Source organism: Brachionichthys hirsutus, chromosome 3, assembly GCF_040956055.1.
Source record: "Brachionichthys hirsutus isolate HB-005 chromosome 3, CSIRO-AGI_Bhir_v1, whole genome shotgun sequence".
NCBI lineage: Eukaryota > Metazoa > Chordata > Actinopteri > Lophiiformes > Brachionichthyidae > Brachionichthys > Brachionichthys hirsutus.
This window is the reverse complement of record NC_090899.1, coordinates 11,717,687-11,860,385: the sequence shown is the minus strand read 5'-3', so window position 1 is coordinate 11,860,385 and position 142,699 is coordinate 11,717,687. Positions and strand designations below refer to the sequence as shown.

Below are 142,699 nucleotides of genomic sequence, written 5' to 3'. Positions count from 1 at the left end.
TAAAAACCCAGGAAAAGCAGATTAGAACTTGGTACATGCAGCACCCCAAGAGGGGGCAGATCTTGATTTTACAAGTCGCTAGAGCACCTCTATGCAGATAGATAGCAAGCAGGAATCACAGGAAGGTCATTCTGTTCCGTCTCCCAGTAATTTGTTTCCTACTTCTTAAACCCCTCTTTTGTATTTGCTCCCTTTGCTGTCTCCTTTCATTTTGTGTTTTCTTTCAGAACAAGACAGATTATGGCAGAGATTGAAAGTGAGTAAACTAGCAGCTCCCCTTCTACAAACCTCTGAGCTTCCCCTTCATCACCACAACACTCCACCCAAAAAATTTGAATCCCTTGAGGGCAAACGTCTTGCAGGCCCTCCGACATCGCCGTTTGTACAGATAAATAGCTCCAGCCACGGATGAATGAAGTCAGATCCCGGCCTCGACCACGAGCCTGAACCGTCTAGCATTTTGGCTGCCAGTCCCTACAACTACTGTCCAGGGAAAAGCGCAGCACAGATGGGGAGAGGGAGGAAAAGAACCGAGAGGCAAACTTACTTCACCACTCAACCTTCTCAACTTCTTGCTGTCAAGACTGTGGTTGAACGAAACATCCGTTTTGCAAACCCAAAGTCTTGCCTCTTGCTGGTTGCCTGCTCTGTTATGGAAGTAGGATGACAAAAATATATTTGAGAGACCACAAAGCAAATCAGAGTGCTACTGAGTGTGCAAGTCATCCTTGGAGAGGCACGGACTGCTCGAGTAGGGCTGGACCTGTGAGGGAGAACAGAGCTGTGGAACTGGGTCGTACAGGATTCTCAAGCTTGGGATCATCACATCTTTTGGAGTCGGTAGAGTGCAAAGGTAATCTTAGAGGAAAGCATCACATGTTCACTTAGAAAGTTAAGGGTTACCCTACTGTACCCTCCATATGACTGTCAAAATAAAAGATGAGGAATTGATGGTTTTAAACAGCAATAAAAACAACTACTTTATTTTACAAATCTCGAGAGCTGGATTTACTTTCACTTCATTTGTGTGTGTGTGCCACAGTCATTATGTCATTTTAATTAATTTACAAGTAATTAACTCTTATTTATTATCATGGCCAAGCTCGATGCTTATTGGTCCGGTTGTATGGCCTCTTATTTCTTCTTTTTGTAAATAATTTAAATAACTTGACTTGACCAAAGTAATTGGCAGCTGACTTCTCACACCTCCCCAACTACTCACAAGTTCAAACAGCTGGAATAAAACTGAAAATGCAGACTCATTAATGAGGATACCCATGATAGGGGCTGCAAGCCTAAATTGGATTCTTCCTTTGTGAGTTTGCGCCTGTGCATTCTCAACTGCTGGCTTGTAGACTGAGTAGCATTCAGACTTTGCTTTGTGCTCTCCACACACTTCCATACTCTGTCAGATAAAACTGAAAAAGAAGCCCATAATGGAAAAACAGAAGAGAATTATCTTACTTGTATGCTGATTTGAATCCATGTCAAAACCAGAAAACATTTCACAACATTTGAAACAATAATTTGGTCATTTTCTTTGTTATGTAAAGATTTGGCTCATGACAAAGTTACATTATTTTAACTTTGCTCATGTCTTTGCAGCAACAATACGAAAACCACACTGAGCAACCTTAGAGATTATATTTCAGGCATTTGAGATTTAACTTGAGATGAAGCTGACAGACCTCTCAAGAACAACACTTCTCTGCCATTGTTTCATTTAGATTTCAACCACCTGTAGCAGCGAGTAATAAGGTTGACCGTAATGTGTTTTTCAGAGGCCTCCGTGACACTAAGGTCACCAAAGTCACAGCGCAAAGGAGGGTGATTCAGGTTCTGATTTAGGGTGGATTTCCCCTGAACCACAGCAGCGAGCAGCCAAAACAAACTCCTGCTGATGGTTTGCCTCTTGCCTCCGGTCTCTCTGGCCTGCTTCTAGACAGCAGCCAAGGGACCCTCAGCGCTCAGAGGGAGGAGCGGCAGACTCCTCGGGCCCTCCCTCTTGCTATAAGACCAGAGGCGGACTGAAAGACTCCGACAGCAGGCACACGTGGAGGAAAGAGGCAGAGAGAGGAAAACGTCAGGAGAAGTTTAGGGAGAGACAGACCAATAGAGGCAAAGTGCTGCCACAGGCTGGGAGTTGTTTGTGCTGCTGGGATTGAAAGAGACAAATTTAGAAACAAAGGATCAAAGAGGAGGTCTAGAGGAGGAAAAAGAGGGCAGCCAGTGAATTCAGCATGCCATTTTGAAGCTCATCCAAAGGATTAACTGAAAGAAGAACTGACTTTTTGGATGTGAAGTGTTTTCATATAAACCAAGAAGGACCTGAACCTGCAGTCACCTGTGACACAGCAGCTTTGAGGTCACATTGATCTTAATCACTGACTAGGAATCAGTTTTCTGATCTTCGACTTGAGTAAGCATCATAAAGCCTGCACCTGACTCACCTCAAGACGTCCTGCGAAGACAATAACGGTAAACGAACAATTCAGGAGAGGACAGCTTTGGACTGACTGGCACAATTTGTTAGGCAGCTTTGAATAGCGAACTCATAAACGCTACAGGTCAAAGAGAAGAAGAGCGTGGGATCATCACCAGGATTGACCAGTAGCTGCCAGAGCCTGAGGTCGAGGTGAAGATGACCTTCGCCATGCTGCGCTCAGCACCTCCTGCAGGCCGCTTCTTGTACGGCGACATCGCCCTCCTCTCTGAAGATGAGGATGAGAACGGCAGTGAAGGGTCAGGCTCTGAGGAGCGCAACTCTGCAGCCTTCCGTCTGTCCTCTTCATCACCATCTGCCTTTCACATCAAGGTGAACAGGAAGAGGAAGCTGTGTGGAGGTGTAGGGGGTGGAGGGGTAGATGTGGAGGCCATGGTGGAGAGGCTTGGCTCTCCGCTGTCTCCTTTCCTCCCAGACGGTCGCCAGAGGAATGCAGCCAACGCGCGGGAGAGAGATCGCACCAATTCTGTCAACACAGCGTTTACCGCACTGCGCACTCTCATCCCCACCGAGCCTGCTGACAGGTACATGCATGAGTAAAGGTGGCGCAAGGCAGTTTGTCTTAACCACAAATGCATTCCCAAAAACAGATTTTACATGCGGGAACAAAGATAAGAGCACCCGGAAGAAGCTTTAGCACTAGCGGCACTCCAATTGAAGCCGCCCTGCATTTAATCATGAGCAGCTATTTCATAGCCTCTCCAAATAAATATTCAACATTACTGCTATGATCTGTGTATTTTGCATTTTATTTTGCAGTGTGTTGTGACAATGCTTTTTTTTTATTTTTTATTGTTTTACGCCATTGTCAATTCTGTGTTTTCGATCAATACATTTCATCACTACATCTTCTGATTTAACAGGAAGCTGTCGAAGATCGAGACGCTACGCTTGGCCAGCAGCTACATCAGCCACTTGGGAAACGTCCTGCTTCTGGGCGAAGGCCTTCATGATGGACAGCCGTGCCATGCGCCGTCACCACCGTTCTTCCACGTTAACTCCTCCCCCACCCGAGGATCCGACCAATCAGGCCAGCCAAAGCACATCTGTACTTTCTGCCTCAGCAACCAGAGGAAAATGGTGAGCAGAACAAAATAAGATTGGCACTCTGTAGCATACATACTTCCGCCAAGTCCCAACAGTCTTCTTGAATTCAAAACAAATGATCTGCAACAATAACTTTCAGTATAAATAAAACCACCCGAACAAATTTTTAATCTGGTGGATTTTCATTTGGATCCACACCAAATTCTACCTCAATATGCTTAGATTTTTTTTCCATCAAGATCAATGCATTATTCCAAGAGCAATTAGGGGAAATGTGAATAACGCTGCCTCACAATGATAAAGAATGAGAGAGAGAAAGTGAAGCGTAATAAAGAGTCCACCAAACTAAATTGGGTATTTTTTGGCCAGAGATCAATCCTCCCACCACATTTAAGGATTTTTGCATAAACCTGTAGCGAAATCACCCGACAAATGGGCACGGGCAGAAATAAAAAGTGATTTTGTGCAGGTAGAAAGTGAAAAAAAAGGACAGATTAAAATAAAGTAGTGTTTGCAGTAAAATGTCAAAAAAAATTGTACTGTTTTCACATGAGATGAAAAACACGCAATGAATTATTAAAATATTAATAGTCTTTCATTCTCGTTGTGTGACCAAAGTGGTCAGAATAAATAATTTTAGAATATTTATAATACATATAACTAATTACTTATATAATCAGAGTACTAAAAACAATACACGCTGAATTAAAAAACAGTTTTAGCTAAAGGTGACGCTGACCTTACTATTGAGGGAAGCTTTCAGTGCTCTGGGTCAGTTTGGTGTTAAAAGCTGACCTGAGATCAGTGACTCTGCCTATAAAGCTGATTGGCCCCAAGGGCCATTAAAACAGAACTGTTTAAAGTCCACTTTTGAGGTAAAGGACTGTGTATTATAGTTCTGTTGGGGGTTAGTTTGAGCCGAGCAGGTGGCTTTCTGAATCTCCCTGGGCGCTGCAGTGAATGGGTCCGAGTCGGAGGGCTGAGCGGAGACGTCACACCACAAACTCAAATTCTGTGCTTTTTCTATAGATTTTTGAAAATAATAATTTTAAATTTACAAGATTATCTACACATGAAATCCATTAAAACTAAATGTATAATTTGGTGAATGTAATATTATTATTTCATGGTAGTATTGTCTGACACAAAAAAACAATAAAGCACGAAATGTGGGTTTTCTAAATTTCAGATTAGAATCTTGGCGCCATTGAGGAATGACTGACGCTTCCTCCACTGCTGCAATGCTTTATTATCTTTATAAGCTCATGTTTGATCAATTCAACATTAGAAACAGAGACAATCGAGAACAATTCTGGCACCAGAAACTCATCCGTTTGATGAGAAATGGCAGGGAATGAAAAGCTCCCGTCAGTTGACTGGACCCAAACGCTGACAGCCTGAACCGAGGATGGCAGAGCGCTGACGTCCACTCAACCTTCCCCCTCTACCAGAGCCGCTGCCCATTTAGCAGGATTTATGGGTGAGGAGCTGACATCTGGCAGACTCCCCGGTTACCCCAGCAGTGTGTGAAAGCTAATACCCTCCACAGTGTCTAAGCCCAGAGAGCCTTTAACAGGGGGATAACCTGAGTCTCAGCAGTGTTCGTCTCCCCCTCCGTCCCGCCCGCCTCCCCTCCCGGCCGTTGTGAGTGAAATGCTAGACAACCCCACAGTGTGTGGAACCCAGACATCCTCATCTGAGAGATCTCCAGCCTCTCGTTCGCTCTCCTGTCTCCTTTTCTTTGTGCTTCAACCCATCCTGCAGGAGTTCTTCACCTGCATCCCGTTCCTCCTTTACGCTCACAGACCTCTCATGCCACCGCACCTTTTTCTGCTCCTCATTCTTCCCCCCCGAGCGTCTCTGATTTCTTCAGCTCTCTCCATATCGATCAGCCCAGTGGAGGTCAGCGCTGTCAGTGGGACCTGTGTAATACTATCTGCTGCTGTCAACCCGCTGCTGCAGACACATGACTGACCTGCAAATGCATGCTGGGTAGAGAACGAATCTGAAACATTCTCATGTCAAACCCTTCAAAATGTTGACACTTTGATTAAGTCTTATTTAATGTCCGCCATATTATGCTGTTTTCCATTAGCCCAGTTCGTACTATTCTCTGTTGTGATAAGGTGAATCCAAGTGAAATGTCCTAATCAACCCAGCACTTATTTTCCCACATAAATCTACACTTATGTGTTAAAGATGAGTTAGGGAACAATTTGGAAGGTTTTTCATCCAATAAAATGACTGCCTTCTCAGTTAAAGAGAAAAATATGTCCTTTAAATTTGACTTTAATCCCCACAGCTCACAAATACTTAATTTAATTGAAGAAAAAAAAGAGTTCTTGTAAATTCTTCTCACAGCTGGATGCTGCGGCTATACCAAAGGATCAAAGTGTGAATTGTCAGGGACTATTTTCAGCGCTCTACTTAGCATTTGCCACAGAAACTCAAAGTAAACTAAAGTGTATGCTTATTTCCACAAAAGAACACGATGACCAGTGTGACTTATTGAGGTGTTTCAGCAGAGTGGGGATTATATAAGGTTTTAAACAGACTGACATGCGAATGGGATCAGTCCTTTGCTGTAGTCGGTCTTCTTGGGTGATTTGACGAAACTCTTTTTTTTTTTTTTTGGAGCATCTTCTGGGACAGAGATAGTTAACTCTGATTAGGCAGCAGAGAATGTGGTCTTCCCTGGAAAAGTGGCTATACAGTGCATATAAGTGGGCTAAAGGGCAGAGTCGGTGCTGGTGATTACAGAGAGGAAACGATTGTGGAGGTAAAATGAGAGTTTATGTCCAGAGTGCTCTCCTTGTATGTTTTTATGGTCATTGAGGTTCATCACAGCTGTCAGCTCTGCTTAGACCAGCTGCTTCAATTACACTCCTTTCCAATGTGGGAGAGGGTGAAAGTGAGAAAAGAATACTCTCATTTCCCCTTATTACGTGTGTATGCAGTATAACTGTTTCAAAACAAACACTCCTGTCCGTAATGACTACTGAGCAGCGAGGGCTCCACTGTGGCGTTTGGCTTATTCAATACTAATGTGATCTTATTATTAACTACGTGACTCGATGCGAATGATAATACAAAAACATATCAAGTGAAGTGAGGGATGATGTGTATTTAATATGAAGGATTCTTTACGTTACAAATTATAGAGAAAGATTTTTAAAATTATTTTTTGTTGCTGTCCGCTTTGATATTTAATTCTTCATTTTCACGGAGGATTTCAGAAACACTTGTGAGGTAACTAAGGAACAGCAAACATCTTCTCAGTATGTGAAATCATGGTACAAATGTAATTTTCTGCACCACTGGTAGTTGGTCTTTCCCCCCGTTAAGCTGTCTTCTATCGATCTACTCGACACACAGCGGGATGTTTCTGATTGCTATGTGCTGATCAGCAGCCAGCGTCCACATACATCCTGACAAGGTTTGACTTTTCAAAAACACCTCTGGGGTATAGCAGCAGCGGACTGACATGGACCCTACTTTGATAGAAATGGGATGCATCTGACGGCGACATCTGTAAATGAGATGTAGAAGGCTGAAGACGGAGGATGGAGGTGAGCACAGGGCTGCAAAAATCCCTACGCTGTCGACATGATTGATGCAGTTATCCCGTGTTAGGCCTCTCAGCTTCTGCTGATCAGTGATTCAGGTATCTGGACTACCGACATCATGTGATTACAGATTTTAATTGTTATAGCTCAGCTAGAGTTTAACCTCAATGAGCTTGAAATGGATCAAGGCAGCACGAGGATCATCTTGATGCTTCTTTGTAAATTCTCGAGTCCAAAAAAAGAAAATGTGATATTTTAATCGACTGTGTTGTTTTCAAGCTGCAGCACTTGAAGCATTTTTACAGCTTCCTCCTCAACCGTGGCTTATTTATTTTGGCCTGAAACAGGGACAGGGTCAATTCAATTCAATGGAAAGCACAAACAGAAATAGCATCTCGTCTGCCAGTAACAGCAATTATGCTGAACTTTTTCCTTTTAAGCAGGAGGTGACAAGAAAAAGTATTTTCCAACAATTTTAAAGAAGCCCATTTGACAAAATAAAGAGAATTTATGATTAGAAAATGAAATAAAAATGTGATAAATATATATCTACTCTGATAGTTATAATGTCATTGTTGTAAAAAAAAAAAAAGCTTCTCCTTTGACGTGGTTAGCGGAGTTTACAAGCATTTAAAGGCGTGACCCCAATTTAATGGCATTGTGAAGAAATCTCATCAAAAAAATGGAAAAGTAATGTTTGAATTGAGGAAAATGGCAAACTGAACAAAAGATGTCTAATATTATGAGCAGTTTACATCTCGGCTGTAGTAAAAGTTTTATGTGTGATCATTTTTGTGAGTGGCTGGAAAGAAAGGCATGTGGAAAGACAGTGACACTAAAACGGCACCATGAAATTTGCAAATGGATTTATCTGTGCGTGTGTGTTTTCATAGAAAGAAAGAAAGAAAGATTTTATGTCTGTTCTAACTGTGATGTATGCAGGTGACATGGAGGGACATGTACAAATACAGTACACACACACACACACACACTCTGACACACAAACTGGGTCTGGATCTGGAAGTCATTGGCCGTTCAGAGCGGAGCAACAAATGAGCTAATTGTTCTGTAAATGATTTATCCTCTGGTGAGGCCTCTATAGCCAGTGTTTAATTCAGCTGCTACTATTAGAAACACATTGACGTTGGACTTTGATGGTGATGTTAAAGAAGCCTGGAAACCGCTCTCTGTGAAACGCCCTCGCTGCCTACAGAGTCACTCACACCCACACGAATGACACACGCACACAGATGTATGCCGACCTTAGGAATACTAACACACACATGTGCAATGCAACACAATCAGAGACTTTTATCAAAAGCTTTCTCCTCTATTTTCCCCTTGTCTTTTCAGCCAGACGGTTTCAGTGAGTGTTTCTGGGCACCAAATAAGCCTCATATATGATTAGTCACTTAAGAAGGCTGGGATCACGACTGCGCTTTCAACACTTTCTAAACTAATGGTTTGCAGGACGTTGTGGAAAGAGAGATGGGGAAGGAGAGAGAGACAGAGAAACAGTCTGGGCCTCAGCACAATAATCAGCTTTGCTATTTATCTTCCAGTTTGGACAGTTGGTTTTCGACCGTGTTGAAACTACACTTTGCTTATTTATGGAGATCAAATGAAGCATTCACCTTAAGAGGGCTTAAATACAAGGATAGGACTAATGACTGTGGGTTTTTACAGTCATTTGGTTATTAGTCTGTTTCCACTGGGGGGAGGGGGGGGGGGGTGACATCATTTGCATGAAGTAGACATTTTAAGGTCATAGATGAAAACTAAATGACTCTCATTTGCTGATATATTTCGTGTTAACTTGGCATTTATTTTTTTGTGCCTGAGGAGCGAGACTATTTCCATTAGCATCTCAGTCTAAACTACGCTGATGAGGGCACTGATGCTATCTAACATGCTGCAGCCAGCTTTCAAATATATTCCTGCCCACGTTCAGTGTGTGTCTGCGAGTGTGAACCCGGCCCTGTGCATGACGTATGCCTTCATGCATGGATCCGTCTGTGTACTTTCAGCACAGATGGAAGCGGTTAAACCCCAATTTAACGCCAACCGAAGAAGCCGGATCAGATAACTAACAAAATCTATTAGCAAAACTACCATTCCGTTGTCATGTGCTCTGTGGGGAAAGTGTTGGTCACTGCGCAAATGAAAACACGGCGACAGGAAAAAAAACCAGAAAATAGAGCAAAGTGAAAAGAAATCACACACAGAATACATATGCAGGTGTCACGTGTGAAAAGGAGTCCGTAATGCAAAGACAACGCGTGTAAAGCTGTGTTCCCTGAAGATAACGGCGCATTGTGCAGCCGGTCGGTGTGAATTAGGTTATCTAAAGTAAATTATATGGTTTCAGAAGCCATTAAGATACTTGTTAACAAACCGCAGTGAAAGTGAAGTATATGTGTGAGGTACCCAAACCACATAATGGAAGATTTGGTCTGTTAGTTAGCTTCATTTAAAGGTCTGATGTGCGAGTCATTGCACGTCTTCCTTTTGTCTATAATCCTCTAATGATCTTTTTTTAGGGTAACTGTGCCTTCTAGTAGACAACGGAGGGAACTGACGCACGTGCACATATTTTAACTGGATAAAGGGATATTACCAGTTTTCATTTCATGGATGAATACCAATCTACTTATATGATTGTCGGGCCTGTAACCAAGTGGAATTATTTTTTCCAACCAGTCATTTCTGTCTTCCTGCAGCCAGAAACTAAATTAGATGTTCGCATTTGACAGAATGGCAACACAGGAAAAGAGAGGGAGAGCATGTGCATGGAAAATCCACGTTTATAGGTAAAGGAAAAGCTCGGGTTGAGTTTTGGGAAAAACAATATTGAAGCTTGAATTAGTGGATTTGATAAGACGCATGAAGCGATCGGTTTACTGGCTTCACGTTCAAGTTAAATGGGCTCCGTTCACCTTGATATGACAAGAATATTGTTCCAGAGTGATAATATCATCATATCTATAATAAACATCATCAGGTGATTAGATTAGTGTCGGACAAATCACCCCCCAAGGAGGTCAGTGGCATACCTTTATGTGTGTGTGTGTGTGTGCTCTGTTGGACTTCAGGTCTCAACAACCCCCCCCCCCCTGTTTTGACTGAACCATTCACACACCAGCTGAGCCTCCTTCACCAGATACATCTGTGCTTCCTAAAGCACTGCTGAGCTCTCTCAGAGAGATGTGAGCCATACATGGGCTACTAGTTGTTAGTTTTGCTAATAGTAAAATGAGTTACATTAATTGCTAGCTGGATAACTGAATGGAAAGTTGTCAGCATGTAGGCATTACTCATCTACACTGATATGATGCATCAAAGTGGAAACGGAGAATTCCCCCAAACCGACTGTCCAGATCTGAGTCCTGAGAAAGTGGAACCTAAGCATTAAATATTTTAATAAAGGTTAGGAAAGGATCTTGATCTGGATTAAAGCTTAAGTAAGTAAGTAGCTTTTCCAGTATTTTATCAAGACCATCCTCTCTCTGACTTCAGAGCTCTCTTAAATTACCTCTGCTGTTACAGCAGCTTATAGTTATAATGAACATTGCTAATGTTGCACTGATAACAAATAGATTGCATACATCTACGATTCACCTTTGCTGTTTCGTCCTAACGCCCCTCCAGCTGTGGCTGGACACATCTCAGCCGAGGGCCACATCATATACATCTGGCTCCCAGGAAATATCCCCAGAAATAAGAAAAACACACCAACGAGTAACTCAGCTGAGAGGTGTGTACTTGCATGGCCAACAACATAATGGTAATGGTCCATGTCTAGATGATAGCATCTTCTGGTCTGAGTCCAGCTGGAGGAAGTATGGACAATAATAACTCTTGTGTCTCCTCACACTCACTTCAAATCAGAGGGAGTCCAGATTCCTGTCCAGAACCTATGATCTCACTCTCTCATTACAGCCTGATACCCTTCCAAACACCTACCCACCTTTGTTGATGTCGTCAAATGAATTTTTTCCAAACACCTACACGTTGTGCACGGTCTGGGAGGAAATGTGTAGCAGGTGTTGGGCTGATGTGGGACATGGGGGCGGCGGACCAAGGTTTAGTTGAAACAATATGAGGAGGGGAACAAACAAGGAGAGAACAGGAGAGCAGAAACGCTGACCTTCACACCTGTACTTTTAATTTCTTGTGAAATTAAGTTTGGTCGTGGGTGCTTACTTGACATATTTGGCAAAGGCAGGAAACCATAAATTACTTTAAAACAAACTGATTTGACACCTATATGAGACGATAAAAGAAACAGACTAGAGAATATTTAATACATCTGGTAAGACAAGGATGAGACTTTGCATATCACTGATGTGTTCAGTGACATGCTGTGGGTGTGGGTTGGAAAGCAGCGGTATGGCCTGAGAAGAGAGCGGCGCAGTGAGAGGTGAGATGAGGGGGTGGGGGGGGGGGGGGGTTATTTTCCTGGCCACAACGTTTCCTCACCAGCCGGGAAATAGTGGCTTCTCTGCTCTGATACCACAGATAAAAATGAGAAGCGTATCCTCACGCAACGCTGTCATCCTTCAGCTCATGATGTCACTCTTCAGGCTGTAATGAAGTCAGTTACCACAATTAAGTCACGGTAGATATACTCCTGTGTAGAATGTCTCATGCAAACCACATTTTCAACCTCGGTGAAGAGAAACAAAAACATGAAACCAGTAAACCACATCCATTTCTTGTGCGAGTAATTGCAGTGAAATGGTATCTCCTTCAATAATGTGGAGATCCCATTACAGTGAATCGATGGGGGCCCCATTGATTCGCTGTAATGGAGGATCGGCATCAAAGACAGCAGGCGTAATTCACCTGTTCAGCATTTTTAAATATAAGAAAGGATTCTGTTGCTGTCAGTACATAATTCTCTCTTAATAGTCGTGTGTCCGGAGGGCTTGCTTAGGGGCAGTCTCACGAGGGAGGGAGCGTCGGAGGGGTTCAGGGTTAGGGGAGAGGGGTTATCGTGACAGGTTATCTACTGGATGCTTTCTTTCTCCTATATTGATTTTTACCAGTAGAAGACTGGAGAAGTGAGAAGCATCTGTATCTATTGTGTCTGATAAGCTTTATACACTCCTGATATTCCAGCCTTCTACATGCACTGATTCATACCAGCATACTCATATTCAGTGTATTGTTTTTAATTTTAATTTATTTCATCTATATCTCATTTTAATTTCCTTTTTTTTATTCTAGATTTTTCACATTGTACTCTTTACCTTAAATAATTTGAACAGCTGCACGGGTTTATTCTCTCTGGGATCAATGATAGTAGTTCTGATTGTAATGGATTTTGTTCCTGCAGAGAGTTTGATGAGAATGTTGACATGTCAATAGCATTAGCATAAATCTAGAGCCCCGTGATGCACTGAGGCTCCAGCAAAGCGAAAGCGAAAACAGTGGATGAGCATGGGTGGATGGATCTCGAGCCACCCATAAGCTTAACTTAATGTAAAGACAAGAAAAGGGAAGAAACAGCTCACCGCTCTGTCCAAAACTAACAAACTTTGTCTAACAGCCCATTTGAAGCTCAATATTCCTATCCATCAATAACAATGGACAGGCGTGGTACACCCTGTCATGTCCAGGGTGTACCCCCCCCCCCCCCCCACGCCCGTAGACAGCTGGGATAGGTTCCAATAAATCCTGTCACCCAGATCTTGGATAAGCGTCAAGAAAATGAATGAATGAATGTGTTGCTGGCAGCTACGCTGATGACTTAAGAGTTTAACATTGATGATGTGACATGTTGCCTCCTCTCTCTTGCAGAACAAAGACCGAGACAGGAAGACTGCCATCAGAAGTTAACAACGAGGACACGGACACACGGATCAGAGGCTCGCCAGTTTGACAAAGCGTCTGGGCAACTTGGAGACTCGACAGTCTCGTGATGCATTTCAAAGACTCATGAAGAACTATTTGTAGCACTTCCAGGACTTGAAGATCGTTACCAAGCATTTCTCTTTTTGTATTTAATATTTTTTATATCAATTTACGAGAACTTTTATTGTTTTGTTTTTAGGGTGTTTTCATGTGTGTAAAACACTTCTGAAAAGGTGAGTTGAGTACTTGCAGTACTATCGTTAAAGAGCTTTCGTGTGATTAACAAGACATTGAAGAACCTTTCAAAAACACCTAAGACTTGAGACTTCTTTCTATATCGTTCAAAGACTCTTCGTTCAGAGTCTGAGGACCTTATGGCTCATGATCAAAATCACACAGAATCCATGAAAGACAAATTTGTATTCAACAAAAATGTTGTGTGTTATTAATGTGTAAACTGAAATATATGTATATTTATAACATTATATAATGAAACTGCGTTATTTAACCAGCATTGACAAATAATAAAAAGGTATGGCCATGCAAAACATTGACTTTTGATGCAATTTTTTACATTACAGAAAATATGCTGGAAAGTTCTTGTTGTTTATTGTTTCAAATAATCATTTCTGAGAATGTCTACATGCTGGAAAGTAACTCAAGATGATCAATAAATTGTTTGTATATTTGGGAGTTTATTCATGTAATGGTGGTATTGTGAGCCTATTGTATTCTTATGCCCTCCAACCAATAAACATTACAAAAGATTCCAAGGTGATCCTAACTGGGCTGCCGAAGGAGTGATAATTTTGGAAATGTTTAATAATTCCTTCTTTTAAAATAAAAGTAAAAATGGAGCAATCATATGTTCCACACTCACGACACCTGCAGCACACAGCTCTCTCTCTCTCTCTCTCTACTGCTTTCTTTCTTCTCCTCCGGAGCATCATAGCATATGACAGAGAGGGTTTTAAGATGAGGTGGACAAGAGGGCTTTTGAGGAGCAAAGAGAGGGAGGAAAAAAGAGAGCAGAATCGAATCTGCAGGTATTGCTCCTTGGACATCTGCCTATGTCCCCTCACTGTCCTCTTCTTTACCTTTCCACATGCTCTTTCTCTCTTCTCCTCCTCTGCTCTTCCTCCCTTTTCCCCAGAGCGCCACTGGCCACAGTCTGGTTGGTGATGGTTTTCCAACCTGTTTAGCCATGGACTTACTCTCATCTATCTATCTATCTATCTATCTATCTATCTATCTATCTATCTATCTATCTATCTATCTATCTATCTATCTATCTATCTATCTATCTATCTATCTATCTATCTATCTATCTATCTATCTATATATCTCTCCATCTATCTATCTAGGTAACCAATCTATATTAATTCGGTTTAAATCCAGTGCCCCATCACTGTGAAACTACAAAACAGAAGTATTTCTGAAGCAATTTTCCACCATTAAATGAAACGTAAATGAGCCATCCTTTAAATGGCGTCCAACCCCTCTGCTGCAACGCTTTGGTGTTTCCAACTTAATTTTCAACCGAGTTGCCAATTATGGAATTATTTTCCTACAATGTGACAAGTGCCTGGTGAAGAAAAACAACCAATACAAATACCAACGGCACGTGTTTGTGCTGCCAAAGCAGCTCTTAGTCGAGACGGCCCTGAAAAATCAAAGCTGATTTATGGCATTTGGAATCTCACAAACACCCTGAATCTAGAAATAGGACAAAAGTCAGTGTGAGAGGTTATGTGTCTGACTTATCCTCACAGTGATGTCACGTTCAGGACACTTGCTTTAATGAACTCACACACACAAGGTGATGAGAGGGAGAAAGGTGTACCGGTAGATCTGAATTTTGGACTGATGGAGGAGGGACGAAAAATATACTTTCACTAGTGTTGATAGGGTTCCTTCTCAGGAAACTTCCATTTAACACACAGTTGGCACATTATTTTTAAAATGCCCTTTAAGCTAAAGTGCCACAGCAGGTTTTCCCTCCACAGACCCAACACAAAAGACTAAATTTCACGGCACAATTTCACCATAAGTAGTCTCTGTTGCTCGCCAGTTCCTTAGACAAAGATTTGAAGCACACCAAGTGCCTTTTTAAAAGATCTTAGTTCCATTATGACCCAATGAGACGTGGATAATCTTACTGCTGAAGGTTTTTAAAAGGCAGAAAGCGCTGTGTGTCTAGTATGTCCTAATGACTTCTGGTCCAGTTAGTCTGAGAGTCTGATCTCTCTAGCAGGCAGTCTGTCTGAGCAGCAGAGAGAGAGGGGGGGGGGGGGGAACTGGTTCCTCCCACACAGACCAGATCAGGTTCCTCCAACGCCTACACAAAGACAATTCAGCACACACACCGATGACCATTTACGCACTCATACTCCAGCGGACTTACATATGCACAAATAGATGGATGCATGCATGCACGTGCGGTCACAGGCTCATATGAGTGCACACACAGCAGGATCTGTGATATAGCTTAACTGTCTAATGATCTCTGTATTTTACATGAAAAGGGATCAGCTGAGAGGGCAGACTGCTGTGGTGACTTTAAGTGGGCGGTTTTGGATCAAGGTGAACCGGAGGTTGGAAGATCCACTGACTCTCATTATCAAAATAATGGTTTCTGACGAAGATGCTCCCATGGAAATGTAGCCTGAGATCACTGATAGCTGAGGTCATAAAAAAAACAACTTGCAGAGTTTTATGTGGCAGAGCTGTCAGAAGAATGAACTGTGATTAGTTTTTTCCAACAATAGATTTATAGCTGTCATGAGATGCAGGTCATACTTTCTTACCAACTTTACTTCATCGCCTCACAAATTTGCTCAAGACAATGCAAATGGAAAACTGAGTACCAGGATACTGCAATGACATTGGAAAGCAGCACAACAATCCTGGATGCACTATATCTGCCTGCAAGGCAAAATAAACAAACAGAGTTGACACATAGGAAGGTCAGCAGTATCTCTTTGTAGTGAAAATTCAAACAATACTTCACTTATTGGAGAAGGAGATTGCACCAGATCACTGTCCAAATTGTTTTCATCATCAAAAGAGTCTAGTTCAAACTTAAAGAAGTGTCTTGAAGGAAATGATCCAGCTAATGTTGTGTGATAACCTATTGGCTGGCTTTGCTATCCTATCCAGATGCCTGCTTACCGTACGTAGCTGACTAGCCGGCAAAACACCGACCAGTATCTCCATAGCAATTGCAAATTGTGGCATGCTATCGAGTGCTAGGTAGGACAGTCCGTGTAAATGTCAAAATGTCTACATGTCAAATGTAAAGCATGTTTGAACTCACAACTCACATCAGCTTTTGTGTTACATAGACTTTTATGTTGTGTCATAATTGCATTGCAACAAAAGCAGTTGTGTTGTGTTTCTAAACTATATATTTAGTGGATATTATTTTATTTTATATAAACACAACATGAACACATCATTACTATTTGCAAGTCTAGCAGACAGTGGTTTGAGTAATGTGTATAAATGCAGCATTGGCCACTTTGAACCCTGTTTTCTTCTGCTTCAACTTTAAAGTGAAATATAGCATGCCTTAAATTCTCCATTATGTTTGCCAAGGCCACGCTGTGTCTGTAGGCTACCGACTCGGTAGGAAGTCTTTGCCCCCAAAGTGGAGGAGTTCAAGTCTCTTGGGGTCTTGCGCACGAGTGAGGGGAGGATGTAGCATGAGATTGACAGACGGATCGATGCAGCAGCTGTAGAGATGTGGTCGTTGTGATGTGGTCGTTGTATAGGTCAGTCTATGTTCCTCCTCTAACCTATGGTCATGATCCTTTGGGTAATGGCTGAAAGGACAAGATCCCAGATACAAGCAGTCAAAATGAGTTTCCTCCACAGGCTGGCTGGCCTAACGTCATGAGACAGGGATGAGGAGCTCAGTCAGCAGCGAGGAACTCGGAGTAGAGCCGCTGCTCTACAGAATCAAATGATAATTTCTTGGATGACATTCTTAATATCCATCAATTTTCTTGTAGATAAGACAATCCTCTCATGTACAGCCGCTACAACCACTCACACACGCACATGAACGCGTACATACGGACAATTCAGTGTGATCAGTTTACCTGAATTACCTGTTTTTGGAGGTGGTAGGAAACCAGAGAAGCCGGAGAAAACCCACGTGGACATGGGGAGAATATGCAAACTCCACACAGATAAGATTCGTACCTTCTTGCTGTGAGGCGGCGCCACTCACTACGCCACTCTGCCGCCTCATCGTTAGATATGAAACTATAATTCTGTGGTGTTAAATACACAGAAAGTTTAAATGGTAGGGCTTGTTAAATGTTTGATGATGATTTAGACCCCTACTCCAAAAGATTACGGATTATTATACTGAATCTGATTTTATTTTTAGTCAAATCAATTGTGGTTCTTGTAAACATCACAGTTTTTACAAGTAGTCCACACAACCAACTCTTGACTTACTCGCACAGGCATAAACGAGCAAGTTCTACATTTTCAACTGTCAAAACATGAAAACCAGTGAAGGAGACAGGGGAGCTTCCTGTTTTTTTTCCTACCCATCCATGTGTTTGTGCTCAGATGGTACCCAGATGAATAAGGTCTATTAATTAAAGATGGATAGGTAGCAGTGCTTTTCCTGAAGCCTGACCTCCTGTTGACATTGGAGCAGAAGTTTCCTCCAGTGTCCTCTCCTGCTCTGTAGGCCTGTCGGCCAACTTCCTGCCTCCACTCCAACTGTCTCTATAAAACACAGAGAACAAAGATATAAAGGTGGAGGAAAGGGTGAAATGCACCTTTAGGAGCATTAGTCTTTCTAAGCCAACTGGGACTTGAACACCACAGACATATGCATGCACACTCACACAGACTGCACACAGACGCACAACAGTTGCACACAGCCACTCGGCGGGAGGCTCACTGCTTCGAGTGGGAGCTGTGCTGCTGAGGGCCGGATGAAAGGAAACACTAAAACTACAACGAGGGAAAGACAGGTGGCCGGTTTGGCAGCCCTGCACACTCATGCACAAACTGTGACTAACACACACATGTACACAAATGGTTTCCTCCTCAAACCCCCTGTTGTGCACACCTGTGAAAGTGCCAAATACTGGACTCTACCTTGTTCAACTCTGTCCAGCCTGCTTCCGTCTCCCCCCCCCCATGAAGAAGCTACTCTCTCTTTTTTTTCTCTTTCTCAGGGCTCCTCCATGTAATGACTCCTCTTGTAAGTTGGTAGCCTGGGTCATCTTTAAATTGGTTGTTAAAGAGTAATTTCCTGCTCATGAAGGTACCACCATGGAAGCCACTGTGATATATGTAAAGGCCTGTGAGACAAATACACACAGCGGTAAGGTTGCAGAGTCCAGATGTGCATCTGCAGCTGATCTGTAATTATTATTAGTTATACTCTCTCACTTGACCCACATAACCATAAGCGCTCTGAAGAGAAGCACCTCCTTGTATGTGACTTAAAAGGCCAGTTGTGTCCTTGTGTGCTTGAACTAATGACTTATTTTGTTTAGATCCATAACAATATTAATGGTTTCTTTAAGGGCCCCCAACACTGGACAGAAATCATGACCTCCTCGGCAGAGTAAATATTCCAGAAATGTTCCCGGGACTTTTTATTGGGTGTCAGCAGCAGTTGTACAAAGAAAAGAGCTGCCAGAGTCTGAATCTGAGTCTTACTGTGTGAAATAAGGAGTACCAGAACTGACATTTGTTTGTAATTAAGGGCAGATAAGTGTTCTAAAATAATGTGAATATAAACAATGTTCATGTAACATCCATATCTTTGACTCCTGTGTTCTCATATCAAGGCTCTGGTGTATGAAGAGATGTGATCAATGGTTCATTAGATGCAGTGACTGAACAAAATGTATGTTTTTCTTTTAGGGGCAGAGTCAAAAGTTTCCGTCTACCTTTCTGATCATTTTCCAGGCTTTATTTGAAGAACTTTATTTGTCACATATATAGGCGTTGCGGGGGAAGGGCGAATACAGAAATTGCTAAATGGCATTGGCCGATTGACCAAAATAACGTGAAACTAACTCTGACCCCCCAACTAACCATCATCCATGGGACAGCAGATGACATCGGAGGCATGCTGTTGCAAACTAGAGGCAGAGTGTGGACCCCAGGATGCAGAGAAAAATTCTAACAGTTTTAATTGAGAAATAATTAAAGTAAACATTATTTCAATGTACAAAACCACGAAACGCTCAAAGCTGTGAAGGGGAGGCATCAAATAAACAATCAACCAAACTGCACTGCCTACAACTAAAATTCACTATCACAAACAAAACTATAACAAACAAAACACATTACAAATGGAACACATGCAGCTCCAAGACTATGGACTGCGAATGTGTTCAATTTGATGCCACTTGTCACAAACTGTTCAGTAGAATCTCTCTCACGCTCAGGGAAAAAGGAAAATGAATGATGAAGCGACCCACGCTGGAATCTTTGTATATGATCCAAAAGGGAAGTCATTACAGACTCTCAAACTCCATGTGAGCATTAAACCTGCTTTCAATGGAGAAACCATTCCTCTGGCTGCAGACATGCATACGCAGGTTTTATTTCAATTGATTGCTCAACTATGGAAAGTGAATAGAATCACAATATAGCTCTCTTCTGTTATGTCTTCTCCTTTAAAGGCATAATGGGACATAAAATGCAAGTTGTACACACTGATGTCTGGGCATATTTTAGTTTTTGCTCAGTAGTCAAATGTTTAACTTGTGCTTAAGCTTCTTATTCCCAGTTTGGAATGAATAAAATAAATATCTTGTCTTAACTTTTTTGATGATTTTTTTTTGGTTAGTTTTACTTTTGATCATTTTGTGTTTCTGTTATTTCCTGTTATTCACTCCGTTTCTCTCTCGCTCAGTGGGCGTGGCGGAGGACAGATTAGCAGAGCGGAGCAGAAACACCTGTGATCCATTTCCCCATTACCCGACTGCCTGTAAAATTACTGCTCACCTTTCACCGGATTATTGCTTTGCCTCTCATGCCTTCCTGTGATGACCAGTGTTTTTTGCTCCGTGATGCCAGTCTGTGCTCTGCCTTATTTAAGTTTGTAATTTTGGATGGTAATTATTCTGACGGTGATTTTTGGTTTCTGGTTTTGCACTCCCTGTCTTGCTCAATTGGATATTTTGTTGGCTGCAAAAGTTTTTTATTTTCCTGGACCTGGTCAAATTCCATAAGCATTGGTCAATAATCAACTGAGATATTGAGGAACACATTTTAAAGCTGGCTGCTGTGATCCATAATCCAGGATCTCTTCTGGATTGTTACCAAAATGTAATCAACTGTTCCTGGTTTCCTGAAAATTTTATCAAGATCTGTCCAGAACGTTTCGATTTGTCTTGCTGACAGACAGACAGACAGACAAACCAATGCAGGCCAAAACACGGAGGAGGTAACAATGGCATTCAGTAGAACTTTTACAATGCTGAACAAATGTCTGTTCAGCTGACTTGGCCCATGTGACACCCCTCAATAACGCATCATGATCATCAGTCCAATAGGTTTTACACAATTAGAGAAAAGGATGAAAAACGAATCAGTGTTAATCAAATGGGAGAAAAAAAGTCCTGTATCTCATCTTGTCCCCTTATTTTTATGGAGTGCTTCTGATTCACATCAAGGTTTGTAAAAAATAATAATAATATGCTGAAAATTGAACCAACAAACAGACATGAGTAAAAGGATGCCTCCTCAGTGGTGCCGATTTACACACTTAAATACACAATTTCCTTAACTAAAGTATGGCAAAGAGGAAATAATATATTAAGTAAAACAAATTAATGTTTTATGTACATTGTAATATAACACAGTGATAAAGATTTTATATAACATTGACATAACAGCTCTGGGCTGTCAGGGATGGAAAACAGAGCCAGGCCTTAACCAAGTACAGGCTCAGTGACCGCTAGCTGCCAATCAAAGGAGATGAATGAAATTGTAGCAACCAAAAGAAAACAGCTCTTCTTCCATTTCTGCATTAAGATGTCAACGACGAGAAACACCGGGTGACCTATGCAGAGTTTTCTACTTGATCAGGGCCAGAGAAAGATGAATAACGAGAATTAAGGTTGAGACACGCCTTGTGGTGGCCCGGGATAATGAAGGGAGGCGCACACACACACACACACACACACACAGAGGGCTGGAAATGCTTTATGGGTTTGATAATCATAACTGTAGATTTACTGCATATATAAAAAAGAGAAAGAGAGAGAGAGAGTAGCAAGGATGAAGTTGATATGAGGATGAGGATGGGGTAAAGAGGGATGGGACAAGAAGGCGGAGCAGGTACTGGCCTTCAGTGGCCTTTTCCTCAATTATAGACTAGAGAAAGAAGCTGGTGGTAAGAAAAAGAATAGGAAGAAAAGCCAGCCTTCAGTCAGGAGCACCTTGCCAGAGTGTTGCTACTTCGTCAGGTCCCTGTGTTCTCTGCTCTGCCCTCTCCAATAAGACCCCTGTTTTAAAGCTGGAAAATTCCCTCCAAGCTGTCACTCACCTCTTTTAATAAAAACAAAGTATAACATTGCGGTCTCGATCGCTCTCCGTTCCCCCTGGAGAATTAGAATGTGAGGTTTTGTCTGCGGAACTGTGAAAATCTCCTCTGCTTTTATTAGCAAAGCTAGGGTTTGACCAAAACTCTGGAAAAATCTGGCCACTCTCCGCCCTGCATCTCCCATCTGGACTGCATTAGAGCCAACCACCTGGACCCAAACCAAATGAAATGAAACTGGGGGTATTACAGAAAATAACTCCTGGATCGGCAGACACACGCATACACACACAGATACATATCTTACTTCATTCTGTCGCAGACCCATTTATGTGTGTGTGTGTGCATCAGACATGGCTCATGCATCCTCCAGTTTCTCTCGCTTTCGATTTTGTGCTTAATCAGATTTCCTCAAAGGAAAACTCATCTTAACCAGCATGATAGAATCTGGTTTGACTGACTGGCCGCTAGGCTGTTTTCTTCCTGTGTTTGGCTAACTGGCTAGCTGATGAGCTAGTTGGGTGCTGACAAGCCGGCCAATGCGGCTGACAGAATGAAGGATTGACTGGCTGCTTGACTGAGTGGCAGTTGGCATCATGCAGTGAGATTAATGAAGTCACTGTGTTACCTGTTGAAGCACGAAAAAGCTCTTCAAATGATGTGTTGTGGTCCTGCGAGGACTTCAATTCTGTCAGCATCAATGTCTTACATACATCTGTACAATAGTGCTTATCACAGGCTTGTGAAGGTTAACGTTTCAGCAATCAATCATATATCCCTGACATCACTGGTTCCATGCTGGTGTCCAGCAGGAATCTGTGACTTATAGGACGTACAGAATAAAAGGATAAGAACTTTTATTTTTTAGAAGCAACAGAGACAACTGTGAAATTTTGCTTCAGTGAATTTAATTTATATTAGGTGAGGAAGTTTGAGAGACCAGGACATTGTCATTTCATTAAAGAGTTATTATGGGGAAGGTAAAAAAAAAAAAAAAGTAGATAGTAGTATGGTGAAAATGTAGAATTTGAATTTTCTCAATACAAATGTATTCAATCAAAATTAGCATAATAAATTGTATAATTTGCATACACAGTACATGTGGAGTAAAATGTATCTTAATCAAGATAGATATTACATTTCATTAAGATTAAATGAATTAGTTAGTTTGTGAAGAAGCAGCTTTACATGATAAATAAAAAAAACAAGCAGTTTAACAATAAAGTGAAGAAATTATAGCAAATCAGCATGAGCTCAGAAATAATCGATGAAGATGCCACACAGCAGGTTTTGAATGTTTCTTGTCTCTTTGTGACATCATAAATGTGGATTTATTATCAAAATAGGTTGTGTAATCACAGTCTTCTTTTCAAATGATGATATGTTGATGAAAGAGCACATGCTAAGATGGCAGGTGTCACCTTGTCACAAACTGCAGAACAGAGAATAGAAGTAGAACAGGAGTCGAAAAGCTGATATTGTGAAAGACACACACAGACACACACCCCTACACACGTGTACGTTCATTGCAAGTTGGTTTTATTCCAAAACCACTCTTAGCCTCTTTAAATCACAGAAGTAAAGTGTTATTAGAGGCAGAACAAAATGAAATGAAAATAAACATGGCAGAGCAACGTTTACAGCCCAGAACCCGGTATCACTCCCCTCGGTGAAAAGCACACCGTAAATTACTGCTGATCATTTTGTGGAATTTCTTTTTTGGGGGGAAATTGGCTACTCTCCAAAAATAAAAATAAAATAAAAATTGTCTGGTTGATTTATATCAGCATGAATTGTGCGTGCATGTGAGAGAGTCTGTCTGATTGGTGTGTGTGTGTGTGTGTGTGTGTAACAACGCTGCGGTTTCTGACCATCTGATACTGCATATTTCTTGCTCTGGATGGCCTCCACTGTTCATACGTGCAACAATAGGTTCCATATGAATCCCACCACTCACTATTGTCAGCGTCTGCCTCCAAATGCAAACCTGGCTGAGCAAATTTGTAAAATGTATATCTTTAAACTGGTCCTCTTCTGGAGCCAATAAAAAAAGGGATGAGACAAAATAAACAATGTCGAGGCCCCTCAGTATCTATTGTCACATTAAGGAGGAAAGCATCTTCTACAATTGAACTCTTTTCTGTCTGATTCATTTAAAAAGGTATCTGATTTAAAGTGAAATATATCTTATTGTTATTAGATTTCATGTTATCGATTCTTACTTAAACAAATGTTTACTTTCTTTTTATCAATAAGAGTCGGCTTACAATGTGCTATATGTGTTATCCTAATAGACAATAATGCAGAGTAAGGCAGTAGCGCGAACAGCTCGGCCAAATACTCTTCTCTCTGAATTTGATGAGAAAATTGGTCGAGCCTACCAATTACAGCTTTGAGTCTTTTTTGAATAATCTCCCTTTTGCACATCTGGACAAGGCAATTTCTGCACAATCTTTTCTTACTTTTCTAAATTGCACTGGTTCCATCTCACAGAATGGGAACTGAATGAGTTGAAATTGTCAAGGCCTTCTCAGTTCAACTGAGGTTTGGACTCTGCCTTATAGTTTTGAACATGTTTTCCGTGTCAGTGCTGTGATTTTAGAGATTTAGTCTTGAAATGTTACAATATTTTTTATTATTTTATTTATTTTGTTAAGTCACTCTATTTCCTAACTCTGGTTTGAATCGCTATACCTTCGATAATCATTGTAAAATACTTTGAAAATGCAGACTATATTATTTTTGGTCTTTACACACATGCGGTATGTATAAAATATCATAGAAGCAGTCAAAACAGAGTTAAAAAGTACATTTGTACCAATTCGATCTGTGGAAAGAGATGGATAGTTATTGATCAGTAACTATCTATAAAATAAGAGTAGTCATAGTTTAGACAAGGTTACCCACTCATAACCCTAATGGAAATCATAGTTAGTAAAATACATGATGTGATCCTGAAAGAGCTATTTTTTTTAAAAATCCCAGAGATCCTGCAGCAAAGCCATCATTTTCCTATCAAACAGCGAACTGCATGCTCTTTTCTAGCAGTTTATTGATGCAAATAAAAGTTACAATATTCTCAGCTATTCTGCACAGGAGTCACAGCACTTCTTCAAATAATTATGTTTGATCACCGCATTGTGCTTGCAGCTCTGCTCCACAGGTTTTTTGCCAAATGTAGATCCCAAAGGAGGTAGCACGGTGGCGCAGTGGTACGCTGTTGCCTCACGGCAAGAAGGTCGTAGGTTCAAATCCAGCTTGGGACATTTCTGTGAGGAGTTTGTATGCTCTCCCCGTGTCTTGCGTGGGTCCCCCCCTGGGTTCTCTGGCTTCCTCCCACCACCAGAAAATATGCAGCTTAGGTGATTTGGTTACGCTAAATATTCCGTAGGTGTGAGTGTGATTGCCTGTCATGGGTGGCCCTGCGATGAACTGGCGGCTTGTCCAGGGTGTACCCCGCCTCTCTCCCGTACACTGCTGGGATATACTCCAGCACGACCCGTGTCCTGGCCATGGATAAAACGGTTAACAAGATGGATGGATGGCTATATTCCGAGGTGTTGTTGAAGTAGCCCGAGCTGTAGAGGTGATTCTTTGGGTGGCCTCACAGCGTGTGAGGTAACGAAATAACCCAATCAGGGAGCCAAATAAATATTCACCAAAAAAGCTGCCCCATATTCTATAGCTCAAAGAGAGATCTGTGATCCAGTTTCTGCCAGAATTTATTTGTGCAGAACATTTTTGATTGTACACTGATAATGGAAAATGGGGCATCATAGTGTGGTTGGAAACGTTAACATACTGGATAGTTGGCACATTCTGAACAACAGAGAATTTTGCCCTCACTTTGCTGGTCATTCTGCAGGATGGACAACTGGACTCTGAGCTATGAGTCTCTTTTCCTTATTAAACCTGTTTAGTCAGAGTTTGGGATAATTGGTGATTGACCCCACGGAAAAGGTTACCCGGCCTCCACACGTTTGCTCAGTCCAGTCCAGATTCTCGTCTGCTAGTGCCTTAACTAAATTTGCCCAGGACACTGACTTAAGGGATTTTTTTTACGTTACACACCCTGCCAATAGGTAAAATACTACTACTACTAATAATAATAATTATTATTATAATAAGTTCAGGTTAGTACAACAGTGTCTAATTTCAGAGTTGGTGATGTAAAGGAAAATCTTCTGGAATGATGCTGCAACTGTGTTGACTTGGTTTGTAAAAGCACTGAAATTCTATTTCTATATCACCAGGTTACAATATTTTATAAATAAGACGTAGCGTGTCATCAGTTTTAGGAAATGTATGATTAAACTTCAACATTAAAGTCATGTGCCTTGAATCAATAGCTGTCAGACATGAATAATTATTCCATGTAAAACATGATTTAAAGAGCCGGAGGTTTCGATTTTTGCTATAGCAGCTCACAAAAGCAAAGAGGTGCAAAATTAAATGAATTCAAGGATATGAGACACCAGCAGAGAAATCCAAGAGAATCAATATAAAAAGCAACTACCAACCTGCTCTCAAGCTGTAGCTGCCAAAGACCCAGACGTGCTATTGCCCAGTCTGTTCCAGGCTCACTTAAATTATATTAGCCATCACAGAAATATGTGGAAGAAGCGTTACCAAACCAGCAGCAGTCAGCTGCAGCAGGATACTTCCTGTTGAATTTGGGTGCCACCGATTTTAAGCTACTAAGAAGAAGTTTAACCATTTTTAAAAAGTTAGTAAAAAAGTATTTTCAAGTCTTTTTGATGTTTCTCTATATAATGGAAACCTGAAATTATATTACGTAGCCCCAATGTGGCTATTGTGCTGCCGTTGGTCCTGCCGACTGATGTGTTCCTCTTGAGCTCTGAGAACAGGATAGTCTGGTTCTGATCATCTAGCATTGCTCCTGTATATTTCAGCACTGCATCCACATCAGCCTCCCACAGGATGGATGAGTTTGGCCAGACGCTAGCAGCACACTGCGTACATTTACTAGACATATGATTCAATTTATTTTACTAGGCTTTATTACTACTTTTTTTCATCCTAGTAGGCCATGAAACATTATCGTGTCATCAGTGCACAGACACACACGAAAGGACATCGAAAATAAAGCTGTGGTTTATGTCAAAAGTATTAGAGCCTTCAAAACTCTATTTCCCAGAAGGCTTAAGAAGACTCCTGCACAGTCTGATATGATAGACAGACAAGACAAGCAGGGAAACGAAGGGAGGTCAGATGGACAGAAAGCAGAGCCAGAACCACACAGACAAAATGAATGAAAGAAGCTCCCATATAAAACCTGAAGATGAATGAAGATGCCTGTCTCATTCTGGGATGTGGATTTTCTCCAGTATTTGGTGCTGTTATTGAAAGACTATGATTATGTTTGGGAACATGAGAATCCAGTGAAAACAGAATGAGTTTACGCTCTGTACAGACAAGACTGAAAGGGAATTGACTGCAGAAGTCAAATAACACAAACACATGTGGTTCTGCCACTTGTCTCTGCATGAACCCCAAAACAACCTTCCCTTCAACAGACAATGAGAACCATGTACAGGCAGAATGAGTGGAGCCTGCCAAAAGAAATAAAGGTGGAAACCGACCTTACAAATGAAAGAAAGACTTGGATTGCTTAGAATGTTCTGCTTTTTTTGTAAAAAGAAAAAAATGTTATAATTAAATGCAGGCAATTAAATACATGTTAACCTAAACATTATAAAATATTTGTAATTAAATCTGCAGCTATTCTTGCCTCAGAAAATGGTTGTCACCAACTGTGGGTCCAGGCCCAAACCTGAAGAATGAGAAGCTTCCAGCTGGAAGCTCTTTGACATAATGAGAGAAAAGACATTTTAAACTTTTTTCTGGATAGATAGGCAACACAAGGTCAGCTCAGGATAGCTGGCTGGATTATATGACTATCAATTGCTAGGTTGCTATGCCGTGTTTGCCAGGCCAAAGAAGAGAGGCCACAACAAGCTTGAAAATGGAACCAAAAATTCCAAAAGAGAAATCGAGTTTGCAGAGGTGACTGGACAGAAGAGTACGCATCAGTTCTTCATGCAAAATAAACCTGTACAAGAACGCATGGATGATATTTCTCAAAGGCCTAAAACAAATAAGCCGTGAACTGAGAGAAAATAATAATAACATTTGACTTTTGGCAACAATAAGAATAGTAAAATAATTTGCATAGGATGTATAGCCACAGCTGAATACTGCAAGTCAGAGTGCACCAATAGTAAATTAAATCATCAAAGGTCAATAATCAAGTGATCTCACTGATCTACATCTCCTCTGTGATGGAGGTTGAATTATAGTGACTGACCACTTTTGTGCCATCTGCCATCTGACGGGCATTTGTTTTGGATGTCTCCTGGACACCTCTCGCCAGGAGGAGGCCTCGGGGAAGACCCAACACACGCTGGGGAGACTATGTCTCTCGGCCGGCCTGGGAACACTTAGAAATTCCACCGGAACAGCTGGAAGAGGTGTCTCGGGAGAGGGAAGTCTGGAAATCCCTGTTTTGCCTCGGCGACCCGGCCCCAGATAAACAGTGGAAGGTGGATGGATGGAACGGCAAAAATATGAGAGTACTGTAGTATTAATCTTGTAATGCAAAAAAAAGAATACAAGTAACACTAAAATATATTATAACATAATATCAAAAGAGCATGCACATAAAACCGGGATGGATTCATCCTATTGATTGAGCATTTTTCTTGGACACTAGCGTCTCTTAGCATTGAGCCGTTGATACTCAAATTGTTGAAGAACTTTAACAAAGACTATAACCTGCTGTCAAAAATCAAATCTATGAAAGTAATTTGTGCAAAACGTTGTTGACTTCCAGCTTTATCTGCCTCAATATCACTGAGGTTTCACAATAGAGTTAAACACAACAGCAAGCTGAAGATGGAAAAAGTAGTGGAGGAAAGTTTGTAAGTGGGACTGTTGGGAACAAACTGGCTGTGAGAGGAGTTTCTGCTGAGTGTTAGACAGTTAAATATACTGCTTAGTGGCAAGTGCAGATGACTTGTCTTTATGGAAACAAAATGAGCAATGCATGACCTGCTTTTTTATCAGCACAACATGTGGTTGAGGCAGCACTTTTTCTACAACAGAAATGACACACATGACTGTGTTCAAGCTTCAGGCGGGTCAGCCATCATTCCAGGGAAACTGCTGACATTTTTTTTTTCATTTTTCAGAGCTCACTGTCACGGCTCTTTAGACTTGCCAATGGCTATACGACCACAAATAACACAAGCCTTTTTGTGACGTACATGGTGATGATGTTGCTGTTGATCTATTTATGCAATAACATTATGTCTTGTGTGCAGCTGGTGTAAAGAACCTAGAAGATGTGCTGCCCTGTGATGGGGCTGCTCTTCTTAAGGCTGTGGGACCAGTGCCATACCGCCATCAGGTTGCTGTTGCCCAGTATCTATTCTGATTATAAGAAGAGGTGCATATTGTCATTTCTGGACTGGTAAAATGCTTCTGCTAGGTTCATTTGGATAACAGTTACAATAAGAATATATTGCAGCTGTTTAAGATTAAAGCTGCTGCCATACTCAGGAAAATTCTTTGCTTTGCTTGATTGATTGTGATGATGGTTTCCACTCATTATTTTCTCTCAAAGTGCATAACTGTAGTGCTGAGGTAATGTAATTGTACTTTCTTGTCAAACCAATGACTGTATGCCTTTATTTTTTTCTTTAATATATATATAAATATATATATAAATCCAAGGGCAATAATGTTGTTTTTTCAGTTATCACATATCACATTAATCCACAAATATCCCTGCTACATTTAACTGCAATGTCTAATAGTTTAAACTAGCTTCAACAAACTCCCTTTGAGGTTGCTTTCAATCTTGAAATATGAAGTTGGAGCATTTGGTGATGGAAACCACCAGAAGTGCTAAAAATACTTCTGCCAGTCTGGTAGCCACGAGGCTCCATCACACACTCATTACCACACGACCTGAGGTTGGGAGGAGAGGAGAGAGGAGGGGATGTGGTCAAGAGAGAGAGGCATATAGAGCTCATATGTGTGTGTGTGTGTCTGTCTGTACAGAGTCAAAGATGGTTGTGGTCACATATATTAGTATTATATGATATTTCCTATGGTCTACTGGCATTTCAAAATGACGGCACATTGTGAACCCTGCAGGGCTATTATTAAAATTTTGCATAACATCATTTCCGAAGAATTTGCAGTTTGTTTGTCTGGACAATTTCTTTTTATATGATCTCCTCCACATCTCTCCTTTTTTCTCCTCTCCTCTCCTGTAGTCTGAGTGCTCCACACTTCCAGCCACCTTCTCTTTTTCCCCCTCTTTCTGTCTGATTTATTCCCCGGATTCCCTCCATCCGTCCGTCCATCCGTCTGGTGTTCTCTGTTCCAGCTGCCGGGTCCCTCCAGGACTATCAATCCGTCTCCTCAACCCATACGTGGCCCTCATTCAGCACACACAGACACACACACACACAAACACACCCACATACACGCACACACACAGACACATGCAGTGTGTATGCGTGTCCAAACACACAAAAACTCACATAAGTAACTTGAATAGATTTATATTTATGTCCTGGAGACTTATCTTAATGCTAACCCCAAGTTAAGGTCAAGGTCAGCCCGCACTCGCGCACACACACACACACACACACACACACACACACACACACACACAGGGGCAACCCGATCCTTCAGCCAGCCAACCTTAATGAATCACACAGATTGAACTTCCAGGTTTGGGTCAGAATCTGAAATCAAGACTAACAGGATGATCTGTGGCTTCGTGGATGGAGGCCGTGTTCTGGCAGCAACAGCAGCAAGCTCGGCTCACAACCACTTATTTCACTGTCTTCTCTCGCAGTGTTAGCGATAGACTGCCGATATGAAGATCATAACATTTGGGTTGGAATAAAAAAGGTAGAGACTCTAGTTTGACTCCTGTTAGGTGACATTACATTTGGAATTAATTCAATTAGAACCATGCACCAGGGTTTTGAAATCTCAAATTCACTCTCTAGTATTAATGGCAACAGGATGAATAGAATATAAAATATCACAGCATGACTATAAAGAGGAATATAATGTAAGCGTAAAATAAGAGGTTAGACACCATTATTCAGGTCTGGGGAGATGTGGTCAGATTTAACATAATATATGCACTTTGATTTAACTCTTGGTATATGCCAGGGTCCAAATGTAGAGCCCCGAAAATTACTGCCCCTCAACCACAAAATGTCAGAAGGACCAAACCATAATTTGCAGTCAGTGATACAGGTAATTTAAATTTTCCATGCTGATTAAAAAACCTCCCATTTTCATGTTTGTTATTGTGGTGGTTTAGTGGTAGAAATGTATACTAGTGGTCAAGGTCTGATTCCTGCCAGACACAGCAGGCTTGTCAACCTTCATCATACCAAGACAGATTGATTTGGTGTGTTAGATGGAGGGTGATGTGTGACTAAAAATGAACGAGAGGGAGCTGGGACCCAGGACATAGTTGACATGCTACTGTACTTTCACACGAAAATCCGTTTCTTAGTTGAACAAAGATCAAGGTGTCTCCATCTTCACTGTTTCTCAGTGGTGGGCGCAGTTTTTAATGGATTTACACTTATTTGTCGGTTGATTCAAGGGAAAAGATCTGGCCCAGCTCTCCAGCTTTAACATGCTCAGTCATGGCCCCTAAAAGTGTGAATTATTATTTGGACATTTATCGGTAATCAGCCAATGAACTAATATTTCTGACTGCACATTATCATGTCGTTTGGGTCCACAAATAAATCGGAGTGAAGAACAATGCAATGGAAACACATGACATCAGCATACAGACAGACAGGCAGCGAGAGAGAGAGAGTGAAAGAGGGCAAGAGAGAGAGCGAGACCAGTGTGGAAAGACACTGAGAGATGAAGTGTTAGGCAAGCAGTGAGGGAACCATAATAATAAATAATCCAAATTAAGTGAAAGAGAGTACGAATAATTGGAACAAGTGAAAAGAAGCAGTGAAAAATAATGAGAAAGAGATAAAAAGATAAATTCAAAATGGAGAAAGTGCATGAATGTGTTTCTTGGGTGGCCAACTGACTGATGATGTGTGCAGCGTGAGAGGGATGAGGAGTGAAACAGAGAAGAGGGGTCCCATGCACGACCGGGCGTTGATACATGAAGACGCGGTGAGGGGAGAGAGGAGGATGGCTAAAGGCGACGTGTTAACACTGCAGGTGTGATGCAGATCCTGCTATTGAAAGAAAAAGTCAGAGATATAGTGGAAGGGAGAGAGAAGAAGCAAAGTGCAGGAGGAAAGAAGACATGAGCTGCTGACTGAATAAGAACTTGAGTGAGCAGCTGTTTAAACATACTGGTGTGCTTTGTTCTCATCATTAGGAAATGTGCTGTATATCACAGTATAGTGTGTCTATCTGGAAAACACGTCCAAGGGGATGACCAGTGTGCATCTCCCTTTCATCACAGTGCCAAAAATCTCTCTCTCTCTCTCTTTCTCTCTCTCTCTATGGTTGGTAACATATCATTTGTGTTTTAAATACTTTTTATTTACTTGTTATATTCATGTTGCCATTTTCAGGACGTACAAGTGGTTTCTTGCGTGGAAAACTAAAGTAATCTGTATTTTGCGTGCCTCACCTTGTATACAATGAAGACTGGGTTAAAGGACTTGTAAATGGTATACCGGTAGTAGTGGTAATAACATGTAATTTACGTGTACATTTATTTCTTACTATTTTTGACTCCCATGATACTGTGTGGAAAAGTGATCATTAACCCAAAGAAGGAGGCAGTGAGCAAATCCATAAAAGAGGTTTTTATTTCACCTATATATTTTCCATTGTCTTTAACATTGTGGGAAGCCCAAGGTCAGCCCTTCTGGTGTCACATACTGTATATCTTCACTGCTTTGGCCTTGGTTGGCGGTAAATGCTCTCTGAGGGATTTCTAGTTTGCAAAATCTGTGTCTGCTGAATTGGTTTACTGGATGTGTATACTACTGGTTACTTTCATGCTGCAGAAACAGAGTCATTGTGTATTCTGGTAAGCGCTGTCTCAGCTCTGCCTGTTCTCTGACTCCCTGTCTCCTCTTGTCTCTGTCTACTGTGTCCCCCCCCCCCCCTCCCGAGACCCACCTGATGCCTTTGACAGAAGGTGAGCAGAAGAGAAGAGACACGTTGTACTTTCAAGAATGTTGTCCTAACCTTGCCATGCCCACACACACACACACACACCTACACACCCACACACACACACACACACACACAACATATCACCTCACGACATTAAACTACAATAGACATCAGAAAATACAGAAACACATTTTGGTCTCTGCATAAATATATACCGTAAACTGCATGATATATTTTTATTCCAGTCTAATACTGATGAATCCCCTGATTTTACCTGACTGATTAGAATCCACCTGAATATCAACAGAAAATAATAATACTAATGGAAGTCGGGAAACATAAAAGACAGGTCAAAGGTCAGCCTCTGCAATATTTCAAAGGATGGACTAAAAATACATTAAAAGATGATTTAGCATTGCTCTCAAATTGCCGTGCTCAAGACGGACGTGTCAAAATGAATGTAAATTGAGAGATATTGTCTTTTTTGCCACATGAACCGTCCTTGGCAACTTGACTTGTGGCATACATTACCCACAATGCAACTCACCTTCTGACAGTACACTCAGAGATTTGTGCAGTTTGCTCGGCTAACACGAAGGAGCTGAAGAGCTCTGGTCAGCTGTTATTTCTGTAGCTCCGCACCACCTGAGAGTTTTCATTCTCAGATCGTCACACAACTCTGAAACAGCGGCTGTCACACAAGTTTCTCCCGTGAGCAACTGTGCATCTGCGAAACCTGAGAACAGGTGTAAAATAAATGGCAGCCCCTTTCACGTTCAGCCAACAAACAGCAGCCATCTCCGCTCACCGTAACTTCAACCAGTATCTCTTTCTGACAGAACAAGAATAACCTGAGTGAACGTTGGGCTCTTGTGCTTCAAGCATTCCTACGGTGGTTGTTTTGACAGTGAAAAGTGGGGCTGCTGTTGGATACATATTCTGTACCTACAACAGGTAATCCATTGCAAGCAGACTACACACATTAGATGACTGACTGACAGCCCAGTGGGATGTAAGCGTGTTTAAATATTACAAAGCAACACATTTGTCTACACTGTAAAATTAGGCCAAAGTGAGGTAAGATCAAAAGCTGGCACGGTTTGCTCGTGTTGAGACGGACTGCGGCGTTGTTACGGGCCGCCTATCTCCAACAGTCAACAGTGTTTGTAGCAGACTGCCAATTCTAGGTTGAGCATTTCAGATCTTATTAACAGACATCCTCCTCGAGCCTCTAAGGGAAACAAAACTCTACCGTGATGAGGTGACACTTCCAGTCCCTCTGTGCGAAGCCAAAGAAAACACAGAGGAATGACAGAGGATGGAGAGGAAGTGGAGGAGATATATACAGTAGAGCGACAGGTACGTAGGAAGGAGAAGAGGAATGGAGGTGGATATTAATGGATCTGCCTCTGAGCTCTGTTGATGCTGAAATGCTGGAAGTTAAACACAAGAACTGTATGTAATTAATTTTAGTATTAATGATAATTATTTATATGTAATGTTGTACTTTATAGAGTACGTTCTCCAACAATAAGAGATACTTAATATGTTAAATTAAACAAGAGGACTTTGAGAGTGCATACGTCCAACAATGCATCAATCCTGCTGTGGTCGCGAGGCGTGTTCCTCTGCCTCTGATTGACCTTTACACCGATGGCCAATCAGCTCTGTCACTATGCTGCTGATGTTTGGCTCAAGTTACAACGACAATTCCCTTCCACTGTTTCCTGCCTGTCATTCGGGCATAGAATTATTTCTTGCACAAAAATATCTTGAAAGGGTTTCAGGACTTTTGCCAGCTACTTCATTCCGTAGGAAGACTCGAGCGAGTACTTTTACCTTCAAATGCCTTCACCATTTTCTGAGTTTTTGCCAGAAAGTTTGTAAAACTCCGGAAATACTGCAGCCCAGGCACATGCTATGAATAAGTAATGTCAAGGGTTTAAATCTGAGTAAGGATGGCTTTTCTGTTTTTCATCCCCTGTCCTCCACATCGTTTCTTTTATTTTCCACTGTATTCTTTATTAAAAGGCAAATACGCCATAAAATATAATTGTTATAATGGATGTTTTAACGTTGGCTAAAACCTGGCCCACCAGGCTCTCTATCCAGACTCTGTGGTTTACTGATTCTAAGCAACTCTTGGCATGAGTGTAACTCTGCGATTAGTGCCCTTTTAAACACTTATAATTCACGGGCTATGAAAATATTATCAGAGAGGGCCAGCTCGCTGCCTGAGGGGGTCAGGAGGTTGTTTTAATGGTACCATGGGCTCAGCGTGTTGAACTGTTCAAGCTTGCAGCATTAGAGTTGTCTTAAATCACTTCCAGCGGGTTGAGAATGTGAAGAAAAACTATACAAGATATAGCTTAATGATATGTCTATAGAGAGTAATGCAAATGTGAAAATCGGGAATAATTCTATGGCTATTAAAACACTGACATGCCTGGAACATGTGGAAAATATTTCAAAGTTTGGATTATAATGACAAATGGTTTGTTTTTTCAATCTTGTATATGCAAGAAAGACCCGAGTTCTCCTGTGTTCACGTTTGCCTCCACACGACTCTCCTCAGAGCGACATTTCCTGTTAAGTAGTGGTTGGAGATGCATATGAAAGATTTGTCATTAACTAGTGGATCATTTCAGCTGACAATTTATGTAATGAAGTTTAAATAACAATAAATACTTTCTTCTGCTACACAGGTGCTTTCCATTTCCAAGGCACCAACAGTTGTGTGAGGAAAGCAACGATGGAAATGATTTCTTATTACTTCCTGTTAATTAATATTAGAACATATGAGTAGGCATAGAAATACTTACGCTTTGAGAGGCCGGAGAGCTCAGCCAGTGGAATTAGTCTCTTATTGTAGAGAGTCAAGTTACTCTCTTATCATGAGAAATAGTAAAGATTTTCAAGTGTAATTTATCCTGATACATTATTGATTTCATGCATATATAAACACTGGTTTATTATTTATTCATTTTACTATTCGTTATTGTAATTTTTCATTAACAAACTACAGTGGATTGAAGTGACTTGAGTCATATTTATAGTATTATTTAAAGGGAAAGTTCGCCCCCTGCTGCACAAAGAAATAATGTGTGCCGGTTACAGTTTTTCTCAGTCGCTTTGGTGCTTTTCTCACATCACCATTAACATTTGCACAGCAGTTCGTGCATTCCTCAAAACAATTAGTTCTTAAAATTGGTAGTCTAATCCTCAAAAGGGAGTCTTCAAGTCAATGAAGCTGCCAGTGGCATCAAATGAGAAGTATTTACAGTTTACACCATCGTTTATGAACAAGATGTTTTCATTACGACAGTTTATTATCTTAGTGTTTTCCAATACAAAAAAAGGTCAGATCTCGGTGACACATACTACTTGTGCAGCCATTTATGTTCACCGCAATTTTACAGCATTGTGCAAAATAAAAATACACTACAGCCACTGATTTAGAACAAACATAAGAAATGCCCTTTTGGTAGAGCTGTGCACAAACTGGACGTCAGTAAATTCTTCTGGCACATCCAGACGTTACTGTCTGTCTGGCCACATGTTTTCATCCTTTTGTATGTAATGACTCAAGCAATGAAATTAAGACTGTTAGTTTTATTGGGAATTCAGCAGCCATAAGTCCAGATAATTTTGCATGACATGACATAAGCAAATGATAATGTATAAAACAGCAGAGAATTGTATGAAATCAACTGATATATGTCCAAAAGCATTTGCAATTTGCTAAGCGAAAGGAGAAATTGCTACTACGATGTGCACACATGACTAAATGTTGTATTGGTTGAACTAATAGTTAGGATAATTTCAATTCTGATCTGAGACAAGTACCAAAGCGACTGGGAAAAACTGCAGCTTTCCTGTGAAACCTTTTCACTTAAATAAAATAAAAATATGGACAGGAAATGTATCCTCAAAGGGGAGTAATATTTATTTTTATATGCCAGCCAGCTGTGGAAATGATCTGCACACGTGCCTCACTGCCTCCGGATATTTTACTCAGCCCGACCTTTACAACATTCACAAACTGTCCAACACTTCTAAAAAAACAGTCCAATTGACTGTTTTTTTTCAATAACAATAAAAATCATGTCTGCGCTTCTTCTCACTGACCAATCACGTTGCGGTGCAGCGTGGTATTTTGTACAGTAGATGACGCTATAGTTCTAACTTCTAGTCTGGTCTGGTTTATGAAAATAAGAATAAAAGCCGCTTTTTAAACATTTTATCTTGTTCTTTTTTATCTGTAAAAGGCAGATGATAGATAGATAGATAGATAGATAGATAGATAGATAGATAGATAGATAGATAGATAGATAGATAGATAGACGAGTCACTTTTCGTTTGAATATGTACACTTCAATTGTGTGGAAATCATACTGTTGCACTGCAGGGATTTCCCATCTTGCGCTACTGTTCTCACTCTCTCGCGCGTGCTGTGACTTCAGAGTGCCTTTCATCATATAGCAACGGAATAGCGTGTCTCCATTGGTAGAGACCTGCGAGGCACGTTCGCTCCACGACCTCTTACATAACATTGCTGCATGCATCCCCCCACATACAGATAATATATACATTGTGTCTAAACGCATTGAATTCATAGGAGCTCCAGCCTGCAGTCGGCACAACGGAGCCCTGGTAATAAAACATGATGTACGTTCATCCTCCCTAAAGATGCTGCAGTCTCTCCTCCTCCCATCTCAGCTGTTCATCCTCCCTAAAGATGCTGCAGTCTCTCCTCCTCCCATCTCAGCTGTTCATCCTCCCTAAAGATGCTGCAGTCTCTCCTCTTCCCTTCTCAGCTGTTCATCAGCTCCTCCTCTTCTTCGTCTTATCTTTCCTCTCTGCTGTGAGGAAGAAATGTGAAGAATGACACGTTAAACACGTTTCATGCCCCTCGTCACGATGACATTCGTTGGGAGTCCGTGACTAGTCCCTCGTTCTGAATGGATCCCTGCAGGCTGTGGACGATGCCATGACGTCACGTTTCCATGGGGACCGGCGAGGCACGTGTCTCGTATAAAAGCGGAAGGCGGGCCCGCAACGCGCACTCGGACAGAAGGAGCTTCGACTGAGAGGTAGGCCCCAGTAATGACTATTTAATGCTTTACATTCGCTCTATTTAAGCTGCCGCGGCGTCCTGGTGTATTTCATTCCCGTCTTTACGCACGATGGACATTATATCTGCTTCACGGACGACCTTGGAGCATATTTTTGTGACTTGCTGAAGCCTGGATCCCTTTGAGGTGGATTTCCTGGTGTCGGCGCTGGCTTAACTTAACTTCAATCGCTCGCGTGACGTCACGTTCTCCATTACAGGGGGACGTATGCGAGAGGTTATGAGTTAAAATGGGATTTATGTGCGTGTGTATATACAGACGTTATGGATGAAGGATGCCGCGGGGATGGGCGGGGGTGGCTGCGGCCTTGCGAGCAGGAGAGGCTGCGCGTCGTGCGTAATGCATCCTGCTCGAGTCGTTTCATCGCAGCGTGAGAATGTTCACACCGAAGTCTGCTAAAGCGAGGAAAAAGGACGGACCGGCGCCGTTTACCGGACGGGACGATCACCCGGTGACGTGTGTGAAGTGTGGCCCAGCCGGCAGGCTGCGTGACGGGGGGGGGGGGGGGGGGCATCTTGACATTGGTCGACCCGACCGCATCACTGCGGAAGCGGGTTAGCCTTCCTTATGTAACGGTGCGGAGCTGCGTTACCGCCGTTAGTGCACGGAGATCCTCGCGTGTGTTGGCGTTAAAGGCGATCACTGGGGGGGGCTACGTGCCTGACCAGGTCCTCGTGATGAAGCCTTGTGGCTGCGCAGTGTGATGTAATGTTACCGGTGGGGCGGTCATCTTGGTCTCCATGACCAGTCATGAAACGCGTAATCCTGTTTTTCAAGCGTTTTGAATGCTGATCTCTGGTTCGCTTTCATAATCTCCACTGCTACCATAGAAATGGAGTTACGGTGCAGGACGCAGCCGTCTCCCTGCGTCGCCGTCTCCCTGCAGGCAGGCAGGCAGGCCGTGTTTCTCAGTTGAAGGTCATCATGCTAGCTCAGGGAGGTCACTGCTGGCCCAGAGATGCTTTTAAAGATGCTTGAACTTCATGTTCATCTTGTATTCAAAGGTGCGGCAGTCACAATGTTGGAACAACGTTTTATTTGCGTTAGCAGGTAATAGTTTTGCAGTATTTTTAGTTCAGGCGATATCTGATTTCTATAAACCAGATATTTGTGATAGAATTAATAAAATATTGTACTAAAGTGATCCAAACATTTACAGTGGTTAAATGCCACAATCGTACGTAATGAAAGGCGAGCATTGACCATATTAATTTTTACGCAGCCCCAAATTAATTTGCCTGTTTGATGTCTCTGATTTCATCTCATTTACAAGTAGCAGTTTATTTGTATACATCATGCACGTACTCAATCACTGCTACTAAAAGCCAGTCATTGGATTAATTCGCACGTAGCCTTGAGCCATTTGCACTTCTATTAAAAGCTTTTGTCCGAATGGCAGGCCAGGAGCTAAGTATGCTGTGTTACTGACTTGGTAAACAGCCATCTTGTTCAGGATGTACCCGCGAGGGGGACAATGGCGTGACTCAGCAGTCTGCACCCGGCGGTCGTCTATTCAAATGAATGCACCGTCTGGGAGGACACAGCTGCAATATCCAGGTCCCTGCTTAAAAAGAAGAGGTCGTTTTGCTTTTCTCCTTTTTTATGTATATTTGCAGTCGTTCAAAGGTGCAGACGCACCTTTGTATGTAACTGAAGTACGTAACTGACCAGAGGAGTGGGTGAGAATGTCTTTTGTGCGTGACGTGAGTGCACACGGAGCTGTGGGCGGCGTCTGCGTGAGTCGTCGGGTGTCTTTCCTATTGAGTGTTCTGCAGTTCGATACAGCACACCGTTTATTTATTCATGATGGGTGGTGAGTGTGTGCACGGGGGTTCTAAACGCCTAATCGAAGCAGTCAACCTCTATTCTGTCGTTAGGAGATGTTGCTGCGGAGTTACACACACTTTGTGGTTTTTGCGTGCGTGTACTTGTGTCTGGCGGATGATGCAATGGCGTTGGGCAGTTAGCTGACTAGTTTCCTGCGACAAAATGACATTGGTTCCATGCATGCAGCTAAATAAAAGCTGAACTAAAACGTTGCTGGCCACACAATGTTTGATTGCATTTTACTGGTGTGTGTGTGTGTGTGTGATTAGGCCGCCTGCCAGCTGCACTGGAAGAATAGTAAGGCGAGCAGGGGTGTGGCGAATGAGCAGAAGGGTTTAGTCTGGAAAGAGGAAGGCAGGCGGTGCAGGCACAAATGTTGCTAAGTTCAGCAGACCCACCGAAATGGAACCAGTTAAGGAACACGGTCATCGAACGTAAAGGACCGTATGAAGTGTTAACGTGTCCCTGGAGCCTCCGAGCACAAGTCTTTCACATGCACGTACCTAAACAGTGACTCTGAATCTGGGCGTGTCTTGTCTGTATGAGAGCTTCAAGCTCTGTTCCTCATTATCGCTGTGAAAATGCTCTGAGCATCACAAAGAGGAATCTGTTTGTGAAGTGTTTGATGTCAGCTGTAATTTATCAGATTAGCAACTGTCTCTCTTCCGGCTGACTGATTATGCATTCCTGTCGTCGTCCCCCCCCCCCCCCCATCACTCTCACCGAAGGCAAGGGAAATGGGTCAGAGGGGCGGGTTTGGCTGTGCTAAACGGGAGTTTGGACAAAGAGTTGCAAGGAGGGGGTTGAATTTTAATCAATAGTTGAGGTGGAGGAAAAGCAAGTAAATAACATTTGTATGATGCTTATATCCGTGCACAGAGTATAGATTCAAAGACCACCGCTCCGTGTGCTGTTAGCTCCCATGAAGGAATCTTACTACAGTCGTCTGGCTACCTCTTAGCCGCCTCATTCCAGTGAGCATCAGCTACACTTGAAGCTGCTTCTTCATTCTGAACAATGAACAGTTTTGCTTTGGGCATTCCAGGACAACCGCTGTTGGGCGAGAATGTTCTTTGACAACAGAAGGGAGTAGAGATCAGAGGAAAGGAGAGTTTCGTGTGTGCATGCTGGGTAATGGTGAGAACTAGGTATGAAGGAAAGGCGTGACATGTGAGAGCACCATGGTGATGATCCATGCACCCCCCCTCCTTTCTCTCTACCACTCCTTCACCTTTGGTAAGCTTGCCTTTGAGACTAACAGCAGGAAACAAGATGACTGCTCTACCTTCAAAGACTGACCACAAATTGTAAAGTGTGTACACTACAAACAATGAAATTTGCCTGCCGGTTGAGAGGGGGGGGGGGGGGGGGGGGGGTCATGGATGGATGCAACCTTCATGCCTTTCTGAAGACGAGGCAAGTGACTGCAGCTGGGGGGAGAAAGGAACAGCATTTCATTCCTACTGCATCGGATAGGGTCACTGCCACAACAGAACGGGGCATCGATGAGTCCACGATGACCAGTGAGAGAATCTGGGTCGGCCTGTCCAAGTTGATCAACTTATGTTCACGTTGGAGTGTGTGGCGGATTCCATTTATCATCTGGTTGCTCCTTTTAGTCGGTTTAATTTGTTCCCACAATAATTCTTTGGGTCAACTTCCTGTTATAGATGCTCCTTATTGATACACAAGCGCGCGCACACACGCACACGCACACACACACCCACACCCCAGATCAGGGGATTACAGTAGATTTAGAGACAACCAATGAGTTTCAAGGACAAGTCTCTTTGCCTTTGCTTGCTTTACCTGGCGCACACACACACTAGCTACAGGTCTGACTAGCGCCCCAGGCGGTACTGAGCTCTCATAGGCGTGTTTGTGTGGGGGTGTAACGCAAACCGAAGTTTAAGTTTAATAACTCCTAAGCGTTCGGTTGATCCGGGGTTTCAGATTCAGACGTCTCTCCTGAACCAGTTGATTTGATGCAGCAGAAATTGGCTCGGCTCAACATTTTAGTGACTTGATTCACACACAATAACCGTAACCAGTTGTGTTTCTGCGCCACAAGCTGGTTCCCATGACCGTACAGATGACAACCCCTAACATCAAGGGCGTAGACGGGCAGAGGACAGCAAAGGAGAGGAAGAGGTGGAGCTAGTGACAAGCTGAAAGAGGTCGTTTGCTCGAAAAAACATGGGCAGAAGAGTGGGAGGAGAGCCGGTGGACGAGCATGAGGGAGGAGGGGGAGGGGGGAGGGGGAGGGTTGTGAAGGAGGCCGCATAGCTGAACTGAAGCCAAATGTCTGTGTTCAGCCAGCAGACGAGTCTCTGTCTGTTCCACATGCCATCGATTCCTAAACCTGCTCCTGCATGCCGACTTCTTCCACCGACGATGGAATCTCACCCTTCAGAGCTGCGACCTGCTCGTCTGGCTCCGGCCAGAGCGCACGGTTCCTCCTGTGTGTGTTTTCTTCTTCTTCTCTTCACACACGAGTGCCGATGTGTCGCCCCTCCTGCACGCTGTGCTGTGAGGCGACCTCTGCCAGTCCTTCACATTATTTTAACTTGGGACACACACATTGATGGACTGATTGAAGCGTCCTCCTGCAGACGGGGCAGCAGTTTGTCCACTCGCATGCGTTTACATTGGATTTGATGTCAAGCCAAGCGTAGTGAGTTTTAATGTACTTTAAACCAGCGGTCGGTTGTCTGTATTTCATGCTACTTTAAACTGATGCTTGTTTTCCCTCTGTCAGCAGATCTAACTTCCCCACTGCAGCAGCAACCATGTCAGAGCTCACTGTTGGAATCAATGGGTGAGTTGGACACGCACGTTGGCACTCGTTAGGATGACGAGCAGGTTTTTGCGCTGGGCTAGTAAAGTTTAGGTGAAGATGGACCATTATTTGGCACCTGGAATGGGTAAGTTGTTTCTTCCCGTATACTTGGTCGATCAGGCCATCGCTCATCCTGATCTTGCGTTCAATAGCATCTTATCCTAGTGACAGCAGGGCGTTGGTAATCCTCTCGCAACGGACAATCCGTGGCTTTCCTGCAGTTTGACATGGATTCCATATTTAAAACGTTTTGCAACTGACCAGAAATTATCTCAGCTAGCCGGCATGGCCTCAGTGGCTGCAGCGCGATCCACTCTGACTGTCGGGTTATGTTTCCTCACTAAGTCTGCTGGTCAGAAGGGCCCAAAGGATAACGGTGCGGCCATTCCAACCGCGTCAAGGCTGACGATGAGATAAGATGTAGTGGACCCATTCCAAATCTACGGAGTCCAGTTTATAGTCTAGATTCCAGAATGTTCCACCCTGATCTCCAGGTTCTGTTGAAGGGTGGTAATGAGCAGGTATTCTTTATGGACGCGTTGCAGTTTGAGACTGGGTTGAAGAATATTGTGTGGTTTGACATCCTGAGAAAGTTTACCATGTACCCTAAAAAACACTATGAATCTGTCTCCCCCTCCCTCACAGCTTTGGCCGTATTGGCCGTCTGGTCTTGAGGGCCTGCCTTCAGAAAGGCATCAAAGTCGTGGCCATTAATGACCCCTTCATTTCCTTGGACTACATGGTGAGGAAATGTTTTATTACATTTCACTGGAGCGTTTGCTGTGTGACATTTGCAAAGTAATTGTTTTCTAATATGTATATTATGAGCCTGGATAGCAAAAGAATGTAATAAGTTATGAATTATTTGGTTTAAATTACCTAGAGGATAATGATTGGCGTCGTACGATACCAGTAACTCTAAAAATCTCCCTAAATGGTGAGTCAATTGTGCTCAGTGCATAGCGGATGCAGATAATGTGTTCAAATAAAGTCTTATCATAGCAATGAAGCAAAAACCCACGTTTACTTTATACTTTTACTTTACTTTCCACCCCATCATCTTCCTACCTTTTTTAGGTCTACATGTTCAAGTATGACTCTACCCACAGTCGTCATTCTGGGGATGTCCGTAAGGAAGGTGACAAGCTTGTCATCGATGACAATTCCATCTCCGTCTTCTCGTGGTAAGTCTTACTTGTTCATGGTTGGTTCTGAGCTGATCCTAGCAAAAAAAGAAATTTGACGCTTTAAAGCAGGCAAGCTAATAATTGTAATTGCTATTAACTGTAACTATATCAGATCTGTCACCCAGAAGCATCCATCGTTGGTTTTATTTATTAGGCAGTAATCAGGGAGTGGTCTCTGCACATCCCCTCAAGAACGGCATGACAGGATTCCGTGATGAGGATGTTCTGTTGTCCCAGGCCTCATCTATGTAGCTACCGCTCTACGTGTTATGACAGCTGTTTTAGTCCGTTCAGCATTTTGAGTGTGGGGCTTTATCGGTATGTAAAGCACCAACAACAATGTGCTTGCATTCCTGTTCCTTTTGAGCTGTGCTCATTTGTGACATGCCCCATTTTTTGGGACAATCAAAGAGGCTTTACACAGAAGACGCAAGATGTCGTGTTCTCGTAAGATTGGCCCTCACTTTTCTCTTAATATCCAGGAGTGGACGTAAATCGACGACGCCCCGTGTGTATAACTTGCTTGCAGTGTGTAATTTTGCCTATGCTATGGTAATTCTTATTGGACCGATTGTGTTATTTGCCTAGCATGAAGCCGGCAGAGATCCCCTGGGGCGACGTTAATGCCAAGTATGTCGTGGAATCCACTGGAGTCTTCCTAACCATGGACAAGGCCAGCGTACGTACACGCCCACATTTGGTGCCAGTAAAACGTTCAGGTTACCCAAACCTCTACTGGTGTCCAAACAAACGGGTCTGGTTTGTGATCGGTGTCCTTCTGCTTTTTCTTTTTTTTTTGACCAATCAGGCTCACTTGAAGGCTGGAGCCAAGCGTGTGGTTGTGTCCGCGCCCTCACCCGATGCTCCAATGTTCGTCATGGGCGTTAACGAGGACAAATACTGCCCATCCTCTATGAAGATCGTCAGGTAACACGCCTTTGGTCCGGAGATGAATTGATAAAGCACAATTTGGTCTCACGATTGTGCTTCTGTATTTACATGTACCAATTACAGAGCATGCTTATGCATGTGAAGATGACTAAATCTGTTTTTTTTTTTTTTGTCCTCAGCAATGCCTCCTGCACCACCAACTGCCTGGCGCCTCTGGCCAAAGTCATTCATGAAAACTTTGGCATTGAGGAGGCTCTCATGGTGAGTTGCACTAAATCTAATCATCAGACGCCAGACGGAACACTTGAGCCTTCAGTGTCTGCTCGAGTTAATGCAACGTTTGTTCCTCCTCTCTGTAGACTACGGTCCATGCATTCACAGCCACCCAAAAGACTGTGGATGGCCCCAGTGAAAAGAGCTGGCGTGATGGCCGCGGTGCCTTCCAGAACATCATTCCAGCCTCCACCGGCGCTGCCAAGGCGGTGGGGAAAGTTATTCCGGAGCTTAACGGGTGAGTCATTCATTATTCGCCAGACATCTACTCCAGGGTTTCCCAAATAATACATTTTAAATCTTTAATGGTTAAGCATCTTCCTTGTTGCTTTTGTAGGGAGTGTGAGGCGTAGAAACGTTTGGGGACCCCTGACTGATGCACTTTTTTTTTTTTTTTAATGTGACTAAGAGGTTATAAAATCTTTACAAACCGTTCTTAATTGTGTTTTTTTTTTCCACTCTCTAGTAAGCTGACGGGCATGGCGTTCAGGGTACCCGTTGCTGATGTCTCAGTTGTGGACCTGACATGCCGTTTGGCCAAGCCTGCATCTTATGAGGAGATAAAGACGGTTGTCAAGGAGGCTGCAGAAGGGAAGATGAAGGGATTCTTGGGTTACACCGAGGACCTGGTAATGGTTGAACTGACTTCCCTTACACTGTCCAGCAAATGCACTGCTAGCCATGGTGGATCTAAATATACAAGAACATTTAAATAGTAATGTAAAAAGCTTGGGCCGGAGTATTTGCTGTTCCAGTTGTGAAGGCAATGTGATTAATTTGAGTAACTGCAGTGCTTAAGCAGTGCCTTGTTCCTCTGCACTACATCTGACGGGTGTGGTTTGTGTCCTGCAGGTGGCGTCCAGCGACTTTATCGGCGACACCCACTCCTCCATCTTTGACGCCAAGGCTGGCATCGCCCTCAACGACAAATTTGTCAAGCTCATTTCCTGGTTAGTTTTCAAGTGTCTTGTTAAAAGTGAGGAGGAAAAATAATAATTCTTCATTCTGAATCCCATCTATATATTTCTTTCTCTCTCCAGGTATGACAATGAGTTTGGGTACAGCCACCGTGTCGCTGACCTGTTGTCTTACATGCACACGAAGGAGTAGACGGTTCCTGTCTCAGAGGATGCCGGGGAAGGGACCACCCAACCGTCATCCCACGTGTTCTTTACACAAGCCTCACCCATAGCATCACAGTCCTTAGCTTTACTACTGTATACGCAGGCAGCAGCAACGGTTCCAGTGCTCTGAGTTCATCTGCTTTTCTCCTTTAATGACGAGACGTTCGGTCAGTAACAGTGTTTGTCTGTGTGCCCCCTCTCCACCTTCCACTGCCACTTTAGATGTGTTATTGCTCAGTAATGTTGAAACTACTGTATCCATCTCCTTGTTGCCGTGTTTCAAAGGTTCAGTCGAAAGTGGAAAGAGGAAGCGGAGAGGTAGGGCTGCTGATTAGTAAAGAAATAAATTGAGTCACAAGCTGTCAAGTTGTCCTTTATTGATTATCGCTGTGTTCTGTAGAATAACAAGTAAACGAATCAAAATATGACTATATATATCGGAACATAATTTGCAGAGTAACACTGAATCTTGGTGTTTGTATAAATCTTATATATAACCAGAGACCAGACCAGAGACTAGTGTATGGATGGAAAATGTCCATTGAAATATTTAAGTGGACACGCTAGAATGGGTTTGGTCCTTTAACACCTCCTGCAGGAGGAGGTGACTCAAAAGGGAAAGGTGCACAGTTCTGCTAGAAGGAGAGATGATCTGTTGGCTCCTTTGCTGTTTCTGGCCGGACACCAGCCAACTCTCAAGCAACTGCAGTGAGATTCAGACTCAAGACTACTTCCTAATAGACGTGATTCCCCTCGGCTTCCTCCTGACTTGGATGAATTTCTCTGAAACAGGTACCTACTGATTTGAGCAGCACGGAACGTCAAGGCACAAGTCAGCGAAATGACAGCACAAAATACAGTAGAAGACATCTTTTGGTAAAGCTGAAAAACGCACAGAATAAATAAATGGAATACTCTGACGGAGGGAGGCAGGGAGGTGAAACGTCCCCAACCTCTTTCAGAATCCTGCTGGAGGTCTGAGACTCCTGCTTTTAAGAAGGCTGAGGTGTACAGGTCGAATTAAGAGTCTGGTGATCTCACAAGCTGGAAGGGAGGATCATCCGGTCTGGCCAGAACACGGGTCTAGACGCCGCAAACAGCTGGAAGAACATCAACGCACATCTGTGCCAGACACAAGCAGAGAGGAAGGCGACTGCGACTCGCTGCTCAGTCACCGGCGACAAATTCACGTCACGACATGCTCAGAGACTAACAACATCAACATGATGCAGAGAATAACTCACGCTGTGGGAGATATTTATTCATCTTAAATGATCAGTACGGTGTAATGTTTTAGCTGTCTGGACTCACACGCTACGACCTTCTATACTTCCGGAAGGGTTCATCGTATGGCATGCCGTTCAGGAACTTATTATATATACATATCAAAAGTGCTGGAATATATATATGAAAAGTCTGAGAATATGGACGGAACTCTGGAATATATATACGAAAAGTCTGAGAATATGGACCAAACTATGAAAAGTCTGAGAATATGGACCGAACTCCGGAATATATATACGAAAAGTCTGAGAATATGGACCGAACTCCGGAATATATATATATGAAAAGTCTGAGAATATGGACCGAACTATGAAAAGTCTGAGAATATGGACCGAACTCTGGAATATATATTTTGATATATATATTCGGATATTTTCAAATATATATTCAGACATTTTCATATATATATTCAGACATTTTCATATATATATTCAGACTTTTTTCGGTGCACGGGAATACATACATGAAAGCCGCGGTGTAGTGGTTAGGGTTCCGCACTCACACCCCTGTTGCCCCTGTTCGGTTCCCGGTCGGGGAGCCAGATCGATCTTGTGCCATAAATGGAGTCGGCTCGAAATCTAGTGCCGGCAATCCTCAGTGAGGAGATAATGAACGCCCTGAAACAAATCCGTAGGTTTTTTTGAAACGCTCCTCTTAGACAGGATGTTTGACTGTATTTGTAATGTAATGCATGCTGTGGCTGTCCGTCTGACGCGCGACAAGTCACGTGATGGCTGGCGTGCCGACAGCTGTTCGTCACGCCCCCTCGCTGGCCAAACTGTTCTGGCTTCATACAGCACTTGACAAGTCACGTGATGGGGTCGAGGCTGCCTGCCCCGGAACATGCATAGCGCCGTTCTGGCTTTATACGGCGCTATGCATGTTCCGGGGCAGGCAGCCTGGTTTAAAATGGTTCTACTCTCGGGCTGGTTTAAAATGGTTCTACTCTTGGGCTGGTTTAAAATGGTTCTACTCTCGGGCTGGTTTAAAATGGTTCTACTCTTGGGCTGGTTTAAAATGGTTCCACTCTTGGGTTGGTTTAAAATGGTTCTGCTCTTCGGCTGGTTTAAAATGGTTCTGCTCTTGGGCTGGTTTAAAATGGTTCTGCTCTCGGGCTGGTTTAAAATGGTTCTACTCTCGGGCTGGTTTAAAATGGTTCTACTCTTGGGCTGGTTTAAAATGGTTCTGCTCTTCGGCTGGTTTAAAATGGTTCTGCTCTTGGGCTGGTTTAAAATGGTTCTACTCTCGGGCTGGTTTAAAATGGTTCTACTCTCGGGCTGGTTTAAAATGGTTCCACTCTCGGGTTGGTTTAAAATGGTTCTACTCTTGGGCTGGTTTAAAATGGTTCTACTCTTGGGCTGGTTTAAAATGGTTCCACTCTTGGGCTGGTTTAAAATGGTTCTACTCTTGGGCTGGTTTAAAATGGTTCTGCTGTGCGGCTGGTTTAAAATGGTTCTACTCTCGGGCTGGTTTAAAATGGTTCTACTCTCGGGCTGGTTTAAAATGGTTCCACTCTCGGGTTGGTTTAAAATGGTTCTATTCTCGGGCTGGTTTAAAATGGTTCCACTCTCGGGTTGGTTTAAAATGGTTCCGCTCTTGGGCTGGTTTAAAATGGTTCTGCTCTTCAGCTGGTTTAAAATGGTTCCACTCTTGGGCTGGTTTAAAATGGTTCTACTCTTGGGCTGGTTTAAAATGGTTCTACTCTCGGGCTGGTTTAAAATGGTTCTACTCTTGGGCTGGTTTAAAATGGTTCTACTCTTGGGCTGGTTTAAAATGGTTCTACTCTCGGGCTGGTTTAAAATGGTTCTACTCTTGGGCTGGTTTAAAATGGTTCTACTCTCGGGCTGGTTTAAAATGGTTCTACTCTTGGGCTGGTTTAAAATGGTTCCACTCTCGGGTTGGTTTAAAATGGTTCTACTCTCGGGCTGGTTTAAAATGGTTCTACTCTTGGGCTGGTTTAAAATGGTTCTACTCTTGGGCTGGTTTAAAATGGTTCTACTCTCGGGCTGGTTTAAAATGGTTCTACTCTCGGGCTGGTTTAAAATGGTTCTACTCTCGGGCTGGTTTAAAATGGTTCTACTCTCGGGCTGGTTTAAAATGGTTCTACTCTCGGGCTGGTTTAAAATGGTTCTACTCTTGGGCTGGTTTAAAATGGTTCCGCTCTCGGGTTGGTTTAAAATGGTTCTGCTCTCGGGCTGGTTTAAAATGGTTCTACTCTTGGGCTGGTTTAAAATGGTTCTACTCTTGGGCTGGTTTAAAATGGTTCTACTCTCGGGCTGGTTTAAAATGGTTCTACTCTCGGGCTGGTTTAAAATGGTTCTACTCTCGGGCTGGTTTAAAATGGTTCTACTCTCGGGCTGGTTTAAAATGGTTCTACTCTCGGGCTGGTTTAAAATGGTTCTACTCTCGGGCTGGTTTAAAATGGTTCCACTCTCGGGTTGGTTTAAAATGGTTCTACTCTTGGGCTGGTTTAAAATGGTTCTACTCTCGGGCTGGTTTAAAATGGTTCCACTCTCGGGTTGGTTTAAAATGGTTCTATTCTCGGGCTGGTTTAAAATGGTTCCACTCTCGGGTTGGTTTAAAATGGTTCCGCTCTTGGGCTGGTTTAAAATGGTTCTGCTCTTCAGCTGGTTTAAAATGGTTCCACTCTTGGGCTGGTTTAAAATGGTTCTACTCTTGGGCTGGTTTAAAATGGTTCTACTCTCGGGCTGGTTTAAAATGGTTCTACTCTTGGGCTGGTTTAAAATGGTTCTACTCTTGGGCTGGTTTAAAATGGTTCTACTCTCGGGCTGGTTTAAAATGGTTCTACTCTTGGGCTGGTTTAAAATGGTTCTACTCTCGGGCTGGTTTAAAATGGTTCTACTCTTGGGCTGGTTTAAAATGGTTCCACTCTCGGGTTGGTTTAAAATGGTTCTACTCTCGGGCTGGTTTAAAATGGTTCTACTCTTGGGCTGGTTTAAAATGGTTCTACTCTTGGGCTGGTTTAAAATGGTTCTACTCTCGGGCTGGTTTAAAATGGTTCTACTCTCGGGCTGGTTTAAAATGGTTCTACTCTCGGGCTGGTTTAAAATGGTTCTACTCTCGGGCTGGTTTAAAATGGTTCTACTCTCGGGCTGGTTTAAAATGGTTCTACTCTTGGGCTGGTTTAAAATGGTTCCGCTCTCGGGTTGGTTTAAAATGGTTCTGCTCTCGGGCTGGTTTAAAATGGTTCTACTCTTGGGCTGGTTTAAAATGGTTCTACTCTCGGGCTGGTTTAAAATGGTTCTACTCTCGGGCTGGTTTAAAATGGTTCTACTCTCGGGCTGGTTTAAAATGGTTCTACTCTCGGGCTGGTTTAAAATGGTTCTACTCTCGGGCTGGTTTAAAATGGTTCTACTCTCGGGCTGGTTTAAAATGGTTCTACTCTCGGGCTGGTTTAAAATGGTTCCACTCTCGGGTTGGTTTAAAATGGTTCTACTCTTGGGCTGGTTTAAAATGGTTCTACTCTCGGGCTGGTTTAAAATGGTTCCACTCTCGGGTTGGTTTAAAATGGTTCCGCTCTTGGGCTGGTTTAAAATGGTTCCACTCTCGGGTTGGTTTAAAATGGTTCTACTCTTGGGCTGGTTTAAAATGGTTCTACTCTCGGGCTGGTTTAAAATGGTTCCGCTCTTGGGCTGGTTTAAAATGGTTCTGCTCTTCAGCTGGTTTAAAATGGTTCTGCTCTTCAGCTGGTTTAAAATGGTTCTACTCTTGGGCTGGTTTAAAATGGTTCTACTCTCGGGCTGGTTTAAAATGGTTCTACTCTCGGGCTGGTTTAAAATGGTTCTACTCTCGGGCTGAACGATGATTTCTAATCAACGCTGTGTTGTTCTGTATTTGACGACATGTCTAAAGGCTCTGGATTTCTTTCACATGCTTTTAAATTCCTCTTCATCTTGTGATTATGGAGGTTTTTGTAGAGCCTCCATAAATGGAGTTCCGGAACATGAGAACTGAGCTCGGATTCCGTTCACCTCACAAATCATTACACACAGGTAGTCGTCGACTTCCAAGCCGTCTCTCAGAACCAACGACTTGAATGTGTTTCCAACGTAAAGTTTAACACAAGCAGCAGGTGGAAGTGTTGCAGCACGCGAGAAGGAGACAGCGAAACGGGACAAAGAAACCCAGACTGAGCTTTAACTCAGCTTACACGCCGTTTGCTTCCATTAGAATCAGCGAGCTTTTAGTTAATAAAGTGAGGTCGTCATCAGAACTCGCCCAGACATGATTGGAGGTCTGATTTCCTCCTTTAACCTTTTGCCTTTCGACCGTGCAGCTTTAAGGGGATTAAAGTTTGCAGGAAGGTTATTCCGGTTCCATCGTGGCAGTGGAACATCCGACGTTTCCAAGGCCAAATGACGGGCAGTGGTTTAATCCAATTGATTTTTCTAGATGAACAATTCATCCACAATGTTTCTAATTGATCTCAGCCTTTGTCCTTTTGATGAGCGTCTCTCGCCGCTTGTTTCGGCTAACAGCATTCCAGAAACTGACGCTGTCCTCGGACGTCTGTCGGCTCCCCAGGTGTTTATTTCTGTGAACTGCCTCAGCCTCAGCACAGACTTCTCCTCACAGAAGGGTGTGAAGGGGATGCCGCTGATCATCCAGATCGATACCTACAGCTACACCGGCTGCGGCGGCAAGCCCATCCACAGGGCCTACGCCCAGATCAAGGTCTTCTGCGACAAGGATGGTCGACCATGAGCGGATCCTTCAGGCCGAAACGAAATACTTTTCTTTTTAGCGTTCCGCCTTTTCTGTCCGTCCAACCGCTTCTGTGTTTTGCAGGGCGCCGAGAGGAAGCTGCGCGACGAGGAGAAGAAGCAGCTCCGGAGGAGGATGAAGGGTAAAAAACTTTTGCTGCGTTCTCGTGACGTTTATTACTTTAACTTTCTGAGCTGAGTTCAGGTTCTCTCCTGCATAGGGAAACATGTCAGCATGGGGAGGACCTCTCTTGTGAAGAAGGCAGACAACACGCTGCTCAAACCCATAATGGACCTGGACACCCAGCATGTCCTCTTCATTCCTGATGTCCACTTTGGAAACCTGCAGGAGTTTCCTGCACAAACACGTCTGAGGACCAAAGACTACAAATATTTTATTATTACATGGAACATCCGGATGGCGTCTGAAAGTTGGCTCTCTGATGGTGAAAATCAGTGCAGAGCATTTCTATTAGTACCAAGGTACCAGCATCTACAGTGTTGACTCTGTTTTTCTACGCCGAGTGGCATTATTCGTACGTCAGGAGAGAAAAGGTCTCAGTGGTGCTGCATTGAGCTTCGTAGTCCTTGCAGCACTCACCATAAACCAGGCAGTTGTGTCACACGGGCACATGAAGCTCCTGGAGAACGCGCCACGGCGTCCTTTGCAGCTTGCTGTTAATGACAAACAACATAAACTGTATCTTTAAAAATGTCATACATTTTTAACTTAATAATTCATGTATGTTTTCCAAAAAATAATTGTATAAAAGTAAGTAAGTTACACGGGTACAAAATGGTATCCTAGCAACCAAAGGTAACAAAGAGCTTAGTGCTTTAATGTTTTCCTTTGCTGTTGGGAGACATTAAAGCAAGCCCCTGCTTTATTCTAGGCTGTATAAAAGTAAATGCTTTGTGATGCAGGATTCAGTCCTTCAGCAAATGACAACAGTGAAAGATCGGATGAACAAAAAGCCTCAAATGAAGCCACGGCGTGAAACTGAGACCCAGCGGACCTCCAACTCTGACCAAAATCTCTTCAGACAACTGAGGGAGATGGCTGCAGAGAAGCAGGAGCTGGAGTTGAAGCTGAAACAGGAGAGATTGGACAACCAGGCGCTGCGTATGGCGTACCAGAAGCTCGAAGAGAAGTACATTGAACAACAGGAACAGAATTCTGACAATGTGGAATGGCTGGAGGCGTCCAGGGACGCAGACTCTCAGAGATACAGCAAAGGGATCGATAAACTCCGTGCTGCTCTCAAGTCATCGGACGATGATTGTAACCGGCTCCAGCAAGAGAGATGCGCGCTCTTAGAAGAGGCGGAGGATGCCAGAATTCAGCACGAAAATGAGAAGGTAGGTGTTACAGGACCTGACGTAATGCTGCGATGTTCTGCGTTCTGCCAATCACATGCTCTGCCTGCGCGCATGCGCATTGTTGTACGGAAGCTGCAGCGCGCTTCAAACAGCGGACCTGATAAACAAGCTTGTTAAGTATTCCCGTGTCCATCATTCCTTCATTGGTTAGCACCGACGCGAACATGGTGTCAGAAGTGGGATCTATCAGTGGTCCACGATAGTTTGTGTTGCTATACGGACGGCTGGCGATATTCATATCCGAAGCAGACGGATCGCCCGACGCCGTGACCACAGTAGCAATGGCGGCCGCCATACCTCCGCCGTCTCCGATGAGCTTTGCGGGTGACTGGGGCGCCAATTGGGATATTTTTCATGCCGAATTTGAGGATTATATTCTTGTGACCGGAATAGCGGAGAAAGATGAGAGGTCCTGTGTCCATCATTCCTTCGTTGGTTAGCACCGACACGAACAGTAGGCATTACAATACTGCCCCCCAAGGGTGGAACTGTTTGACCTGCACCTCTGGCCTCCATCAAAACAGCCCTAAAAATACACTTCAGGGGGGCAGAAACGGAGATAGTCATCACGACTCTCTCCGGATCAATCCCCCCCCCCCTTTTTGTCCACGTTGTACAAATTATGTGTCTTTTTAATTTATTGTTATTTTTCATCAATAGAGTAATTTAATATTAGTTTTATTTGTATTGTTAAATGTCAATGATTTATGTACGAAGGACTTTCAACGGAAACAAGACCGCAAGGGCTTTTTAGAAATGCTCCTTAGACAGGATGTTTGACTGTACTTGTACTGTAATACATGCTACTGTTTGACTGTATTTGTACTGCAATACATGCTACTCTGTGACTGTACTTGTACTCTAACATTCTATCTAATAAATATATTCCTTATATTTATCATCATCAGGTTAAACTGGCTCAAGAGGTGACCTCCGCCCACGCTGAATGCAAACGGCTCCAGGATCAGAGACAGGTTCTCTTGGAAGAGGCGGAGAAAGCCAGGGACGACAATGAGAAGGAGATGGTAGGCATTTTAACACCCACAGCCACAACACTAGAGGGAGCTCAAACAACAACCTGATTACTCCCTCCTATAAGACAAACATGGGTGAATCATATTTTTACAATACTGCCCCCCAAGGGTGGAACTGTTTGACTCCTGCCCTCAAAACATGCACCTCTTTGGCCTCCTTCAAAACGGCCCTAAAAATTCACCTTTCAGGGGGGCAGAAACGGAGCTAGTCATCACGACTCTCTCTGGGATCAACCCCCCCCCCCTTTTTTTTTTTGTCCACCTACGTTGTACAATATGTGTCTTTTTAATTTTAATTTATTGTTATTTTGCATCTGTGGAGTAATTTATTTTTATTTTATTGGTATTGTTAAATGTCGAGGATTTATGTACTAAGGACTTTAAACGGAAACAAGACCGGAAGGGCTTTTTCGGAATGCTTTGACTGTACTTGTGCTGTAATACATACTACTGTTTGACTGTACTTGTACTCTAACATTCTATCTAATAAATATATTCCTCATATTTATCATCATCAGGTGAAACTGGCTCAAGAGGTGACCTCCGCCAAAGCTGAATGCGACCGGCTCCAGGATGAGAGAGGCCTTCTCTTGGAAGAGGCAGAGAAGGCTAGAGCTAACAACGAGCAGGAGAAGGTGAAGCTGGAGCTCAAGGTGACTGTCGCTATGGCAGAGCTGAAGGAGCTCCAGCTTCGCCTGGAGCCACAGAAGAAGGAAGAGCTCACCACCACTGGAACCTCCAGTGAGGCTGAGGACACTTTGGGGAAGGATGAGGGTGGACAGGTCACAGAGAGCCAGATACCAAAGAAAGCCCCAAAGAAGTGGTATCAAAAACGGCTGCGGTTTAAGAAGAAAAACTCCGCAGCCAAAGAGCCCGGCCAAACAAGAAAGTGATTGCAAAAACGGGAGCCTTCCGTTTTTGCAATCACTTTCTTAATTTATTTCTTTTTAATTTAGTTTAGTTTCACTTAATCTCTAATTCAGTTAACCTCAGCCTCCCCGCAGCCGCAGGCCATGTCGTAAAAGGGTGGAGTGCACCCTCCAGGTCGGGGAGGAGATCCTGCCCCAAGTGGAGGAGTTGAGGTACCCGGGGTCTTGTTCACGAGTGAGGGAAGGATGGAGCGGGGATCGACAGACGGATCGGTGCAGGGTCTGCAGTGATGCGGACGCTGCATAGATCCGTCATGGTGAAGAGAGAGCTGAGCCGAAAGGCGAAGCTCTCGATTTACCGGTCGATCTTCGTTCTCCTACCCTCACCTATGGTCACGAGCTTTGGGTAGTGACCGAAAGAACGAGATCCCGGGTACAAGCGGCTGAAATGAGCTTCCTCCGTGGGTGGCTGGGCTCTCCCTTAGAGATAAGGTTGAGAAGCTCAGTCATCCGGGAGGAGCTCGGAGTAGAGCCGCTGCTCCTCCTCCCTGAGGGCACGTCTCCCCCCCGGGAGGAGACCCACGGGGAAGACCCAGGGAACGCCTCGAACCCTGGAGGGTGCACTAAGCAGGGCCAGGGAAGCTCAGACTTCCCTGCTTAGGCTGCTGGATAAGGGGATGATTAATTTCTTATTCTAGATGTGTTTTTGTTGTGTGTGTGTATTTGTGGTGTCCTTGAGGGCTGAGAAAGGCGCCTGTAAATAAATTTAATTGTTATTATATTGTGTGTGTTTGTTTTCTTGTTTTATTTGATAGTTTGAGGAGCAACAGCTTTGCATTAAACCTATAGCTCTGACACTGCTTATTGACAGCTCTGTGAATTCCCCTCTCCACCAATCGCACCGTCTCCATGCTGAACTGATCACTAATCAATAGCCTGTTGGTGTAAATACTTCCTGTTCAGCACAGCGACGTCCTCACAAAGGATTGATCCTGCTATTCATGGATGCTGCAGGTTCTCTTTCCAACATGGAGCCCTTGTTTATCTCTGACGTATTATATTAGTCGTCCCCGTGCATATAGAATAATTTCATGATAGCTGAAAAAGAATCAACAGACTCCAATTAATTTCTGCAAAAGACTATTGTTTAAGCGACTTTGAGAGTCTATAAAAGTGTGATATAAATCAAATGTTTTATTATTATTGTACTATATATTTTTTTACTAAGGCTATTGGTGTGTTTGCTCTAAGGCAGTGGTTATTAACCTTGTTGGAGGTACCGAACCCCTAGGGTTCGATCGAACCCAGGTTAAGTAACAAATCTGCTCTAGGACATAGTCTCTAAAAATAAATATCCATCCATCCATTTTCAGACGCTTAGTTAAAAATAAAATAAAAAATACTGCTGTGCTAGGAATTGATTTCCTCCTCTGGTAAATCATTAACAGAATTGCATTTTCTCTTTTAAATAGAGACGTAGAATCACTTACTCCGACTAATTGAACATGCTGCACTGCATACAGATTGAACAAATTTTAGACTGGATTGCCTTGATTGTGGTTCATTTTTCATTCAGTTTCAATGAAGGGACACAATCAATCATATCTTCAAGCACGTTGCCTTCATTCTTTGAGAAATAAATTCTAATGCATTTTTGCAAATGATTCATAATATATTGGATGCTCCTGGTTTATTTCCAACAACATGGCTGAAGATAAGCAATTATAAATCTATTTTCTAAATTATTTTAATCAGAAGATAATACATTTTTTACGTAAATGTATGTGAGAATAGTACCGCTACTCTCCGTACTGCGATGTTTTAAATAGATGGAGCAACCGCTACATTCCTTTTACTTCTCTTCTATGGAAGCTGGTCTAAAACATGGTAATTAACCAGGAATCTATGCACATGTCTCTGCTTATAACTAAATAGCAAAATAATTTACATTTGGTGTCACCTTTAATGAAATACGTAAATAAACGTTTCAGTTCCTACCGTGACCGTAGCCGGAAGTAGTCGGACGCCTTTCGAGGTTGAGCTAAATCTATTTCCGTTTGTCATTCAGCGCGACGGGAGTCTGCTTCGTTCGGCTTCTCGGGCCAGGTTCGTGCTGATACTGGAGGCTTCCGTCTCGGACGATGCTATTCTGTTTTATGTTGCAAGTTGGCGAGAGCCCGCTGTATGCTTAAAGCCGACAGAAACCAATGATCAGCCTGTTAAGATAAGAATAGCGTGTCTGCGCTGGCGACGGCAGAGTAGCTAAACTAGCTAATATACAGGTTAATGTACTTCATGGCTGTATACTGTAGGTACTTAAATATATTACAAATTACGCACGTTAACAACTTTAATTTGCAATGATGGACTTGATGCGTTGTAGATGTTAGCCGGTTACGTTGGTTACACTTTTAATGACTACAGCTTTTGCTGAAACAGACGCTTAAAATCTAGAAATAGTATAAATATGATTGGCCATCCAATCATTTGACGAGCAACGATTTAGATAAGTCGTTTAAGTCTTTACCATCTGATGTATTTACAGATTCTCTACGTTTGTGGCTGTTGACAGGAAAAAGTAAGTGTCAATTTGACCTCTGACTAATGGGAAGGGACATTTTTCAATATTCTGCTGATATTTGAAATGTTTTTTTTTATACAGGAAGCTGCATTTCTTTGCACCATGACGCTGTTTCACTTTGGAAACTGCATTGCCCTGGCGTATTTCCCTTACTTCATAACATACAAGTGCAGTGGTCTGTAAGTGTCTGTGAATAAATCCATAAATATATATGTTGTATAATTATGGCCGTTAAAGTTTTTCACGTTAGTAGCACAGTCTTTCTTTGTTATTCCTCTCCTGAAGCAGCATATGCTCGACACACAAGTCTGTTAATAATCAGCTTAGTATTTTAGAGACTTTGGAGGGGGGTTGGTATAATCTTAGGCAAGTGTGGTGTGCTGGGGAATTTGGCATGACTTTGTATGACATTTCTACCAATGGATTGTATTTGTGTGTTTGACACAGTTCAGAGTACAATGCTTTCTGGAGATGCGTTCAGGCTGGGGCGACCTACCTCTTTGTCCAGCTCTGTAAGGTGAGTGAGCTTCCTGCTGATTTATATAAACTATTATCGTTTAGAAAGTGTCTGAAATGAAGTAGACGGGGGTCGATGTCATTATGATGCCAGTAGCGTCCTTGTATATCAGATTGTGTAACCATAGTTTGTGTGTGTTTCGTGTTTCAGATGCTATTCTTGGCTACATTTTTCCCCACGTGGGAGGGAGGAGCTGGAATTTACGACATTGTCGGGGTATTTATTTCATTCTGAGAACTTCAGGAAAAAAAAAGATGGAGAAGCATTTTGTCAGGCTTCGACAGTTATCAATGTCAACTTGAATAGGCAGCTGTAACACGTGTGTTGTGCCCCCCCCCCCCCAAAGGAGTTTATGAAGTCAACAGTGGACCTGGCAGACCTGTTGGGCCTCCATCTTGTCATGTCTCGTAATGCCGGTAAAGGGGAGTACAAGATTATGGTGGCTGCCATGGGTTGGGCAACAGCAGAACTTGTCATGTCAAGGTAAGCAGTACTAATATTCCTGCAGAAGTAATAAGAGTTTTACTTTGTGCACTGTTTGTGTCGCTGCTGATCTTCAGGTGTCTTCCTCTGTGGGTGGGAGCCAGAGGGATTGAGTTTGACTGGAAATACATCCAGATGAGCTTTGACTCGAACATAAGTTTGGTAAGGAAGTAGCTGTCCTCTTTTGCAACCGCTCCTGAGGCCATGTCCACACGTAGCCGGGAATCTCCAAAAACGAAGATATTCTTCTACGGTTTGGATTATCATTCCCCAGGAAAACGCATATTTATGTCACTAAAACGATGGTTTTTGAAAACTCTGGTCAAAGTGAAGATATTTGAGAGCAATTCTGCCTCCTTGTCTGTTCACACAAACGAGCCTGGCGCCATGTTTCATGTTTTGTGAAAGGGATGACGAGAGACGGAGCGCTCTGATTGGATAGGGTTTGGGGAACTGCGCCGCCGTTTTGTTTGGCACGCTTATGAATGTGTTTAACAATGAATTTATGCCGTTACGTACGGATGGAGTTTAATTTTAAAAAACGGGGTCGCGTGGATGCATTTGTTTTCAGAGCAGAGGGGGAATTGATATTTATTTTAACCCGGCTACGTGTCTACATGGCCTGAATGTCCGGTTTCCACCTGTTGTGATTTAGTTAAGCCTATTTTCCAATGTCCTTTTTCCTATTTTTCACAATAGCTTTATATTTTATCCTCTTTTTCACTCACCTTAGACATAAAAATATCACAAAGTAATCTTTTTTTTTTTTTTAAATGCTTCTTTTTTAATGTCTCCTCTCTCCTCTTTGTCTGTTTATGACATTACCATTGCAACTGTAATGTGATTGTTTGTCCGATGGAATGCAGATGATGATAAAACAATCCAAAAGACCAGCAGTTATCCGTGTGCCTCCTATTCTTGTATGTTCACAGGTCCATTATATTGCCATGGCAGCAGTCGTGTGGATGTTCACACGATATGACCTTCCCAAAAGCTTCAGGCTTCCTGTTACTGTACTGTTGGCTCTCTGTGTCTACAAGGCCTTCTTAATGGAGTAAGTTGACTCGTACTGCTATGCTCGACACAATTTCATGTATATTTTTGTCCGAGTTATTCTCCCAACACCCTGTAAAAACAGCAGCAGCAGCCAGTGCATCCCTTATTTGGTTGCTCATATTCTACCTTGTCCCCTCTGTGTGTGCAGGTTATTTGTCCACGTCTTTGTTTTGGGCAGCTGGACGGTGCTGTTGGTGAAGGCTGTACTGACTGGGGCCATCTCTCTCTGCTCCCTGTTTCTCTTTGTCACACTGGTCCACAGCAACTAGTGAAAACTCGACTCCCTGGGTCAGTATCTCCGGTTCAGATGGGACCGGGGTTGCCATAAGTCGGAAGACGACTCCCAAATAGCATTTTCATCTTTCTGTCACACCAAACACAGCTGAGAAGCTCTTGGGTAGTCGGATCTGATGGACTGAGCAGGCTAATGGATGAGCTAGCATGCATTAGGATTGAATTAGCCTGTATGGAGACCATGCGGTCAGAGTGAAGCTTTGATTGTCAGTCCACATGCTAAAACTGCAGGAGGAGTTGGAGTGAATTTTGTATCCGTGTAACCGCACAAGAATTGACTTAATAAATGATTCTTTTCCGTGTTATCTGATCTTAAATGCTGAGATTATATGATTGATTGAATTTAAAACCAGTGAATTCAACGCGCTGCAACACATTTATGGATTTATTTAAAAAATAAATATAACAAATAGTTAAAACAGAATCGTAGCAGGAACTTTAGAAACTGCATAAAACATTTAATGTTCACTCAAACTGAATGAGCATTAAATGGTCAGCTCGGCAACATGACTATTACATTTTTTATTTTAAACGCCTGATTTTAATCAAACTCTTTATGCCTTCCTCTGCCTTTTCCTGGATCCTTAAAAGTTACGCAGCATTTTACGTTTGCAGGTACATTTGACGCCACTGTGTGAAATACAGTCTATGCGGAGCCTCGCTGATCATGCGTTTATAGCACAGTTACTGGCATGAAAAAGTTCACGTTATCAAATGGGTAAGAGATGATTGAATTATTGCAGCCAGTAATGATGTCTTGAAACGTGTAAAAGAACTGCTAAAGTCCAAGTTTAGAATGAAAGACCTATTGACTTTGATTAAAGTGCTGAGTATGTTAAGATGTCTCAATGTGAATATGTGCATAAAATACTGGAGCGGCTCGACATGGTAAATAAGCCTGGAGCAGAAACTCCACTACAATGACGAGGCTGAAGTGATGCTTGATGCGAGGACTTTTTCCAGTTTTCCATTGTAGCAGAGAAAACATCCGTAATCGTATCGACTCCTTCGGTGAAAGACGAGAGCCTGGCGTCGGGCGTCGGCCTCTGGGGGAGAACGTGGACAGACCTGTTGGTGGTGTTTTATACAAGTAGGAGAGGAAGCAGGCGGGGACAAGATTGGAAAATCAGACTATAGCTCTGTGTTTCTGCCTCTTCAGTCAGACAAAGCTGCCATTATTCAAATGTCACAATGGTCTCGAGTTACCCCGAAGGAACACGCACACGCACATGCACACACACGTGCACTGGTCACTGAAAAGAGTCGCTTGTGGGTTAGACTCTAACTCGGTACCATCATTCTACCCTGACCTTGTGACAGAGAACCAAAGGGGTGTGACTTCTAGGATCGGTCCACCAGCTGAGACCCACAGCAGGTAAGGTGGGGTGGACACTATTTTGGGGCTGTTCAGACCCAATCTACCGGCTGGAGCGCAGTAACTCCCACGCCTGCCTCAGAGGGAGCCTGCGTGGCGCTGCAGAGCCCTGAGCCAGACCAAAATAATCATGTCTTCCTGCCGGTACATTGAATACCGTGGCATTGATGTTCCCGAAGAGGCTCACAGCCCGGAGAGCTTGGATTTTGCCCAACATTTCCACGTGGAAGACACCGACGTCTTCGCTGTGGCTTACCCCAAGTCAGGTAAAAAGTGCATGAGCTCCATTCTGCTGCTGCTTTGTGTGTTTTTACTTTTACCCTGTTCACCGCGGTGCATCCGGACTGTGCAGGTTTCTATTGTCTTAAGAACAATAACTCTGGCGTGCAGGTCTGTTGAGGCTCACCTCTCCTCTGCTGAGGAGGATGCTTTTTTTTTTTTTTTTTTTTTACAGATGCTGGATCGATCGTTTGGTTTGAGAGTTACTCAAAACGAAGTTTACGAAACGTTTGAATGAATTTCTTGGGCGAGGCGGGGAAATGCTAAATAAATAACCCAAAAACATTTGGCCGGGGATCCACGTCATGATCGGATTAATCGCCATTGTCCGTGAAAGCATTCACAATCGATTAATGTTTCAAGCGATATTTTTTTTGCAACCGGAATAAAATAAATAAATAAAATGCTTCTTTGCATAATTACATAACGGAGCTATTTCTGCCATTTCCAACCTGAAAACGGAGAACAGAGACTCCAGAAAATGAACTTTGGCCTGAACTTTGGGGGCTTTTAAAATGTGTTTGCGTGCGTCAGCAATGGTATCGATCACGTATAGTTGAGAGTTTGCGTTCGATCCTCCATTAGGAACAGAGAAGGAAGATGTGTGCTGCCTTCACGTCGCCTCGTAAAGTTGACGGTATATTCTGTGTTTTCCTTCTTTTATGGTTGTTATAGTGCAGCCAGTTTGTTCTTCCCTGCGTAACATCAACAAAACATTTTAATAACAATCTCTTCATTGAAAAGATGCAACAAAACTGTGAAGCAGGGATTTAATGGCCAAATGTGTGCGCTGTTATAGTGGCCTGTAAAAGCGCCAAATGAGTAAATAACAATAACAATAATAACATGGATGGTTTAAGAAGATGGCATTTGGATGAAATTCGTTTTTGTTCTCGCTCTGAATAGCGCCTTCGTGTATTTTCCACGCGCTCCTGTCACAGTATTATATTGTCGCACACGGCCTGAAACGCACCAGTCTGAAGACATTTACGCACGCAATCCGGTGCCTGCAGAGAGTGCAGGTCCACGGAACCACAATGTCGACGGAAGAAATGTACCTGCAGCGACACGGTCTGCTCTTCCCCAAAGAAACCCACTCCACGGAGAGCTTGCATTTCGCGCAGGAGTTCAAGTTCAAAGACGAGGACGTCGTGGCTGTCACGTATCCGAAATCAGGTCAGGACGCACCGAGTGTTCTCGGTTCACCCGGGTCCTGGTATAAACTAATGGAGACGGTCAAATGGAGTTCACTTCGGCGCTCCTCTGTCCTGTCGTCCTGCGAACAGACTGGTTTATTACTGCTTTATTACTGCTTTATTACTGGTTTATTACAGGCTGGACGTCCGACCAGGGGTGGTCTCAGACTACATGAGGGCGGGGGCCAGTAAAAGCCAGGGGGCACCAGCTGCCTGTACTGTACACGTCTAATAAACTACTGGATTACTAAAGAAGAGTTTTTACACTTTGTTTTATTGATAGGAAATAGGCCGTTACCGTGATCGGTTTGATCATACTTTTTTTTTTACAGCCTCCATATTTGCAAACACGGCCATACGGTGGCGGAGTGGTTAGCGCTGTCACCTCACAGCAAGAGGGTACTGGGTTCGAACTTGGACTTGCTGCCTTTCTGTGTGGAGTTTGTATGTTCTCCCTGTGTCCGCGTGAGTTTCCCCCCGGGTTCTCCGGCTTCCTGCCACCTCCAAAATTATGCAAATTAGGTAACCTTAACCCTCGAAAACTGGAATAGGTTCCAGCAGAGCGGAAAAGCGGCAGTGAAATTGATGAACGTTTGCAATAACGCAGGACTACGTCTTCTTTTCGGGTGCAGAATTGTTCTTTCGCATATAAAACCAGTCAGATTTGTTTTACCTTCATATCTGAAAAAGAGTAACCCCCCCCCCCCCCCCCCACCCCTTTTTAGGATGACCTGTTTCCACTCGACTGTCCTCAAACTGTCATGTTCTTCAGAAATAACCACTGTGATAGCTCCTACTTCATTTACTGGTAGTCGTGTCCAGCAGGGGAACAACAGGAGGTTGAATGGGAGTCTCTAGCGGAGACTCAATTCAATGAATCTCTGCCACGTGATTTTTCTGCAAACCTCGAGGAGCATTCCTTGCATGTGAAAATCACTGGTGAGCAACTCTTTTGTAAAGTTGTCTGGCGGGCAGAACAAGTTGCATCCTGATTGTGTCCATGGGGTATAACGTGTTGTGATTACACCAGCACACAGTGTTGTGTAGCTCATGAATGGAATCTCAGGCTCAGCATAAAGCAAAAACCTTGCAGCCTGCTCCTCTCGGCAAACCTCCTCGACCACCAGCCCACGTCGCTGAGCTGGAGATGCCTTGCACCAGGATGGTTTACTCTCCTCTAGGCCAATGCCTCCTCTTCCCATTTGCACATGGCCGACAATATCCCGGTGCTTAAGGGCTGATTTAGCCTGGTGTATAGCTACAGTTGGAGTCCACTTCCTCCCAGTTGCAATTGCAGGAGCGGTTTGAGCTACACAGGGGTCTCGAGAATCTGTCAGCATCATCTCCAGCCTGACTTTGCTGCTCTTGTATTCCTCTGTGAGGCTACATAGAGGAAGCTCCAGGATGCCTCTACCATACAGTGCTATGTTGGTAGAGGCACTATTATGTTTAATAATATTTATACTTAATACTATTTAATATTAAATTGTATTTAAAACTGTAATGCAGACTCCAGGTCAGTGGCTTGATAATGGAATTACAGTTGATGCAGATTAACATCATTTGCAAAGAAATGGAGTAAGACCCAAAGAATAACATCATTTATATAATTATCATATTCTTTTTAACTTTTCTGAATTACCAAAGTAATCAGATTTGTCTGAAGGGGGACCTGTAAGACATTACAGATTTAGACGATATATATATATTTATATATTAGTGGTTCCTTCTTACTGAAGTTAGAAGATGGAGTCTTATTTTTATCCATTTCTTTTTTTTTGTCCGCAGGCACCGTCTGGATGCAGGAGATCCTCCCTCTGGTGCTGAATGGCGGTGATCTGACTCCAATCCAGACCATTCCTAACTGGGATCGGGTCCCCTGGCTGGAGGAGAAAAGATTGGCACTGGTTGTGGATAACTTGGCCTCTCCACGGGCGCTGGTCTCACATTTTCCTTACCATCTCATGCCACCCTCCTTCCACGCTTCCAAAGCCAAGGTAAAAAAAGGGGGGGGGCTTTGTGAGATATTCTCAAGCGAGCTCTTGTGCATGTATTCCATCAGCAGACTTGAAATGTTGAATTTTTGCATCCGACAAATGCAAATTCCTCCTTAACCCCTGAGCCTACATGTGCTGTAAAACAGAGCTTGTCGGTCCATTTTTTGGGCAACATTTGTGTTTCTATGGTGACAAAATGTGCTGTAAATGTCTGTAATTGATGCAGGTGATCTACGTCATGAGGAACCCTAAGGACGTCCTGGTGTCTTCATACTACTTTCACCAGATGGCGTCGTTCCTCCATGATCCAGGGAGCTTTGATGAGTTCATGGCCAGTTTCTTGGAGGGCAAAGGTCAGAAGTCTAATCCCTCATAAAGAAAATAATCACTGGGGAATGGTTCATTCCATGTAAACAGGTTACAGATGTTGTTGGCATGTTAACAAAGATGTCATCCTTGTCATTACTGCCAATATAGAACAGTGTTTTAAAATAAATAAATATATACACTGTGGTTCAATGTTCATTTTGTCTGCAGTGCTGTTTGGGAAATGGACGGACCATGTGAAGAGTTGGAAAAACACGGAGCTGGGAGACAGAATAATGTACATCACATACGAAGACATGGTTCAAGTAAGATGGTTGAATCTTGTTGTTCGACAAGCAAACGCTCTTGAGCAGTCCACTGTGTGCGCTACAGTTCCAAAGAGCGGGAGCCTTTCTGCTGGAATATTCTCATCAGTCTGTGTCTAAATGTGTTTTTATTTTATTTAGGAGTACATCTTCAAATCAAGCTGCCAAATACAAAACAATTTTTTTAGTTGGATGATAGGTGGAAAAAAAATACAACTTGAATGTCTCTCATGTTGTCCAGCTACCAATGGAGCCACAGCACTCCCAGGTTATGTCAATGAGACCAGTTAAACTTTAGCTCTTCATTTGAGAATCTCCAGCAGAATCACTGAGCGTGAATTTGTCCTTGTGCCTGCTGATGTAGGACCTTCCTGCGGCTCTTAGGCGCATGTCAGATTTCTTGGGTCGTAACCTGAGCGAGGAAGTCATTCAGAAGATAGCGGAGCATTGCTCCTTCAAGGCCATGCAGGACAACAACATGTCCAACTTCAAACTGGTTCCTAAGGAGCTGCTGGACAGTGACAAATCTCCATTCCTCAGGAAAGGTGAGGCTCCATTTCTCAATGACTGCATCTGCTTTTATCGGATCACCGTGGAGGACAGTGAACTGCTAATTGGGTTAATGTATAAAGCTGGTTGATGCCAGCCAGGTCAGTTTAGTACAACCCGGGATTGGATTGGATCACAGAAGTGAACATGATTAGATATTATATATTATTTTTACCCTTGCCGAAGAGGAGGCGAGGGTATTGCAATTGGGTGCGTTTGTCTGTCTGTTTTGTCTGTTTGTCTGTCCGAGCGCATAAGTCAAAAACTAGTAACCCAATCAACTTGAAAATTTTACACAAGCAAGGTTCTGTCCGTGGCTCGGTCCTCCCAGAGAATGGCGTTGATCCGGATCTGGATCCAGATTCTAGAATTATTTTTACATCTGGAATTATGCCTGTGCTGTAAACTGCCACTTTAAGAGGGAGGGACACAAATGGCATGATGGGAAAAAGAGTCCAGAAGATGGCTTGTAGTACATTCCGGAGCAGCAAGCTAGAGCAGGTTTGGCCCCTCTGATCCGGAAGCCCTGTTTACTGTCTCACAAGATCGAATAGTCTATTGGAGGCGAGGGTCTGCAATCTCTGATTGTCGTTTTCTAGTTGTATTTGTACTCAACATTTTGTTTTCCCTCACATCAGATATAAGTTGTGTTCATGTGGCTATCTTGGTGTGTGTGTGTGTGTGTGCGTGTGCGTGTGCGTGTGCGTGTGCATGTTTGTGTTATATTAGGCATTGTGGGAGACTGGAAAAACCATTTCACCTCGGAACAACTGCCGACATTCACATCCGTCCTCCGCAAAGAGATGGAGAAGGAGACTTTTTCTCTGCCTTGGAGTTTGGATTGAACAACAGCGAGAGTAAAGTTGCTGCACGAAAGGGCTGCAGGATTAAAATCAAAGCATGTCATATGATTAAAATCAAGTTTAATGATGTCATAGTTTTTTTAACTAAAATAACTAATAACAAGAATAGTTATTTTGTCACTTGCGCTATGCAGTATGTAAATTGACCGTGTATAAACAGCTTTTAGAATTTGTGTTAAACTACCAATAAAGAAATTATACTTCCACCCTTATCATTTGAGTCCCTCATAACTGAGAATAGTACACCTTTATACTCCATTAATACTCCCTTTTTGGTGATATTCTGTCTGAGTTCGTTGTCTTGGGAGTTGTGTTGTTTTTCAATTATTTGACAAGGTGGTCAGTGGAAAATGTATAATGATCATAAGTGGGTTATCAGTCAACAAAGTTTGGACAACCCCGAGTTTGAAGACTAAAAAGACACAATGGTATCAACTCGAGTATCTTTTCCAGCACAGCTCAGATAAAGTCACCATAAACACTTTGTAATAGCACCCAGAGCGGTACGAAGCTTTTACATACAATAAACCTATTCAGCCATGAACCAGCAGGTATACCTGCTTTAGGTATGTCCACAGAGACTCATATCATATTTATTCTAACTGACATTTATCTGATTTACTCTCCAATGCATGTTAGCCGACTGAGTACTGAGCTTCACTACAATGGAGTGATCCTCTAAAATGTGATTCTGTGCTTGTGTTATGAGTCCGAAGGCGGCTGTGTGAAATGTCTCAACTCTGCAGACAACAGACAGCCGGAGACACACATCCTGTCTCCCAGCTCTTACTGGCTGGATGGATGGATGGATATTCCTACAATTACATTTGGAGATTCATTGTTCTACCAGGAGTTTTTTAGTTTCACTCACCGCAACAAGTCAAACAGCTTTTGCAGCAGATGAATTGAAATTGGTTTGATTTGACCAACAGATGGCAGCAAACATCATCATAGTAGCATCATAAAAGTCTGTGTGCACTGTTCAGAGCTGCTGCTGTTTTCCATTTGCACGCTTAAATTTAAATTAAGCAGTTAAAACCTGGATTCCTATTCTAAGGATAAACATTACAGAACAATGATGGCAAAGGAGAGAGAAAGTATGTTTTTCCCAAATAAGATGTAAACCAGGTTTAGAGGTGAGGCGTTGTGGGATTACTTGATGTTTTATCATTATAACCTGATTAAAGTTATATAAAGTAATATTTCTCACTTCTCCTTAATCTTGTTTTGGTATCTAAATTAAATAGAATAGTTGAAATATGTTTGAAGTGATATACACTGTATACTGCACACACACACACACACACACACACACACACTGTAATCACCAGTAATCATGGCACTTTGACATACAGTAAATGAATCAAACTATAAATGTCTTTGATTTGATTAGGGACCATTCTGTTTTCATCTTTAATCTTCACTTATATATACTCTACATTTACATTTTCATCAATTTAACTACGACCACCATGTTTTTGAATTGTGTGCATCAATGCAAATATTATATTTGCTTCTCAACTATGATGGTTAATGCTGTAGAATAGCTCCTCCACCCTCCAATATCGCCGTCCCATGAGTTCTGACACTACACTAATTACATGGTGGCCTTGTGCCCAGGAGGGCATTTTGTGTGTGTGTGTGTGTGTGTGTGTGTGTGTGTGTGTAGGTGTGTGTGTGTGAGTGTGTTTCTGCTTTGGCAGACGGTGTGGTGCCTGCTTGAGGACACCCACATCGCTGCCGCTGTGCGCCCACTGGTCCTGCCCTGGGCTGCCCACAGGATGCTGGTCTGCTTTGATGCCCGGTTCTGATCAACACACTGCAGACGTACACTCTCACACAAGATAGTCAGAAACTACACACAAGAGCCTGTAATCTTTTTAAAGTCTACTACACTCAGTCAGCCAAGTCTTCTTAAGTGAGGGGCCTTCCTCAGCCCTGAGCAGCAGTTAGGAGAGTTTTCTCATCAATCTCAAACCCAAAGGGGATTTATTTTCAGACCAACTTTAATTAGACCACCAGTACCCACTGATTAGGGATATTGTTGTTTTTGTAAAGTTTCTTCCATTATTTGGTTCTGTTGTATGACACAAGATGAAATACATGCATGAGTGTAAGATAAAGGTTGAACGAGTGTGAACTCTGAGTGGTTCTCTGGGCATCTTTTAAGTGGCACACACTAACTACATTTCTTTTTTTTTGGTTTCCTTTAGCCACTGTTATTAGCGTGGTCTGAAAGAAATAAGAGTTGGACAACTTGGACAATATAGTTAGTCCTGGTTGAAACCTGGTTGTTTTCTGGGTGTTCACTATTATTGTCACCTGCTGCAGTGGTCGTTAATTTACAAAGGTAATTGTTACTGTATCGTAGCGAGCGTGCACGTAGCATCTGTCACACCGTTGGTGAGATCCTGCTTGGGTAACACAATTGTTTGTAGGTAAAGTATGCTAAACAATGATGCAGTATATTAGAAACGTCTTACACACACACACACCTACACACCCACCCACACATACACCCACACACACCTACACACACACACACACACACACACCTACACACCCACCCACACATACACGCACACACTCCTACACACACACACACACACATACACACACACCCACACATACATGCACACACTCCTACACACACCCACCCACACATACACACACACACACCTACACACACACACACACACACACACACACACACACACACACACCCTGCACTGAGCTATCACAGACCTCTGCTATCTTCTATCTTCTATTGCAGCTCTTTGTAAGAGAGTAAATAAAGTATCTAGCAAAATGGCAAACTAGTTTCTTCACCATCCTAAAGACTGCAGTGCTTAGATGTATTTTATTTCTTTTTTTGTTAAACTTGCTTCTCCTATGTCGTGCATATCTTTCTGTATCATTTGCTGAGCTAATGTGAATTGCCCATGATAGATGCAGCTCCGTGCAGCGGGCTGCCGTCCTCCCCAGGGTCACATCGTCTGCTGTGATTGGCAGATGAACCAGCGATAGGATGCACTGCAACACCTAAACGTCATCCCTTCCCTTTATGTATGTCACAGTGAAGTTGTTAGGAACATGCCTTGATTTGCTGTGCTTCAGCAATCTTTAAATACATTGTATTGAAGGCTGATGCACTTTCATATACCTTCTCAATGTTTAATAAATGGCTTTATCGTGCACATGTGATCATGTGGCTGCGGTCGTTTATCATTTGCAACAGACACCGTGACACAAGATTTACTTTTTCTTTACTCAACTGTTGTTTTTCCTAAATCCCAGTTTGATAAATAAATACTGCATACATCTGTGTGACTTCTATTCATATAATGATCAAACACACACACACACACACACACACACACACAGGTCTTCCCTGATTTTCTATAAGTTGAACCCAGCCTCTGTCGACCAGCTCAGAGCTGTTTACCCAGTTTGATTATGGACCTTCCCCTTTGGCTTTATGACACACATTGATAAAGAACACACTTTTCCTGCCTGCATGCCATCTTTCCCATCCATCTCCTCACTGTTTACTCACCCTGCATCCTCCCGCCCATTCACTCTTACAATTGTTATTATTGCAGCACACTCCACGACCAAAGACATGTCAACTGATAAAGTCAGCCGTGCACGATGCGACAGGCATGTCACGTTTGTCGACACGCTAATAATGTAAACATGATTAACACACACACACACACACACACAGGCATGCACTCTTCTCAGTCACGCCCCACCCAGGGTGTCTGCACACTTCCGGGCCATTGGGCAATTAGCAGTAATGGCAGGAAGCTAGTTAGTGTTATCTGCTGCCATGGCGGCCTCAATTGGCACTGACAGACCCTGGATAAGTCACGTACGGTCGCAGACACAAAGTCAGACAAGGGGGGCCGCGAAGGGGTATGAGGACGAAGACGAGGAGACAAATGGCCCGAGAGGACTTCCCTTAGTGCTTACCTGCTGGGCTTCATCTCAAGTCAGACATCAAGGAGCCCGGGAAGTGAAGTGAGTTTAATTTGCTAAATCAACAAAAATGAGGAATCAGTGAGTAGATAATCATCGGGTCAAGAGATGCCCAGGCTAAAACATTAACAAACATTTAATTAACTATTAAATGTTAAATTAAGTATGAAATATTAGTAGTGAATATTCTAAGGTCTTTCCTGGGCATGGCTCACTTCTACTGGAGCCGCTTGTTGCCGTCACAGTGTCTCTCTATTGTTTACAGGCCGTCTCTCTTCCTGCATGTCTAACATTCATGCCGAGGAGTGGGTGTGTTTTTTTTTGGGTGGTCACCACTGGTGATGGAAGGAGTAATGCTGTCGAGCTTAATGGCATGTGATCAAGCTGGCCCAGAAAAGACTAAACAAAATAAACAGCAGAAATCCCTGAATGAGGCTCCGAGATGTCAACAGTCAGGGAGGTCTGAGCGGTTCCCAGAGACAGGGAGAGACTGGTGGTGCATTCAGAGTCCCGCCGAGAGTCTCGGATTAAAACGTTTGTCTCAACATTTTGGTTAAATCAAACATGAAGCAAGGTTGTCATAGTCTTCTAAAGTTTCAGGTAAAGTATAGTTCCACAAAAGAGCCATCACACACACACACACACACACACACATTAGCGTTAGTACGTTACCAATCAACACCGGACAAATTAAATCAGGTCATCAATACCGTTGGCTTACCGTGAAGACAAAAATCATGTTGCTCGTTATAGTTTATATTTTTGTTATGGTGCCTGCTCAGCAAGGAAACAGAATAAGGACATTTTATAGACAAGGGAAACTAACACTGAGCCCAAGGATGCATTGGAAATGCTTTATTTATTAGGACATTTTTTATGAAAGAAATCTAATTTCCTCTTTTCAGGTTTTCACTTTAAATTGTGAGACTTTAAAATTTAAATGTGGCCAAATCATGAAGTATTTTTATTGTTCTTTCCTGGCTTGGTATTTGTAAGTCTGGTTTTCCTTTCTCTAGTCGACCATGTTAAATTCTAGAGCACCTGACCTGGAGTTTAATTCTTCATAATGGTGAGGTCCAGATTTGGGTCATTTCTTAATATTTTCTATGTGTGACAGAAAGTGAATAAGGTTTTGCTGCACATGGTCATAGCAAAACCTTTCCTTTTCCCATCATCAAGTCCCCAACGCAACAACTCAACAAGAGGATAAGATAAGAGCTTACTTGCTCACCAAACATCTGCCTCATTCATGAATGCTGTTGGCTCTGCACTGACTGACTCTGTGTTCTACCAGATAAACATTTATTCATAAAGACAATTTTACCCCCCCATTGTGTCTAGATTAATCCAAAGCACAGCAGCTATTTAAGACAGTCAGTTTTAATGTCTGTAAAATTAGAGAATGTTTGGAATACGGCATCCTCGACGGAAGCTTTTCTCAAATATCAGCTGCAGGCAGCAGGTCATGGCTGCTGCAGTGATTACTGTGAGTGCAGTAATTTCACAATTCACAGCAAACCCGAGGCCAGAGTGAGGAGAAGCAGACACAGTGTCTCTTTATTCGGCGTTGTATGTCTAAAATAGACAGTTGATTAGACTGCACACATGAACAGATGCTTTTTCTAGACAAGCTGACTGCAGACCAGCCAACCATCTGTCTTCCTCCTATTGTTGACGCTGATTGTATTTTGAATTTCAGTGACGTCACGCAACATTGACAGAGCCTCTGGATCGTGTAGAGTGGCTCCAGATGACAGATCAAGAATGATCTTAATGACTGATGAGTTTAGAACACTTCGTGGTGGATGTGAGTACTTTTCCAGACTTTAAATGTCGTCGCAAATTGAAAGAAGATCTGAGGATGATTACTTCATCCCTGACTTGTCTTTTATGTGCAGGGTCTCAGTGTCATTTCTCTTATGACACTTGATTAAAAACATTAGTAATAGTGCTCACTCCTCAGACATCGGTGTCGCAGGCTCCATTAGAACAATCACAGATGCTCACAGAAACTCAAGTGTCACCTGTCTGTGTTTCTAACAGTGCTGATCCACGGCGAGTTTCCTCTACGGCATGAAGAGGTCAGGAAAAGCGTAGCATGGAGCAGGAAATGATCCGGGTTACTCCTATTATCAGTCGAGGACATGCGGAGACGCAGGAGCGCCGGACAGGTCCAGGATAGACACAAAACCCTGAAAACACTCACAATGTACGCACTATGGTGAACAGGAGGGGAGCACACGGCTTTCTCTGTGTATTAGTTGTTTATGAAACAACAATGGTTGGCCTACACCGAGGTTCTGTTGACCTCAAGGCGCCTCTCTACTTTTTTTTTTCTCTTTGCATAAATATAGAAGCAGAAGAAACTTTCAGACTGATAACAATGGACCAAATAGAGGAAGAGGAGGAGATCATTTCTTTGTTCGGAGACAGCTTTGCTGCTATTTTAGCAAAGTGATGACGCTAGAGATATACAGAGACGATAATCACGGCAGTAGCTTCGTTATTCAAGAAAGAAGCCGTTTTCCGTCAATGTAATATATATATACTGTATACTGTATGTATTTTTTTATCGTATATTTCCAACAGAATACATTCAGTTCAGTGTACTTTAGCAGAATATCAAGTAAATCGTGCTTGAATGTACAGTACAGTACACATGAAACATTTGGCTTTTAATTTAAATAATACAGTATAAAGTTATGTGTTCATTAATTATTTAGGCCTATTGTGAAGAAGTATCTATATTACTTTTATCAAAGATTGCATATATTGAGAACAAATGCCCAACCCCTGTGGATACAGGATATAAAGTTTTTATTTATTTTACAAACAGATTATCATAAATTGATCTTCGACTGGACTTTGATCTTTGGATCTTGATAGGAGGATTTAGAGCTAAATGAATATAAATATAGAAATACTCCTTCCTTGGTGTGGTCACACACATTATGCCCATTATGCCATGCTATAGAATGAGGTGTAAGCAGTGCACTGAGAATGATGGTATGTCTGTATTTTGTCATTTATTTTTTGTTAGTATTTATTTTTTGTGAACTTTGATTGAGTGAAAATGTTGTAATATCAGCAGAGGAATTTGACTTACGTTATTACAAAACTTCTTTTTTGTAGTGAATACATGTTTTTGCAGGAGAGGTTGTACATTTAAGTAGTCCTGATATTTTCTTCCACGGTAAAGTTTATGAATCAGTGAATGTGTCAGTCTTTGACCTTTAAACTTCAGTCAGTCTCATTTTATTGGCTCAAGAATTGGCGACAGCAGTTGTTTTACGGTGGATGTGTGATGCAGACAGTCATCCGATTAGCAGCCGTCCGTTCTGCTCAACCAAGCCTCGATGACCTCTTTATGTGATTCGGTTCTCGTCCTTCACCACTGGTGCCACCCGGCGAGGCCTTAGGCACCGATGACCTTCTTACCACAATAACTACGTCAACAATGAAGCCTTTAAACATGGTGCAGTGGCAGCTCAGTTTCCCCAGGATGAAAATGAATTGTGACGGAGGTGGAAATTTACATCCTAACAGACAGCGGCTGTCGCCAGAAGTTCACGCTCACTAATTGGTTTACCATGCCTTCAGATCCAGTGTAACAATTAGCTTCAGACATTCTCGCTCCTTTACGGTGGGCTGCAACCATGACGATGATGCTGGACTTGCCTCTTTGATAATCATTTAGCTTGTATTGTTTGACGTCCTGTAGGAAACCTGACTGTCTGTTCTGATCCATAATGGGTTGTTCTGAAGAATGTGGATATTAGGTGATCAAAGCTCGTTCAGGGTGCTAGTTTAAAATGTGCATGAGCCGGATGTCTTCTCTGTCATTGAATAAAAATATTTCAGTAAGAAAAATTCTGCTCAGTTACATGGTCAGTCTTTCCACTGTTGATAATTCCCGGATATTACCATTTCTGAGATGTTCTGTTATTTTTTTTTTATTGAATTGTCATTGAGAAGGTATAACTGGGAAAATAATCCACATGCAGAAATCCAGAAACCTGAAAATGAAGCAGGCAAAACATTATTCATTTTATTATTTACACTTGCGTTTTTCCTGTTGTGCTATGTCAATAATGCTACAGTAAAAGCTTCATGCATACCACGGCTGACTATGACAGTGTTATCGTACAACTTACACCAGGGGTGTAACTTTCATTTAGGCCTTGATTAAAGCTTTTAATGTATTTTTATCTCACCACTACTCATTCAACCATATGCGTTTGATTAAATGCACAAGATGTAGTTAAAAAACAGTCTAATTCGGTTCCTTTTGCAATCACGGGGAAAGAGCTTCAAAGAGAAGGAAATGGCTGCTTTAGCAGAAGAACCGGTGCTGCAGAGTTCATTTGAGGTTACGCATCCGAATGGAAGAATTTGAACGGTGGAAGGGAGAATAAATATAGTCAGATTTACTCAAGTGCTGTTCTTGAGTGTAATCCTGAGATATTTGTTTGTACATTTTTAAGCATTATTTTTTGGGGGGCATTTTGCCTTTAATGGACAGAACAGCTGAAGATGTGACAGGAAATGGGAGAGTAAGTTGTGAACATGTGGCAAAGGGCTGCGAGCCAAAGAGGACTGCAGCCTCCGTACATGGGACACACTTTCACCCCTGCCCTGGTTGTATTCTTTAGGTGTTTCTTCATTTTATTTTATTTTTATCAAAACCTATACTTTTTGAGCCTCTTCATCTCAGATGCAGATATTCTCTCTTTTTCAGACAGTTACTTTTACCAAATAAAATATTTGCTCAGTGACAACCACAACCAACAAGACATTTTATTTCCCAATAGCTACTTTTACTTAATAATTTAGGTAAATTGCTTACATTTTTACAGCAGTAATTGGGAAGAAAAAGACAAACAAACAAGTGTGGACAAATGTGACTTGACAGAGATAAGGAGATGAGACATGAGAGAGGGATGATGTCCATCCCTCAACACCCGTCGTTTGTCTTCATTAATGACTTACAGTAACTCTGCTGTGGCTAAGAGAGGGATGAAAGAGTGATACTTTCTCTCTCCCTTTCCCTCCACCCCTTTCTCATTTCCTCTTATCATGAATTTGCCCCTATATAACCCCTGACACAGACAGTTATCTTAACACAGTTATGTTAGATCGAGAATAGCAGGTGTCAGAGACATCAATAGTTGACGTTTCTTTGTTTGTAGCATATTTTCACTTAATTTTGAAAGCTCGAGCAAATATTTTGCCATTCTGTTTGGCTGTGTATGAGGATTGGAAAGCCATAACTCTGAAAATAACTCCTATAGAAGTTTGATTTAAGTCAGATAGCATTGACAGTTAGCAGCCTAATGAACATGAACCAAGACACGCTCATCCTAAGAATGGCTCTGCTGCCACTGCTGCTGATGGCGGTGATGATGTGCAGGACAGGTAAGACAGCATTCAATATTAGCAAACACACAAGGTTGTTGTGTTTGGATGGATATGACCACTGAAGTACTGAAAATGTAAACAAAAGTAAGTTCTGTGTATTTTCAAGACAATAACTGACATTTTTTGTCAGAAATATTCGAATGTTTCAGTTTCCAGAGTTTTAAAGGCAAAGTAAGGATTTGAAGATAGATTATATCTCTTTAATCAATAAAAAGTTGCAAACAACATCTTTCTGCAGGTTTTTGCTGTGGAAGCTAAAGATGAGCTTAATTTTGTGGGCTATAAATGGTTATTAAGCAATTTAATAGACCATATGGAACATCTGACCCATGAAATTGTAAAAGCACCCTGTTGAATTTGTGTAATGTTGCTCCATTTATTTTTAAATAAAAGGGAATTGTATTTCTTTTTTTTGTTGTGAGGTTAAATCCAATTGGTTTTCCATCAATTTAGAGCCAGTCCACACAAATAAATATATAGTGTATATCTGTATCTGTATCTGTTAATTCACGGCAATAAATAGCTATATAACAATGTATATTGTGCAGTTTTAGATTGGAATTAGGATTAGTATAAGAATACATTTTTCTTCATAAAAATACTGATTTTCCTGGATGCATAAAAAAAAAAAAAAGCAGAGTTGGGTACTGAAACAAAAGACTTCTTCTCCTCTAGATGCAAAAATGGAGATAATTACAAGTAAACAAGACGTGATGGTGGGAGAAGAGATTTTGCTGTTGTGTAAAGGTGAGGCATTTAAAATTCATTTGATGGTTAATAAAAGTGGTCCATGTGAATTTAAACAAGGGGCTCTGAACCACAGCACCGGTCTGCATGTTTAGTTTCACGCCGTCTCGTCCTCCTTTCTCCATCCCTCCGGTCCATAGCTGGAGGAGAGGGAGACATAACGTGGCAAAAGGATGATGAAGAAATCGATGATGAAAAGGTGTCACCGGTGGATGAGACCTCCTCCAAACTGGTCATTCAGAAGGCTGCCATGAAGGATGCAGGCAGGTACATCTGTCTGTGTGAGTTCAACAACGGCCACGGCGACAACGTTGTGAAGCAGCTGTATGTTTATGGTACGTAATATTTAGCTCGTTTACTGAGACAGATCTTCCAATCTTGAACTTGTGGCCAATCAAACAAACCCCCATCTATAAATATGTTTGGTGCTTTCCTTACATGCAAAACAAGCATCTTAACTGCTTTCAGAGGGTCCGTCATTTGGACAGACCTCCACCTACCATGAGTTCCTGGAGGGCACAGACGGTGCGCTGCCTTGTGTGGTGACTGGCCAGCCAGCGGTGGACGTTCACTGGATCAGAGACAAGCAAGCGATCCCGTCTAATAGTAGGACAAGCACCTTGGGACGGTTTCAGGGCGTTGGTTCTAGCATCTGTTACTTGTCTCAGCTGGTCATCTTCACATTTCTCTCTCACGTCAGAGGGTATGCGTGTGCATCAGCTCATTGATAACACAGTCGTTATTGAAAAAGTGAAACGAGAAGATGCTGGGACCTACCGGTGCCAGGCCCAGATCAGAGGAAGACCCATCTACCAGGAACTGGCCATCTCCGTCGTTGTAAATGGTTGGTGTGTTTGTCTTAAGATAAAATAGTACTTAGTGATCCGGACGGCACAAAGATCTTTCTAGTTCTAGCAGAACCTTATTTCATATCTGAACCATTTTCTGTCACTTACCATTTGGGATGTGATTTGTTTTTTGTTACTTGGGTCCTTTACTGAATCAGCAGTCTACGGGCGAGAGGCGGGGCACACCCTGGACGAGCCGCCATTTCATTGCAGCTTCATTACATTTTTGTGCGTGAATTAAATGTAGTTTAAATACGGTTTGAAATGTGGTTTCTTCATTGCAGCTCCTCCGACTGTGCATTTGAAACAAGAGCAGAAAAAGGTGTTGGCCGGACCACAAACACACGTCACCTTTCTGTGTTTAGTGGATGGACTACCAAAACCTAACATCACCTGGATCATGTAAGTCCTGATCTGAAGAGATGGGGACATCTTTTTTTGTATCGCCATGAATTCTGTTTCGGAAGAGACATTATGCATCGGTTTGCCAATATTCTGATAAATGGAATTAATTTTGATGAAGTCTCTTGACTTTGCATTGAAGTTAATTGCGTTCCTTCATTCAGTTGATTGGGGAGTTTCTCATGAATTAAAAAAACAATTTTCCTGCTATTTTTGTTGTTGAAGTATTTATATTCTGCTCTGCCTTTTCCAGGCCGGTGATGATTGACCCGTCACATCATCTGTTTAACTCCGACCGTAGTCAGCTCACTATCAGGTCGGTTGCCAGGGCTGACTATGGAGAATACGTCTGCACCGCCATCAACAAGATCTCCGAGAGCAGTGCTACCATCATGCTTCATGTTTTTGGTTAGTTCAACTTTGTTTAGTTGTTACCAAGCACACAAAGAAATAGCATGGATATCTATGCAATGGTAAACAATTCCTCTGAGCAAAAGCTTGTGGAAGTCAGGATCATTCCTGGATCTTTAAATCTTAGTGAGGTTCTACTTGCGCTTCATTTCAGAGGCCCCCGAGGTGTTTGTGTCCGCAGAGAAGCAGAGCGTACCGCTGAGTGAGCGAGTATCTGTATCCTGTAATGTGTCTGGTCATCCTCATCCTCTGCTACACTGGCTCAACAAGCACAACGGCCAGACGCTGGTGAGAGTGCGGCTCCAGACACACACGCAGCCCCATGGAGGGTTAACACTGCAGTCGCCCGTCCAGCTACTCCATCAACCTGAAATCACGGGTCCCCATGCAGGACTCTACCTCTGGCCGCGTCCATGTCGCTGATGGTACATTGGTAATTGAGGAGATGATGCCCTCTGATGGTGGCCTGTATTCCTGCATGGCTGTCAGCGCCTCTGGAAATGCATCAAGAGACGTTGCAATATACAGTAAGAGGCCTTCTCAACAGTCGGCCTTTCCTCACGATCGACTTTTTACTATTCTTTTCCCAACTCTGCCTCCCTGACTTCGGCTTTTACTCCCGACTCACAGCTCAGCCGGGTTTGCCTCTCTACCTGTCAGTTTCACCCGGACCCACCTCGGTCATCTTCTCCCTCAAAACCCTTCCCATCAATGGCGGAACGCCAATCACAAGTTTTGTCCTGCAGTGGAGACGATGTCCTGCAGAGCAATGGGAGGAGATCACAATCCCATCATCAGGTAAAGCTGCTTGTGAACTCGTTGCAGTTGTTAGCGTGACTCGCAGTGATTCTGTCCTTTTTACTTCACGGATTCATCGTTAACTTTATTCTACGACAATAACATTCGATTGAGCAGATTAACTCCCGCTGCCTCTTTCTCTGTCTGCATTTGATTTTAGATCCTCTCGTTATTACTGGCCTCAAGCAGTACACGGCGTACACAGTGCGTTTCGCTGCCTTGAACGCAGTGGGAGTGGGACAGTTCTCGGTTACAAGCACCGTCCGCACCAAGGGGATATGTAAGCGCCATACACACACACTGACAACCTGGCAACACACCAAACACAGATAATGAGTGTGAACATATGTTTGAGTCCGTTTGGTAAATGTTGCGTGTCTAAGCAAGACTTCCCTTACTTATCTTTTTCCTCTCTTATCCTCCTATCAATCCGATGACATCGTCATCATCTCCTGCCTCATTCATGCTTCTGATGACATCATCCAACCACAGATGGTAAAGTAGACGCAAACTATGAAGGAATAAATTATATTTTATTTTACCAATCACTATGTAGCCAAGACAAGTATCGAAATCCAATAATGGCGTCTTAATTGTCGAACATGATTGTGTGGTCACGAGTTCGTGTTCCTCCCTCTCTGCCTTCTGCTGGCAGGAGAGCCAGACAGGCCGGTTCTGTCAGTTGACAAGATGAAAGTGGAGAGCAACTCCTTCTTTGTCCCTCTTAAACTGCTGGACGAAGGTGGAAGTCCTCTGCAGCACTACAACCTAAGACACAGACAGGCAGGCGATGCTGCAACCCTGTTTCTGCATGTGGATTACTCGTTGCTCCTTTGTGTCCTTCAGTGCTTCTTTATGCCCTCTCAGGATAAAGAGGGAGCTAAGTGGGAAGGGATGCAGCTCGGGTCCGAGGCCGACTCCATCTCCCTTCAAGACCTGTCTTTCAGCTTAATCTACCAATTGGAGGTCACAGCAGTCAATGCTAACGGCTCCTCTCTTCCTGCTATGCTCAATTTCACCGTCGGAGAGCAGCCCGGTACGTCCCCAATCCCCTGAAATATCACAACCACAATGAAGCATTCACATCAAACTGGATTCTCTGCTCCATTCAAAGCGAGCGGCCACAGAATGACCAAGGGCAGCGTGGTTGCTGTCGTCATAGTCATCTTCCTGTTGGTATTCTTTGCGGTCGACGCTACCTGCTGCTACAGGCATCACTGCGGCCTTCTCAGGTATATTGCCGTGAAAATGTTTGGACAGAAGGTTCCAGGCATGAAGATGCTTGAAGAAGTAGAGGGAACCAATAATGGGTGAGTTGGCATTGGGAGGTACCTTGAAAAATTTGAGTCATTTTTTTATTTTATTTTTTATCAGACTTTAACATATAATGTTTTAAATCTTTGTTTGTGTAGCGAATTGAAGTTGAAGGAGGGCATTACCGCACCGCCAGGCAGCATACGGCTGGCGGGGGTCCAGGCCAAGGAGGCCGGGCAGCTCACAGAGGTCACCTGCGACAAAGTCTCCCTCACGAAACACGAGTATGTTTATTCACTCTCACGTAGGCAGTCTTACCTACACCACTTCAAAGCATGGCGTAGGGCGAGCAGTAAACCAAATGTTATGTCACTGTGGCCACATCTGAGTCGGCGCAGTGACCCCCCCCCCCCCCGTTAAATGCAGAGCACTTGTATAAAGTCAGAGTGAAATGTGCAGAAAATGATGCAGACATATTCCCTTAAAGCAAGACAATCAAATGAGCCTTCATTATGTCCTAAAGCGCAAGCTATTTTTTAAAGTCCTATTTTGTTTCTAGTTATATGTTTTTATATTTGATTATTTCTTCTCCACAGGAAAATGCAGACAGGTAGAAATGTGCAAAACACCAATGCATGATTCCAGAAAGACGGTAAAAGAAGAAACAACAACGTTGACATGTGAATCAACACGCGGTCGATGTGTAGAGAACAAAGGAAGATATTAGATGCATCACTCACTCTTCATTGCTTCCTCGTACCTACACGTGGGATACTACTGCCATGGGAGTGGTCCAACAGATTGCATGGGGAAACACTAAAATCATTGTTGTTTGTTCAAACTGGGCTGGTTCTGTTGTTTTGTGCTGCTGGAACCCATGTTCAGCCTCCCCTGTTCTCTCCTCCGGGTGGAAATCACCCAGCTTCTGTTTGGACACGTGGACGGACCGAGGCTACTGGCTGGTCATGATGCCATACTGTCGTATTTTTGTTGCTATGGCTGCACTGAGTTTGATTATTTCAAGTTATAAGCGGCCTTTGGCCTTTTTCTGGGTAATCTTCACAGCTGCATTTCACAGGGTAAAATAATTGTTGTATATCCTTGCTATTATTTCACAACAAATGTTTACTGCATTTTGATTGCTGCACACAGACACAAGATCTTATTGTATCTTTTTGAATTCATCTTGAAAATCGTGTGTAATGCAGAATATTCTGATGACACGTAAAACAGTTTTGCCTCTGTTAATCATGCATTTCATATATATATATTTTCATTATAATTTTAATAGTGCATTGTGGGCTGCTCTTTTTTCTTACGCAATGTTGAAATCTTTTTGTGTAGTTTAAATAACACTGCATCCTGAAACCGACCAGTATTTTTGAACCATTTAGAGAGAATATTCACTTAAATGGAACCTGATAATTACCTAACTGTAATTACTAGGCACTGATATTTATTGTTTTTAAAACCACATGTTTGTGATATTCATCTTGAGAGGCTTTCAAATTGAAGCTATAAATGACTTCCTGTTTTTTTTTGTGAAAGAGGTTTTATATGATTTGCAACTAACACTCACCACATAGTCCTGCTATTACGATCCTCGGTGAAATTTAAAACATACATAAACTAACAAAACTGACCAATGTTCAGTGCTTCAGTTCTTGCAATTTACCTGATCATATTAATAAAAATGCATTAATATTGTTATACCATTTAACATTTTGGTTGTGCATAATGTTATATCTTTGTGTTTTATACAAACATTGACAATACAACTGCATTATGTGTTCTGTCCTCACCACTGTTCAATCAGGCTTGCAGCTTTCGTCTGATTTGTCCTTCCAACAATCCTTTTCTGCTCTCGCAGGCTCTAACTTATTTTATTTTTTTACTATTCAGTAAAATTCTCATCACAAAGTTTTCAAAAAGCCAACATTTTCATTCAATTTGCAACAGATTTATTGAGTCAGATCCAAGTCACAGTTTCTAAGTGTTTTTTTTTTAAATATGTATATATCTGCAGCTACTAAAAAGCCTTTTAGGTTGTGGCCTTGGAGCACCTCACCTAAAAGCAATACACAGGGTATGAGAACAAAACTGGACAAGGCATGTGTGATATCTGAGTGCAATAATGTCATCCAGTAAATTAAGGTAAAATGACATATCTTAAGGTATTCATTGCAAAATGTAAGAAGATGATAAATTACAGTGTTTACTAAAACTTGAGATTTGTTGTACAAACTGTTGATGTGTGATCAGCAGTCAAATGGATGAATCAAATGAAAGACCCCTTGAGCAGAACGCATGATTCATCGCTGGAGGCCATCTGTCTTGACTGTTGGACGGAGAGAGAGAAAGAGAGAAACATGCAATTTAGGTGAATTGTTAACTCTAAAAGTTGTAATTAAAATCCGTATTGTGTGTGTGTGTGTGTAATGAATAATAATAATAATGCATTTGTTTTTTATAAAGCGCTTTTACATAAGGTTTTGTGAATAAATTCTGACAATTTTTTTTAATGTTCTGTAAACCCTGAGCCCAATCACACTCACAGAATGAGCCTAAATTCATTTTATATCCATATATAAATGGTTTAGTTTGTGAAAGAAACTCAAGAACCGGAGCTCAAAGAGACGCTGGATAATGACCAACCGGCTCCGTGTCGCCACCTAGTGGCGGCGAGCTGCTACAGCTGTTTGACTTAAACTCAATATGGCGGTCAAGTGGGGCGTCTGCGGAGCAGGGAAAATTAGTCATGACTTCAACGTGGCACTGAAAACTCTTCCTCCCGGAGACCACCAGGTAATCATCACAGCAGATGCATAAAGGAATGAAAAAGATTACTAATTACTAATGTTTCGGGCAAGTTGGTGCAAATCGTAAATAAATCGCAGTATGATAAAACGACTTAATGTAACTTGTCAATAAATCCTGTTTTTTTCACGTTTTATTTTTTACTCGAGATAAAGCTGCGTGAGCTGTTAACTGTTTGTGCGGAAACGCCTAGTTGAAAAGCACACGATGGGTAGTTTTGCAGGGTCAACAGCGTAGCATTAAATAATTGTTTAACTCTGAGACAAATCCATCGGGGTGACGTCATCACCGTACGCACTGGCTTGGGTGACCTTCGCCCTGGTTCCAAAGAGGGCAGTCATGCAGCTCGAGATCATTTCCAGATAAGAAATGATCGACCAGGAGATTATTTATTAGATATATTTTTTTTTACGCGGGCTGAAACCTGTTTCCTGCCGTTGATGGATGTGTGAATCTGTAATTCACAGGTTGTAGCCGTGGCGGCTCGGAAGTTGGAGGATGCTCAGAGGTTTGCAAAGAAGCACAGCATCCCCCGAGCGTACGGCAGCTACGAGGAGCTGGCCAGAGACCCAGGCGTAGGTGGGTTGAAGTCGGACTCGTGTCTGCTTTCTGTTCCAGGTGCCGGACGTTGCTGCAGAACGCTGGCAGGGATCGGACCCAGACAGCTAATCCCAACCGATCTGCTGAATCGGCAGTGATTCCCAGTTCAGTGTTTCTTTTTTTGTGTATTGTGCCGATTTTCCAGGGTTGTATTGTTTGTGTGTGCAGATGTGGTGTATGTCGGGGTTGTCCATCCCTACCATATCAGCACTAGTCTGCTCTTTATGAATGCCAAGAAGAACGTGCTGTGTGAGAAACCTCTGGCCATGAACGCTAAGGAGGTTTGGGAAATGCTGGCCTGTGCCAAGAGGAACGACGTTTTCTTCATGGAGGTACCAGAAGTAAAAAAATAAATAACGTTTTTTATTGCAAAACCTTTGCGAGCAGTTATCTCGAGTAAAACTAGTAAAAGAATAAACTTACTCCACAAAAAAACGTTATGATTTTCATTTATGATGAACATATATATAGCAATATATCAAAATATAGTAATAGTGCTATGTTTCATTTGAAACCTATTGACTCTCTGAGTTAAGCTGAACTACGTAACGCAGCTTTAAGTGTTTGAAATCCCTCCTGCTCTTCGCTCCAAGGCCGTCTGGACCCGGTTCTTCCCTGCGTCCGTGGAGATCAGGCGGCTTCTGGGCCAGGGGGAGCTGGGCGAGGTGAAGATGGTGAGGTCGGAGTTGGGCCTGCCACTGCTGCATGCGCCGTCAGCGGTGGATAAGGAGCTGGGAGGAGGGGCGATGCTAGCTGTCGGCATCTACTGCATGCAGTTCATAAGTATGGTGTTGGATGGAGAGAAGCCAGAGAGCATCCAGGCCACCGGAGCCCTCCTCGAGTCAGGTCAAAAAAACCACAACACAACTCTCACTAAAATATCTGAAGCTCTGAAACGCTATTGTTACCACCATGACCTGTTCTTTTCTTTTTCATTGTTCTTCGATTGAAAACAGCCAAATAATCAGCATTTTCATGAATAATAATTCATTTTCATCTTGCTGAAATAAACCAGGTCATTATTTGCATGTTGCTCCAGGAGTGGATGAGACCGTGGTCGTCTCTCTGAAGTTCTCCAAGAACAGGTTGGCTGTGTTCACCTGCTCTTTATCGCTGGAGCTGCCAAACGATGCCGTTATTGTGGGCACAAAGGGAACCATCAGGGTGAGACATGGTGGCAGGGCCTGGCGATCATTAAAACTGTTAGGTATTGGTTTGGTGTGTACGATGAAGTATTTGTACTACATTGACCGGATACGTAGCATAAGTGTGAAAATAAATGCCACCTTGCATCGTTCCAGGTCCCTGAACACATGTGGTCTCCCACATCATTGGTGGTGAATGGGGAGGAGACCCGGTACCCGTTACCAGAACCACATTTACCTCTTAATTTCATGAACAGTACAGGGATGCGTTACGAAGCAGAGGAGGTTCGACAGTGTTTGCTCAAAGGTACTGTGGCATTCAGTGTGTTATAGTCTGTATTAACCACAGTAAGGAATTTACATGTTTTACGGCAGAACTTGAATGTACACAACTTAAGGTGAAATGGTGGTGCAGTGGGTAGCACTGTTCTCTCCGGGTTCTCCAGCTTCTGAAAACATGCAGCATCGATGAATTAAAGTTCCATGACCCGACACATGAATAACATTTACAGAAATGTAATAAATGACCAAACAAATTAATATTGTCAGCATGTTGCAGCTCGGTGGCGCAGTGGTAAGCGGTGTTGCCTCACAGCGAGAAGGTCACAGGTCTGAATCCGACTTGCGGCCTTCCTGTGAGGAGCTTGTATGTTCTCCCCGCGCCTACGTGAGTTCTCTTGGGTTCTACGTGGAATGTGAGCGGGTCTAAAGCTGGCGCCTCATCCGGGGTGTACGCCGTCTCTCACTCATACTCAGCTGGGCAAGGCTCCCGCATTAACCCGCGTCCCGTACTTCGGATGAGCGGTTGAGGACGAGACGATTACCGATGTGTTTCGTACGAGCTAAATCCTTTCCTTCCTTCTTTTTCTTATACGTATCCTTCTTACGATCGTCTCGTCTCCAAGAAGGTGAAATCAGAAGCTCCTGAAACGGATCCTGCATTCCTGCTGTCAGACTGAGCGACGCATTCTGTGTTCTTGCATGTGATCGTCCCACGCAGGGCTGAAGGAGAGTCCGGTCATGTCCCACGCCGACTCCCTGCTGTTGGCTGAGGTGGAGGATGAGGTTCGCCGGCAGGTCGGGGTCGTGTACAGCCAGGACCGCAAGTGAACATCGACCATGAAGCTGCATCATCTTCTCTTGTTGTCAAGACTTGCATATAAAGTATAATTAAAACGTTTGTCTTCCAACTCTTATTGGGCAAAAGCATCAAACATGATCCTGATATTTATCGGCTTTTGAGTTAATCAGCTTTAAGGCTCCACTTCAAAAGCTTTTGGAATGCTTCTAATATTGTATGGACATGCAGTTCATAGTTTCATACAATAAAAAGTATACGAGCCACTTTAACCAGAATAAAGATCATAACACACATATAGTTTTAATCAAGCTAAATGGACCAGAACGTCTGATGGAGTTGAACAGCAGCTTGTATGTGAGGAGCCATTAACGCGGATAATTAGACTGCAGCACGCAGTAGAATGAGCTGTCTAACCTTTGACCTTATCCTTGTCATTTAAAACACAACCGAGACGAAACAAATGGGGCATGTGCTCTGATTATGGGGTTTCAATCGGTGCAGCCCGACGCACGACTCCAGAGTAACAAACAGGGTTGCCAGATCTCGCGAGATAAATAAGCAACGAGGCCTTTGATACAAGCCCAAAAAAAGCGTCTTTAGCTACTGAGCACCTCTAGGTTCTGAGAGAAACAAATAAATCGCCTGCAATCTGTTTGGATGGATTGTAAACTGGGTACTCCAGAATGCCAATTTACATCCATGTGGACAGATCGGTAAACTGCGCGCAGTGGACCCTGAGCTTCAGGACAATGACCACAAGAGGGAGCTAAACCACCTTTTCACATTATCAAACATTAGAACACAGATGGGATATCAATCAATCAATCAAAATCTTTATTACAGACACAATGGTCCAATTAAAAAGCACACATAACATTTACAACATCTACAACGTTTACACAGTAAACACAGTAATCCTATAATAACATCAGGTACCAATGACACCAAATACCTGAGTTAAACTTCACAGCACTTAGGCTTGGCTGAGTCAGTGTTCTGATGACGTCATTCCCTGAGTCATGCAGCCGACATATAAACCTGTATGACAGGTGTCTCAGCTGAGCATTAAGGGTGTTAACCCCGACACCACAGAACATTTCACTGGCGCTGGACCATCTGGGCTTCCTGAGAAGTATCCGCATGCAGTCATTGTATGCCACCCTCAACTTCTGCATGCTGGCCTGTTTGTACTTGATCCACAAGGGGGCAGTATAGAGTGGCGTACAAAAGGCCCTGAAGAGGGTGACTTTGACCGCTTCAGAGCAAAAACTAAATTTCTTCTTCAGCATGTTGGCCTGCGCATACAGCATCCGCCGCTGTCTATACATGTCATCATCATCTCCCAGCTGGTCATTGATGATGTGGCCCAGATATTTAGTTCTGCTGCAGACAGACAGCACTTGCCCTGACAGATAAAAGTTTGGGAAGTCCAAAGCCTTATCCTCTCTGGTTCTGCAAACCATGACGGCACTCTTCACATGTAAACAGATGTACCAAGTACATTATAACACAGTAAAGCTGCACACATAAATGAAACTCTCCGACGTTTAAATGACGCGTCGAAGACAATCTCAAATCAGCAACTATACTTTAGAAAACAAGCCCAAGAAAACCGCGACGACCAGTGTTTATACGCAACGTCACAGAAAAAGGAGCCTAAAGTCGCTTTTAATAAGCGGACTTGGCAACTCTGGTAACAAATGAGGAACGCCCCTTGGCTCGTGCTGGCAGTGACCTGGCCACGCCCCTTTCCTGATACGCTTCCGGCTAACTCGAAGCACATGACTCAGGGTGTTTACAGCTGCAGCGCCAGCAGCTCTAGCGCTCAGCATGATACTGACGGGGACGTGTTCTGTTTAAGGCACGAAAACAAGCGACTTCGTCGTTCTTGTTTACCCTCGCTGAAAATTGGTGAGTTATTATTACAGCGTTTGAACTTGTTTCCCTTCAGCGTGTGATGTCAGGACGCAGGCGGCTCTTCCGTAGCAGCAGCTGCTAGGTTAGCATGCTAACGTGGTTCAGTTGCTGCTACAGCGTCACCGTTCATGCAGGTTAATTAAAGCTGCATGTTAGATCATAACATTGGTGGATAGATCCTCGACAACGTAGCTAACGCTGGGTGCTTGGGTGTTTCAACGCAACCGTTATCGTTGCGTCGTGATTTTGATAGTGAATGTACAAGTTAAGCTACTTGGAGTATTTGTTATACAGTACTGGCGGTAAGTATTCGTATCAGTGAAGCTGTCACTGTCAGCTGTAAGCCGGCGTCATTTGGCTGTCATCATTCAATGGCTCTTGTCAGTATTGTGAATGAAAGTAAAACAAATATACTTTTTTTTTTTCTGTCAATTTTGTTAGATGCATGAAGGCGCGATTTGTGAATGAGAACATGTAATTCTACAGAAACCAGAGGCTCTGTTGGTTTAGGTTTATATTTATATTTAATGTTGTGTTCTTTAGCCCCAAACAGGAGGGAAGCTACATCCTCAGCCACGCTGTGCAGGACACCGTCCCGCTAGTCCATCATGGAAGAGACGGATGTGGAGCGTGAGCGTCTTCTCTTCATGCATGTTCTGAATTTACTCTGTTATAAACATATAATCTAAATTAAATACCGTAGTGATATCATCTCTTTATACCCAGACCCGTGATCCATTTCTTCTAGTGCAGTCATGTAATCAAAGCCTCCTCGCCAGCCTCCTCCAAAGACTTGGAATAGTTTCTTTGATTTTTGCAGAAAACTCAACGCTTTCTAGTGAAGCATTAGGCCTCGAGCCGTCACTATTTGTTATGCCTCTGACAGTAGGCGTGCAGGGCTACCCTTGTCTGTGTATCTGTTCATAACAAGGAATAGTCTAGCCAAATCTATGCTGGAAATTATTCAGTGACAGTTCACAAATTATTTTTGGGGCCCTGAACGTGTGCTTCTCATACGTTACGTTTTCAGGTACTCTGTTTTACATTTATAGCAAAAATGTGCCCATTAGCATGACTATCTATGTTTTTGAACGCACATTTTTTGTTGTCTAGTTATTCGTGTTTTGTCTATTTCTCTCTTTCTGTATTTTAATTCTTCTCAATCTCTGCTCTGTTGCGAATCACCTTTTAGAGGTGACCCTGGCTCTCCTAGATGCTGCCACTGATAAAGATTCAGAGGTCCAGGGGCAGGTCAGAAAGTCAATGCTGACCCTGGGAAAGCAACAGCCTGAAAAAGTGTTAGCAATGTGTCAGGACTACCTTCTGAAACATTCAAAGGTAAATTATATACATCATTATAGGAAGCGTATCTCGGAGTTCCGGCATGAAGTTAACGTGAAAAAACATACCAAGTTAAACTTGACGCTGTTGGGAGAGGCCTCATTCCTTTATTAGGAGGAAATGCACTTTAAAACTGTTAAACGTTAAACTCTGTATGACGGAAACGTCTGTGGCTTTATTAGAGACCCGCCTTTACTCCTGTAACCCTGCGAATAGTAGTCTTATCTGTCAAACCTGCTCACAATGTACAGCCCCCCCCCCCCCCCCCCCCCCCCTTGTATGTAATTTGCTGGCCTGTTACAGACTGTACAGAAGCTAATATATTCTTGCTGACCCATGTATGGGCCTTAGTTAATTGAAATGCGGAGCTGTCCTGTCGGATAGTGTTTCAGATCTCCTGCTGTGGATTGGACCGCTCAGTTATGAAATTGCCTGCAAATGTCAGACAATCTTAAATTCTTTGTCATTATGCATGCAAATACACACAATGAAATTACATTTACAAATGGCCAATCAATGCAATTTCCCTCAAGTGGAGATTGTCTTATTTGTAAAATTTACTTCATTTATTAGTTATCAAATCAGCAAAATATCATTATTTATCAGCAAACATAATTGATTAGTAACAGATGTTCCCATGTTTTCCCCTCTGTAAACATTTTGCTGAATTTATTTTCAGAAAATTGACTTTTTTTATTGAGCGATGAAATTATTCATGTTGTTTATATTGCAGTATTGTTGCAGTATTCATACTTCTTCTTCTTCCTCTTTCGGCTTGTCCCGTCAGGGGACCTGCTCGTCTATTGCATGCTTAAATCTGGCAAAGTTTTATGCCGGACGCCGTTCCCGCCACAACCTGCTGCATTTATCCGGGCTTGGGACCGGCTCAAGGAAGATGCTACCCGTGCTACCTCATTGCAGTTTTCATACTAATAACATGATTAATCTCCACTGCTTTTTCCAGCCTGAGTTTATATAGTAAAACCATAATTTATTTTTAATTGTGTTGCTTGTGATGCTTCAAACCTTTCATTGTTTCATGTAATCTAATCTCACCCTTTGCTTCTTACATTTCCTGCTACTCTAGATAAGTAAATAAATACTCTCGCGTTAATTAATCATCCATTTGTTAATATAGTTGAAATGTTATTGTCTTCTTCTTTTCCTTTTTCCCCTTTAAGTTGATGGTGACTCATAGAGTTGTGATTCTTCAGACCATTGATCTGATTATTGAATGCAGGATAGACAAGGTCAGTTATCCCATGATAAAGAGTATCATCTCCTTGGCATCAGATGAGATGACACGATCAAAGGTAAAATATTAGTTGTTCATCTTTCATTCTATTCTTGCAGAGGGCAAATGAGAAATGATCCTTGCTATTTTTTTCAATCCCATCTTCCTGGTTTATTCAGGAGGTCGTCCGTGATTGGCAACAGGCAGCCAGTAACATCTTGGTTGCTGTTGGCAACAAGCACATCAATGACATAATGGAAGAGATACTGAGCAAGTTTCAGCCAGGGCTCCTACCTCACTTCTTCATAGTCCAGACATTGGCCAACCTTTCAAATGCCAACGGTAAAACAATACACACACCTACACACACACACACACACACACAACAAAGCAGGCATTCACAGGTTGTTGAAAAAGACAGGAACCAGTTAAACCTGTCCAAAACGTGCAGATCAAACACTTTGTATGCCACAGTGTAACTAACTCTCTGGTAACTTCCTCCTTGCTGAATTTGTTAGATCTATATAAACAACTTGTTTTCACAGGATCTGTTTAGTGTTAAAATGTCTTTATTAGCCTTGATTAAGTTAATCATTCTTTATTTGGTCAATAAATTACTTTTGTGGTTTGTCAATTCTAAATTGTTCTCATATTGACCCGAACCCTGCAGCAGTCGCATCTGCTGTATTTAAAAAATCTCAAGCCACCAAACTGATTACTTTGATTTGTATTGATAAAAATACATATGGTTATCAGGTAAAATATGTTTTGGCGACAATACCCGCTGAAGTCGGTGTTAACAGCCACATGTCATGTAGCATAAACATATTCTTTGATTCATACCATGAAAGGACCGTATTATTGATTCTGAATCTTCACTGTCGTCAGAGATGCCATAAAGCAACTTTTGCACATTCTGCCTTATTCAGAACTGATCTCGTAAAAATAAATACAATATATTATATCGTGCTATCAATGCTGTACTCGTCCTCTTTTTCTCAAGTTTACGGCATGGTACCCTTCCTGAATGCTATTCTGGGGACCATGTTGCCCATGTTGAGCATGGCCAAACAGGACAGCATGAAGTGGGTCTTCTCCTCCGGTAAAAACCTCCATGTTGTGGAATATTTACTTCTTCTAATGTAGACGTCTAACCAAACTGTTTTCTTATCTCTTGCCTCATTTTTCTCCCCTCTCTGATTTTTGTTTCCGTCCCTCCAGCGCTGTGTCATTTCACTGAGAGCATCCTGGAGTATCTCGCCAACCTCGACAAGGCTCCGGATCCCACAGTCAGGAAAGACACGTTCTCCAGTGAAATCCATTCTGCTTTTGACATCCTCTTCAATAGTTGGTTACAAAGCAGGGAGTCTAAGGTGAGCTTGTCCTTCAGTGTATATGGGACGCTGTATATTTGGGAGTACGTTGTACTTAGAAAAGGGACGCTGAGGTAACCGCGTTGCGTTTGACATTTGAGTTTTTAAAACAAAGATGATGATGGTGCAGTCCAAAAGGCGTGAGCTGTGCACTCATTTAAGGGAGAGGAACAACATGTTGACCGTTAGTTTTTGTCAGTTGGGGCATGTAAATCCTGCTTTGTAGTGTACTGAACCATCTAACCACCATGCTCTGATGCTGAATTACAGGGAACAGAGAAGCTGAATTAGAACAACACATAGTCTACCCTAACAGCAATTACAACCCCAATTCGTGCAGCAACACAGCAGCTACTTTAATCATGTGTGGCTCCCTTGTCCAGTCTCCCTGCTGAAATGTCACGCCATGGCCACAAAGTACAGTCTACGTAACTACAGATTGATGCTTTCATCATGCTTGTCTTTAGAGTGAACGCTCCACACGCCATCGGTCGTTGATATTATGAGTTGGTGAATCCATGTCCGCTAATCTGTCTAATCCATCACCCGGCGTCCTGCGTCGCTGTCTCTGTGTGTTCCAGTTGAGGCTAACAGTAGCCGAGGCAGTGTGCTCCATGTGTCATCTAATGGCCAGTGATAAACTGGAGGAGCACATCCCGAAACTCATTCCTGCCATGTTGTCTCTGTACAAGAAAAACAACGAGCACTATCTCATAAGTAAGGTCAGTACGGTTGGAGGCTCTTAACTATACATTTAATACCAGTAGTAATTTCCATTCAGAAACATGGGACTGATCCAGGATGAGTGATATGTTGTTCCTTCACACAGAGTCTGTGCCAAGTGATTGATGCTTCTATCAACATGGGCAGCAGAGTGCTGGAGACCCAACTGGACAGTGTACTCGTTGCACTGCATCAACAGGTAGCGATTAAGTATTTCTGAAGCTTTTACCTTTATCGCATGAACAAATGGAACTGGGCATCAGGTACGATCCTACAGATTGTTCTCTGCCTGTATGAATCCTTTCAAACGTGACAGTTGACCTGAGGTGTTAATATTATTTAATGCTCATTTAATTTAGGACATATAAATTGTTTGAACCTGTTAATAAACTCACAAAAAAAGCTACAACTATTATATTGTTCAGCGGTTTTCATGATAAACTGCTTGATGTGACTCACATTTAGTTATCGTTAGTATCTCACCCGGGGATTAATGGCTCTGCATTGAAAGGACACGTTTGTTATGCGGCGTCGTGATTATGTCAAATGACTGTGGTCTTTGTGGTCACATGTTTCCAAAACCTTGTGACTCAGTTGAGAGTTTGTTTAATGCCTTGGCTGTTGCAACATAACTCCACCATTTCTGTGTGTGTGTGCGTGTGCGTGTGTGTGTGCGTGTGTGTGTGTGCGCGTGTGCGTGTGCATGTGATTGCCTGGCATGCACTGGGAACATTTCATGCAAATAAAATCAGCAGGAACTAAAAACACGGTTCATGAAAATTCTTACTTCTTATTTCCAGTTCAGAAACTCGGCTCAAGTCAACAAGGAGGAGATTTAAATCTTCTAATGCGTGCTTCAAAAAGAAATGTGTGATCAGCCACACCTGATTCAGATGCATAATAGTCACAGCCACCACACCTATTGTAGTATTTTCATCTCCATTATATTATTACTACTACAGGGACAGAAATCTTAACTTAAGTGCAACATTTTCATGAAGCTGATCTATGATTGTAATAATTTTTTTATGTAAAGAATATGTTGTATAACAGTTCCTTTCCCCTCAGGTGTCTGCCCCTGTTGATTACAGTAACCTCCCCACTGCCAAGAACCACAACGAGGCTCTGCGCTGCTTCAGCTTACTGGGTATTCATCTGCTGCTTGTGTGGATGGGCGTAGAGTCAATGTGACTGCTGTTATTGCACCATTCAATACAATTGTCCACCACGAGATAATCATTTTATCTGTGGCAGTTCTCCTTCTCTCCCTCGCCTTTCCTGTTTTTGCATTTTGGCTTGTTTCAAATACGTTGATACAGGATCTGTTTTCTAATGTGCTTACGCAGCACTTCAAAACGAGGTTATAATTAATTCAAATGAGCATTTATTTAAAGAGTATTCATATCATTGTGTTACAAATAATACACACAATCATTCCACTGGTTGGAATGTTCATTTTTTTAAATTTATGATTGATCGATCAATCCATTTGTGCCGTGGTGATGTTTATATAAGGGTCTCCAGCATGCTGGGTGCTAATGTACAGTTTAAGATAATCCAGCAAGAGGACGCTTCACAGAATACTCGTATGTTTGAAATTCTATGTGCTGCTATCTGCTTCGTCAGATCTGACATATTTTTAGTTTACTGTTATCTATTCTGAATTTCTTCTTTTCTTTTCTTCTCTTTCTCTCTCTAGCAAACTCCTTCCCAGACAGGCTGGTTTTCTTTGTCCTGCAGAAGTTGGAGAACAGTAATGAACGCAGTAGGGTGGGCTCTCTGGGTGTCCTTCGTCACCTCCTCAACTCCACCAGTGAGTGGACATGCTATTTCTACTCGTCTCATACATGCCTAGCTCTTAGTCCACGTGTGTTAGCGAGGGACATTTACACGTTTTCAGTCATACAGTGTTCTTTGAATTGTATTCAAAACAATTGTTGTGCTGCAGCTTCCATCATGGAAGGTAGGAAGCTGCTGATTCTGGCCAGCATCAGACAACCGATGGCTGACCACAGCAATAAGGTAGCACACATTTAAACACGCAGTCTCTAAGCAGGAAAAATACTTTTTCTGCTTGTTCTATATTCAGCATTTTTGTGTTCCTTTGATCTCTGGACTGTTCAGGTCAAGAAGCGTGTGGTCCAGGTGATCAGTGCGATGGCTCATCACGGCTACCTGGAGTTAGAGGGAGGGGAGTTGCTGGTTCGATTCATTGTTCAACACTGCGCCTTATACGACACATATCAGGTGCATCTTCTGTTGTGCTTCGATTGGATAGAAAAGGATTTGTGCAGAAGCTAATAACACTGCTATTCACAGTCGGTGTAAATCAAATTTCGTTGTTAACTTGAGAAAAAGGAAGGTATTTCTTAGCTCATCAGTTGATCCTTTCCTCGTGTTAAACCAAGCCAGTCACAGAAAGAGGCTAGTATGTGTTCCTGTGTCTGTGCGTATCCAGAGAGCCGAGAAGCCCTCGGATCCAGAGGAGGTGACGAATGAGTCCCTGAGGAAAATGTGCGACAGCACCCTTCATCTCCTGACCACCACTGTTGGACGACTTGCTGATGTATGTTGACTAGCTGCTTGTTTACCCACCATGCTAGACTGTTGATGATTGATTTGTCTATTTGCAGGTCCATGTTTGCTTGATGAATACTTTTCTGTTTGTTCAGCAACTTGACACAAATGTTCGGTTGCTTGCAGGTGCTGTGGCCAAAGCTTCTGTACTATTTGACGCCCTTACAGTACAGCAATGCCACCACGCCTCTGTGCAAGAGTCTGATAGATCTGGGAAACAAGAAGAAAAATAATCAGGAGCCCAGCTTCAAAATAGATTTTGTACAGGAGGGTAGGAGAAATCTATGAACTGGCCACAGTTCTTTGTTCAAGTTAGCAGCATGGTGTATTCAGTGATATGTATAATTTGCAACAGCTAACATGTGTTATCTCTTTCTCCCAGGCAATCTGCCCTCTCCTCAAACACTAATGGTCAGACTGCTGGTAAGTAAATTCAACCCTTTAACACTGCTTCAAACTCTGAAGACATGGAGCAAAAATATGGAACAAAAACTCCTGTCGAATAGCTGCCAGCAACAACACATTGTAATTAGGTATTATTAATGAATAGCAAGTTGTCGGTCATGTTAAATAATCCATATCAGATGTCAAGTCTGATTGACTGAATTTAATGATTCAGTCACTTCTGTGATCTGTGAGTTTGTATTCTTTAGTGCTGATCATTCTTTATATAAGCAGCACAGATTGAAGGGTTCTACTGTTATTGCGCTCAAATATGTCTCAGGGTTTGATGTTTACGATGTGACTGGCATCTATGTGATTGTCCACATGTTTGTGACCCAGGTGAATGCAGCGTTTCCATTCAACAACAGAGATCATGGCGTTCCCTCCCTCTCTCTACTTCAAGTCCTCGGCATCAACGTCCATCCCAATGCAGAGATACTGTGGGAGAAAGAGATTCCTCCGTTGATTTCATTGTTAGAAGGTATGGAATTATCTGGACCTCATGTTTAGATATATTTATATGAACTGAGAACATTTTCTGTAGCAACACCAGAATCGACATTTATGTCTGGTTCCTCTTCCTGCCTTTCTCATTGACAGTAGTTTTGTCCTCTGATCCATGTTTCTGTTTCCAGAGACGACGGCAGAGAGCCTCAATAAGAAGCACTGGATCGAAAAGATTCTCAAGGTTTTCTTGTTTTTATTTTCAACACTATAAGTAATTATAGACAGTAAAAATGCGTTAACTGTCCGTTACATTGAGAAGTTGTCAAATAGGACTTAATTTTGCTAAAACCCTCCTCAGTTCTTATCTAAAACTCTGGCTACTCTGGATGATGACAGCTGGGTGTGTCAGTTGGCAGCAGAAGCCACAAGGTACCTCTCCACTTACAACAGCGCCTTGGAGGAGAAGGTGAGCTCTGTGGCCTCAAGAAAAAAACGTGCACATTTCTCCACCACCACATTTTTCATAATACCTTTAAAATGTGTTAGTCGATACAAGGACAACTAATTGCATATCCTTTTGTAAACTGTCCCATGTCCATGGTGCACTGTGGGATATTTAGGGAGCAGTGATGTTGCATTATATATATTTTGCAGTTGCCGAGGGGGCAAACAGTACAATAATAATATATATTTGTCCCTCTTTAGAGTTTCCTATATCGATTCATAGGCGTGACTCTCCAACAGTCATTCAATAAGGAGGTGGTTAAAAAACAGCTGCAGGAAATCCTCCTTGCAGCGCGACACAATGATGCCATTGAACGAGAGGTACCTTAAACGTAGATCTTAAATTAAAAATCAGTAAAAAAACAACAACCTGAGTACGTTTTTCAGTGACCAGTGTCATGAAGTTTAAAACTTAATCAAGCTTATGGTCTTGACTTTTGGTTTGTATTATCTCCCTCTTTCAGGGACTTGCAATGGGTGTCGGTCTGTGCGCTAACAGCCACTTGGAGGGAACTCTGGCTAAGCTGGATGAGTTTGGGAAATCGGATGCCTTCAAGAAATCACCCAGCATCTTCAACCTTCTCAAAGTACAACATTTCTGATATGACTTGGTGTCCTTCTGTCAGATTGTGTTGCTACTAACGTTCAGCTTCAGTTTCCTGATGTCTCTTTTGTTTCCCTTTCTGAGGAGCGTAATGACGTGGAGGTGGAGAAGGTGAAAAGCACGTTAATCTTGTGTTACGGTCAAGTGGCTCTAAACGCTCCTCCGGAGAAGATTCTGACCCGCATCGATCAAGACATCCTTCGCTGCATCAGTAAACACTTCAGTACGAAGGTAACATGACTTTATTATTGAAGGTTGGTGCTTTTAATACTCTGATGAAAAGGAGAAACAAGTTTTTAACGAAGGCATACAACTAATTATGAATCAAGTAGTTCACTGTAGTTTAGATGTTTGAAACCGATGCTGAAATTCAGCTCTGGAAATTTTCCCCGTCTGTTTGTGATATTTCGTGTCCGGCAGCGTGATGCGCAAAAAAGAAAGAAAGAGGCCCAAACAGGCGGGAGGTTGATTCAAATGAGATCTTGCAGCCATGCAAGAGTGCAGTGCTGTTACACGCAGACATTGAGTTAACTTGACTTTAATCACATATAAATGACACCAAAAACACACACATCATTCTGGTCCGTTATAATTTGGTATTCTAGGCTCACCTGTTATGTGACCACACCCAGGCCTTTCTACATCACAGTGCTACGTGCAATTACAAAACAGCAGAAGAGCTTTGAGATCTCATAAAGCCTGTGTTATTTTTATTTTGTTATTTTGAGCAATCAAAATTAGGCACTTAAACTAACAGTTTTGTATGCACAGTCCTGACTCTGTCGCCTTTATTTCATGCAGGTTCTGGGGATTAAAGTAGAGACAAAGGTATCTTCACAGGAATCCCGAAACCCTTCTTTTACTCTGTATTACTTTCCTTCCTTGCACTGGTGTGGTGATATCGTCTCTTAAATTGTTTTCAGCTTGATGCATCAGAGCAACTACTTTTTCTTCAAGCTTTTCCTTCATTGTATCTCGGTAATATTTCACAGGGGTGGAGCACCAGGTTAATGCCCATGTCGAGAAGGAAAACCGCAGTTCACTTCTCAAACGTAGAGTTAATACCAACGAGACCAACCTGGGTGACAATTAGGAAATTGATCAAATGAGAACACTTTTGAGAAGTAAACTCGGATAATAACTGAGCTCACTGTAATAAATTATCTCTCCTAGATCAGATCAGGGATGAGTCGTTACTCCAGTCTGGCGCAAATAATATTCTGAAGAGCCAGTTTACCCATTAGTTTACTTCTGCCACTTTGTTAAATGTCCTTAAGAGAACATGCTCAAATCAAACGAAACGGTTCCGTCCTGTTCAGATTCATTTTGGTATATTTTTATTATCCTGATGCAAAAGGTTCCATTGAGCCTCTGGATGATGAACACACCAGCATCAGTATGAGATGGAACAATTACACAACTGGAGAGGTGGCGCACACACACATGGGTGTCGCCACAAAGCCCCCTAGCTTGTTTGAAAAGGAACACACAGATGTTCTCCTGTATTTAATGATTTCATCATAAAGGCTTTATGGCCGGAATAGTTTGAGCGTCAACCACAGATCCAAACTGCACCAAGACATTTCAAACTAGGTTGTCACACTCCTCTTCTTTCTTCGTTGAGGGCTACTCTTCCATTGTTCCTCAGTGTCTCACCGTTTTAAAGAGCTCTATAATCTCTCTCTGTCCTAACAGCTCTTTGTGTCTTGCAGCTGGTTTTCTGAGGAACCAATCTGCTCTTAACAATCAACTCTGATTTCAAACATCTCTCCATCATAGAAGTGGCGGGTCAATCAGCAATAACTCTATTGGGTTGATTGAATGATGGGGTGCATTGATTGATCAATTGTCATATTTCTGGAATGATTTTTGGGTGGCGCTGGCTTAAATTCACTCTGTTGCGTTTGCTCAACGGGGTTGCAGTTTGCCTTGTTATTTGCATCCCTAACAAATTTGAAAGTCTTATTGTCCTAATTTTCTTTGACTATTGCTTATCTCTCTCTCTGCTTGATCTGAATCTTTGGATCTGTGTTTCTCGTTTGTTCTGCTGAATGCATGTGGGTATTTTATATAGTATTTCTGTGTGCCTTTCCACATTTCAGGACCTGACCATGAAGCTCAGTTTGATCCAGAGTGTCGGGATGATAGCCAAAGCCATCCGTGAGTGCGCGAAGAAGCAAGGCCACTTTTTCTCTCGTAAACAAGAGCTCATTACTGTTATGCTGGTGAGTTGTGACTCTTTGAGTTTGTTAAAACTGTCAGAAATAAAAATGGCTTAATACGATGTATATTCGACAACCATGTTTGTTGTGATCACTCTTCCGGCTGTTCTACCCTGGTCAGGATTTTATCAAGGCGGAGCCAGCGGACTCTTTGAGGACTCCAGTACGCCATCTCGTGATGACCACCTGTGCCGACCTCGTGTATCCTTCAGCTGGAGAAAGCAAGAGAAAACAAATGGACTTAAATTAATTTGCAGTTTTACAAAATGATGGCAACACATGACACTTAATGTGAATCACAGAAATGGAGCTTAAAGCTTTCCAGCGCAGCATAAATGTAATTCAAAACTGAACTAAGTTTAAAATGTGATCAAGCCGTTTACATGTCTTGGTGTTTTACCTTTGACTCCGACTCATTCAGGCCGTTAGATCCTGCCCTTTGTGAGAATGAGACCTTTGACTTACTAAAGGTGTGTGTGAACAATGTGTTCTCCCTCCCGCCCGAGACGCACACTCCAGAGAAAACAAAGGAAGAGGAGATACTGGAACCACAGCAGAGAAAGGTGAGTAACGCAGGGATGTTCACACTCCGACGATGTTTGTCTGATTCATAGCTCTTCTGTATATGTGTGTGTGTGTATAAATATGTCATAAATGTATACAGGCTCTATACAGAGACACGTTGGCTGCACTGCAGGAGCTTCTGGAAAGTGTTCTGGTCAAGGAACCCACACCCGATGGCCTGCAGATGGTCTTCAAGGTGAATTACAAAATAGGACTTTTTAAACAAACCAAAAATCAATTATTGTGATAACCTAATCAGATTAGTGTATTAATGTTGTTTTCCATTTCCTCTGTTGTACCTTAGAAGTCCTGCAGGCTATAGCTGAACACCACACTGTAAATACACTTGACTGGTTTACAGTCATCTCGTATAAACGATTAGCTTTTGCTGCTGTTCTCGTCCTCTGAAGCACATCGAGCCGTGGTTGAGTTCCGGACAGGACCACGAGAGGCAGCGATCCATCACAGCTACTGCTAACATACTGAAGTACTACATGGACAATCTGACTGTCAAGGTACGCACACACAAAGGAAGAGAGCCTGCACCTCGTGGTGCCTGGCGACATGCCTGTCACCATGGTAACAGTACATATGAGTCTCTTGGTTGTCATCATGACTTTTTGTTCCGTCTGTAACTCTCCATACCTTTTTGACGTTTTTGCTACACTGTCGTATTTTTATGAATCAATATCCTGCTTCTTCGCTCTTGTTACGGCTTTTGTCTGACTTTAATTTCCGTGCATCTTCGTAAAGAACATGGTTTCTTTCCACAACCTTGGAGCGCTGCTTGGTCGACTGTCTCCGCGGTGTTCTGACCCTCACCCTCCTGTGTGCACTGCTGCTGTCGACTGTATATATACTCTGCTTTATATACAGCTACGTTATGAAGGTATGCAGCCCCAGACTTTTTACCTCAGTCATTTCATTTGCATTATTTTATTATTTTGTAACTTATATATAATGAATATTTCCCATGGCATATATAGACCAGCTTAATCTTAAAGGTTCACTGTTCTGACTTGATTTAACTGTGTGTAGGTTTCTCCCTCGATCATAAGGATGAAGCTGTGGACAGTCTAATTCCCCTAAAAGACCAACTGGAGAATCCTGACCCCTTTACTCTATATAGGGCCTGCTCTGAACTCACAAAGGTACATTTCTATTCAATCATCAAGCCTTAAACTGTAATGTTTAACAGACCATTACTACAGGCTTCTCTATTTTTGACCTTATCCTGAACACAATTTGACCAGTCGTACAGTCAACGTTAACTTATTAATCTTCATGTAAAGTTAGTTCTATTAAGACGCTTACAGTAAAACTCACTTCCTGTGTTTTCAGGTGATGAGTAAGCGTCTCCCGCAGCAACAGATGACGACGCTGGTATTCATGTTGTTTGAAGGGTTGGCTGACAGTCAGACAAACTGCTGCAGAGCTTCAGCTGTCATCTTAAATACGCTGCTGAAGAGCAGAGGAGGGGGACTACAAGATCTGGTAACACACACACACACACACACACACAGCTTTTGTAGCATCTTCTGAGATCCATAATTATGTAAGCATCATGTATTAGACACCATCTGCACTGGACTACCGAACATGATGCGTGTGTGTGTGTGTGTGCGTGTTAGGTCCCAGAGATGCTGGAGGTCCTACATGTGCGTCTACAGAGCATCACAGAGGAACAGGTCACATTCATAGTTGTATCATTTAATACCTCTTTTTATATTATTTCTATTATGTTTTGAATCGTGAAGAAATAGAGACGTTACCTTTCGTCTGCTTATTTTTCCAATGATAAACAGGATATAGTTCTATCTTTATCCTCCGGGGATCGATAAAGGATTCTGATTCTGATTCCATCGTTGTAAATCCATCTCTCTGTGATGCCGTAACAAACGTATCGGCGTACCTGTGTTTAGGTGAGAGTGGCAGCGAGTCAGACTGTCCTGATCCTGGCTTCTCAGCATCTCCACACTGTTGTCAACACACTAGTCAACCAACCACTTCCTTTTGACAGGTCTATATCAAATTGAGAATTGTGGATACTAGTTTTCCTTCACAAGCTCTTGTAATGAATTCTCCAGAGCCATTTTATTTTATTCTAATGTTCATACCTGTAATGATTCTTCCGTCCAGCTGGACCTGTGAGATGTGGATGGTCCTGGGAGCAGACCCCATCGTTGCCAATGAGGTCATTGAGTTTGTGATTGAGAAGTTTGCCATATTTGCACCCTACGTAGAAAAGAAGGAGTCAATGATCAGAGGAGGCACAACAAAGGTGGCCACCAGGCAGCCGCTGGCTGTAAGTCACAAATGCGAACATGTCACTGAGTGCATTTTAAGATATTCTACTGCGGTTTCACTGGTAGAAATATGGAAGATTGCAAACATCATGCACAGCGCTCTGATTCTGTTGTAGCTTTGTAGTGAGCAAACGACACAGGCTACGACTGTGTGGGTCTTCTTTTGTTGCAGATGACGTGCGGCCTCAAAGAACTGTTATTAAACGGTCAGAGTCAGGAGGCGGCAGTCAGTCTTTTTCCTCGACTCTTCTCGTGTCTCGCTGTGAGGCTGGGAGCGAGTGTTGGGGTCTCGGCACCGAAGGACAACAACAACAAACATGCTGCCTCCACCCACGTGGCTGGGTTGGTGTCCTTCTCTCTAATTAGTTTAGAGCTAAATTATGGATCTGTGTGGACTAACAATTTTGATGTAATTGGTTGTTGTGTTTTAGGGTAGCAGCTGATGCCCTGCGAATATTGTTAGCACGAGCCCAGTTAGATGAGGTGTTGAAAAGGCTGGATGAAGATAAGGCCTGGGACGCAATCAAAGAACCAAATACACACATTGCTGGAGTTACACTACTGGCAAGGTAAGCTCAGCTGTAGTGTTGCACATTGTAATCCAGAAGCCAACGAGTTGGAAGGTTGAAGTTTGGATAAATACTGGCTCTGTGCACATCAGCCGCGATGAGAAATAAATGACTTGACAAAATGGTAAAAAGTAAACTGAACAGAAACGACTTCATTAGGTTTTTTACCTTGATAATTAAATATGATCACCACTTTCCCCCCCCCCCCTCATAACTTGCTGGTCTGTGCTGGAGATAATTCCTGCCTTTTAAATATGCCATCTGTAAATTTGGACACGTTTGTCTTGTCCATAGGGCGATGTCTAAGCATGCTGGTCCACGGTTGCCTGCCATTGTGGAGTGTCTGTGTCCCTCCCTGAATAGCATCTATGAATGCCAGAGAATCACCGTCACTGCCTTCTTCTCTGAGGTGATGCACCGTGAAATGTTATCCCAAGGAAACATAGTTTTATTTATTCATTTTCATTCCAAGTGAAATAACAGGAAATGCCCACGTCTGTTGGCATCATATCAAAATGCCTAAAGAGCTCCATATGATCTTGTGTCTCTCTCCTCAGCTCTTAAACCACCATGTTGTGACAGAGTTGATGTTGATAGATGTGCTAATGAACAACATGATGGAGAGGATCTCAGAACCATCATGCACCGTACGCATGCTGGCGGTGCGGGGGCTCGGCAACATAGCTGTAGGATCACCTGAAAAGGTACAAGAATGTTTAGGAGGGTCTTTGGACACATCATCTTCTACCTCATTTGACTCTTTCCCTCCCATCAGGTGAATAAATATGCTAAGGAGCTGCTAGCAGCCATGAGCTCAGGCATGGAGGAGAAAGATGATCCAGGTAATTTGAGAGCAAAGTGTTTTTTTCTGTGTGGAAAGAAACGTTGCAGCGACTTCCTACAGTCTACTAGTTCACTTTTCCATCATATTTATCACATCAAATGTTCAGCAGTCGTCTCTGTCAGTCACAGAATCTGTCTTTGTCATTTCTTTCCTCTGGTCTTCCTGCAGGAAAGCTGATTACCCTTGAAGCCATGTCAGGTCTCTCTAAAGTCCTCCTCTATTTGGACAAGAAGAATGTCCACTTGCTGGTGGTCTACATCTTCATGAGGATTAAACCATTCCTAGAAAGTGTGAGTGTCCCTTTTAGATTTTTAAAGATGTTTCATGATTATACGCCATCGTTCGTATCCAAATGTGTGTTTCATGCTGTCTGTTTATTTTAGTAAAACATACACACAGAGCATGTAACGTCCTTCAGTTATTCAGACTGGTTATTGTTCTGTAGCTCTGTGAGCGGATGAAGGAAGAAATGCACAGATTAATGTAGAACTAAGGCTACAATCTGCACTCCTACAGGAGAATGATGAAATCCGTTGCGCTGCCATCTACCTGATGGGGAACCTGTCCAAGTTTGGCTCCGGTGAGCCAGTGTTCAAAGACCAGATCCACAATGTTCTGGTCAGTCTGCTGTTACACCTGGTTGACCCCAACCCACAGGTTGTCAAGGTATAGAAGCAAACACACACCACACAGAGTTGTTTTTCTCATGGATAAATCTCCACCTCCTATGTGTTTCTGTATCCGTCAAGGCCTGTAAGTATGCGATGCGAGTATGTTCTCCTGTGGTGGGTTCGGAACTGATCGCGACCATGTTCCAGAACCATCTCCATGAAGACCAGAGCTTGCATTACGGAGAGTTCATCAATGATCTCACCAAGTACCTGGTAAAGATGCGCAGTCAAACATTAGCATGGCTTCCAGTATGAAGTGTATTACTCACCACCAAGTAAATGTGATGAGTTGTAGAAATACCTTTTATTGAGTAATGGATTACATTCATGAGCCACACGGTTATTATTTGTCGTTCATAGATCCAGGACTTTCCCGGGATGTTGAACTTTTATCACATCTCAGTCACGCAGTTCTTCAAGAGCAACTGGCCTGAGGTCAGAGCAGGCGCGGCCATGTTTATAGGTATATAAATGTGAAATAAGCAGTGTGAAGCTATACTCTGGGACTTGGTTATCAGGTGTGTGTCTGTGTGTGTTATCAGGGTTTTTGCTGGGGAATCTTCCGGAGGAGCAATTCTCCCACCTCAACATGGGGACCATCACCAAAGGTGTGATCTCCTTCAGACGTGTGTGAACTCATCGCATGTCTTCTCCTTTGACGCTCTGTTGGGTCTGTTCCTCAGGTTTGGTGATGCTGCTCCAGGATCCTGATCCTGTCGTGAGGGCGAAGGCTGCTGAGGCCATGGGACATTTCCACTGAGGCGCGGACATGTCTCTGTGTTTCCTCTAGTCACGGGTCACTGCTACAGGCGACGCATGACAAAACAAGTAATATGTTTGATTGGTGTACAGTTTACAAAAATGTTTAGCGCTCATCATTTAATGGTGACTTTAATAGTTAAAGTCAAAACGGGGACCAAAACAGGAATGACTGTGGAGCGAGAAGTGAACCGGATTTATTATCTTTCGTAAATTATAGGAAACAAACGCTGATAATACACAACCATTCATATCAATACAATTTTGTATAGGTTTCTATTTTAGAGCACATGCCAGCAAGTAGTTGTGTATTGTGTTTTCATTTAAATATATATGGTGACTCTAAACTCCCAGTTGAGTCGGGTGAAAGCAATACGTCGTCTGTTCTCATCTGTATTTCTGTTGCACTTTCAAACTCAGTCACGTCCCTGATTTAAGAACTGAAGGGGAAACCAGTAGTCGCACCTTTGGTATATTTAAATACATTTAATTGTAAGACAAAAGTCACGAGAAGAATAGTTTGGATCTTGGCCTTTTGAATACTTCAAATGAAACTAATATTTATAACGTAAATCTATCGGTCCACTGAAAAGGCTGATCCCGTATCAGTGGTTTTGTACTGATGTTCTTAGAACAGGGACTCTTGACCTATAGCACTTTCTAGGACTATGGTTTGGTTTTGGGTAAATGGTACCATTGTTTGTTTGTTTGTTTAAAAACTGTCATGAAATTTATACCATTGATATGTCGTGTCATCTATCTGTATATTTTTTTTAATATGTTAAATCTCGTGGTATTTGAAACATGGAGGTGCGACTGAATGTCTGCTTGTCTCCCTGGTTATTGGACCACGAGACGGTGGATGATGGAAATCAGTGTATTTAAAATGAATGAATAAACCAATACATCAGAATATTATGGTTTTTTTTTTTATTGAATATTTGAACCTAATTTGTGTCCATATGAGTGTAGTAATATAAAAAAATGTGTGATCATAAAATGAAGAAAAGAAACACGAGTAGTTGAGAAGCCAAATTGAACGTCCAGTGTTTCAACGCGATGTCAGGTCGTCCCTGTGAGGGTGTGTAATGCAGCAATAGAATATAAAACACTACATCGTCCTGCCAAAGTAACGGTAGTTGCTCGGATACACTTTTGCTTTGATAAAATAGAACACTTAGTTCACACCTCCCAGATCGCAATGAGTTAAATAATCAATTTAAAATCTTTAATTCCATAGTGTAAATCTTTGAGAAAAAAAGAATGGAATAAAACATTTTTTTTTTAAAGGAATACAAAATCATTAACTCATTGAGGACTGGATTCATACCCATACCTAAAATCAAAGTGTAAAACCTTAATGTGTGTGTGTGTGTGTGTGTGTGTGTGCGTGTGTGTGTGTCATGAGCCAGATGGAACCCAGGGCCAGCTGCACCAGTATATGGCCTGACAATCTCATCCTGGTGCCGAACAGCAGGCAGGGTGCTTCTGGCACTGCAAACCTTCTGGCCATTGCGAGCATGGCTGTTCCATCCTGGAGGAGCTGCTCTAGCTGAGCAACTTCTATGGGCTGCAGATACCGCCTCATGATTCCACTAGCGGCAAAGTCACTGCAGAAATGCTAAACTAGCCAGGGGTCAATCAGAAAGGACACAGAGAGGGGACGGTCTGGAACCACCACCTGTGAACCTTCCTTTAAAGGGCTGTCTCTCCTTTCTACATGTCTGTCTGTCCAAATTGCACAACAGCAGGTGGAATTGATTCACAATCAGTAATACTTCATATAACAGGAGTGTTCCCTCTATTTTTCTGAGCTATATACCGGTATATAAAAACCTAAGGCAGATCACTGATAGAATGATCAAGGTCTTTTTAAGTTAAGCCCGAGTATATTTGGAATCATTGTCCTTTTAGAATGCCCAGTTATGCACAACCGTCCTCTTTTTCTCAGGTGGAAACAAAACTTCTTTTTTTTAAGGGTTCCTATTACTTGATGATATCTGTTACCCTCTATATGCTGCAGTTTTTCATTATATTTTAGATAAGTAGTTCTTATATCTTTTATATTGTGTATGTATATTATATAATGCATATGCATTTAGATTGTTCTTGTTTTATTCGGTTGTTGAAGCTGTTAAATAGTTTATTTTACCAAGTTAATATAAAATTGAGTATTTACTTCATGTTACTGTAAAGTAAACATTAGACGTGTGTTTCTTTGTTCTTTTGTTTCTGTATTTTTTAAGCAGACAGCTATGAAGCACTGCTAATCTGACAGTATATAAACGTGTCTGTGAAGCCATTTGAGGTTATTCATTAGTTCATGTAATATTTTATTCATTCTCAATCAGATAAATAACAAAGGAAACACAACAGAAAATACGTTGTCTTTGTCATCCTGTGATCGTCAGACTTCATACACACACAATATTTAATTTACAAAATCACATCAGATACATGATCATCTATGTTTTTAGGGACAAATTGTATTTCCAAACTAAAAACTGTGAGAAACGCCCTCTTCACTTGATGCCAATCCGCTTGGTCGTTGCTCCACAGTAGTATTTGATTAAATTACCGGTAACCTGGACGACCTAATTCATGCATTTTGTTCTATAATTTTCAGGGATGTAAGGAAAGTGTGTTGTCTTTTCCCATCGTGTTGTTCTTTACAACCTCTGTGCAGTGCAGGCAACAACAGAGCAGAACCAACAACGATGTCTGAAGTTAAGCTTTCTGCTTTATTAATTGAGATTCAATACTAATTATCTCATGACATTAAACGCAACATTTATTTTTAGAACTGGCGCATTATTCCATGTGCTAATCCAAAGAAATCCTGATTTATGTTTGCAGAGTGAAACCAAACGCTCATAGAGATGGATTTCTCTATTTCTAACACACCTGAAGCAGGAAAAGCTTCAGGTGTGTTAGAAACAAAATGTTTTGGGATCAGCCCTTCATAATGTCATAACATTATAATCAGTAAAGCCATTTGAAATTCCTCAATCCTAAACTTGTGTTTGACTCCTGTTGGATTTACGGTGCGGGGATATGTTCTATTTATTTCATGTCATGAACACACAAATAGTGATTTATACATCATCCTTCTCTGCCATGGACCCTTGCTGCTCTCCCAAACGTGTGCACACATCAGACAATCGCTTGTTCCTCTATATAGTCTATAACATGAAGACTTAATCCCATATATGTCCCTTATTGTAGAAGATTTAGAGATGCAGACTTTCTGTTAATTTTCTATGCATTTTTCATGATATTGGCAAAAGCAAAGCATTTTTTTTGTCCTATTTTTAGTTCTATAATTTGAGAAGGTGAATGGTGCTTTTGTAACGCAGCCTGAACTCACTTTATTTTGCAGGATAATCCTCATCTCTGCTTTTACATAATGATACTCGATTCGGTCTAGGATAAAGTCAAGATGTGGTTAGAGAAAGTTGCTCATCATTTCTGTTGTTTTTTATTGGTTTGGGTTCATAACTCAGTTTTCAGTGAATGTGAGCCGTGCCTCTAGGTCTAGGAGGAGTACTCGTACTCTTCTGCACTGCGTCGGCCAAAGTCCATCCAGCCGACGTAATCTCTGTCCTGTATCCTGTGGCCGGGGGCCAGACCGCTGGCTCTGCTGGTGAGCGAGGATCTGGTCTGGTAGGGTGAGCCTGGAGGAGACGTCGGAAAGTACGCGATGACATTCATCGTATGATGAGGACAGGAGGATGTTTTTCCTACTTGTACAAATCCAATATCCGTTTTTCTAACTGACTAAATAATGAAAAGGTTTATGTCGGAATGACGCGGTCGGAGGAAGTCATGATTGTTCCGTCTCTGTTCCAGTCTGTGTCCTGTAAGACCAGTGGGCTCAGCTGGTGGCCCGGTCACACAGTGTTCAGTTAACAAAGATACGCAGCGACACGCAGAGAGAGCAGAGGGTGAGGTCAGGAGGGGAGCAGACGAGTGGAGGAGGCATGGAAAGGCAGAGAGAGGAAAGGGAGGTGGGAAATGCCATATGGTGGGATGAAGACGCAGCATGAGGGATGGCTCATTACAGAAGGCTGAGTGTCAGAGAGATGGGAGGATGAAAACACGAGCCGGAGACAAATAAGAGGAGAGCAATGATACAAGATGGCTGAAGGGAGAGACTCCTGCTCTCCTCTTCATCCTCACCTTTCCTGGAGATGAGTCTGGCCAGCAGCTGGCTCAGGTTCTTTCGAGCGTCTGCAGCATCCTGGGGTTGGTTGTAGTTCACTTGCTTCCCTGAGGGGGGCGCTTGAGCTGAGCGGGTCCGACGTGTGTGACGTGGGGACGGGCTGTCGGGTGAGCCTGCCTCACCCTCAGCTCTCTGTGACTGGAAGAAAAAAAAAGGTGGGGACGGAGAAGAAGCCAATGGCGCGAGGTTTCATCATTTCAATAAATGTGTTTGTGTGTTTGCGTCTCACCATGACATCTGAGGGAAGACTCAAGGAACCACTGGACAGAGCAGCCAAGAGAACACACACACAGATCGCAAGGTTCATGCCTGCAAGACAACAGAGAGGGAAACACAACGACATGAATTTATTTGATAAATGTGCACATCTGTGAGGGATACAAATCAAGACAATGAAAGTTTAGCAGAAAGCAATGATAAATCAATAAAGAAGCTATAAACTAGATTAACCTTTGACATGCTGGGCCTCAGGCAGAGCTCATTTAGCCTGTCTGAAACTTTGCTTCTGGGTGGCAGAACAATTTAGTTTCCTACGACACACTTTTGAAGAATTGGTTTGTGTTGAAGATAAATGTGCACAGTCAGCATTAGTAGCCCCCCCCAAGGAAACACGGATCATCTTTAAATCTTCATTTTGCTCGCTTCATTGTATTTTTCTCAGATTTATGGCATTAGAAAACTCAGAGAGGAAATTACACTCGTTTTTTTTCTTCTCTTAAGTGAATGGCTCACAATGTGAACCTAGAGGTGAATCCTAAATAATTTGTCAATCTTTTCTGCATCTCTGCTGATATAATCAATATTAATAAATGAGATTGCACTGTATGCTTTGTGCTGGAACATTCTTCCACAGAAAATCATCCAATCATATAAAATCAACAACAAGTCAGGCTCTCCCGTAATTCCGAACCCTGTCGCTCTGACTCCCTCGGCGTTTCTCGGAGTCGCCCTTTGCTACGCTGATCTCCACCAGGAGGGGTCACATGGACTGTTTTAGAAATGGACCTTTCCATCACAAAGAATCCAGAATCTGAATCTGAGTAGTGTGTGTTCTTCCGTCAAGCAGCCTGCATGGATTATATTCAGAAGCGTTCCCTCGCCAAATGCAAAATGACCTTTCTTTTTCAAGATGAACCTGCAGGACCGGATGTTCAGAGAAACCTTGTCGCTCTGCAAGTTTACAAAAGGAGACATCTAGAATCTACACATGCAATCATGTAGGACCCAACAACATCCATCTGAATAATTGTCTTTAAATTGACCCAGTGTCGGAGTAAATAGTCATTCTCTTAATGCTAATATAATTCAATTAGCAGCTGGTCATTGAATCTGATTCATTATGCAATGGGCTGGTAATGATGTGGTACAGTAAAGTATCTCCTCTCCTCTCTTCTCCTCAAAAATTAACAGAAAAGGAAGGTGGACTTTAATTTGTTTGATCTTATTTAAAACACCAGTATTCTCAGTTACTGCGTCGAGGCGAATTTCTGTCCCTTGTCGACACTGATGTAAGATTTTTCATCATAAACATACAATTTTGACTCCAAACTCTAGAGGTGTAACAAAGCTATGGTTATTTACACAGTCATGACATGAAATATGTTTTCTTCTCAACAGCCTGTAGTGTTAAATTGTTCTTCATAGTGAAGGTAAAATACATTTTAATAACGCTGACTTTTAATTCAAGTGCATGAAATAAAAATGTATGTAATGCATCACCTTTTCCTCAACTTTTGAATGTAAAAATAATAATGATACTAATAATAAAAATAATAAAATCCCCTATAAAAAGACACTTTAATATCACTTTCATACATGAAGCATTTCCGATAAAAATATTATTGATGGTTTGTCCTTCTGCTAAACAAATATAAGGGCTCAGATGTCAGAATCCGTTTTTGTTCCTACCTGCAGTGGTTGTCGTGGATGAGTCTGAAGGTATTGAGCGGCACCCCTGCAGTATTCAGTCTGAGTGAGTGTGTGAGGTGACTCCATGCTTTATACTGACACACAGGAACTGGGATGGGCCTCAGCAGATGGGAGGAGCCTGTTGGCTGGCGCAGAGATGGACGACACTGACGCAACTGAGGACGCAGACCGCACAAAAGCATCCTCACACACACGCACACGCAAGTTATATGACAGACAATGCTCCATTAATCTTTTTTACCTGTGTGAGAACAGACAAGAACACACACACACACACACACACACACACATTCCTTCACTGGTGTCTTGGTTTCAAGTGAATAAAATCTCAGAGGCGCTTGACATAAGTACAACACAATGGTGTGTATCAAGCTTTTTATGTTACACACAAACACACACTGAGGCACACAGAGGCATAAAAAGTCAATAAGACAGACGGCCTATTGTGTATTCATTTATGTAGATGTGAAAAGAGAGTGAGGAATAATGAAAAAAACGTGAAACATGTCCCACTCCGCAGCTGCAGGCCAGAAAACACTTCTCATTTGCCACCATGATTGAAGAACATCAACCTGTATTTCAGGGCCTTTCCTATTTCAACAAGGGCAGAATGACTCAAAAGCAGAGATGACGTTTAAGTGGTGACAAGAAAATACTTCACTCTATGATGCTTTCTTCTAGTTCTCCGTCAAAAGAGCAGGAATTACTGAGAGCGTTCAGGCAACATGAACTGTTCATCATAAAGTAATCGAGGCCTTTAGGAAAACTGCATTGAGTAATGTGATGTGATGTAAACGCTGTTGATTTACAGCCAGTCTCTTTTAATAAGCGCAGCGTTATCAGTCAAATTTAGGACATTAGAATTGTTCTGGATATCAGATAATTTAATGGCCTTTCCTTCATTCATTACTGATATACTAAGTCATGACTATGAGGTTGAACTTTTCTTATTTCTGAGTGAACACGTCTCAAAGCTGAAGAAATGTTTATCGAAAAATGTATTTCAGATTTTTGAGGACTTTTTGAACAATCTGAATAAAAGGTTGAAATGTAAGCATCAGGGTCAGAGTTAAGGCTGAAGTCAAATCTTTTATTTGAAAACCTTTCAGACCTGGAACTCAGAGAGGGAGCACGTTGTAGAAGTGGATGAAAGTGTTGCAGAAAAGGGCTTTTCATAAATTACCGTTAAGAAATGACACAAGTGATCATGCAAACTGGTATTTGAAGGTTTGTTTACGCTATAGAAACTGGCAGCTATTAAATCATTGTGCAAGTTACAACACATAATGAGTGACTGATCTCTTTATTAAGCAGTCCCAGTTGTGTTGCCTTCGCTTGGCAGGATTCAGTCATCCCTGTTAATTCAAGTACATCTTTGCTTGCAGCGGTTGTCTGAACCGTTCTTAAATTCTTCAGCTGCTCAGCTGCTGGCGAGGAAAGAAAGTCAATAAATTCATTATAAAAAAAATGAATTCTATAACTTTTCAGCTTTGTTAAGTTCAAGACCTGCAGTTCAAAGTTCTCCGGGGGATCTTTGCTTGAACAAAGTATTACGTGTCACTGGTTATTATATCAAAGTGCTCACTGTGACCCAAGTTTTTATTGCTCTTTCCAAAAGTGCCAAAGACCAGTGCATTTCTTCCATCATGTGTTGCATGAGATCTCTGTTCTGATGGGATGCACCGTATCTGTTAGACAGGTCGCACAGCCTCATTCCCAGGTCATCGGTGTTTGACGTCTGGGAAAGGGTTTCTCCAGAATCAATGACAACCTCGTGTCTCCATCTTTTTGAGAAACACGTCAGAGTTTGTTCTGCTCCACCATATTTCAAAATCTAATCCCTGGCGTCTGATATATCAAGAGTGCTTTTGTGCAAACAAACAAGTGGACAAATGATTTGGATTTGGTTCATAAAAGTTTTATTAGCTGGTTTCTCAAAACCCTCTGTCCATGTCCACACTGTCCCACAAGGGGGACACAGAGCTAAATGCCACATCGGAGCTGGTGGTCAAAATGACATTTTAATGATATATATTTAAATATTCAGCTATGTTAACCTTCAATGCCCTTATTGTAATAACACGTGGTTAAGAAGGGTAATGCTTTACTGGGATTTCAGGATAATTACATCCACCTAATTTGGTAATAAGTTCACCAGCCACTTTTCACTTTGGCCTGAAAGTCTGCACTTTGATCAGATCTCCTTTAGAAGTTCAAGAATTGCAATGAATTATTGAAGACATAATGATAAGTCCAAAGTGGAGTATTCAGTACCTTGTCAGTAATTATCAACTTTTCTGTCTTACTGCATTTTTTTTTTTTACTCATGGCTTAGCATTGATTGATGTAACATTGATCCAGGTATCAGCTGTATTTTTAAGATTCTGAATAGAATTATATGAATTAAATTTAAATAAAGAGTCACAAAAACACTCATAGACATATCTCTAATTAAATATGTATTAGTTCATGAATAAATTGTGGGTATATTTCATGTAAATTATGTGTGCTGAAGACTATTATTTGTTTGTCAGGTTACCTGCATTTTCTTCTCTTGGGTGTGTGTTGATGACAATTTGTCCTTGTCTGAGCTCATTTTCCTGCTGTTGTTGTTTTGGATATTTAATTTTAAGTACACATACTAAATTCTATAACATTACGGTGAACTTATTCAGATGTAATAAATGATTTCCCCCTGAGGCTGTTGCTGCTTTTGTTAAATGATAATAGGGTTATTTCAAGCTGGTTTTTACTGACGTTGATGTTCATTTTGCTCACAGCTTATTTGTATGATCCTTTCCCTGTATTGTGTTACGGGGAGCTCAATGTAGCTTTAATCATAAAAAAAGAAACATGGTCTTATTTTCAGTTTCTCTGGACACTAAAGACTTAATGTGGTTTATTTGTTCTTGGCACCATCATGGCCTGCTGGTAAATGCCTTGCTGCAACAAGCCGTTTGTTCATAGGTTTTCTCTCTGTGCCAGTCGGCTGTAGCCCGTCGCTCTGATGTCTCTATAACCTGGTTTGTACCGTTCTCTAGATGTAATTTGTAACGTGAGATTTGCATAATTTTCAGGATTATCAGACAAGAGATAATGAGATATTTCAAATTGAAATACCTGTAGGATATTTAGATTAGATTAGAGACCCCATACTTTACGCACAGAACTGTGAGAATAATTGCTGCATCATAATTTCAAGAGTCTCTCTGGGGAAATAACACGAAACCAGAAGACCCCTGGGCCCTATAGCAGTGTGTGATTTTTGTGTGTAATAAAGTTTTGTGTGACCTTTGAGATATCAGCTATATCCGGTTAGAACAACATTCTGTAGCTCTTTAATACTTTAACAGGGCAGAACTGCGTCAATATTAGGAGAATGAACAGTTTGTGTCATGTTTGTGTTTTTTGTATTATTTTCCCTTTGATATCCTGTTTTCCAGGGAGGTCTTGTCAATGTCACTTCCTGTGTTCTGTGCCCGACAATTGTTCCCCTCCTCTCCTCTCCTCTCGTGCTGTTGACAGTTATATTACCAGCCGTAGGCATTGATATTGGTCCTTTATTGGTGAAAATGAGTGAAACACGCACACACACACACACACACATTGTGTTGTTATATTTGGTTTGTCATTATTTAGTAAAATAAACTGAGAAAATAACGTTTTTATTTGGTGCCATGGTGACACTGCACTGACATAATGATAATGTGCTCTAAGGTGTACCCCTCTTATGTATGTGCTCTCAAATAATGTCATTTAAAGTAAAGTACGTGGCTACAGATGTAAAGTGTGTCTGCTGTCGTTGGCAAACAGTAGTAGGCAGACAGGATGCGATGACATTATTACTCCAGCACTACCGGATTATGTTGGTGAAGGTAGGCTATAAGCGATCCATCATCACAAAGATGATAATATGACAATGAGAACAGGTCTCTGTCTCACACACGTGCTCTCTGTTACTCACAGCTTCCTGTCTGTCCTGAGAGATCAATTCAATCTGCGTCCCAGCATTCACCAGGCGGTGCAAGAATAGGACTCAAAGAAGCTGGTCCATCCTTTGATCAACCAGCAGAGACTGATTCATAATGTTCACTACGCAAAGAGCATGTGAGCAGTCACTGTAAACGTCTGTGTAAGTAAAGACCATTAACTGTGTGTGTGTGTGCGTGTGTGCGTGTGTGTGTGTGTGTGCGTGTGTTTCCCGAGGCAGCATGACATCAATAAAGAGGTGTCAGAGACATAATTCCAAAGACGGACAGAAAATGGGAAGTGAAGACAACTAAATGGATGAGCTAAGGGGCAAGACGGAAAGAGAGAGAGAGAGAGATTTGGATGTAGGTGATTGGAGACAAAGAGACATAAAATCACTGCCTTTGTTAAATCTGTTAGGGACGACATCTTTTATTTTATTTTTTCAAATGAGCATCAGGTCAGTCTGGAGCTGAGATTTTGTTCTTGAGCGGGGACAATCTCTAGTCTTCATGGGGAGATGAATGGAAACAGCAACACAAAATAGTGTGATCTGGACCTTGTTGAGAAAGGCCCCATTTGCATGCAGCACCACTCCACCACCATCTGGCCGGATCGTCCAACGCTCCTGGTGGAATGACAGAGCTTACATCGCTCGTTCTCGTGGTGCAGAAGTCGCTGCCAACAGAATCAGAGAGTCTTGAGAGACAGCTCCTCATGACTTGTTGATTTAAGTTGTTTAAACGAGAGACACTGAGAGGACAGGACCAACCCCGGGTCCCAGGTTGGTAAAGCAGGGTCCCTAACATCAGCACCATGTCTCTAGAACAGCAATTATCAGGAACTATTCATTTTTCACGACTGATTAAACACCAAACCCCGTTCTCTAAAACAAACTCATATTTCATGTTTTGGCCAAACCGTAACCACATTCTCAATTACTAAACACATTTCCCACTGTGATACAGTTGTGTTGCAAAATTGTAAGCACTGGCATCAAAATGTGACCGAAACTCCAACACGGCTTTTACACACATTGTTCTAATGATGTGATCAGGATTAAAGCCAGTCCAGCGTGCACATGTGACACATGCACTACCAGCTACAGAAGCATACAGAGAGACAGAGGAAGGGGACGACGAAGAGGCCGACGAAGACCAGCAACAATCATCACTGATGAAATTCGGGCAACTATTGTACACGGTGTCCTCGTCGAAGGGATGACACAGAGCAGCAGGACAGAGAGTCCCACCCAATTTGAGCAGATTGTCTGTGTCCAGCATTATCAGGACATTTAGAGGAGAGAACAGGCAACTGTCTCTGATGTACAACATGTGACATATAGAATACTATACTGTAAGCACAATGCTCATTACAGTACTATTTATACTGGCTGTATGGATGCTCCCAATGAGGGTCAAGGGTCGGCTCTTTTCTTCCGACAACAAGAAGCACTCATTGTTGTCATGGTCCTTTAGAATGACGCCGTCCGGTTCCGTGAACCCAGCAGAAAGTGACTGAAGACATGAACACAGTTTCATCAATGAAGTGGGGTTCAATATGGCAAAAGGAGGTGGAGGGGCAGAACATAATTGGTTAATGTGCCATTGTGGATTTCCCTGCCCGGCGTGGTGGCGATGTCACCTTTTGTTTAGTACAGTAACTGGAAGGGGGGGGGGGGGTTCTCCATCATCATGCAAACCTAGGGCCATACAACACTGAACAACTCCTGCCATCTCTGGGCGGTCTGCAGAATCGTCTGACTGCATGTGAGCAGCTGGATCAGGAAGCAGTGCATCCTGTTTATGTCACCGTTTGGGAGAATGTGAGCTTTCACCACGCGCTCCTGATACTTGAGTCGTTCACCAACAAGCAGGGCTTCATTGAGGACTTCCTTCCTTCCTTCCACCCTTCAGCCCCTTCCCAAATCCAGTAGAGGAGTTTTCCCTCTGCTGTTGGAAGTTCTATGACTGACAGCCTTGCACCAGGGAAAATGTATTGGAGGCAATGGAACAGGCCTGTGATGATATAAATGTGGAGTCCTGTCAAGGGTGGGTTCAGCACAATGGAGGGACGCTCACACGCACGCACACACACACACACACACACACACACACACAGAGTGGTTATTGTGCACGATGCCTTCAGCGATTATTACCATTTGTTTTATAGGCTACACAAACCCACGGATAGTGCTGATGTTTGCGTGGGTCTGGTAATCAATCATCTTAATGCATGCATGACGACTGCATGTGAATCACTGGATCAACATTCTATTGTTGCGCTGCTCTCTAGTTCAACGGAGAACAGCTGGACAGGCAGCTCAAATATTCCTCAGTTGTTCTTCACGTCATCATTTCTCCTCCCTCTATAGAGGTCTGTCTACATTGAAGTGCTCCCCTTAGTTACTTATCTTCTGCCTCAGGACAAATTCATCACCGCATTTTGACATGCACATGAATAGAGATTGGTTATCACTTTAGGAAACACACTTACTCACTGTCGTGCTTAGAAATAGATACAAAATTCATATTGATATTAATGAGATTGATTGCATTTTAAAAGTGAATCTGTAGTCTTGAGATCATTAACCTACGAAGCAAAGTGAGAAAAGAGCAGATGCAGATGAATCCTTCTATCTGGCCCTCGAAGGCTTTTGAATTAAAATGTGATCTTGTCAGTTTAACAACGCGCTGGTTGTGCTGAGAAACTAACGAAGCTGCTGGCTGTAGATTCATATTCCCCGAGTTCATTTGAGCTGCTCATCTGCAGCAACTCTTGGGGAAAAACGAGCATCTGTATTTTATGAGGTGTCTGCCTCTTTACATTTTAAAGATCAGTGTCATTCTCATTGATTCATTTAAAAAAGAAAAGCAAATTTCAACATGCTTGAAACCTTCTACTGTAACCATGGTAATCGACAATCAGTATTCAAAGGAAGGGAGACATAGGCTGCTCTGAAAAAGAGAGCAACAACCAGTAAAGAGAATAAGAAATGAAAGTGCAGAAGGAGCAAAGGGACATTTCTCCATTCCATCCTCTTTCCTGGCAAAAACTCACCCTCCCATTCGACTCGAGCACAGAGAGCTCGTCTGCATCCACGTCTCGAATTGAACACTTTGACAATCATAGCAAAGGACATTAGAAAAACAAACAAATCTTTGACTTCTATTAATATTCATAATTGTTCAGTCTTCTATAAATAATATTTTAAAGTACATTTTTGTTGTAATACCAACCCATTGATGTGAATCTGCTGCCTTTGAAACTAAAGGAGAGAAAAAAGAAAAAGAAGAAGCAGAGGGCAGATAAATATTAACCTCAGATTGATAGAATCGGGCTTTCAGCCCCTGGGACCATAAATTTACATATTTCTGTCACGACTTGGAGGATTTGATCTTCAGACATTTGTGGGATTCAGATTTTCAACTGGTCGGTTTCTAAAACCGAATATAACCCTCGTCCTTTATGTTCACCTTAATCAAATGCAAGCTTAATTACACTTCCAATGCAACTTGTTATACACAGGTCTTTTCTTAAAGGGTTTTCTCTTCTTGCACACATTTGACAAGAAGGATTGCTGGAAATCCAGAGGACAGGAACCGCAAGCCTCAGATTCTCATTGGTGGGATCGATGATTGGGGAGGCTTGAGGAGGAAGAGTGAGGAGTAGGGGGGGGGGGGGGGGGTAATTGGACCTGAGTCGTTCTGCAGAGTCACTTGTTGTTCATTAAGCAGTCAGACAGCGATAGTCATTTAGGAGACACACAGCATGGTGCTACCATCGCTCTGCTGCTAACAATCGTTCTCAACTTTAATACCGCTTGACTGACGCTTGTGTACGGAGGCCACGCAAATGTTAATGTTAGAAAACGTGGAATAGTCCTGGACAGTTGTAAATCAATAATCAATTACTGATAACTGGTTTAGATGCCAGGCAGGGAGTGGCAGAGGATGAAAGACAAAGACCAAGAAAGGAGCGTTGTCAAGGTTATTGAATGATAGAATATAAGTCCAACGTCAGTGGTGAAGTTTGTAAAGATGGCAGCAACAGAGCGTACGTATACTTGGACCTCGCCCCATATCTCCATATATTGTGTTAAAGCCTCATTTGTAGACAAACAGGGACGACATCAGACCACAACAGAACATTTAAGGGAATCGAATGTTAACGGCAGCAAAGCCAAGCTAAATAATGGACAAACACGCCGGCCAAATGAGGACATTAGACGTTTCTGTCCTCCTCTGAAGCAAATCCACCTCTCCATTAAGATGCCTTCCTTCACCATTCTGCTCTGACCACCTGCCATCCTCCATGATATATTACAAGTCTCCATTAGCAACCATAGAGCTCTTATCAGGCTCTATTGTCTTTGCACAGAAGTCATTATCAGTCTTTTATCCCGCAAAAAGTGATTAGTCATAAATTATACTGTTGGAGCCTGACAAGATGGAATATTAATGTGACTTGATTGTTCTCTCACATGACACGACTGCATCGTGTGAGCATCACATCACCTGTGATCAGAATCAGGACAGCAATGAAGCGCGACCCTGAAATTAATACTCTGTTCCAATGTCTGTGTTTTATTATCTTTTAAATAACTGTCTTTTTCTGCCATCATTATTTTTTTTCTCCACTCACATGTAAACTTGAAGATGAGAGTTCATAACCCTCCAGTAAAGATTCTCCCATTAAGCTGTTGATTTGCTCGACTGATCCGGCTGTGTGGAACTAATCTGTAGGCTTCACCATCCATTCCCCCCCATTCGTTCATTTTTCTCTGTCTATCTCTAATCATCATCCCGCTCGGAGGAGCGTTCCATCCCTCCTACAGTTTCTACTCCGCTGCTTAGGCTGTCGTGATTTAATCAGGTCTGGGAGGGGCTTCGTCTGATTCTATGTAAAGATGACCAAAAAAGGGTTCACTTCCTCTCAGCAGACACGTCTTTTTTTTTAAATAATCTTCACTTAAACCAAGAATCGCCTCACGTTGCATTTTGAAAAGGTTATAACAGTTTTATAACCACTAACCACTTTAGTGCAACATCTAACTGACGCAGAAATAAATGCACAAACATAGATTTAATGATTAGGTGTAACAGAGCATGAGTTAAGTTAAAACTTAACTTTAACTATTTTTTTAAAGCCTAATCTGTTCAGGTTTTAATTCCAGCCACATGTAAGCCTCTTCTACAAATGTGGAACTAATGGCACTCATTGCCGTACACGCCATTCATCACCAAAGGCATAACTAATTAATTTTGTAATGTCATAATTCCTGGTCTCTGCAGCGTTTAGACATATAGACTGATTAGCTGTATAGTTTCATTCTTTAAATTCTCTGAGGAGATTAACCATTTAATCTTATTTAATCAGGAGTTACCATAATCCAAGTCAGTGAAGGCTTTATTCGTGCTGGAGCTGCTGCTTTACTTCAGAGCAAGTAGAAAAAAAAGACCCAATAAGGCTTTGCATAATGTAGCAGGATGTGCCGAATCACTATAGCAACAAATCTGCTAAAATGGAAGATACAGTACTGCACTGAAAACAAGAGAAAAATAAAATGTATCTGCATTAATATGCTGTAAAGAGTTTATTTATTGCAATGGAGAAGCTGTTTATGTTTCAGTGAACCTTGTTTTCTTGTCAGTGGGTCATGATGACGAATCTTTAAGAAAGTGGACCGAGGAGAGCATCGTTCTCCCCACGTTGCATCCAACATGTTTTTGGATTGTTCCATCAAAAATGTGCATAGTTGACAGGAAAAATGGATGCTGTAGTTTCCAGTGGTGGATGTGTCCCAAAACGTAATCGCCTGTCCCCGTCGCCAGTGCCTGTATACCTGTTCAGAACATTTTCAGGGCTCTTACAATGTTGGAGCAAAACAAATCAACCCCCCTTTATCAAGATTTATGAAAAAAACAAAACTCTCTCTCTCTCTTTTTTTTTGTAATTAATAATAATAATAAAAAAGAAAGCTGTCAAAAAGCCTTATTTTGCATCATCTACGTCGTCATCTGGACCCGCGCCGAGTTCTTGTTGTCGCATGGCCAAGCCTGCCACCAAGTCTCATCAAAATCCATCAAGTAGCTTTAGTGTAATCCTGTTTCTCAGACAGACAAACAAACAATCCAAACTGCTCGCATAACATTCTTGGCGGAGGCAACAACATCAGAAATGTTCTAAACATTTACGGAACAAAGGAGCAAAAGCAAAGCAAGGTGTCATTTCACACAACGAATGCATGTGTGATCAGGTGAAGGCCTACGGACTCATTATGGAGGTGTTTTAGCTCAGTCACAACAACGTTAGCCATCAAAAAGCAGCTTTAATACAGTATATATACTGCTGTCTGAACCAAACTGAATCAAAAGTTCTGAGTTTCAGAGGGCAGCAAGAATCATCAATGTGTAATATGCGCGCACACACACACACACACACACGCACACACACACACACCGTAGGGTTTAAAGTGCAGCCATTAGAGGTTTTCTCGTCCAGAGTAAACACATTAAATATACGAGCTCGGGACACCCGGAAGTCATAAATCTGAGCAAGTGTTTCTTTTTGTAATGACGATCATTCAGTGTGAGAGCATCATTTATTCATAGATATAACTGTGTTTTTACCCAGAGTGACTGTTAGCATCTCACTTAAAATGTCCAACACCTTAATTCTCAGTTTGTCATCAGGTGCTTTTTGTGTGTATCAAAATCTGATCACATTTTATTAGAAATGTAGGTTCCGTGTAGAAACTTCCATTAAAACTTTCAGCGATTTCATGAATCATCATTTATTATATGCTATCTTTTCGTGCCTTTATCTCATTCGTAATTACACTGTCAGCATATTGACATGGATTTTTCTAAATGTGTTAGTTTTCTGCAGAAAACTTTCAGCTGGCAAAAGTCTTATTCTCATTAGTTTTTTTTTTCTCCCTTTGGCAGCCAATTATTCTGAATATCCTGCAGCACATAATCAATGATTTAGTTTGACTGCAGAAAGAACATTCTTTAATACACAAACAGCCATGAAGTATCCTGAAAAAGTGGTATTGATTTTAGTCGAGGCTCCTGTAGAAGATACAGGAGATATAAACGTTTAGGAAAGCCATCTTCTCATCAACAACAACAGCTAGCAGAGATAAATGAGTGAATTCAACTGCTGCTGCCACCAGACATCCTTATATCGGTGCAGAAACACACAGAACATCTGTTATTTAAAGTGCTAAATTAATAATCACAGGATATACTTTGTTATAGGAACATTTAATGTTTCTGCTGGTGAAATGTTAGCTTGAGTTTAATTTTTACAGATTCTGTGGAACAGATAAATGTAAAGTTACACATTTATCCAACTTAATCCTGTTGAATATCTCATTGGACATATTTAAATCTCTTTCCTGTAGTCCTATTTAATCAGATTGTGTTTTCACCCGTATCTGTTGGGTTGTTTTTCTGTCAGAAGGATTACCCAAAAACTGCGAACTGATTTCCCCAAAGATTTCTGAAAGCATCGGTCAGACAAATACCCATTAAATCGTTCCACAGACTGGATAGACAGAGTGTTGGATACATTTTTAAATCTTTCCATAGCCTTGTGAATAATAATAATAATAATTAAAAAAAAATTTAAAAACAAGAATATTTCTAATAATCTGTATTTTGCTGGAGCTAGTTTTTGATTTGAACCTTATTTTTTTTTTTACCATTGTTGGGCCCAGTCAGATCATGTGCTATGTTAGATCACTCTGAATCCTGGACCACTGTCCCCTGCCTGATCACTTTTATTTATAACTAATGGGGTGCAGGCAGGTGCGTTTATATGCAGCGTTCGTTTCAGGTAGTAAAACTAGAAACAATGGAACCTTATCTAATGATAAAGGATGACCCGGCATGTAGCGCTAGCAGGGAGCAGCCAGAGAGGCCCGGCGCAATAGTTCACTGGACACCAATAAATGAAACCACAAAGCCCGATATGGCCACAGACGAGATAAGACAGATCGGCGTGGAGAGACATTACTGAGACAGCCACAGGACAACAGAGACCCTTCAATGATAAAAAGCCTCCTCCGGGTGCTGTTTGGCATCGCTCGCCGGCATCTCCGTTAGCTGCAGCGTCAACCTGCCATTTTAAACAGTTTGAATCCTAAGAGTTTAGGATTATTTCTTTAATTGTACTGAACATTTAGATTCACATTTATTAAAGAGCAGCCATCTGTCCTCGGTTACATTCCAGACTAACGAATGCACGTGGTGAGCTCCCGTCTGAGGAGGAACGAGAATATAATATTGATATTTGAAATCAAATTTGAAGAGAATAAATCATCTGGTGATCTTGTTTTAACAGTGACTGTAGATTATTAAATCACACACAGATTACATGATGATCAGACCAGCATGTAAGTAAGCAGAACCAAAATATTGTGTGAGTCTAAAGTACTGTATATTATATATGTTATAGAACAATATGAAATTTTAAAGACAACAACTGGTTAATAGTTAAGTTGTGTGTAAGATAAGGACCGGACAACAAACAGACAAACTAAGAACTGCAATCCTTCCATTTAAATCGGGGGTTAAAATCACTCCTCCATGGCTGCTGGACTGTAACTCCACTTCAGTCACCAGTCTGAGGGCACCGATTGTTAGCATTGCTGCGCTGCATGACTTAACAGTCCGTTACGTAACAGTCACCGGGAACAATTTGGGGTCCAAGAATACTTCGAAAGTCCCTTGCGGGCTGCAGGACTGGGAATTGAACCACCGGCCATCAGATAAGAAGGCAAAAACCGCAGCTTCTGGACTTGTGCATTTGGTTAGTGTGCCGACTACGGACCAGCCTGACAAACCCCTTCTCCTTGTAGTAAACTCACGCTTTAAAGGAAAGCCATCACAAAGTGCTGTTTTGTGATGACAGTATTTCTCACACGCTAATGCAACTACTGTAATGCTGTGTTGGATTGAAACAGCATGAACATAATACTAATCTTCATTTATCCCACCAGCTGCAGGTCGTGAAGCAACAACTAAATGCGAGTTAACAACATTCTGCTTTGGCCTCTGGGTGTGAAATATGTGCAGCAGGTCTTCTTCATCACCACTCCATCGCCTCTGCACTGATTACGGTTTCATTCTGACATTTTTAACAATGTTTACATTGGATTATTAGAATTTGCAAGGAGGTAAATTGCATCAAGCCAAATTAAATGATATTACATTTCTGTCAGTGTGCCTGGGGAACTAGCATTAGCTGAGTGCAGATGCCTTCAGCCGGAGCAGGGCTGTTTTCCTCCTGACGGCTTCCAGAAAAACTAACAATCATAATACTGGCCTAGAAATAAATGGAGCATCCTCTTGTCTAAAAGCACAACACTTCAATAATTGTACTCAAGTTTGTTTTTCTAGTGATTATTGGGAAGTACTTATTATAAACTGCAAATCTTCATATAAGCTTGAGCTGAAGGGAAACCAATAACAATGAAATCTGTGGGCGTTGAGGACCTATTGAAGGCATTTTTCTCTAGTTTCAGAAGGTCTGAAGGACTAATAATTAATGAACTACTTCATCAAGCCCCGATGAAGGACGGCGCAGGGTGAGCATGCAGCTACAGGAGATGAGGCTGAATGTACAGTCGGATCTGTAGCTACACCCGAGAGTGAAAAAAACAAGCAATTCATCCACACAAGATGAAGCTACAGCAAATAAGACAGGTGAACGGAACAATTTTAAGCAGGGGGAAGATGGATATTTATTTATAGACTCATAAGGCTCATTACAGGATGGCTCACCTCTGACATTTTCATAATCTATGACAGCTTTATTAATGACTCAAATATAGAACTACACCCAGAGAGCACAGACCTCCAGCAAGCAGCTCATTTCCCTCATAATTGGATTTACATCGTCCACATGGTGACCTGGATCATCATCAAAAGGTTCTAAATTGTTCTTGGTATCTTTTTACACCAACCAGGAAAAGCCAAAGTTAATCAGAGTTGACGTGTATTTTTAATGGATTTCTGAATCTGTAAATGTTAAGGTAAACCATGACGGGCAGGCATCACGGAATACTTAAAAGTGAAAAAACACTGCCTAGAAAACTGAAGAGCGCTAGAGTAAACGAGGGGACGGGCTGGAGTCCTCGATGCAAAAAACAACACAGCCTAGAACTAACAATGTACAACAAGCAAAGAGTACAGCAGCACGCTTTGAAAACGAAGGACCTGGCCAAGGAGCAGGGCTGCATCTGGCAGGGCACAGAGGGCGGAGTCAGGACTTAAGGCGTGGCTGCCGATGATTGTAAGAGCTTTCAGGTGTGGCTCGTTGGAATCCTGCTGGGTTCGTCCTCAGCCGCACCTGAATGGCATTAGAGTAAAACTTGTGATCAATTGGAACAGAAAAACCCGCACGAGCAAAACGCCGGCTCGTAACAACGTAACCCCCGCCTCGGCGGCGGTAATAAAAAAGGACCGACATTCTAATCTAACAGCTTGTGGACACGTGGTTCAGTCAGTCAGGTTACTCCTCACTTCATGACTTCCAAGTATGAGGAAAGCTGAGAGAAAGAGGAGCAGGAGGAAGCTGGGAGACCTTCCCGTTGACAAGTTTACTTTGGACCGACAGGATGGAAACAGCTTCCATTTTAATGCATGTAATGATCTTATTAATTTAGGAATGTGACAGTGATGACATTTCCAGTTCAAGGTTATATTTAGCTGTCTCTGCTCGTATCACCTGCGTCATAAGGAGAAGGTGGAACAAGATGACATGACATGAAGCGGGAGATGTCACATTTATTTAGTTGTTTGTTTGTTTATTTATTTGTAAATCTGTTGCATGTTTGCATGAGTCAAAACTTTTTCAGCATTTCTTACTGCACTGGCGGATGCACACTTTAAATATGTAACAGAAGAGAGGGAGTCATTGCTTGTCTATGTGTGGCTCCACAATGCGCTGGCGACACATCCGGGGAGTACCCTGTGTCCAGCCCATAGCCAACTGGGATAGACTGCAGCAGCATCCATGACCTACAAAGCGATTGTACAAGAGACGATTGAGGTCATCTCATCTACAAGACGATGGATGTAATAAGTACTGCTTGAAGAACAGAAGTAGAACAACGACCCCAAAAAGTAGAAAGAGTGCTCAGTGTGTACGGGGAGGCCCCCCAGCAGCCTAAATTTAGGGCAGCATAACTAAGAGCTCCTTCAGGTCCCCCAAAATCAGTGAAATGATCAGTGAGTCAAATGATGAGGGTGGGTTTGGGAAGGTTGACCAGAGGGAGGCTCTTGTTCTCTTGTTCTCAAGTGAAAACGCGTTACCCTAAAACAGTTCTATATGGAAATGGATCTTTTAAATGTCAGAATTTTTAATTTCCTGTAGTTATGCGTAAACCAAGTTCTTTCTGAATTCATCGCCGCACCCTATAATAACCTCACTAGCAGTCACGTAATCACCGTGCTGCTATGACGACAGCTGCCAGGTCACATTGATGTCATTATGAAGGCAGGTACTCGGGCCTGATGAGACGTACATGCTGCACATTCTTATAGAACGCTGGCGATGTTAGAGGACGATCTATATTATTATCTGAAACACAATCTACTAGATTAGGTTGTGGTGTGAGACAACACCTTCCCACCATCAGATGTGTGTCCTTAGCAGCCACACAAAGCTGCATATTATTTATATCATCATCATCATCATCACTGAGTCAAATTGTGACTTTGGGTTTGAGATTCTGAAATAAGATAACCTCAAATTTCAGTGATTTTAATATGAAGTCAAAATAAATTGCAGCACATGAGAATGTCATCGCAGGGATTAGAATAATTTTGTTACATGCAGGAATGGAGGTTATAAATAAAAAGCAGACGCAGCGGTATTCCAGACGAGGAGCAGCTTCAAGGACCAGGATTAATTACTAAACCACACCAGAGGCACCATTATTTACACTAAAGTTAATCTTCTATCTTTATGTATCTCAGTAAAAGTGAACGCTCGGGAACGTGAGAGTGCAACCTGTGTTTAAGTTCAAAACTGAGTTGTCAAAATTGTTACATGGGGAATGCTTCTTGCAAATCCATGCACACAACAAAATAAGGTTTTAAAATGCTCATTTTAAATACTGCATACTGGGTTTATTACAGCATCAGAAGCACAGATTATCACATTTGAACATGGAAAAAAGAATTTGGCCTTTAAAATGAGCCAATATGCAGTATGTGTATGGAATTCAATAAATTATTAGAATCAACTTGACTGACTGACTAATAATAATTATAGTGCGATAGTTTGTTTTATTAAACTGACAGTCCATCTACTCTTAATATAATAATAACTGAAGCTTTTTGGACGTTCTTATCTGTATTCTCTGCCTGTTTAGAGATCAGATCCTGCTGATGTCGCACTTTGTACCACATTAGTCACGTTTTACTCCGTGTCTGGATCCTATTTCCCGCAGTGATATGTTAATGTCTTTACGACTATTTGCAATCAGCAACAGAAGAAGCGGGAATAAAGATGGACAGGATAAGACATCGAGACGGCGGTCCATGTTATAATCTGCATGTAACCTGTAGGGAACTACCTGACATTCAGTCTGTGTCCAACAGCTCTAAGAGCAATGCTCGACCAGTTTTCCTCCTCCACGGAGATTGTTTTTATCATTATCTCTTTGTTTGTTTGTTTGTTTGTTTGTTTGCCTGTTGTTAGCAGGAGTTGTTAAAACAAATGACTAAGCTGTGCTGCTGTGTAGCATGGGTCAGACAAGAACTACGGTGGCCCTGAAGTGCAAATCACAACAACAAATCGTATTGCACACAATAAAGAAGGAATCGCGCAAACAAGAAAAAAACACACGCACAAATAAGGAATCGCGCAAACAAGAAAAAAATACACACACAAATAAGGAATCGCGCAAACAAGAAAAAAACACACACACAAATAAGGAATCGCGCAAACAAGAAAAAAACACACACACAAATAAGGAATCGCGCAAACAAGAATACAAAACACACAAACAAGAATCGAAATCACGCAAACAAGAAATGAAATCACGCAAACAAGAAATGAAATCACGCAAACAAGAAAGCTCCAAACCGGAAATGCTAAATATCGGACAAGTCCAAACCGGAAATGCTAAATATCGGACATGAGGGGTCTGGTTGCTGATTGGACAGAAGCACTGTCAATCATTCTGACTTTCGCTCCAGGTTTCCCGTAATTGAGCAGCAATGAGTAGCAATTGAGTAGTAGGTAAGAGAACAGCGTGAGATACAAAAATATGTTTTGCCGTCATTGTGGTAAAAAGTTACCCGAAGAAGAACGGCCGAACTATTGCAGTGGTTGCGGCAAGAGACTTCAAGGGATTCTGGACAATGAACCAAGCGCATGTCAACTATTGCATCATAAGTGTGTCCCGCATCAAAATTATTACTGATAATGTCTTCGGTGGCAGCCATAATTACAAATGAACTTTCTCAGCAATCAGCATCCGGACCTCTGCATGTCCGATATTTAGCATTTCCGGTTTGGAGTTTTCTTGTTTGCGTGATTTCATTTCTTGTTTGCGTGATTTCTATTCTTGTTTGCGTGATTTCATTTCTTGTTTGCGTGATTTCATTTCTTGTTTGCGTGATTTCATTTTTTGTTTGCGTGATTTCATTTCTTGTTTGCGTGATTTCCATTCTTGTTTGTGTGTTTTCTATTCTTGTTTGCGTGATTTCTTATTTGTGTGTGTGTTTTTTCTTGTTTGCGTGATTTCTTATTTGTGTGCGTGTTTTTTTCTTGTTTGCGCGATTCCTTCTTTATTGTGTGCGCTACGATTTGTTGTTGTGTTTTGCACTTCAGGGCCACCGTAAAGAACCTATTAGATTTTGTTGTAGACAGATCCGGGAATGTTTATAACTTAGAAATCGATAAATCGTAAAAGGAAAAATAAATGCTAAAAAAATATTATTTTTATCGTGTATATGGTGCTCATGCTGTTGATTAGTTTACATAAAAATTATCTGCATATGGTGTTCTTATCTTACAACATCTTAAAACAAAGAAACAAAAAAATGGCAGGTCACCTCCATCCCTCCATTCCTCTGCAAATCTCTGGCTGCAGATTCATGTATTAATACGACATCAACAAGTATAACATAGTGTATTGTGTTCAGGAAAGTTAAAGTTTTCATACATCATTCACACAAACACACACACACACACAGTTAAGCCTTTTGATTTTCAAACGAGTGCTTTAATCATGCAGAGTCTTTGGTGAAACACACTGGGGGGGTCAGCAGCCTTACAACTCACAAGTTCCTACCACTTTAACTGCCTTGATATGAGAGAATTGGCATTTTCAAAGGTCATGTAAATCATGATATAGTCAAATAAAAATGCAATTTTAAAGAGAGACAAGGGGATCCAGGAGAGAAAACGTCCTCATTAGCATTAGCAAAGATCATGAGCTGAGTAATCTGCCCCAGCAGTGGTGCAGATAAGTTCCTATTTACAGTCAGAAACAACGATGTCACATCAAGCTGCACTGTGTGCATGCTGTGAAATGTTGAAGTGAAAAAAATAACAGGCAAATGAAGGAATCACAAACACCAGGGCATTTTTTTTACAGTGCATTAGGAATGTGCTTCTGTCGAAGGGAGGTTTATATTATATTGTCTGTGACGACCACCTTGAAATGGCTTGTCATGTACAAAGGCAATCAAATATAATCAGACAATGACAATCTTCAAAAATAGAACATTTGTCTTTATTTCTTTCAACAAAAGGGACCAATTTAAATACCAGAATAACTTATTAAACTCTGAACCAGGCCTACCTCCTCCTACATTAACGCACTACTGGTGGGCCAGCCAAAATGAACATGTCCAGCCCACACAGGGCCGGCAGAACCTACCCTAACAGGAGTCCGCTAAAACCTAAACACCTGAAACAAGACCCGGAAACGGGATCACAAAGAAACACGAAGGAGGAGGAAAACAACAAACGCATGAGGTTTCTCACGATCGCCACCAAAGTCTCTGATCTCTGATCTTTTTCCTCATCTATTAATCTATTCATTGTCTAATTAGTTGACCACTAAACTCTAGAAAGAGATTACAATAAAATGATTTGGCTTTTTACCTCTGCCAAAAAGGATAACTTTTTTTCTGTTGGCAGGGTTACTCAAAAAGCTTTAAATAGGTTTTGATGATGCCCTTTTGGACATGGAAGTGGCCCTAGATTTAATTAAAAATGATGATATATGATTTAAAGCAATTTAATAAATACATTTAACATCAGCCACCATGGCGGCACAGGCCAGCAGGAATGGGGAGGGCGGCATCTGTCACAAAACCTGTCCCAGTTCTCCAAAGCCAACGTTAACACAGTTCTTCAATGGGGAGGGAAATTATAGCCACAAAAGAGCAACAAAAAAGTATAATTTAATTCAATGCAATTACTTTAATGGAGTGTAATAAAGAGTAAGTATGTAATCAACTAACCGAACAATAGGGCTGATTATTTCAGTGCTGGAGAACAGTCTCATCCTTACTGTATTAAAACGTTAAAGTTGTGTGAGCCTCAATGAATACAGCTTCACGTAAGAATACAAATACATGATCGAAAAACGGTCAAATGCATTGCACATAACTAGAGCTTAAAAACATGCAGTATGCATTTGTCCTAAATCTGTATAATAGGTGTTGTTTAGCAGGCAGATATGTATGTATTTGGGTATGTAATGAGTCTGTCACCCCCACCCATGAGGTTATGCAACCGCCAGTATTGCTTTGTCTGTTTGTTTGACTTTTAGCAAGATAACTCAAAATGCTCCAGACGGATCTTGATGAAATTCTCAGCAAATGTTGCGAATTTTACCAGGAACAGTTGATGAAATTTTGGTGATGATCCAATAGAGTTCCTGGATTCTTGATCGCTTTGAAATCTTTGTTAACATTGCAGTCAATGTAGCTTGAAAGTCAATATCTCGGTTGATTATTGACAAATGTTTATGGAATTTGACACAGTCATGTAGGGTGGGGTTCCTCTAACTCACCACCGAACTTCATCCTGATCGGATCTGAATTGCGGATACTGTCGCAATCCAGATTTTCCCATTTACTTATAATGGAGGCTTTATATATATATATATATTGTAAAATATGCATTGAATTCACTCACCAAAAATCAGAGTCATAAAGGGGTCCAATCTGCACTATCATGCAGAATGTCTTCTGGATCTGATCCAGAATGATGTCAGGAATAAATCTTTAATTTTAACATTACAACTCCATTTGTGAGGGTTGCTATGGCGACCTTTTGCTGCAGGTTGATTTCTACCCCTGCACAGCTGCGGAGGTATCGTTGAACTGAACGAGACGCACCTGTTACACATCTCACCCAATCAGCTCCTGCCTCTTTGGACCCGACTCTCTCGCTCCATGTCTCATCCCGTATTCTCTAGTTCTATCTTGAATACCTGAGGAAACAGATCCAGTTGAAATCGGGGGGAAATTTTCACAACAAAACAATTTTATTTTTGGACACTTCCAATAATTGACTTCCAAAATGACATTAATCATTTTTTTACACCTACTGTGGTCCAAGCACAGCAGGTTTAAGCTTCAAATAATTGTAAAAAAATAAAATAAAATCAACATACTTTGTGTGGAGAAATAAATAATTAATCCTCCAGTATTGTATCGTAGCATATTTGCATGCTGAATGCAAATAATTCTCCATTGGTTCCATTTTGTCTTTCAGAAATGTGTGATTGAAAATGTTTAAAAAAAAAATCTATTTTCCAATTTTCAGGTGTTATCATAGTTAGATTTCCGTAAGTGGGCAGATACATGTCTGCTATCGGTTTTCCACGTGGGGTTGCCATTAAAGAAAAGTTCAACAGTGTTAAATATGATTTATAATCCCACGTTTACCACTAATGACTCTTACGCATCATGAGGCTCAGCATTTTTACAGGAAGCCATTATGGTAATAATCATAGAAGGCAGCAGGTAGTGTGTGTGTTTTTAACTTGTGTGGGGGGGGGCTGTCAGCAGAGCAGTTCATAGGATTATTGATGGACTCATTATGCATAAGTATTTTAAGAATAATAAATGTTTTGTGATTTATAGTGATAAATCTGTGTGTGTTTGTGTGTGTGTGTGTGAGAGAGAGAGAGAGAGAGAGATAGAGAACTGATGATCCATGTTTGTTTCATTCATTTTCTTGACTGCTTAACATGAAATCTGGATTGAGAGATCTACTGGAGACTATCCCAGCAGCCAACAAGCGAGAGGCGGGGCACACCCTGGACAAGCCGCCAGTTCATCACAGGGCCACACACAGACAGACAATTATTCACACACACTCACATCTATGGATGATTTAGTGTAACCAATTCCTAATTAGCATGTTTTTAGTGCTGGGAGGAAGCAGGAGAACCATGAAGAGAACCCACTCTACTTTTGGATTAGCTGAAGGCTCTGGAGCCCTGGATCGAGCCCTCTCAGCGAAGTGGATCTGCTGTCAATGCACAAGAGCCTGTTGAATAATCCTTAATTCCTTATTTTAAGGCGCACAACTATCCACCAGTTGCAGCAAGCTGTGGAGTAACGTTGGACGACATGGACGGCAGATTTAATCTCAAAATCTGGTGCGTCCTAGTCGCTCGATCTGATCACCATCCTCCATCTGACAACGTATGACCGACGAAAATTATAAATATCACCAGACGCAGACCAAGACATGGCAGGGAAAAAAATGTCCTCCATCGTCTCATTCCTCCTACACGTCTTTAATTTCTGTTTTGACTGACTCAACTGTGCAGAATGTTCTCATTTCCACCCTGGGACGACACACACCTGCCAATCCTCCACTAAACAGCAATAAAAAAAGAAAATCCCACAAAAATCCCACAAATGTACTGCTGTATCATCACCCCCCCATTTCTTTCGTGTCTTTAATGCATCGTTTATCTGCTTTGCTGCATCAACATTCGTTTTTAAATGAACTTGTTCCGAGATGGCTACCCCTGTGCGTGCGTGATTGTGAGACAGCCGGGTGAAAAGACGGGATGATCTGCTGAGCCTCACCCTGAGGCCAGGAGGACGACATCTCGCTTTGCTCAGAGCAACATATAAATGCCGGTTTGCTTTTCTTCCGTTTCCCGGCTTTGAGCTGAACTTTTCTCTATTTGCCCAATCTGTTCTCTGAGACGCACTGCCTCCCTGTGGAACAACATTGGAACTGAGAAGGACGGAGCAACGAAACAATCCTCACTCCTGCTATTAAAAGCAACCTATAAGCTCTTCAGTATATTATATGTATGGCCTGACAATGATTAATACAAATAAACTGAAATACTGAGGTTTAGAGAATAAATGTAAGAGAAGAAGGAAAGCTTTATTACTGTCATTGTTAATGCTGGACACGACACACAACAATAAAATTACATTTTCACTAGTGAAAGGGGCCCCTCCAAACAATCACAGATGCATTTATCAGTATAGGGGCCTCATATCATGCTCGGAAGCACTTGGGCAGTGCTCTGGCAGTAGACCGGCCTCTCTGCAACCACCAGCCGACCCGAAAGAGGCCTTCGTAATGAAGATAGTCCTTTGTAATGACTTCAAACTACCAGGAGTGGGGTTTGAACCCACGAGGGCTTACACCCATTGGAACTTAAGTCCAACGCCTTAACCATTCGGCCATCCTGGTGAGTTTGAGAGCTAAAGGCAGATGCATGAAGAATCTAATGGTCACTGAAGTTAACTGTACTGAAATCAGATGGATGGTTTTGGAAACCAAACGTAATGTTTGAGGAGTTTAGTTTGCCGACATTGTTAATGGCTAATTTTCCAGAGCGCCGAATCTCCAATCTTCTCCAGGGGGCGTGTCCCTCCCTCCAGGTGACACCGCCCAGGCAGTGCAGGGGGCGTCTCCCTCCCTCCAGGTGACACCGGCCATGCAGCGCAGCAGCTGCATTCTGCGTTTCTCACTTATCACAGTAGTTCTGGACTGGCCTCGACCGGTCTCGAACAAAAATCCCGAATCCACCCTGTTCGAGACCGAGACCGATCTCGAGTACTGCAACAAACCTCAGCAAAGGCCACAAGAACGGTGGCCTTTGCAGTATACAGTAATAAAGTAAACAAGTCAGCCTTAGTGCATTCATTTTTATTGACAGTAGAGCACGTTCTGTAGAATAGAACACTTCAGTCCCTGAACACGTTTATTTTCTCCTCATTGAAAACAAACAACTTAATTCCCTGTTTTTTGTTCTACTATAACGGTAAATGCATATGAAAAAAGCGAGCATATATCTATACGTTGCACACATTTACAATGTAAGGTTAACACAAACTGACCCACCTAAATCAACATACTGGGCACAAACACACACTCCTCTTCATTCAGTCTGTTCTTAAATACTGGGAATTTTCTGCTTCCTTTCTCCCAAACCAAGTGGTTTGAAATGGAAATGTTTCTGTAAGGCCAAGTAAATGTTTAGCATTCAGTAACGTCACAATAACATACATGTAGTCCTTCAGGCATTGGGTTAAATGTGTACTTGTAATACACTCACATATTCAATAAATATATTTCAGAACTATTAATCTCTCATTAAAAACATTGCTTTAATCTTTAAGGACTTCACTGGATGACTGCTGGCATCAGAGACGCTTGTCCAGTGTCCGTCTGCTCCAGACTTAAACTCGTCTTCGGTCTGATTCAATAACAATCTGGTGCAAAAGCTCAGTCTTTTCCTCTCTCAGCCAACATTTGGATATTTCAAGTCACTTTTACACTTGCATTCAGAGACTAGCTTTATGAATGCTGCCATTTTTCTCCCCACATGACTTTGACAAAATGAATGCCGGTATGTGCGCGTGACCCAGGTTTTCATTGATTGGCACCGTGGAGTAAAAAGTACATTTGTGCAAAATGACTTCAACTCTGTCCCACACGCACAGCGTTGCTTGCCTGCAGGTTTGCCTCTGGTTTTGTCAGTGTTTTAGCAGGTGTCCTGGACCTGGTCTGAATTTATGTGGTGCATGTACCAAGTGAAAGGGGCTCGTTAGGAGACGCAAACAAAGAAGGGGTTAAGCATCCCATGTGAACTGGATGCTTCACCCAGACTAATTGGGTGATGAAAAATGCAGCAAATGCACAGACACAAATGGGCACGTGTGGAGACTCTCAGCCTGTTCAGATGCAAATGCATTCATTTGTGCAATTATTCTAAATGACTCCCTCTGCTGCATGAAAATAATACATTTATCAAACAAAGTGAACGGTACCCAAGTAAGACAGAGCATGAGCTATATTTAGGCACAGATCAATAAAGGGTGCAATAAAGACCCGATCCAGATAATTCTAACAATGCAGAATCATACAGATAGAAGGAAAGCAGCAGATTTCATTTCACTTCATTGAAACATAAAGCAGACTCAGACAGGTAAAGGCTTAAAAATACCACGGAGGCCTGATAACAAGATGACAAGGTTAGGCTCTCTGAAGGAAACAGTTTTCAGATTACATGTGATGACATATCCGAACAGAAATAACAATAAGTGATAAAAAAATAAATAATGAAATGATGTTTTAGCTAAAGCAGAGCTCCAGCGGTGAATCGATACCCTTCAGAAGGAGCAGTCCTGTTTTACAACGGGATGAGACTCATTTCCTTCCCGGTGGTCTTTGACGGGAGACTCTCTGCTCCGGGACCAGAGGCCCGGCTTTCTGTCATCCAACAACATCCTGTGTGTGTGTGTGTGTGTGTGTGTGTGTGTGATGATGCTAATGGGAAAATGCTTTGTGGAGATCATCAAGGCTACAAACGCTCCTGTATTCCGTCTGACTTATTCAATCTGAATAAACAAGCATCCAACATTCACACCCATAGAGTACGTTTCAGCAGGGCACTCGTCCAGGACCAGGAGGACGAGACGGTTGTGGGAATGCTCTGCAGTTCCTCATCCAGACTGGGCCTTTCAATAACAACACAGCCTGACACAGCATGTTGCAGGTACATCAAACGCAACACACACGTACGATGGACGCTGAAGGCAACATACTCCAACATCGTTAGTCAGTTCTGACACTGATGCCCATATATGGATTTGGCTTTGTAAATGCATCTTACATGTGAGAGCTCTTATGTTTGTATTCACATCACGTGTGTTGTGTAATAAAGGCTGAGACATCAAACATCTCCAATCATCTCAGAGTCTTGCTGGCCATTGCTCGTTGAATTGCGCAGTCCACTGTTTGGCCTTGCGTGTCTGAGTATTATGGTCTGTGGTGGGACCGTTTCCAGTGCTTGTAATGTCTGTGGTATGTGTGTGGCCTTTGTGACCAGTGTGTGATTTGCTTGTTGGGTTTGCATCGAATGCGGTACGAGTATCTCTGTGCCGGGGGGGCCTCCTGGGTCTTTCATGGCCATACTGGCCCCGACCATGGCAGGATAGCTTCGATTCCTCCTCAGCCCCACATTCAAACCCGGAAGACCCCCACCCAACGCACTGTTCCCCAGTCCAGTAGATCCAAAGGGAGCCAACAGAGTACTCCCAGGCGAGCCTGAAGCAGCATGTGGGGGCAGGGTGGGGAAACATTTCAGTTTGTCCACCAGTCTCAGCTTCAGCATTTCCGTCTGGCTGTCATCGTCTTTTCTCCCACCTCGCTCCCGCTCTGCCTCCCCCAGCACTTCCCTCAGGATGGTACGGGCTGGCTTGGAGGCGAGGAAGGCGTCGTGAAATGGCGCGTCATCGCTGGAAGGGCTGAACTGAAAAACTGGGCGGGTGGTGGCACATTTTGAAAGAGGGGAGTTGGGTGGAGTGGAGGGCTGCAGGTTGAGAGTCTCTGGCCGTTTCTTCATCGGTGGGGGTTCCACCTCCTCCTGTTCTCCACTGCTCCACTGTGTGCTTTCTCCTCCCATAGGGGTCGAAGCTCCACTAGCATCCAGTCCGCGGTCCCAGCTGCGGGGGTCATATACCGAGGCAGAAATCCCATGCTCCAGCAGGAGGCGCACCAGGCCTAGAGAAGTGCTGGTGGTCTTTGTGGAGTCCCTAAGATTGGTGGAGGACTCGGCTAGAGAAAGGGAAAGGGAAAGGCGGCGTGGGGTGCAGCAGGGGGTGAAGGAAGGTGTCGATGGTGCAGAGAAGGGTATAGGAGTAGAAATGGGAGTAGAGGTGCCAATGCAGGCAATATTCTGAATGGATGCTACTGGGCTGGAGGTGGAGGGTTAAGAGGGCAGAAGCATGAAGGGAAAGAAATGAGGAAAAGCACGGATGCAGGGACAGAACGACACGGACATTCGTTATCAAGTCTCGGATTTCAGAGATAGAAGATCGGACAAATCGCTCAAGGATAAAAGAACAGGAACCTGAAGCCTTACAGATAAACTATACATACATATATTAGTAGGGTCATTTTCACAGCCTTGACATAAGCAAACACACAGTGAATAAAGCAAGCATGAAAATCCATTGGGCATGAGTCAGGGGTCATCACATGACCTTTGTCTGAACCTGAGGCAAAGCGGTCATAACAGAGTATCCCAAAGCTCTTAGAGTCGAAAGCAGCGCTTAAAATGTAAATGCTGCTAAAACGATGCCATTAATGTTTTTGCTTGTTGTTCAGACAGCCGCCGCCGTTGTCGTCTTTGGGGGTTTGTCCAGACTCTGCTCCTGGGTTACTGCAGTTCTCCCAGTGGACGCAGCCTGGTGGCTCTGCAGAGGCCCTGAATGAATGGCTTGTAGAAGATGCTGCATCCATGCAGAGCCCAGCCTTAAACAGAGACGGGCTTACAGACTCCTATACGACTACTTGTTATGAACTGACTTTAGAGTTACATTAAGGTCATGTGACAGACACCATCCAGCTCGTTCACTGAACTGAACTTGATGTGCCTAAAAGGCTCCATTGTTCCCATATTATTTTCACCATTATGCTCAAAACCTGACAGGCTTGGATTTGATTTGCGATCAGAGTCACAGCCGATTTGTGAATTAGGGACATCGTCGGGAAGCATTAGAGGCAAACTTGTGATGTTATTTGTTTTTGCACACACCCACAGTCTTTAGGAGGGCACTCCCATGCATTGCCTCACCCATCTGCACCTCAGTGGGCACACTCAATGAGTCTGCTCTACTTCAGCCATGACAACCATATGATACAGCTCCATTTCATCTTCCTCATCACTTGACCTGTCAAGGCCAATCAGAAGGTTGTGACTCAGAGAGGATGAAGTCTGCCGTGTGCCGTGGCATCAAAAGGGTCCTTGCTCAAAATCTAATGACGGCAATCTGCTCCGTCACCAAAAAAGCAGCTACTATAGTTACTGCACTTTTAGTGTACTCAGTGGAGTACAACACATTTATGTCTACACATCAAAGTAAAAAAAATATTGCTACATACAAATTAGAAATGGAGTCCAGTGCAACTGTAATGAAAAGCAGACATTTAAAGCATCTACCTGTGAGACACGGAGGTCAGCTGATCAGACGGGTGGAGAATCCTGCAGGTGGTGAAGGTGTATGTAGAGCTGGTGTGGGACATACACTTCCCTGGGAAACTAACTAGAGGAGAAGGAGAACAGAACAAAGGAGAGGGCTCAAAATGGGAGGCCAAATGTACCAAGCAACAGTGGGGGAAAAAAAAACACAGAACACTATAAAGAAGAAACAGAGCTAGAAAAGCAGAATAAATCACATCCGTAACTGAAGATACGGGAGAGACGATGAGGCGTGCCAAGAGCATGAAGTAGAAATGGAATCCAGGTGAACGAGCAATCGTTTTAAATTCACTTCAGGCATGAAAAGGAATGACTGATTCTTGCAAACTGACTACGTACGAGGCATCAGTAACAGTCCAGCTTGCGTCCACATACTGGACATAAGCATGAAACTGAATGTCTCCGTGGTAGACTGGCAATTTAGTGCAGACATGGACTGCTAGAAGAAAATAGTCCCGACTAATATACCGGTATGTGTTGTGATTGAAATTACCATTTCAATCACAACACACACTTGCTGGTCAACATTAATGAGATCATTAGAATGATACTGGAAAGGAAAAAAGAAAAGACACGCTGAAGATGTAGCAGAGGACAGGAATCACTGAGGAATGGAAAAATGATTGGTTGAAATGACATGAAAAAGTTGCAAACTAATAAACAAAAACAAACATGTACTCTGTCCTGATGGAGTTGGGTGGCTGCACACAGGACTGCTGGAGGGCCGAGTGGGTGTTTGTGCACGATAGTGAGGGAGCGTGCAGGACGGGACGTCACACACTGGGTTGTGGAATGTCTTGTGAATGCCTTCCCCAATACCTCACCCCACCCCTCTCCTTAAGCCCCCCCCCCTCCCTGTTATACCCATGCAGGGTTACATGGGGTGGTGGACGCAGTGACCTCAGCTAAGTACTCCCTCACCAGGCATGCAGCCCATTGTGGCGGTATGCAAGGCCTGTAGCTCCTTCAGGTCCACGAGTCCTTTCATCTCTGAAGACGAGTGGAGAAGAGATGAAGAAGGGGAGGGTCTGCTGAAGGAAAGCAGCGTATTTGCAACATGCCCATCCTCCAGTTGATCTGGCTCTCCTGCCTTGCACATTTCTCCCTGCAATGTGTCCGTTTGGCCGTTATCATCGTCTCCCTTTTGATTGCAGCAGACAGAAGGCAGAGAGGTAGAGCGAGCCGGATCCTTGGGAACAGAACTCCCTGCTAACAGGCCAGTGAACGAGTCACATGAAAGCTCATCCTCCTCTGGTTGGTCCAGTTGCCAGCTGTCTTCTTGTTGCTGCTCGTCCATTAAGGAACGGAAGCCCTTTGTGACCACGCCAGGCCGATGATCCAGCAGAGCACCCATGTGGGGTTGAGCTAACTGCTGCCATGCATGGAGGGTCGCAGAGCCTGGAAGAAAGGTCAGAAAATGTTACCTCATCACGTCTGCTGCTCTGTCACATGAAAGCATTTCATCAAATTGATACATTTCCCTTAGAACTATAAATGAAACTTACATATATTTTATTTTATTTATAAAAACAAATGTGTAAAAAGTGGATGTTCATAGAATGTATTTTATTTGTGACTTTAATGGTGGTCTAGAAATGCAGAAAGATGTCAGAACTCAAGAACACAAAAAGAATGAGAGAAAGAAAGGTGAGAAATTTGTGTGGTTTTATTGAAGAGAAAACTGAAGGCTGAAGACAAGAGAAAAAAGTCATGAAAGGAAAAAAGAATATAAGCAATGGACATTCCTATGTTATGGTATTAAAGTAGAATAAACACTGACATTCACAATAAGGAATAATCTCAAAATCCACAATATATGTTTTTAAATAGAAATATGTAACAATTAATGAAGGTGCCGTCATGCAAATAAATCTACCACAAAATAAATGAACTTCTGACTTTGAAAACAAGACATGCCAAAACACGGTCAAGTGTTCAACACTAGGTGGTGCCACAAGGAAGTAAAACATCTTGGAAGGGTCAACCTGGAGGTCACACATTTTAAAAATACCTTCAGGTTATTGGCCAAAACTTTAATGTTAAGCTATGGGTTAAGCGATTTGATCTAATGGTTGATACGTGAATTTTAATATCTGTTGGGGCTGTTAATATGTTATCAGGAACATACAGCAGACTGTCACGTCATCTATACTTCAAACCAGCAGCGAGGTTGTGCATGTCTGAAGTAAAAGGAGTGCAGCAGAATCAAACTGCCTCCCTACGACTGAAGCCAGCTCTGAGCTCTGCTGTAGGGCCTCTGCACCATCCTCTGAAGCGCTGAGCCAGATTCTGGATGGACTTTGCTTATGAATAATCACATCCTGATTCTTGTGCTGGCTCAGGAGGGTTCCTGCAGGGGTTCTGTGATTGGGTCTCACTTGTCTGACTATGTAGAAGAATTTAATTAGAATGTGTCTGGCTGGAATTCTGTTGAACATTTTCAGTGTTCTCGGCATTCTGACGATCGGCGGACTTGTGTCTGTGAGGAATATTCACCTTCTAGGGGCTTTACAATTTGCAGCTTCTCTGGCAGGTAGGATCTCGATGTGAATGTATATCCCGACCAGACGCTTCCCAGGGAGGGATGTGAGCACAGCGACAGCAGACTCTCAGTCGGTGTTCCTGGGCTTCCGCTACTCCACCTGCAACCTTTTTCATCCTCGCTCACAAGGCAAGCCAGCTTCCTCTCCCTCTCCTCCTCAAAGAAGCGTTTTTCTGAGAGGTAATTGTCACGGCGGAGAGACAGGCGCCGCAGGGCCGCCTCTAGGTCCCTGCTGCCGGGGGTCCCCGGAGTGCCAGGAGGTCGCTTGTTGGAATCCTCTGAGCTGTAACGAAGCACAAAGTTGAAAATTGATGGGTGTCACTGAAAATGTTCAATTCCTTCTCTGCTAGTTTGTGATTTTCGGTTGGTCCTTGTCTTGTCAGAGTGACACTGGCAAAAAAACCAGAGTATGACTAAAACCTAAAATCTAGGCTGCAGGTAACCAGTTACTGATCACACCACAAACCAGACACACACACAGGACAGCTAGTTGCATCTACTGATTGATGAAAATAATAAAAAATAAATTACTGAAATTCAGACAAACACCAAACTAAAAATGTAAGACATGAGACGCATCCGTACCCATCGTCTGATGCCATGATGCCGCTAGTCCTGTTGTCCAGGAAGATCCCACTCCCCATCACACTGCCATATACAGAGCTGGAGCAGGGTGTGCCCACTCTGCTCGAGCGCCCTGAGGTGAGGCATGACGTTTGATTGGATCCTGGGATGTTGAGGGGGGAGGGGCCCAGTGAGGAACGCTGCTGACGCATTAGGTTCAGGTTTTTTACCGTCTGGAACACTCGCTTTGGCTGCAATCTGAACAAACGTGGGAAAAACTTTTTAAAAATCATTTCA

The 142,699-nt window shown here is 42.4% G+C and overlaps 9 protein-coding genes and 1 non-coding gene across 11 annotated transcripts in view; 7 read left to right on the top strand and 3 right to left on the bottom strand.

The window, feature by feature from the left end:
• Positions 1–2,641: 2,641 nt before the first annotated feature.
• Positions 2,642–12,957, top strand: LOC137917430 (basic helix-loop-helix transcription factor scleraxis-like). The gene is made up of 3 exons (XM_068760174.1): positions 2,642–3,027; positions 3,367–3,583; positions 12,919–12,957. The coding sequence occupies exons 1-3, from the start codon at positions 2,642–2,644 to the stop codon at positions 12,955–12,957; spliced, it is 642 nt and encodes a 213-aa protein (XP_068616275.1).
• Positions 12,958–37,745: 24,788 nt separating this feature from the next.
• On the top strand, positions 37,746–46,309 carry gapdhs (glyceraldehyde-3-phosphate dehydrogenase, spermatogenic). 2 transcript variants are annotated; one of them, XM_068759361.1, is made up of 11 exons: positions 37,746–37,764; positions 42,395–42,451; positions 43,118–43,214; positions 43,550–43,656; positions 44,248–44,338; positions 44,468–44,586; positions 44,730–44,811; positions 44,910–45,061; positions 45,290–45,452; positions 45,676–45,773; positions 45,864–46,309. In XM_068759361.1, the coding sequence occupies exons 2-11, from the start codon at positions 42,423–42,425 to the stop codon at positions 45,931–45,933; spliced, it is 1,008 nt and encodes a 335-aa protein (XP_068615462.1). In that variant the 5' UTR covers positions 37,746–37,764; positions 42,395–42,422; the 3' UTR covers positions 45,934–46,309. The 2 variants fall into 2 exon arrangements, with proteins under 2 accessions (XP_068615462.1, XP_068615456.1); XM_068759355.1 differs by having other exon boundaries at positions 37,748–37,764; positions 42,392–42,451.
• Positions 46,310–57,299: 10,990 nt separating this feature from the next.
• On the top strand, positions 57,300–60,990 carry tmem147 (transmembrane protein 147). The gene is made up of 9 exons (XM_068759548.1): positions 57,300–57,344; positions 57,784–57,816; positions 57,901–57,998; positions 58,267–58,336; positions 58,487–58,552; positions 58,683–58,819; positions 58,897–58,981; positions 59,752–59,873; positions 60,024–60,990. The coding sequence occupies exons 3-9, from the start codon at positions 57,922–57,924 to the stop codon at positions 60,142–60,144; spliced, it is 678 nt and encodes a 225-aa protein (XP_068615649.1). The 5' UTR covers positions 57,300–57,344; positions 57,784–57,816; positions 57,901–57,921; the 3' UTR covers positions 60,145–60,990.
• Positions 60,991–62,860: 1,870 nt separating this feature from the next.
• On the top strand, positions 62,861–67,205 carry sult2st3 (sulfotransferase family 2, cytosolic sulfotransferase 3). The gene is made up of 6 exons (XM_068760293.1): positions 62,861–62,999; positions 64,808–65,016; positions 65,243–65,369; positions 65,554–65,648; positions 66,013–66,193; positions 66,927–67,205. The coding sequence occupies exons 1-6, from the start codon at positions 62,861–62,863 to the stop codon at positions 67,040–67,042; spliced, it is 867 nt and encodes a 288-aa protein (XP_068616394.1). The 3' UTR covers positions 67,043–67,205.
• A 9,169-nt stretch (positions 67,206–76,374) lies between these two features.
• On the top strand, positions 76,375–82,147 carry ncam3 (neural cell adhesion molecule 3). The gene is made up of 17 exons (XM_068758748.1): positions 76,375–76,456; positions 77,135–77,206; positions 77,347–77,541; positions 77,675–77,804; positions 77,875–78,050; positions 78,339–78,456; positions 78,710–78,864; positions 79,022–79,161; positions 79,259–79,394; positions 79,498–79,665; positions 79,826–79,945; positions 80,158–80,160; positions 80,321–80,448; positions 80,533–80,701; positions 80,780–80,975; positions 81,078–81,223; positions 82,128–82,147. The coding sequence occupies exons 1-17, from the start codon at positions 76,375–76,377 to the stop codon at positions 82,145–82,147; spliced, it is 2,154 nt and encodes a 717-aa protein (XP_068614849.1).
• A 1,487-nt stretch (positions 82,148–83,634) lies between these two features.
• On the top strand, positions 83,635–86,654 carry LOC137917556 (trans-1,2-dihydrobenzene-1,2-diol dehydrogenase-like). Its single transcript, XM_068760273.1, has 7 exons — positions 83,635–83,724; positions 84,204–84,315; positions 84,505–84,668; positions 84,930–85,182; positions 85,376–85,500; positions 85,638–85,788; positions 86,482–86,654. The coding sequence occupies exons 1-7, from the start codon at positions 83,635–83,637 to the stop codon at positions 86,589–86,591; spliced, it is 1,005 nt and encodes a 334-aa protein (XP_068616374.1). The 3' UTR covers positions 86,592–86,654.
• A 2,433-nt stretch (positions 86,655–89,087) lies between these two features.
• On the top strand, positions 89,088–106,568 carry mroh1 (maestro heat-like repeat family member 1). Its single transcript, XM_068755924.1, has 44 exons — positions 89,088–89,109; positions 89,672–89,817; positions 91,002–91,133; positions 91,234–91,396; positions 92,058–92,156; positions 92,276–92,427; positions 93,009–93,149; positions 93,257–93,349; positions 94,219–94,297; positions 94,850–94,963; positions 95,099–95,172; positions 95,275–95,397; positions 95,609–95,716; positions 95,854–95,998; positions 96,110–96,150; positions 96,511–96,652; positions 96,807–96,859; positions 96,977–97,084; positions 97,324–97,443; positions 97,587–97,709; positions 97,811–97,957; positions 98,528–98,554; positions 99,829–99,951; positions 100,070–100,149; positions 100,370–100,511; positions 100,613–100,708; positions 100,923–101,027; positions 101,266–101,401; positions 101,551–101,663; positions 101,854–102,006; positions 102,144–102,200; positions 102,435–102,532; positions 102,652–102,817; positions 102,991–103,160; positions 103,250–103,387; positions 103,682–103,796; positions 103,945–104,091; positions 104,163–104,229; positions 104,400–104,521; positions 104,748–104,897; positions 104,981–105,115; positions 105,263–105,365; positions 105,445–105,510; positions 105,586–106,568. Exons 1-44 carry the CDS (start codon positions 89,088–89,090, stop codon positions 105,660–105,662), a joined length of 4,911 nt encoding a protein of 1,636 aa, XP_068612025.1. The 3' UTR covers positions 105,663–106,568.
• Positions 106,569–109,195: 2,627 nt separating this feature from the next.
• On the bottom strand, positions 109,196–110,190 carry LOC137917564 (cholecystokinin-like). The gene is made up of 3 exons (XM_068760282.1): positions 110,113–110,190; positions 109,841–110,021; positions 109,196–109,335 (listed from the first exon to the last, which is right to left on the bottom strand). The coding sequence occupies exons 1-3, from the start codon at positions 110,188–110,190 to the stop codon at positions 109,196–109,198; spliced, it is 399 nt and encodes a 132-aa protein (XP_068616383.1).
• A 24,225-nt stretch (positions 110,191–134,415) lies between these two features.
• Positions 134,416–134,498, bottom strand: trnal-uaa (transfer RNA leucine (anticodon UAA)). The gene has a single exon. It is a non-coding gene; the product is annotated as a tRNA-Leu (tRNA).
• A 443-nt stretch (positions 134,499–134,941) lies between these two features.
• LOC137917844 (trafficking kinesin-binding protein 1-like) overlaps positions 134,942–142,699 on the bottom strand; it is a 13,286-nt gene continuing 5,528 nt past the window's right edge. Inside the window, exons 11-15 of the mRNA XM_068760581.1 lie at positions 142,424–142,660; positions 141,793–142,121; positions 140,218–140,694; positions 139,258–139,360; positions 134,942–138,010 (exon numbers count right to left, since the gene is read on the bottom strand). Coding sequence (XP_068616682.1) covers positions 136,987–138,010; positions 139,258–139,360; positions 140,218–140,694; positions 141,793–142,121; positions 142,424–142,660 — 2,170 coding nt within the window. The 3' untranslated portion in view covers positions 134,942–136,986. The remainder of the gene's footprint in view (positions 138,011–139,257; positions 139,361–140,217; positions 140,695–141,792; positions 142,122–142,423; positions 142,661–142,699) is intronic.

Coding starts and splice junctions, on each gene's coding strand:
- LOC137917430 (XM_068760174.1), top strand. CDS start 2,642: ATGACCTTCGCCATGCTGCGCTCAGCACCTCCTGCAGGCCGCTTCTTG. Junction 3,028..3,366: donor CCCACCGAGCCTGCTGACAG/GTACATGCATGA, acceptor CTGATTTAACAG/GAAGCTGTCGAAGATCGAGA. Junction 3,584..12,918: donor TCAGCAACCAGAGGAAAATG/GTGAGCAGAACA, acceptor TCTCTCTTGCAG/AACAAAGACCGAGACAGGAA.
- gapdhs (XM_068759361.1), top strand. CDS start 42,423: ATGTCAGAGCTCACTGTTGGAATCAATGG. Junction 44,339..44,467: donor TAACCATGGACAAGGCCAGC/GTACGTACACGC, acceptor TTGACCAATCAG/GCTCACTTGAAGGCTGGAGC. Junction 45,062..45,289: donor GTTATTCCGGAGCTTAACGG/GTGAGTCATTCA, acceptor TCCACTCTCTAG/TAAGCTGACGGGCATGGCGT.
- tmem147 (XM_068759548.1), top strand. CDS start 57,922: ATGACGCTGTTTCACTTTGGAAACTGCATTGCCCTGGCGTATTTCCCT. Junction 58,820..58,896: donor GCAGAACTTGTCATGTCAAG/GTAAGCAGTACT, acceptor GCTGATCTTCAG/GTGTCTTCCTCTGTGGGTGG. Junction 58,982..59,751: donor TTGACTCGAACATAAGTTTG/GTAAGGAAGTAG, acceptor GTATGTTCACAG/GTCCATTATATTGCCATGGC.
- sult2st3 (XM_068760293.1), top strand. CDS start 62,861: ATGTCGACGGAAGAAATGTACCTGCAGCGACACGGTCTGCTCTTCCCC. Junction 63,000..64,807: donor TGTCACGTATCCGAAATCAG/GTCAGGACGCAC, acceptor TTTTGTCCGCAG/GCACCGTCTGGATGCAGGAG. Junction 66,194..66,926: donor ATCTCCATTCCTCAGGAAAG/GTGAGGCTCCAT, acceptor GTGTTATATTAG/GCATTGTGGGAGACTGGAAA.
- ncam3 (XM_068758748.1), top strand. CDS start 76,375: ATGAACATGAACCAAGACACGCTCATCCTAAGAATGGCTCTGCTGCCA. Junction 77,805..77,874: donor AGAGACAAGCAAGCGATCCC/GTCTAATAGTAG, acceptor TACTTGTCTCAG/CTGGTCATCTTCACATTTCT. Junction 78,051..78,338: donor CATCTCCGTCGTTGTAAATG/GTTGGTGTGTTT, acceptor TCTTCATTGCAG/CTCCTCCGACTGTGCATTTG.
- LOC137917556 (XM_068760273.1), top strand. CDS start 83,635: ATGGCGGTCAAGTGGGGCGTCTGCGGAGCAGGGAAAATTAGTCATGAC. Junction 85,501..85,637: donor GCACAAAGGGAACCATCAGG/GTGAGACATGGT, acceptor GCATCGTTCCAG/GTCCCTGAACACATGTGGTC. Junction 85,789..86,481: donor TCGACAGTGTTTGCTCAAAG/GTACTGTGGCAT, acceptor CGTCCCACGCAG/GGCTGAAGGAGAGTCCGGTC.
- mroh1 (XM_068755924.1), top strand. CDS start 89,088: ATGGAAGAGACGGATGTGGAGC. Junction 94,964..95,098: donor TCACCTCCTCAACTCCACCA/GTGAGTGGACAT, acceptor GTTGTGCTGCAG/CTTCCATCATGGAAGGTAGG. Junction 105,116..105,262: donor ATGATCTCACCAAGTACCTG/GTAAAGATGCGC, acceptor TGTCGTTCATAG/ATCCAGGACTTTCCCGGGAT.
- LOC137917564 (XM_068760282.1), bottom strand. CDS start 110,190: ATGAACCTTGCGATCTGTGTGTGTGTTCTCTTGGCTGCTCTGTCCAGT. Junction 110,022..110,112: donor GTCTTCCCTCAGATGTCATG/GTGAGACGCAAA, acceptor TTTTTCTTCCAG/TCACAGAGAGCTGAGGGTGA. Junction 109,336..109,840: donor CAGACTCATCTCCAGGAAAG/GTGAGGATGAAG, acceptor CGTCTCCTCCAG/GCTCACCCTACCAGACCAGA.